General features: G+C 44.6%; 1 protein-coding gene across 1 annotated transcript; it reads right to left on the reverse strand.

Annotated features, from left to right (window-relative positions):
* Positions 1 to 4,288: 4,288 nt before the first annotated feature.
* Positions 4,289 to 115,598, reverse strand: COL20A1 (collagen type XX alpha 1 chain). Its single transcript, XM_030213275.1, has 41 exons — positions 115,443 to 115,598; positions 111,984 to 112,084; positions 110,042 to 110,127; positions 108,095 to 108,205; positions 102,263 to 102,406; positions 97,851 to 98,000; positions 92,314 to 92,460; positions 86,079 to 86,234; positions 85,848 to 85,967; positions 83,992 to 84,156; positions 82,690 to 82,854; positions 81,549 to 81,721; positions 70,584 to 70,713; positions 68,548 to 68,693; positions 67,845 to 67,968; positions 63,739 to 63,878; positions 61,486 to 61,618; positions 61,189 to 61,358; positions 60,886 to 61,015; positions 60,212 to 60,328; positions 59,755 to 59,901; positions 59,447 to 59,503; positions 58,065 to 58,106; positions 56,106 to 56,244; positions 55,661 to 55,803; positions 54,333 to 54,442; positions 52,718 to 52,876; positions 51,838 to 51,915; positions 50,715 to 50,801; positions 50,151 to 50,204; positions 45,720 to 45,815; positions 45,125 to 45,178; positions 35,495 to 35,548; positions 34,613 to 34,657; positions 17,849 to 17,920; positions 16,664 to 16,699; positions 8,296 to 8,362; positions 7,414 to 7,602; positions 7,175 to 7,252; positions 5,341 to 5,496; positions 4,289 to 5,170 (listed from the first exon to the last, which is right to left on the reverse strand). Exons 3-41 carry the CDS (start codon positions 110,115 to 110,117, stop codon positions 5,142 to 5,144), a joined length of 4,389 nt encoding a protein of 1,462 aa, XP_030069135.1. The 5' UTR covers positions 110,118 to 110,127; positions 111,984 to 112,084; positions 115,443 to 115,598; the 3' UTR covers positions 4,289 to 5,141.
* Between the last annotated feature and the right edge of the window lie 4,638 nt (positions 115,599 to 120,236).

A 120,236-nucleotide genomic window follows, 5' to 3' on the forward strand; every position in this document is an offset into this window, starting at 1 on the left:
TCGACCCTTTCCTAGTAGATTCCGTCACCATTTGTCTGAGCAAGGCCCTTTGAAAGGTGTCCACAATCTCCCTACTTCTTTCCGTTGTTGATTAGTTAAGGAATGTCAAACCACCACTCAGAATTGGGAAATCTCCAGGGGGAAAGCCATGGAGTCACCTGTCTCTTTCTATATATTACAGAGGGAGAATAGAACAGGTCCCTTTACTTGCCCGAGTGACTGGGCCAACAATAAATACAACCGCCATCCGTGTATAGTTCATCATTTTCTGATGAACTATATAAGGATGGTGCAGACACCTACACACCTTTGATGACCTACCTAAGTTGCTAAAGGAAAACATGACTGGTCCAGAGGAGCATTACAAAAATATCACCTCAGGAATGAAACAGTATCAGGATAGAAAAGGAGAAAAGATTATCAACAGGGACAGGGAAATATGCAGTGTACCTGAATGTAACTCACCTTGAGCTGCTACTGAAAAAAGTGGGAGCAAAATCCAATATATAAATAAATAAAAAGTCCAAAGTAAAGCATTAACAACCAATTGCATTATTTATAACAAACTGATGCAAGTCTTGCTGCTATAAACTTCTGCTTGGCCTGGTGTATAGTCATGTGACACCTGCACCTTCCTCTTTCATTCTCGACCACTCTAATGGGCTGATTTGCATATTTTTTGTCATGCAGGACACAGAGAAATGCCTGGTTCAGGCATTGATAAGCCATTTTTCTATACATTAATAAAATAGTAATTTGATAAGGGGGAGGTGTATCTGCCTGTGAAGTTGGACGCAGGCAATGAGCTCTAGACAAAGGTTCACACGGACTGCGAAACTACACAATTCAAGGGCAATTACCCCAGTATTGGCCTGTGTGAAAACTGCCTTCTTATTCCTGAGAAAAAGATGAGGGGTTCCTGGCCTCACTACAGTGGCATATGAAGTACTACATAGAGCCGTCCATTCTGGAGGCAGCAGGAGTCTCACAGGAAGTGTCAGATTGTAGTAGGACACTGACGTTTGAATGGCTAGTGCTTCCACAGTCTTGTCTACATATTTTTAGGCCCCACTTTGGAAGGGCTTCTCTGCATGTTTCGGTACTCCAAAATCATTGACTTCTTTTCATAAAAGCCACAAATCTATGACATATAAATGAGGTACAAAGAAAAAAAGACAAGAATTGTTCCATGCCAAATGCTGTGCAGAAAAGTTGTCTTTGGCCTGGAACTTGCTACACAAAAAACTGGGGATACAGCTAGCTTGAGATTCGTCATGCTATCATTGACCTGCGTCCTGAGGAGTCATTTCTTTCCAGGCTTCGTGTGCCCTTATAGGAATGCTTACAGGTGTTGTATTGTCCTTGTGTTTGGCCAGGGTAAAAAGAAGCTCCATTACAGCCATGACTGCAGGAAGAGGAGACCTATATTAGTTAATCTAAAGAAATTATTATGCACAGGCTCAGATCTAGAAATAGAATTCACAACAGTCAGTTTCCCCCATAGTCTAGTACTATCAGGGCACTTTTGCTATTGTACACAAAACAAGAGGATATAAAAATCTCTCCCAGTCATTTTGTGAGCAAGTCATGAATGTTACTCACCTTGAGCTACTACTGAAAAAAGGTGTGAGCAAAATCTAAATAAATAAATAATATCAAGAATCACACCTGTAACAGTCCAGACCTCATTAAAAGGATTTGGAGCCACATCAGCATTCACCTTGGTGCATAGGAGCCGACTCTGTGGGTGCTGTGGGTGCTTGAGCACCCCCAATATTGATAAAATTCCTTGTATGTGTCCAGGGAGGGGTTATTTCCACTGGGGCTAGCACCCCCAATAATGTAAAAAAGGTGGCTCCTATGGTGTATTCATGTGGCATGAATTGGCTTCTGTGCCTTCATATTAATAAGCTTTATCAGAATACAAGGCATATGCATTTGGAGGGGGAGAGAGGGCAGGTAGAAAAGCTAGCAGCTCATGTGTAGTCATCAGGTACAAAACTGACAAGGTGCCTGGATTGATATGAACATGCTGAATTATAACTTCAATATACTGTGAAGAGGACATAAGGGGATAAAATCATGTACTGATCTCTGCACAGCGCAGGGCTACTATCCAACTACCTACATGTTGCAATTGATAATAGATTTATTTTAGGACTAATGCAGTTTTCCTGCCTTACAGAAACTTATGCTGAAAAAACATTTGGTGAGTTTGGCAAATAAAAATAACCACTTCCTACATATGTGTGCACTTGGTTGGAAGCAAACCCATTTCAGATGACAGAATATGCTAGAGCAGGAGATCACAGTCTAAGGCTCAGAGTAACGGCAGGAAACATTTCTTCTTTGCTAGGGTGATGAATGCATCACCTCCCAATACAAGTACTGGAGACAGAATCCAAGTGAGTGAGATAAACACAGGGGATCCTTCATGGCTAAGAAGTGAAAGGAAAGTCAACTGCAATCTCTGACACTGCACCAGCACCAAAATGACACTCAGTAGATACAGTGGGTCTTATGGTGCTAGTAATAATCAGATTGAATGGGTAATACTCCTACATTCTTGGGGATCCATAGTCACACAGATGTAGGGTTACTATATTTGCGGAGACAAAAAAAAAAAGAGGACAGAAAAAATAAAAATGGTTGCTACTTTTGCTAAAGAAATATTTAATCGTAGCCTTTAGTTAATGAACACACATCAACTTGCTTACAGTACATCAGTAGACAATCCACTTTTGAAGAACTTCTGGATTTGAGTTTGACTGAGTCTGAGCCCAAGCGTACTTATCAGAAGAGCACATATCCCTGAACAACTTTGGCTGACCTCTGAGATACATGTGAAAGTCTTTGCATGACATATGCTTAAAGTTGTACTGCACAAACAAAATTCCTTTGACAGTTTCAACCAGCAGGTGAACAGAGAGGGGATCAGCAATGACTTTCTCTCTCTTTAGCACCCTCATTGACTAATAGGCCAGAGATGGTTTCTCTTATCCTGTGGATAGGTGTGTTGGTCATAGGCACATAAAAGAAGAATAGAACATTTCTCTAAAAATTAAAAATCTTGGAGGACATATCTGAAGAAGTACAAAAAGAGGACATATGGTAACCCTACACAGATAAGTCCTATGTGTTTGACTAAAGAATGTTCATCTTTCAACTACTACTACTACTACTACTACTACTTAACATTTCTAAAGCGCTACTAGGGTTACGCAGCGCTGTACAGTTTAACATAGAAGGACAGTCCCTGCTCAAGGAGCTTACAATCTAAAGGACGAAATGTCAAGTTGGGGCACAACTACAGAAACTGCTGTGCAGCTGAAGCTACCAGCAGTTAAGAGGTAATCAGCACTGCAGAGAACAAAGGGTGGCCACTGGGCTCCTAAGCTTTCCAAACAGCAATCCTGAAAAACAGACACCCTAATGCTAGGCCCAGAATAGGGTAAGCTATATCATACAGCAAATGTCCCCCCTCGCCAGTATGTTTTTACTAGCAAAAAAGGTGCCGGTACTCAAATGCTAGGCAATCCTTCAGGAGTGAGTTGATCAGAGGGATCCACCCCACAGTAGCCAGGCCCCCTGCAACCAGTCACAGAATCTATGACAAGGCAGAATTGGTATGTAGAACCTAAGCTCTTTGTTTAATTCTTGGGTATCATGGGTCAATTTTAGCAGACAATGGAAAAGGTGCCAGTACTCAGTACCCCCTCAAAAAAAGCCCTGCCCCTCGCATACACAGCCCTCAGTACTACACTGCACCTGATCAAACATGAATGTGGTACACAGCATGTTCACGCCAGAAACTCTAGCAAAACCTTTCCTTCCTGCTCCTCTGCCCTTCCCATGACCTGTTCCCTTAATCTGAGGAGCACAGAAGAGTTGATCCACCAATTCCTTTAAGCTATGATTCACTCTTGTAAAGCAGTATTATAAATTACCCTGTGGGAAATCACAAACTGTGCTTTCAATGTTGTGGACTTAATTGGCAAACTGAACATGCTCTTCCATGATCCCCTACTTTTTGGTACCTTTGATCATAGCTGTATCTTCTCAAAGAGAATAGCAGCTAGCCCAGACAGTGAAAGAGAAAAGAACTTTAGGAACACATTTTATTTTCCTAAGGAAAACTACACACATTCAGGTTCTTTGGCTTGCATCCCCCCTCTATGCACCTGCACCTCTTTTCCATCCATCTTTCTTTCTTTCTTTCTTTCTTTCTTTCTTTCTTTCTTTCTTTCTTTCTTTCTTTCTTTCTTTCTTTCTTTCTTTCTTTCTTTCTTTCACCCCACCATCTCCTGCCACCCTTGTTTTCCCTGGTCACAGACCTCCCTCTCACATTAATACGCACATTATTCAGCTTCAGAAACATGCTTCATGAGCCAGTAAAATTTCACAATCACGTGTTTTCCCAAAATCCACATAATTATATCATGGGATAAGGTGCATCTTTTAGGGTTCAGCAACGTGAGATTGAGACACTCTGTGTAATGCAGGTACTACCCTAGGTTTACAATTTAATTAAGCTACTGCACAGGTATCAGATAAGCTGCTTAGACTTGCGGTACATGGCTCAGTGGTTAGTTACACCATTGCACAGCTGGTATTTTTAGGGCAGATGTGCTATTCAACAAACTATTAGCCTAAGAAAACCTCACTGATTGCAAGAAGCAAATGAAAGAGCCACACAGCTCATTGTAGACAAGCCAAAGATGGGTATATGCCCACAGTAGCAGGGTGCACCCAATATTAGTCTTGAACCTTGGGCATGGTCTACTGTTGATACTCCCAGTTTCCACAGAGTGTTTCTCAGTGTTTTACATGCCTTGCAGCCATAGCAGGGGACATGACTCACTTAGCTATCACATCCAGCTCTGTCCTAGGAAATCAATGGCCAAATATAGGTGATTATAACGTGACCTGCTTATTCAAGCAACCAGTTCTGGAGTCATACTATATGGAACAAAGCACCAAGAGGAAGCTCTTGTGCTCCAATTTAAGGAAGGCATTTGAAAAGATTTCAGTCACACACGAACACTGAAGACACACCATTGATGCAACTTAATGATCAGGGAGAGTCCCTTGTGTAGAGAGGAGGCAGCAGGATGTCCACATGTTCTCTGTCTCAGCAACAATCATGGAATGAAATCAAAGTCTGAAGCACCTGGAGATAGAACATTAGATATATTATACAGGAACCAAGAGACAATGAAATTCAGGTGACAGGAAAGAGAACATCGGACAGGTTGAAAGGAACACTACATACAAAGAGAACAGGGAGAGGCCTGAGGCAGCAAATCCAGGAAACTCTTCAAAAATGGAAGCTTTACACACCTCCTGCTCTGGCTCTTCGGCACCCTGAGATGTCACAGCCCCCTGGAAGACCAGGCTCCCCAGGCTGACCTGAAGGACTAGGGACACCAGGTAGTCCAGATATTCCTGGAGAACCTTTCGGACCTAAATTGCCTAAAACCTCTTCTCCTGAAGGACCTGAAAATATAAAGAGGCGTGAAGAGGAAACAGCACAATATTTCCTCCATGGGACTAACTATTCAACAATGCTACCCCTTAGGAAGGTAGTTCTATAGCAGGTTACATAGAATCACAGAAAACAATGGCAGATAAATACCATATGACCTACCAGTCCATATGGGAAGACTAGATAGGCCATATGGTCTTTATCTTTCTACATTTTTCTATGTTTCTTATCTACCTTAAATGTGCACATACCTGCCACATAGGTTAGGCAATAAGAAGCATTTGGATACTAAACAACAGGTGTAAATTTCTGTATGTACGGTCATAGGGTAATTACCACAGGAAGACCATGTACATACTTTCTAAGGAGTTACGATGAGAACGTATCTGCACCCTATTCCTTTGGTAATTACCCCTTGTAAAATTATAGGGCCGATATTCAAAACGATTTAAGTGGGTTGGAGAGGCTCTGGCCCACTTAAATAGCCTTTCGCTGCCCAACCACCAATATTCAGCAGTACAAAACCGGGTAGTGCTGCTGAATATTGCCTCTGACTGGCCCAAAAAAAGTGGGCTGGTCAGGGGCGGGTCAGAGGGCAGTGTTGGGGAGGAGCAGGGGCTTATGTGGTTCCCGATGATATTCAGCCAAGGCCCACATATGCTAAGTGGGTGAATTTAGGACAACTCAAAAGCCTACCTGAACTACTGAGAGGTAGGGGGTGTTTCAGGAGGAGGAGGAGGAGGAGGAATGGCTTGTGGCCACAGGCTGGGGAGAGGGGGATGCAGTTTTTTAAAAAAGCTTATGTAGGCCCAGGCTTAATATCAGGCTTAATATCAGCTTAATATCCCAGTCCTCCCAAATTTAGCCCCTAAAATTCAGTACCAGTGCCAAGACATGGCCTGGCACTGAATATTGGGGGCTAATTTATCTGGCGATGATAAGCTTATTAAAAATGCTGACCGTTGCTGGCTGAATATCTGGGGGTATGTGCATAAATTTACACCTGCTATTTACTATGCACAAGTTTCATGGTTTATTTAATAAAGTAGGGTCCCAAAAAACAACAAGGCAAGCAATCTGCAAAATCCAATATGGAAAAAGAAGCCAGCAGATCAATATAACATCAGAAAGATTTTATTGAAGATACCACATGTAAACAAATTGCCCATGCGGTATCTTCAATAAAATCTTTCTGATGTTATATTGATCTGCTGGCTTCTTTTCCATTTTTCCTTATTTAATAAAGTATGCAATACTAACCCTCCCCTACTCAGCTCAAAAAACGTCTCCTTTGTTTCAATAACCTTGTGTGCACAGAAGCTGTATGTGCATAAGTTTACATGCATATAGTAAAGGCAGTTTCTAGAAGGCTATTTCTGCATGTACAACACTGTTTTACCCATAGAGAGGCTTTTAAAATGTATGTACTCAGAAAGAAACAACAGGAAGGGACTTCAATTATCTTGGTATGTGAAATACAACACAATGGGACATATGATTGCCAATGACAAAAGATGTTTTTTTTGTGTGATGAATAACATTTCAAATTTTACTGTGAATTCTTGCTTGAAAGTAGATCTCTTACTTCCATGTTATCCTCGGAACAATGTAATACATTGTAATTAACACTTTCTTCAGCCTTCTAGAAAATTGTGAACTGCTTCTTCCAACAGAAGACTCTTAACTTACCAGTTCGTCCTCTGGGTCTTCGAGGGCCTTGGCTGCTTGGTTCAGGGCTACCTTTTTCCCCCTTTGTCCCTGGTCTTCCTATTTAGCAAGACAACAGGAGAAGCATTCCTCAGCCAGGCCTTAAAAACCTAAGAAGCCCTCTGTGCCCATAGGAGATCCTCCATGGACTTCTTCATGAGTAACATACAGAAGATCAATGTGATACACGTTCAATTGAATAAAAATGGTAGTTGTGGTACCTCTTTCTCCAGAATACCCATTCGTGCCTGCTTCTCCAGGGGCCCCATCTTTTCTTGCATCTCTCTTTGCACTAGAGAGACCAGGCTGGCCTGGGATTCCAGGTTCTCCTGGCATCAGCTTCTCTTCCATCACAGGAACTGCTGGCCTTTCATGTGTGTCCAGAAACATGTTCAGTTTCAAAAGATGAGCTGAAGCAGAAAAAAATGGTAATGTATTGAAAAGTGTGCCAATAGCACATTGACGTTCTACTGGATGAAGCAGAGCAACAGGTAACTGTCTCAAAACATAGCAAGAGATACCATAATGTGGAAAGACCAAGCCTGGTGCCTCCAAGTCACTTCAGACAGGTCTGGTCATGACTAAATACTAGAAAGGGTTAGATTATGATACACGGGTAGATAGCAAAGATGAAGGATTCCGACTCTGGCCCTGAACAGAATTTCCAGAAGCTATCTTTGTTTGTTGCCATGTTTTCTCTTACAAAGCAGGATGTGTGTACCATAGAGCAGAGATTCAAGAGGCCTATGGACTTTCCCACAAGCTGTGATACCTTTCACTGGCCCAGTATAGGGATAATCCAGTCATGAGATTACAGCTCATGAAGAAGAGATCCATGTTGCTACCTTGACTTCTCAGATACATCCCCATCTTTGGATAATTCTTATCCTAGGCCAATAAAATGTATCAGAGCTGCAGATCATTTATTCAATTACTATAAAACATAATGAAAATTCACCAGTAAACAAATATATAAAATAAACTCTAATAAAATGAAAAAGAAGTCCCCACCATTTCTTTTCCTTTACCACGCCATCCAGGTCTGCCACATCCCCCTCCCCCAGGAGTGGACACACAGAGGGAAGCTATGCACCAACACTTACCCTGAATTAACCTCTCACAGGCCTCACTGACCATCTGGTATATTGCGGTAGCAGACTGAGCTTCACCCTACAATGGGTAGAGACTGTGTGAGTATCTACACGGAGACCCTTGGTTCTATTCTAAACCTCTCTGCACATGTGTAACAGTACAGGGATAATGGGGAAGGTGAAGGCTTATTCCAAGCACCAAGAGAGATGGCACAGAGCTCTCATTCATTCATGTCTAGTTATATGGGAGACTGCTGACAACATCTAGTTGTATATTGAATGACCACGTGCCCTTACACAGATGTGATGCGACAGGAGCTGGAATTCCAATCTCAGCTATACCACCAACTCACTGTATCGTTTATCGTTTATTCATTTTACTATACTGTTTCAAATTGTGGTTACAAAACAAAAACGGTGTACATATTAATATAAAAATCATAATAAAAACAAACATAAAGGAACTCCATCAAATTGATAGGAAAGCAAACTAAGACAAGCATTCTTAAAAGATAACAAACACCAGATTCTTACTAAACAATTCTTCATAACAAGTACATGGGTAACTTGTAGTTATTCTACATATTCAAGAGCACCTAACAGGTATGTTCTTTTATCACAGATTATTTTTGAACGTATCCTGGAATAAGTATGTTTTCAGAAATTTTCGAAATTGAATGTAAGACTCTTCCAGTCTAAGGTGTTTTGTGATACAATTCCAAAGAGAAGGGGCCAGAAAAAAGCTGAATTTCTAGTGGATTCCCATCTAGCCTTCTGAGGTGATGGGATAATCAATCTGTTGTCTGTAAGAGAACGAAGTGTTCGTCTGGGCGAATAAGGCAGAATGAGATTTGATAGATACGATGGATTTAATAGATATAGTGCTTTATGAGTCAGAGTAAGAATTTTAAATTTTATTCTGGCTTCTACTGGAAGCCAGCGAAGTTGGACCAGGAGTGGCGTAATTCTATCGTATTTTGAAGCCCTGCATATGATACGAGCTGCAGTATTCTGTATCATCTGTAAACGTTTCAGATTTATCTTAGTTAGCCCTTGATATATGATATTACAATAGTCCAGACGGGTTGTAATATATGCATGTGTTAGTGTACATAGGGAAGCTTTATCAATTGAGTTTCTAATTGAACGTAGTCTTCGAAGATGATAGAAAGAATTCCTACCATAGATATTTGTTCATTAAAAGATAATGCTGAGTCAATAATGACTCCTAAATATTTAAAAGATTGTACTGTTGGTATTGGTATTGGTACTGTGACCCTGTACCTCAGCTCTAATCCCCAGCTCTGTCACTGACTCACTCTATGTGACTCTGCGTGAATCAATGTACTGCCCTATGCCTTTTCCTGCCCCTGTCCAAGTCCCTGTTCCCCTTTAATTTTCTAATATCATCCTCTTGTGCGTAAAGTCCTATCCCAGTGGGATGTGTCTGATTGCTATTTTCATAAAGCACTTTTAGGCCCCTATTACATGAAAGTTAATTTTTTTTTATCTCTGGGTTTTAGAATTTTTAGATTCAATGCAAAATAAATCAGTATTAAAGGGCCATATAAATATTTTAAAAAAGCTGAACTCCTAAATTTAGGGATCTAGGTTAGGTGCCTATCTTTGTCTCCTATTTTCAGCCAAAGAATCCTAATTTTTCAACTAAAAATTCACCTAAATTAATAAGTCTCAAAATTATGCTAATAAATTTATGCTTGCCATTCAGTTTCCTAGATTTAGGGGCCTAAAGTTTAGGTTCTCACTGCAGAAAATCAGTTTGAAGTTCCTAACTTTTTCCCCATCGTAAATCCATCCTTGTGGCCACCCACGTTTAGGCTCCAAAATTTGGAAGCCTACTGAAACTAGCAACATAAATTTATGCAAACAGTCCTAGTAAATTTTCAGAGAGTCTAGTTTAGGAGCCTATAACTCTCAAAGGGGCCCTTTTAATAAAAGCATATCCATGGATTCTATATAGCGCAAATTAAATTGTGCATGCAAATCCAGTCATATTATGGATTTGCGTGTGCAACTTAATTAACAAGCCAATCCGCACTGGTAATTGCCACCTAATAAGCAATTATTGACACTAATTGGCATTAATTAGAATTTATGTGCAGAACTGTCTAAATGTGTTCTATAATGAGATGCGCGTCAATTCTAAGTCGCGTAGTTGAAAAGGGGGTGTGGTAATGGGCATAGAATGGGCGGGTCATGGGCGTTTCTAAAATCTACGTACGTTGTTATAGAATACACCCAGTGAGTGTGTAATTTAGGCGTTGGCATTTATACCAAGTTTTACTTGGTGTAACTGCCTGCGACTAAATTTAGTCACGCAGATGAGCGCTAGGCATATTCTATAAACTGCGTGGAAATTTAGGCTTATTCTATAAAGTACACCTGGATTTAAATGTACTTTATAGAATATGCCTAGTCGTATTTTGTTTTGGCGCTGATTTTTTAGGTGTGATATATAGAATCTAGTCCAGTGGCGTAGCTAGGGGGGTCGCTCCCCCAAATAGATTTGCCAAAAAAATGGTGCCTATGCGCATGCGCCGCCACCTTCCCGCTTGCAAGCGGTGGCAGAACTATTGGATATTCGCTGTTGACTCACCTGCCGTGCTTGCCCTAACAGCACCCGTACACTCCCGTCTCCGACCCCCACAATGCTGCCTGCACTGCTTGAAGCCAGGAGGAGAAAGTCGTTGAGAGAGCTTAGCTGCAGCTACCATTGTGGTAACTTATAGCAATGGCGGCTGCAGCTGAGCTCTCTCAACGACATTCTTCTCCTCCTGGCTTCAAGCAGTGTAGGCAGCATTGGGGGGGGACGGGGCCCAGGATCCTCCTCAGCTCAGGCACGGTGTGTGGTGCAAGCTGTTCAGCACTTGGCCTCGGCTGTGTGAGCTGTTTTTCTTCTCTGACTGCTGGCTATATTGGGGTAAGGGACCGTCTCTTCTGGCTGGCTCGTTGTGTGTGTGGGGGGGGGGTGGAGTTGAATTGGAACGGGTAACGGGTTCCGCCTCCGTGGCACTGGTCCCCCCCCCCCCCCCTGCGTTGCTTGCAGATCTGCAGGCAGGAGAAAGACAGGGAGAAGGGAAGCAGAAAGGAAGCACAGAACCACCACCCACTGCTGAGTGAACAACCCAACAGTTCCACTGGCTTTCTAATTGCTGGCATGGGGGTTTGGTTTATGCTTTTTTTTGTTTTTGTTTCTGTAAATATTTTCAGTTCCTTTTAAATGGCCACCTGGGCGGATTTCAGAGACGTAGGCTCCGCCCTGGTTCTCTCCAGCAAGCAGAGAGCTAATCATGTATGCAGAAATGTTTTCAGGTACTTGACAATCAGACTTACTATTTAAAAGTATAATTAAAAAAGAAAAACATTAATTAGGTTGAAACCTGGGAGCATTTAATCTTTTTTTTTCCTGTGCCTACATTAAAAGAAAAAGAGAGCATGAGGGAATTTGCTCTTTTGTTTTGTGGATTGCAGTAGTATATTATAAAAATGCACTTGCCTTATTTTTATTAGTATCACAGAGAAGTATGGAATAATGAGGGGAGGCTGTCCTTTATGCAGAAGTTCTGTCCAGTCAGTCTAAATGTGCCAACATTGTCCAGTTCATTACAATATTAGTCACCAAGTTTATACAAAGTTAATTCTGTTGAGTGGAAATAAATCTGTTGGCTCAGGCTGCTTACTATTGAAAATCCATCATTGTTTCATTATTGCTACTAAGTATTACATATTAAGGACATTTGCTCTAAACTTTGTGGTAAATTGTTTATTCAATCCTTACATGCACATGGCTTTGCTTCTTAAACCCAAAGGTGACTCCTAAGGGCAGTTGAACAATTAGGTATAAACTGTTGTTTCTGACTTTACTTGCTTTGGAGTGCTTTGGGTTCTGCTGATCTGTACATCTGCTGTCTAAAATTTTGGAAGATGGAAATGAGAAAATAAAAAATAAGTTTTGTATGTACTCTGTAGAAGTTGTTGTTATGCACTGTGTATATGGATGCCTGTTCTGGTGTGTGCATGTGATAATATTTGAATAACTGTGTATACTTACGGCTACGATTTCTGAACATGCGACATCACTAAAGGACAGGCTTTTAAATCCCAGTTGGTATATATGCTAATCTCAACTTTGTCAAATGTTTCAGACATGTCTATGTACTTGTTCCCATGATATAACTGAATTCTATGGTGATGGCACAAGGAAAGCAAGTTTGATCTAGTGAAGACTAGCTCAAAATAACCTGCTCTTTAGATGGGCCCTAGTATTACCCTATTAGAAATGCGACCATACTATGCCTCTGTGGTTACGTTTCACTAATAAGTTAAACGATTAACTGACTTTCTTGAAAGAATTATATAAACTTTGAATGCATAACTAGGGATACAAAAACACACTTATTTATTCAACATTACAATTCCTCATGTACAGCCACAAAACAACCTTTTAGGGTGGATAGCATTCACAATGAGCTCCTTTTTTTATTGACAAGATAGAGAGAATAGTTTTCAGTTTTGACACAGTATATAAGTCATCACAAGAACAAAATATAAGAAAACCAATGGACTACATTAGGGACTTATAGCCCATTTAGTTATGTTCAAATCTGCATGAAACAAAATATTTTGACTTATAAAACCACTTGTCCCTGAAACATGTCTCAAAACAGAATAATCCATTTAACTGCTTGCCCTGGGCTTTGTAGTATGGAATGTTGCCATGATTTGGGTTTCTGCAGGTACTTGTGACCTGGCTTTGGCCACTGTTGGAAACAGGATACTGACCTAGAAGGACCATTGGTCTGACCCAGTATGGCTACCCTTATGTTCTAAGTCAGCTGTTCAGGAAAAAAAAAATACAGAAGTACACATCTATTTGACAGTGGAGAAAAAAAATGTAGAGAAAGGAAGAAGGAAAGAGGAGATAGAAGAAATGGAAAAGACAACCTGGAAAAGAATTTGGAACACTGACTCATGGAACGTGCAAAAAAAAAAAAAGCCTGAGATCAACCCAATTAGAAAATTAAATTCCCAGAGAACAAAGGTAGAAAAGACAAAAAATATATTTGTATGTAATACTTTGTAAGGACTGAGATGTACCTGCTTTGTAAAATATACATTTTTTTCTTTTTTTTTCTATTTTTATTTTGCAAAGTACAGAAGAAAATGCATTTCTGTTTCTCTTTTACCAGTATTGAACTGAGTCTGGCTTTGTTGGGCAGAGTGGAGGGGGTCTCTATTTTAACTTTTGTCTGTATGTTTCTTTTTGTGGCTCCCTATTCTGAATTAGATGAGGGTCTGTCCATGTTCTGCATGTGCGACTGAGATGAAGGATTCTATTAGCATGTAGTGTCTGTGTAGGAATGTGAAACAGTGCAGCTTGTTGCAGTTTTCCAATAGTAGGTATATTGGTGCTGTAGAGCCCAGTGTAATATATATATAGCACTCTCTTTTCATAGGTGGGTTTGGGCTGTTATGGTGTGGTAAGTTTGGTGTTCTAGGGCAGTGTTTCCCAAGTTGGTCCTGGAGTACCCCCTTGCCAGTCAGGCTTTAAGGGTATCCACAATAAATATGCATGAAACTGATTTCCATTTTCTGCCTCCATTACATGCAAATTCATTGTGGATAGCCTGAAAACCTGACTGGCAAGGGGCTACTCCAGGACCACCTAGGGAAACACTGCTCTGGGGCTCAGTGTAATATCTGTAGCACTGTCTTTTCGAAGGTGGGTTAGGGCTGTTATGGTGTTGTAAGTTTTCAGTATAGGTTTTGGGTGTCATTTTGCAGGGTTTTATGTTATTTCACAAAGTGTCTGGCCCTATTTGAAAGTAGGCTCCGGGGCAACCAAAATAAAAATGCTCAGGACTAGTGGTCTCCACATCCTGTAGAGTCACCACATAAACAATAGTCCATCTGATTTAAACAAAGTGTCTAGCAGTGAAAGGAGTGTGTGTGATGTTCCTGAGGCTAAATGGGGCAGGGTTGGGGGTGGAGCTTAAATCCATAATTGTCTGATAACACACAAAAAAAATAAATAAAAATGTCACAATTAATACCTTTTATTAAATTTACATATTATTTTATTTATTTTTGTTACATTTGTACCCAGTGCTTTCCCACTCATGGCAGACTCAATGCGGCTTACATATTATCTACAGGTACTTATTTGTACCTGGGGCAATGGAGGGTTAAGTGACTTGCCCAGAGTCACAAGGAGCTGCCTGTGCCTGAAGTGGGAATTGAACTCAGTTCCTCAGGACCAGAGTCCACCACCCTAACCACTAAGCCACTCCTCCACTTTGACATATGATACATATTAGATATGTATCATATGTCAAAGAATAAAGTGGTTGCTCAAAGCATATACTAACCACAATCGCTCAATTGCAAAACATTATGCACAACTTTGTGCAAAAACACACTCAGAACCTTACTGTACCATAAATATTACACTGGGCAAACTCTAATACACCAATATACCACCCATACGGAAAATGCAGACTGTCAACAATATGAAACAAGGGATCATAATATCTTGATATGTGTAGAGCCACAAAACACCCTAATTCATGTTTAATGTGGAATAAAATGCCATAAATAAGTAACTAAATATAAACTTTTAATGTTGAGCACCTAATTCTCAAAGTGGACATATTCCAAACACTATAATGAAAATAAAATGATCTTTTCTACCTTTGTTGTCTGGTGACTTTGTTTTTCTGATCATGCTGGCCCAGTATCCAATTCTGCTGCTATCTGTCCTCTTAACTCCGTTTCCAGGGCTTCCTTTCCATTTATTTCTTTACTTTCCGCCTTTCTTCTTCATTTCTTGCCCTACATCCGTAAGTAAAAGCGGGGTCCTCCACAGACTTGACTGTCTAGTGGATCCAGCTTCTGCCTATTTTCTTCCTCCTTGTGTAGTTTTTCTCTCTTCCTTTTCCCTCATCTCATCTCCTTCCTCACTCTCCCCTCCCCTCCATCCACCCATGTCCAGAAACCCTCCTCTCCCCTTCATCCACCCATGTCCAGCAACTCTCCTCTACCCTGCCCTCCCCTCCATCCTCCCATGTCCAGCAACCCTCCTCTCTCCTCCATCCACCCATGTCCAGCAACCCTCCTCTCCCCTCCATCCACCCATGTCCAGCAACTCTCCTCTCCCCTGCACTCCCCTCCATCCTCCCATGTCCAGCAACCCTCCTCTCCCCCTGCCCTCCCCTCCATCCACTATGTCCAGCAACCCTCCTCTCCCCTCCATCCACCCATGTCCAGCAACTCTCCTCTCCCCCTGCCCTCCCCTCCATCCACCATGTCCAGCAACCCTCCTCTCCCCTGCCCTCCCCGCCATCCTCCCATGTCCAGCAACCCTCCTCTCCCCCTCCCTTCCCCTCCATCCAGAAGCCCATGTCAACCATCTCCCTTCTGCCAGCCATTTCCTGCCTTCTTCCAGCCCCCCCCCCAATCCCCCGCTCCCCCCATCATCAATCATCTCATGTCTGCCCTCAGCTGATAGCCCTCGTTCCCTTCCTGCCCTCGCCCTACCTTAAAATATTGTAATTTTCCTCGAGCGGGCGGCGCCAGCATTGCAAGCAGCAGCAGGCTCCAGCTTTCCCTTGCATGGTTCTGCCATCGCGGAAACAGGAAATAAGTCAGAAGAGGGTGGAGCCATGTGAGGGAAGGCTGGAGCCTGCTGCTGCTTGCAATGCCAGCGCCACCCGCTCGAGGAAAATTACAATATTTAAAGATAGGGTGAGGGCAGGAAGGGAACGAGGGCTATCGGGCAGCTGAGGGCAGAGACGGGAGATGATTGGTGACTGGGGAGTGGGGAATGGGGAAGTCTGCAGCTCATGGGGTGGGGGCAGCGGTTGGGCTGGGAAGGCTTAGCCTCCCCAAGCCTCTTATACCGGGCGCCTATGCCTGAGGGGATGGTCACAATTTGAATAGTTTTACTTGTAGTTAAGAAGACAGGTTGCCTGCTCTGGCCAGTCTGGGGACCTCTTCTGCATCCTGTTTCCTTGTAGACAGGACATCACATAACAGAGAGAGCCTGTATTAATCATTGCCCGTCATAGCCACAGGCACTGCTGTCTAGCCGACACCAACTGGCGCTTATTTTATAAAAGCCTGCTCCCCCTGATGTCAAAACCTGGCTACGCCTCTGATCTAGTCCAATGCGTGTGCTAATGGATATTAGAAGTGCTAAGTGCCACATGGCCCACAGGACGTGTTGCATTTAGTGTGCGCTAATTCTGTTAGTACATGCTAAGATTTCGTAAAAGGATCCCAAAGTTACTTGTACATGTGGGCCTCAACATGTCTTTGGCTATGCACCACACAGAACTGCAGAGGCAATTCGCTAGCTCACCTTGTCTCCCCTCTCTCCTTTTGTACCAGGCAAACCCTGTGAAAGATATACAAGAAAGCATTAGCACTGTCCATGGTGTGGATGAGAGGCACAGCTGGGAACAGAGAATGGGCTTTGGTAAACCAAGACAGCAAAGTGACTTGTATGTCATGTGTGAGAACTCAGTGTGTAAGTGAAGACAGTTCCATGCTTTGGATAACTGCAGGAAACATCCTCCTTCTCAAAGCACCATTCAGGGCTGCCACTCATTAGCATTCAGCACAGAAATCATATGGGTTTAGGAAAAAAGAAAAACCATTTCAAAGTAAGGTGGGAAGATGTCAGTAGATCACAAAGAGTAGTATGGGATGTCTAAAATTCTGCTTGCTAAGATACACATTGTGGTAAGTAAGCCTAATTGTGTCCAGGGCCGCCGAGACTGGGCAAGGCTGCCCCCGGGGCCTGCCCCTGCCCCCCCCCCCCCCCCGAGGTCATCGCCGTCGCCGCCCCCTCCACCCGCCCCCTTCCATCCACCACCGGGCCGGGCCCCTTGAATTCAAATCATAGCGCCTCGACCTTGCTCTGTGCAAAAGAAGCGCAGCAGCGGCAGTCTGCAGATTGCCTCCCTTCGGGCCTTTCCCCCCTGTGTCCCACCCTCACGCAAGTTACGTCAGACGACCTACATATGGTTTAAACTTAACCAGCCAGTGCTGAATATCGACTTGACAAGTTAAGTTTAAACCTGTAAAAAATAAACCGAATATTCAATGCCAGTCGCTGTAAACAGCCCGGCATTGAATGGCCAGGCTCAGGGCCAACCACAGGAGGCAGCCTGGCTAACTCCTGAGGTCTGAATATCGGACCCATGGAATCTACTATGAAGAGATTTTATTTCCATTTTTATTTTAACCATTATTAGGTGGTGTTCCCTGGTGGGAACTGACAGATAATTATTAGGAAACAGAAAAGGCAATAGCTGCCCCAATACCTTCTGAGCGCCCACATACAGCCAGCTCTTGAACTGCAGCAAGTGACTATTAATAGCACAGTACTGACTCACAGCATCATGGGAGTGAGTATTAATGCTACTCTACTCGCTGCCTCATGATAGAGCTGCTAGACTACCTTATGGGTTCTGACCAGGAGTATAGAGTCACAACCTCATGGGATGTTATCAGAAATCCAACAGGGCACCATTAGACTCACCGTTGGTCCAACATTCCCAACAAGCCCTCTCTGTCCAGGCCTGCCTCTCGTGCCTGGTATCCCTGGGAAGCCCTGCAGAAAAAGGACATGGTAAATGTGCTGTGACTTACAGCAGACCAGTGTAATCATTAACTCCCAGGCAGGTCTAGTGTGAGGAAAATGCTACAATCCAAGTAGGGATTTGTAATCCTGTGGAACAGGCAGAGAAATGTCACATAGACACATACAGAGACTAAGTGGTAGTGTTGGAATTAGTACTCGAGCACAAGGAACTAAAATGAGACACACAGAGAATGGGGAGGAGGGCGAGAGAAGACTTATAGGGCCCCTTTTACCAAGCTGAGGCAAAAGAAGGCCTGCGCTGGTGTTGGCTCATGTTTTTCACGAGCTCACCAAGCAGCCATTTCGGGAGGGAGCCTTTACCGTCACTCATCGAGATGATGCTAAGGGCCCCCACATTAACCCGGCGGTAACCGGGCAGCGAGCGGCACTGCCTGATTACCGCCGAGTACATTCTGGCACTATAAAAATAATATAAATTTATTTTTGTAGCTCCAGATATGATGGCGCACTAGGGATGGGAAATCCTGCTGGGCCTGCTGCAGTAGCCTGGCAGTACTTCCTGTTTAGCGAGCGGTAAGCCCACGTTGGCTTACTGCCGCTTAGTAAAAGGGGCCCAGAGTACCTAAACAATTAACACAACCATTATACCACTGCTCCTCTTGCATGAAAACTGCATGTGTACATGAGCTGAAAAGGATGTGATTTGTGCAGTGTACCAAAGGGGTACAGTACGCTTCATTTCCCAAGTTGCCACATTTGAGGCTTTTTATTTATTTTATTGCATTTGTATCCCACATTTTCCCACCTATTTGCAGGCTCAATGTGGCTTACATAGTATTGTTAACATAGTTATTCCAGTATATCAGGTACAGTTAGTATTGTGAAGAGATTAATTAAGGGAAGAAAAGAGGAGGAAGGGATTTATTAGGGTAATTATAGAAGGTGGTCTTTCATAACTGAATGGGTTAGTGAAGTGGATTAGTGGGGTTGTAGGTTCTCATTGTAGGCCTTGTTGAAGAAATGTCTTCAGAGATTTTGGATGCTCTGGTCCTCTGCAGTTTTGAATGCTATGAACATTCAGAGCTGTGATGTAAGTAAAGCCCCAGAGAACAGGACATACAAAGAAAGAACTAGAATCACCACATAGCGAGGTCAGTTTTCTAAGGAATTTGCCCAAGTATTTATGAGTTACGTGGGAAACTTTTCCGCTCTCTTCTCTAAAACCCAAAGCATGTGATGTTCCACAGTGTACATACCGGATGCAGCAGAAAGGATAGGGAGAAACACAGGGGAGGTAAAATCCACATGGGGGTTTCATCACACGTTGCAGCTACTGTGCCTAAATACCAGATGCTCAAAAGTCACTGTTAAATACCACGTGCATTTATATCCACAGCTGAACTTACCAATTTTGAAACAGTGATCAATGCTCAAAGGAAATTGCATGCAGATGAGATGCATGAAAATTCTGCAAGTGGTTTGATAAGAAAAGCACCTAGCACATGCGCAGAACAGTCTTGCGTTAGGTGTCGATGTTCTGCACATGCCCAGGAAAGAAAGGCAACAACCACATCATAGGCGTGTGTCCAGTGATATCAGATGGAGTTTCCTTTTTATTTTTTTGCTCCACAATAACTTTAACACTACTGCTAAGTGTGGGTCATACACACACGTACAGATACTAACCTAACCCTTACCGTTCAGTGAATCCAGAATGCCCCAATTTGACTGCCCCTATCGGACCGACCGTTCACTTGTCTATTAGATTGTAAGCTCTTTGAGCAGGGACTGTCTCTCTTTGTTAAATTGTACAGCGCTGCGTAACCCTAGTAGCGCTCTAGAAATGTTAAGTAGTAGTAGTAGTAGTAGTAGTAGTATTAAAAAATGCAAGCAGACTGCTCCACTGAGATATCGTGCAAGCAGGCTGCTCCACCAAGAAGTCACCCTCATGCAACGACAGCTCCAGACCTGCCAGAAAATTTTGAATGTTAAAGGTAGGCACTCCTTTCTATGTATTGCACTGAAACGTCTCTGCATTGCACGGAATGCTCATTTTAATACTAATGAGCTTATTGTAAAACATTTGTATAGGATATTCGGAAGCTGCTACCGCAAACAGTAAAAGCAACATAGAACCCCTTTGTGCATTAGACATAGGCATATTTTCAAATTACTCAGACTTACAAAGTTCCATAGTAACCTATGGAACTTTGGAAGTCTAAGTGCTTTGAAAATAAGCCCCACTGTAACATAGTAAGTGACAGTAGATAAAGACAATCCAGTCTGCTCAACTGAGGAATAACATGCACGCTAGATTGGCTATAAGTAGTCTAAACTGAACATTGCAAGCTTGGCAAGCTTTGAGCATCAGGGCCTAAGTACACAGGGTTCTTGCCAGCTCTGAATTTTCACAATGGAGGAGAGTGAATAGTGGAGTGCCGCAGGGATCTGTACTGGGACTGGTGCTATCTATCATATTTAAAAATTATCTGGAAATCAGAACGAAAATGAGGTAATTAAATTTGCAGATGGCACAAAACTATTCAAAGTTGTTAAAACTGATGCAGATGCTTATTTTCCACAATTATTTATAGTGCCAACTCATACATTGTGCTTTTTGAATAAGGCAAAAGTACTTAACTTAAAGAAGTGTAGAGTACTGGGTCCAGACATGGACCACATTTCGCAAAATAGCTGTTTCAAGGAACCCAAGTAAAATCTCATTGCAGTTGTGAATGTCCCCAATTCTTAGTTTAAGAATTGGAGACATTCACAACTGCAATGAGATTTTACTTGGGTTCCATGCAGGGGTGTAGCTAGGTGGGGCCACGGGGGCATGGCCTCCCACAGATTTAGCCCTGGACCCCTCTACTGCTGACCCCCCCATTGCCGACCCTTCCCTGCCGCCACTGACCCTCCCCCACCGCCGCCAGGTACCTTTGCTGGCGGGGGTCCAGACGTCCTGCATGCACGTTCTGTATGTAGCCCTGTGCAGGACATGCATGCAGGATGTCAGGAGTCAGGACTGACAGAAACAGATCAGCGAAGGCACCGGAGACCAGCGCTGAAGAAGACTTCGGCTGGCGGGGGTTGGGGACCCCCGCCAGCAAAGGTATCTGGCGGTGACGGGGGAGGGTCAACGGCGGGAGGGAGGTCGAAAGTGGTGGGGGGATATGTGGCTGGGGGAGGTGGGCTAAACTGTGTCCCCCCACCTCGGGCTCTGGACCCCTCCCGCCAAGGTCTGGCTACCCCCTAGTTCCATGAAACAGCTATTTTGTAAAATGTGGTCCATATCGGGACCCAATACTCTACACTTCAGTCAGGAGCCCTTTTACTAAAGGGTTGGTGCACAGAACATAAGAGCAACATCAATACACAGAAGAAGACCGCTCCTTTAGCCATGCATTGCATCGAATTAAATCACACTTTTGACACTCTTAAATGTGTCATTTTACAACAAATCAAGTGGGACATACGAGGAGGCGATAGAAGATTGGTTCTACTACAACAGGAGCAAAGATGGATATACCGTTTACACTCTCTACAACCGGACGGTTTAAATATTAGAATTGAATGGAGTCAGTTCTTCTGACTAAGTTCCGTCTGAGGTCAACCGTTATAAATGTATGAGGTATAAACACTTGATCTGTAAGGGATGAGTTACACGTAAGCTAGCCCCGCCTAGCAGGAAGTTGGGCGGAGCCTAAATATAGCGTCTGACGTCATCCATTATAAATACCGACGCCATCTTGAAAAGTTCACATTGAGAAAAGCGAAAAGCCGATTGAAGTAAGAAGCATTAAGTTAAGATTGGAGGCGATACTGTTCATACTAAGGAGCGCCAAATATATGATTTATGTGACATTTTTCGTGATAGATACAGTTGATTGACCCACGGACCCTGAGGAAGAAGGCGAAACTTAGGCTGAGTCGGGCCGTGGATTGGGTTCAGATGACTGTGTTCCGGTTTACTGCTTAAGAAAGTTTCAGCAGTGAAGTTAAGTAACCATTAATTTGAGTTTTTTTGAAAAATTGGTAACAAAAGTGGGTTACTTAAACAGGGGTTTTTCAGCCAGTGATGATCGGGCGGTGCTCCCTTACGTTGTTTCACAACACAAGGAGCTCACGCCGGGATTGAGGCTTTTCCCCTATAAATTTAAACATATATTTGACGCAAGATATATTTATGTAGGAGTCTATATTTAGATGATTGTTGATTGATTCGACTGCCTATAGCTCCAATATTGATTAACAGTAAATATGGAGTTTCCCATGCGGGAGTCTGAGCCAGATAAAATTAGAATGTGCGCATAGACTTGGATAACGAGACTCCAGAGACCTGAGGCCCCGTGTGATGATCGTGAAATTGCATAATTACATGCATAAAGTTGAACTTCTTTGCCAATATAAAAACAAACATAATACATTGCAATACGAAGATTTTTCAAGATTATTCTCCTATGCTCACTGAGAAGAGGAAGCAGTCCTATACAACCTGTACAGTGTTGGCAGAAAAGCAGTTCAACTTTCTGTTTTTATACCCAGTGCTTCTGAAGGCGTTTTATGAGGGGCGCTGGAAGGTGCTGAATTCAATCTCGGCAGTGCAAGATTTCATGAACACTTTGACTTCTGCTGAGAGTCTACCTGAATCATCTGCTATATTGTTAGATATTTGTTCTGTATTTTATTTGAAGGTTGCTATGCCTAATTGTTCTGTTTGGCTTTGGGGATTTATTGCTGAATAAGTGCACGCTTTTAGGGACCAGGGCTCAGGGAGCATCCTTAACGTGCCCTGTTGACATTCTCATTGCTGAGGGAGTGTTTGCATGTGTGGAGATGAAGGGAAAGGAGTGGGAGGATTTGGGGGAAAGGGACAAGGGTTATGGGGAAGGGTGGGAAAATTTGCTGCAACTATAGTATGGAGGTTGCTATACGTATGTGATTTTGAGACTCTGTGTTTTTTTTTTTTGGGGGGGGGGGGGGGGGTAACTAATTTTAACCCAGGAGTGGAGTTTGGGTTTTGTGGTACACTTATCTTTAATATGGGTTCTCTTGTACTTGTCCTGAGAGAAGGCTGGGCTCTCAGGGTGAAGATTTTATGGTGGAAACATTTGTCTACTTTGGCATATGTGGGTAAACCTGGGATCACCTAAGCGAGGATTACGTCTTGGATTGTATCAGGTATTACTTCTCCAGTCAAGCACAATAAAATATTATCATCATTAAATCACTAACAAGCGGACACTGTATATATACAGGAAACTAAATTAACAGATATAGAGCATCAAAATCTTAGTAAAGGTTAGGTGGGCAGGGTATATCAAATTGTATCATATTTTACCATGTATTGCACCTTAAGGTAACATCATCTGTAATTATCGACCTGGAAATGGTGATTGCCATTGCGGCATAATGTAAGCCACATTGAGCCTGCAAATAGGTGGGAAAATGTGGGATACAAATGCTACAAATAAATAAATAAATAAAATAAATATATTATGCCTCCTCACCCACTAAAAAAAGCTAGGGTGGCAGCATTGATCAGAAAATCTTTATTGTGTGATGTACAGCAGCTTCTCACTGATCCATATGGGTGTGATCTTCTTTTGAATATCAAACTAGATGGACAACAGATGCACCTCATTAATGTGTATGGTCCAAATGTTTACCAACATGCATTCTTTAAAAAATTAGTTTGGTTGGGCTTGCAAGATGCATCTCTGCCTCTACTCGTGGCAGGTGATTTTAATCAAGTGGTGAATTGTGAAGTAGACAGTTCAGCCCCTAAGTTATCAGGGCACATGGGCTCCGCAAGAGGTCTGCCTTAGATTTGGTTGACCCATGGCAACATTTTTATCTGACAGAGCATGATTACATGCTCCTCTCCAGGGCCCATGGATCACTCTCAAAAATAGATTATATATTAGTATCCCAGTTGATATTTCCTTGTGTTAATATAGTGGAAATTGGCCCGACCACAATATCAGATCATTCCCTCCTGTGGGTAGACCTAATGTCGAGAAATACTAAGAAAAAAAAAGTTAACTGGTGCTTTCCAGCTTACTTAGCAACAGATGGTAAAATTATGTATAATCATACCTGATAATTTTCTTTCCATTAATCATAGCTGATCAATCCATAGACTGGTGGGTTGTGTCCATCTACCAGCAGGTGGAGATAGAGAGCAAACTTTTGCCTCCCTATATGTGGTCATGTGCTGCCGGAAACTCCTCAGTATGTCGATATCAAAGCTCCATCCGCAGGACTCAGCACTTAGAGAATTACACCCACGAAGGGACACTCTGCCCAGCTCACCACCGCCGAAACGGGGGAGGGGAATTAACCCAGCTCATCCCCACACAAGTGGGGGAGGGGAATCCGTCCAGCTCATCCCCGCGGAGCGGGGGAGGGACACCACACCCGCCGATGCGGGGGGATCTGGCTTATCCTGCAACCGCAACCGCGGGAGGAGCTGACTGACCCTAACACCGCCGAAGCGGGAGGGTACAAAGCTGCCCTACAGCTGCACGAAGCGGGAGGGAGTGCCGGCAGAATTTTAAGTCTCAATCCAGCCCCGTAAAACGGAGGGGAGAGGAATGCAGCAGCTCACTGTAACACAAACTCGTCTTAACTCTTGAAGAATCCAAGTGAAAAAACTTGAACACGAAGTCTTTCTGAAGTAACTGAAGACTAAACTTGAACCTGAAATGCAACCAGAATAAAAACAGTACAGATATCTGGGAGGGGCTATGGATTGATCAGCTATGATTAATGGAAAGAAAATTATCAGGTATGATTATACATAATTTTACCTTCCATATCATCAAGCTGATCAATCCATAGACTGGTGGGATGTACCGAAGCAGTACTCACCCAGGGCGGGACATTGAAATCCCTGACCTCAACACTGAAGCTCCAAACCGGCCTCCGCCCGTGCAGCCACAGTCAAACGGTAATGCTTGGAGAATGTATGAGCCGAAGCCCAAGTTGCCGCCTTGCATATCTCTTCCAAGGAGACGGATCCGGCCTCTGCCATCGAGGCCGCCTGAGCTCTCGTGGAGTGAGCCTTCAGCTGGATAGGCGGCACCTTCCCCGCGGCCACATAAGCCGCTGCAATGGCTTCCTTGACCCATCTTGCCACTGTAGGCTTAGCAGCCTGCAGACCCTTACGAGGACCTGCAAACAGGACAAACAGATGATCCGATTTCCGGAAATCATTGGTCACTTCCAAGTATCTGATGATGACTCGTCTCACATCCAGATATTTAAGAGCAGAGTACTCCTCTGGGTAGTCCTCCCTACGAAAGGAAGGGAGACAGAGCTGCTGATTCACATGGAAGCGAGAAACAATCTTGGGCAGGAAGGAAGGCACTGTGCGAATAGTCACTCCTGCCTCAGTGAACTGCAGAAAAGGCTCTCGACATGAGAGCGCCTGGAGCTCGGAAACTCTTCTGGCCGAAGTGATAGCCACCAAAAAGACTGCTTTCAACGTCAGGTCTTTCAGAGATGCCCTCGACAAGGGTTCAAAAGGTGGCTTCTGCAATGCTCTTAGTACCAGATTGAGATTCCACGCAGGCACCACTGAGTGTAGAGGAGGGCGAAGGTGATTAACTCCCTTGAGAAAGCGCACCACATCTGGCTGCGAAGCCAGGGAAGCACCCTTCAGGCGGCCCCTGAAGCAAGCCAGAGCCGCTACCTGGACTTTAAGGGAACTGAGCGACAGGCCTTTCTCCAGACCTTCTTGCAGGAACGCCAACACTGAAGAGATTGGAGCAGTGAAGGGAGAAAGTGAGCCTGCTTCACACCATGCTGCAAAGATACGCCAAACCCTGGCGTAAGCAGTAGAAGTAGAGCGCTTCCTCGCTCTCAGCATAGTGGCGATGACCTTGTCTGAGAAGCCCTTCTTTCTCAGACGCTGCCGCTCAATAGCCAGGCCGTAAGCCCAAAGGGGGAGGGATCCTCCATCACCACGGGACCCTGATGTAACAGGCCCTGCTCCACTGGCAGCCGCAGAGGATCGTCGACTGAGAGCCTGATCAAGTCCGCATACCAGGGACGCCTGGGCCAATCCGGACCCACCAGGATGACCCTGCCGGGATGCTTTGCCACCCGGTCTAGCACCCTGCCCAACATGGGCCAGGGCGGGAACACATAGAGAAGCTCTTGTGTCGGCCACTGTTGGAGAAGAGCATCTACTCCCAGGGATCGAGGGTCCCGTCCTCTGCTGAAAAAGCGCGGCACTTGGCAATTGGCCAATGACGCCATCAGATCTAGGCTCGGCTGGCCCCAGCGCTTCATGATGTCCAAGAACGCCTGAGCAGATAGCTGCCACTCTCCGGGCTCCAAGGTATGGCGACTGAGAAAGTCCGCCTTGACATTCATGACTCCGGCAATGTGGGCCGCTGAAAGCTGCTCCAGGTTCGCTTCCGCCCACTGGCAAAGATTCATAGCCTCCTTGGCTAGAGGGGCGCTCTTGGTACCTCCCTGGCGGTTGACATAGGCCACAGCCGTGGCATTGTCCGACAGGACCCGTACAGGCTTCCACACCAGTACCGGGATGAACTCCAAAAGCGCCAACCGAATGGCTCTGAGTTCCAGGAGGTTGATAGACCACTTTGCCTCTGCAGGAGACCATAGCCCCTGCGCTGTCCTTCCCAAGCAGTGGGCTCCCCAGCCCGACAACGAGGCGTCCGTCGTGACGACAATCCACTCTGGGGTCACCAGAGGCATTCCCGCAGACAACTTGTCTGTCTGCATCCACCAGCTCAGCGCCTTGCGCACTGCTGGGTCCAAGGGAAGGCGCACAGCATATTCCTCCGACATCGGAGTCCAGCGCTGCAGCAAAGAGTGTTGAAGTGGTCTCATATGAGCCCTGGCCCAGGGCACAACTTCCATCGTGGCCGTCATAGAGCCCAACAGCTGCACATAGTCCCAAGCCCGAAGGGGAGAGGCTACTAGGAACTGGTCCACCTGAGCCTGAAGTTTGACAATCCGATTGTCTGGCAGGAACACTCTGCCCACTTGGGTGTCGAATCGAACTCCCAGGTACTCCAGGGACTGAGTCGGGCGCAGCTGGCTCTTCTCCCAGTTGATGATCCATCCCAGGGAGCTCAAAAGAGCAACTACCCGGTCCACAGCTTTGCCGCACTCTGCATAAGAGGGGGCTCGGATCAACCAGTCGTCCAGATAAGGATGGACTTGTACTCCTTCCTTTCGTAGGAAGGCCGCGATGACCACCATTACTTTGGAAAAGGTCCGCGGAGCAGTAGCCAACCCGAAAGGGAGGGCTCTGAACTGGAATTGTCGTCCCAGGACTGCAAAACGCAGAAAGCGTTGATGAGGAGGCCAGATGGGAATATGTAGGTACGCTTCCTTGATGTCCAAGGATGCCAGGAACTCTCCTGCCTTCACTGCCGCTATAACAGAGCGGAGAGTCTCCATGCGAAAGTGCCGCACTTTCAAGGCCCGATTGACCCCTTTGAGGTCGAGGATAGGCCGGACAGAACCTCCTTTCTTTGGTACCACAAAGTAAATGGAGTAACGTCCCTTGCCAAGCTGACTTTCTGGCACCGGAACGACCGCGCCCAGGCGGATCAGATTGTCCAAGGTCTGCTGCACTGCCACAGCTTTGACCGGAGACTTGCAGGGAGAGAGTACAAACCCGTCTTTTAAGGGTCGGCAGAACTCTAGTTTGTAGCCGTCTCTGATGACTTCCAGCACCCACGTGTCTGAAGTTATTGTGGTCCACTCGCCCAGAAACGAGGACAGCCGTCCTCCAATCTGCACTGGGGCGTGGACCAAGACCCCGTCATTGGGTACGAGACCCTGGGGGAGGACCGGAGGGAGCACCTCCGGGACGGCGGTCTCTGCGAAAGGAATGCTGCTTGGGGGAGAAATTCCTCTTAAAGGAAGAGGGGGCAGAAAAACCCGACCTGCCCGGGCGGTACCGACGGGCTTCCAGAAACCGTCCTCTGGAGGTACCGGGACGAGCACTAGCCCAAGCCCTGACCTCTGGTAACTTCTTGCCCTTAGACGTGCCGAGATCGGTCACGATTTTGTCCAGCTCGACCCCAAAGAGCAGCTTGCCTTTAAAAGGCAATCTAGCCAGGCGGGATTTAGAGGCGTGGTCAGCAGACCAATGTTTCAGCCAAAGCCACCGCCGCGCAGAGACTGTCTGAGCCATGCCTTTAGCTGAGGCTCTCAAGACATCATACAGCAAGTCTGCCAAATAGGCTAAGCCCGATTCCAGGGCCGGCCAATCAGCCCTCAAGGAATGATCCGAGGGGGAAGCCCGCTGTACCATAGTCAGGCACGCCCTGGCCACATAGGAGCCGCAAACTGAGGCCTGCAAATTTAAAGCAGCCGCCTCAAAGGACGACCTTAAGGCCGCCTCCAATCTTCTGTCTTGGGCGTCCTTTAGGGCTGTGCCACCTTCCACCGGCAACGCCGTTTTCTTAGTCACCGCAGTGATTAAAGAATCCACGGTAGGCCACAGATAGGCCTCACGTTCACTCACAGCCAAAGGATAGAGGCGGGACATAGCCCTAGCCACTTTAAGGCTCGCTTCTGGGACATCCCATTGAGCCGAAATTAAGGTGTGCATGGCATCATGCACGTGGAAGGTTCTAGGCGGGCGCTTCGTCCCCAGCATAATGGCAGAGCCAACAGGGGCTGAGGGAGAGACGTCCTCCGGAGAGGAAATCTTCAAAGTGTCCATGGCCTGTAACAACAGGTTGGGCAAATCCTCTGGGCTAAAAAGCCGCGCTGCAGAGGGGTCATCCGCTCCATCCGAGCGGGGATCCGTCTCCTCCAAGGAATCCGCAAAGGACCGTTGGGAGACCTCAGACACGCTGCCCTCATCTACATCGGATGAGACAAATTCCTCCAAGGCCTGGAAATCAACCCGAGGGTGTTTACCTCTGGGAACCTCAACCTCTTTACCAGACGAGGGAGCTGGGGCAGCGTTGTGCATGAGGAAGGCCTGATGCAGCAGCAAAACAAACTCGGGGGAGAAACCCCCCAGACTGTGCACTTCCGCAGCCTGGGCAACAGCCCTAGACGCACCCTCAACCGGCGCTCTCAATAGCGGGGGAGAGACATGCTGCGCATCCAAAATGGCGTCCGGCGCGAAACTCCGCGAAGGAGCCGCGCGGGAAGAACGGCTCTTAACTTTAGCCGCTTCTGTGCCGTCGCCCAAATTAAGGGCGTTCATGGCATTAATGTCTCCAACCTCAAGGGCGGCCCAAGAAGAAGCCATCCGAGCCGCGTGGCCGGCCAAGATGGCGGAGGCGAGGAGCGGGGGATGGGCGTTTATGGCGGGAAAAACCGCCACGCCGGAGGAAGGACCGGGACATTCATTGGTCACGAAACTGTCACCCAACAAGGGCGAATCAGGCTTTAAGACCCCCGCATCCCCTCTAGAAGCGCTCAAGCGACCCGGGGAGCGACCCTTTGCGCCCTCGCCCTCCGACGCCATATGCCACGAGGAGAAGAATCGGGGAACCCCCTGCCCGCTATAAAAAGGTAAAAATTACCTGCTGTCCGCTCCGAGTTGTAACGACCTGGTGTCCCAGTGAGTAGCTGCAATAGACGCTTAAATAAACGTCGAGATAAACGCCTTTAAGGACGTTCAAAAAAATTTTTTTTATTTTTTTTATTTATTTTTTTTTTTAACGGAGCCAGCGGGAGGGGGGAGAAAAGGAGGGACCTGGCACCACCAGGTTTGCACTTGCTCAAAAGAGCCCTCAACCCCAGGCACTCAACAAAACCTAAAAATTAGGCTTGGAGGCCTAGCCAGAGCTGCTGCTGTGTGTGACCACCACCTGCTGAGATAGAGAACATACTGAGGAGTTTCCGGCAGCACATGACCACATATAGGGAGGCAAAAGTTTGCTCTCTATCTCCACCTGCTGGTAGATGGACACAACCCACCAGTCTATGGATTGATCAGCTTGATGATATGGAACTACATTTTCAACAATATCTTAAGCAGAAATGGGCAGACTTTGCATAATTTAATGTGCGACATGTTGACACTCCAGCATTATTTTGGGAGATAGCAAAAGTAGTATTAAGAGTGGATATTATCTCCTATGTCTCGGCCCGTACTCACTGTATTGCAGCGGGTACTATACACTTAGCAAAAAAATATGTAATGACAAAGCGTGCTTATATTCACTCGCCGAGTAAGCGTGCCCATGAACATCTTCTCTACCCAGGCAGCCCTCAATGCATTTATTCACAAAAGGACTAAGTGAATGTTATTATTTAGGAAATTCCACTATTACAGATATGGAAATAAGGCAGGAAAATTATTGGCACATGTCACTAAATGTTGGGGAGGCTCCAGATATATTCCCTGTCTATGTGACAATACTGGTCAATGTCACACTACCACAGAGACCATAGACCAAATATTTTATAATTATTACAAGACATTTTATCAAGATGGTCCACTGGTGGAGGGCTCAGATTTAGTTGATTACCTTGAAGATGCGGGTTTACCATGCCTTTTTCCAGAGGCTTGTGAGCGCTTAAATGAACCTACGTTGTCAAAAGAACTTCAATCTGCCATTAAGAGGTTAAAATCTTGTACAGCACCAGGTCCAGATGGATATACCCCGGAGTTTAATAAACTGCTGGTGGCGCAACTTTGTGGTCCCTTACTGGCCTATTATGTGGAGGCAGTTGATGTGGGTGCTTTTCCACCTAGGGCAAATAGGGTGCTTATAACTCTTCTGCTTAAACCTGGTAAATCAGGCCTATGTCCATTCTCTTATCATTCGATATCATTGTTAAATGTTATTAAGCTCTTAGCACACATTTTGGCAGATAGACCGACGGTATATTTACCAGAATTAATTGGGGAAGCCCAAGTGGGTTTTGCCAAGGGCCTCGGTTCTTAATGTACATTTTGTGCTTTTTGGCTATGGCACATGCACAATCGTCTGGACTCCCCAGTATGCTGGTCAGTTTAGATGCTGAAAAAGCCTTTGATAAAATTTTTGCTGGGATTACCTTTATAAGACTTTATAATATGTTGGCCTATCAAACTGATTTTTCCAGCCTATATGTACATGTCACAAAATGCCTAATACCCGCCTAGGATCACCCTGAGGTTCTTCCCCCAGCACTGCCCAGGCCCACCTGCACCTGGGGATGTGCTCTATACGAGCACCCTCCATCCCACCGACTGGGTCCCACTTGCCTCTGGGCAAGTCTCCCACTCTCAAGTTATTCCCCATGATTTCTAGGTTACTGGGGCCTCACTCTCAAGGGTCCCACAGTTCCTGAAAAGCACCCACAGACCTAACACAAAAACCACCAGGATTCTTAGTCAGTCCAGATCAGAGCCGACAAACTAGCAAGGTTTAATGTCACAGAATTAGACCAGTGAACTATATAAAACAGATGAAAAGTAACAAGCAATAACAGGTAACTGAATAAGGATCAATATTAAAACTGTCTAAACACTTTTCCACCACCTGGGTAGCACCTGGGGAGTTTTAGGATAATAACTGTCACAAGCCTTGAACAGGGTCTCAGGACAGAGATGTTTACTTCTGTGCTCCCATACTGAGACTAAAACTTTCCTCACAGTGCAGGTGGGAAAAAACTGTCACTTTTGTAACTGCATTACAGACAGTCACCATCTGCTATCCAAACAAGGGAAATGCTCTGGGAAGCAAATGTCATATATTCACACAAGAAGACACAGACATAAGTCCCCTGTTCGCCATAGTACCCTTTATAACTTGCCGAAGGCAGCTATATTAGCCAATGATACTATGACAGAGGCATTTTCCATTTTAGAAGGTACTAGGCAAGGATGCCCCCTTTCCTCATTGTTATTTTTAATATATCTGAAGCCTTTTTAATATATCTGGTGCCTTTCTTGTGCACAATTCTTAAAGAAATGGAGATCACAGCTGTTCAGATAGGGGGGTTGTGAAATTAGAATCCTAGCTTTCACAGATGATCTACTTTTGACTTTGACCCAACCTTAGAAATTGTTACAATGGCTGCTTAGTATAGTAGAGGAATTTCAATACTTTTTGGGTTCACCCTAAATTTGCAAAAATCTATGGCATTATCTTTACAAACTGTGGTGAAACGTGATTGGGTGGGACAATTTCCCCTTACCTGAGCAGATGGATTTATTAAATATTTGAGGATTCTGATTCTGCAGGATTTATCCCAATTATATGTTTATAACATAGAACCTTGGTTGATTTCCACCAAAGGCAAACTGCAAACATGGCAGACATCAATTGTTGTTGATGGGCAAAGTAGCTTTATTTAACATGATGTTATTGCCTTAATGGCTTTAGGTATTTCAGATCCTCCCTTTAGTTCTGAAGGTCAAACACGAAAGGCACTAACTAAACTCCTTAATACTTATTTATGGAATAGAAAATGTGCAAGGTTGCCGATCGTGCAGGCCTACCTGCCTCGAGATAAAGGTGGATTAGGATTATTGCATATTCAACTTTTTTCTTTGGCTGCAATATGAGACACGTCAACCATTGGTTTTAAGATGTGTCTCCGTTTTCATACACCACACTTGAGACATTTTTATCATGGCCCTTTCATTTTAGTTATGTCCTTCATGCTCTTGCTAAAAGTTTGGGATAGTCTTGGCAGATTTTTCCATCTTACTCATTTCACTTGGCAGTGGATGTGTAAGGCATTGAGAATCTCCCCTTTGATAACTCCACTTTTGTCTCTGCAAGGTAATGGTGACTTTCTCCTAGGCCTCACCTCTAGTTGCTTTAAAATCTGGGAGCAGTGTGGTTTAAAATTTCTTTTTTAGGTGATTGCAGAAGATGGCCCAAGATGTGTTTTCCTATTTACAATTACAACATTATGTCCGCTCTCTGACAGTCCCTGCCCTGACGGCGGAACTTCATGAAAGATTAACGGAGACCTTTACACTGGAGGCCCAAAATCATGTACAATTATGTTTTCATCATGTGGCCTTAAAGGAATTATTACTGGAGTTCTCTTTTGTTGCCTTGGTGCAGAGGTGGACAGAAGACCTACAGGTGGAAATTACAGCATGACACTTGCAGAGTAGTCTCCAATCACATGCTGTCTTTACTAAAAATATCTTATACTGGGAATAGTAATATAAGTTGATTTTGTGGCTATACATTTCACCAGTCTGGGCCCATAAAGCCCATTTTAGTAACACTGATTGCTGCATCAAATGTCTATGCTCAGCATCATCCCTTGGTCATTTATTTTGGCACTGTCGGAGTATTCGATGTTTTTGGCAAGCAATCGGTGACCATGTTTCATTAATATGGAAAACTCATTGGACTCCAAGACCTACAGCATTATTTGGCTCTTTTGATATTATCCATGCTGCGCCCAGAAGATTTCTGCAGTTCATTCAGTGCTCAACCTTGCTGGGGAAAAATGTATATTACAATGCTGGCTTCAACCAAAGTCACCCACATTTTCCCAATGGAGATCTTTGATGACTACATAAGCTTCTCTGGAACGTTGCAAAGTTGTGGATATGGATTCTGTTCCTGGACATCTTTGTGCAATTTGGGAACCCTACTGGAACTCTTTAACACTTTTAACTCGTAGACATATAGTGAATGCTTAATACATATAATTTGGGGGAGATAGAGGGGGAGGGAGTTGGTGGTGGTTTAAAATGTTTATTGAATGCTAATACTTAAGAGAAGTTTTTTGGTTTATCATTTGATTTATTTTACTTGGAGCTGTTACATTTAAATAGTAATTTTGCTTTTGTTGATAGCAATTCAAGGATCTATTAAATATATTGCAAAAAAAAAAAAAACCTTTCAAAACCAAAAAACAATGTTAGAATCCGAAAAAGCATACTTGAATTAGTTGAATTCAAGTTTTTATTTCACCTCCACCCACTTGTATGTATGTTTTAACTTTATATGGATCATTATATTATATCTCATATTGTTTTTAACATATGTGGTTTGTGTTTTAAGTCTGTGGTTTTTTATTTGATCAGACATGAGTTCTTTTTATTTATGCTGACATGTCTTTCCCCCCTGTTTATTAAAGCCGCATTGCAATGCTGACAGTGTTGGCATTAGAGCGCAGCTTAGTAAATGGGGGGGGGGGGGGGGGGTTATGTATGTATTTATTTACAGTTTTCACAGCCCCTGACACAGCCCTTGGAAAGGGTGAAGCATGGCCGTGTCAGGCTTTTAACTATTTATGCTTTTATAAATTTGGACCCATTTAATTTATCAATCTGCTGTTTTGCTGCCCATCTTGTAGATCGTCTGCTTATTTCTTTCTTAGGTCAAAAGAAAACTAGATAGCTTTGAAACCGTTTGTTTAACATCAATTTATTTCAAAAATTTACATCCCACCATTTCAAAAACTTTTTTTTTGGCTAAAGCAGGCAACAGCAAACATACACAAAATAGACCGAAGTCTAGAATTCAAAACTCAGGGTGTCAACAGAAAGATAAAGCCTTTGTCTGCTGTACTTTTCATTCTCAGATTCCAGTCTATCACCCTCATAGCTCTTTCTTATATTATCTGCCTGTTTCTCCAACCCTCCCCCTCCCTTCCCTCATTCTCTGTATCTCATTTTCCCCTCTAGGAACTCTCCAAGAGGAGAACAGACATCTTCCCAAGATATTGAAGAGCCTTCTGACAAAGCCCTATAATTTATGGGGATTGGAAACAAACACTTACCGGAGGACCAGGTGACCCAGACATGCCATCAAGACCCTGCGTGCCCTGTAGAGAAATGTCCAACAGTGTACGAGGAGTTAGTGAAGAGTCAGCCCAGCTCCAAGTGCAGATTGCCACCAGAGGATTCCCATCAAAAGTGTGAACTACAAGAGGTTACCCCTTTGGGAGTTCCTTCTGCAGGGGCTGGAAAGGTTCAATGTTGTTACATTTGGTTTTCTGTTAGGATTTAGTGGAATTTGTTTTACCCATGAGGGATAATTTTATAAAGTCATTTATGTGTATAAATGTACATTCATTCACGTGATGGTGCCAGTAGGTGTGTATAAGGGCCAAACTGGGTGGAGCATGGGTGGAGTTTGCCAGTAAGCACATAAATACAATAATTTATGTGCATACTTCTATGCATGGACATTTCCATGTGCTCTCATGCAGGTGTAAGCATCCACATTTGTGTAGTAGGCACAATTTCTCCCACTTCTTAAATTTAAGAAGTGTGTCTTTCTATAATAGCACCTAAGTAGGCACATCCTTGCCTCTTACATGATGTTACATCACAATCCAACCCCTGCTTTGCCCAATATATGCTCCCAAGAATGCCTGTGTGTGGTGCATATAAGAGCCCATCCTTTTGGGATCTGCCAGGTACTAGTGACTTGGACTGGCTTAGTACACCTACATCCAACTTAGCATGGTTTTTCCAATGTTCTTACACAACCATATGATTTTATAAAAGGCCTTTACCACATGTAAACTGTTTTCACACATGGGAAACCCTTATGAGATTACCCCCAAATGTGTGCCAGTGCAAGCAGTCACACATATACACACAGGTACATTTGTACACGTCGGCAAGTAGCTGAGTTGTGAAGTAGCATTTCTTACCTTGAGGCCTAGACTGCCCTCTCTTCCTGGGGATCCCTGGGGGCCGGGGGGACCCTGTGAAAATAGGACTAGTACTGAACATCCCTTAAACATTATTCAAATTTAAGTCATCTTTATTAAGGGCCCTGTTTACTAAACTGCGCACAGGGCCCTATGTTTTCAAAATACAAAAGCAATAACAAAACAAATAAAAACAAATTAACATGGAGGCAAGCAATGACTAACAGGCTTATTTTCGAAAGAGAAGGGTGCCCATCTTTCGGCACAAATCGGGAGATGGGCATCCTTCTTTCAGGGCCGCCGAAATCAGCATAATCGAAAGCTGATTTTGGGCACCCCCAACTGCTTCCCGTTGCGGGGACGACCAAAGATCACGGGGGCATGTCGGAGGCATAGCAAAGGCGGGACTGGGGCATGCCTAATAGATGGGTGTCCTCAAGCGATAATGGAAAAAAGAAGGGCGTCCCTGAGGAGCACTTGGGTGACTTTACTTGGTCCATTTTTTCTTACGACCAAGCCTCAAAAAGGTGCCTGAACTGACCAGATGATCACCAGAGGGAATCGGGGATGACCTCCCCTGACTCCCTCAGTGGTCACTAACCCCTCCCACCCTGAAAAAAACAACTTTAAAAACTTTTTTGCCAGCATGAAATGTCATACTCGGGTCCATCGCAGCAGTATGCAGGTCCCTGCGGGGGGAGGTATGTGTGCGTCAGCGGAGGCATAGCAAAGGCATGGACATCCTTCTTTCAAACATTTTGGATGTCCTGAACTGCCCCCCCCCCCCCCCCCAGGGATGGCCAAATTTCAAGGAGTGGAGGAGTGGCCTAGTGGTTAGAGCACTGGGTCTTGCAATCCAGAGGTGGCCAGTTCAAATCCCACTACTGCTACTTGTGATCCAAAATCCAAATAAACAAAGGGGATGTCAGAGGAATAGCAAAGGTATGGACATCCTTCTCACAGAAACATCCACACTTTGGACATCCTCAACTGTTGTCACAGGGACAGAGGCATAACAAAGGACATCCTTTACCCATACTCCAAAAAAAAAAAAACATCCCTGACAAGCACTTGGATATTTTCACCTGGACTTGTGTTTTTCTAAGGTTGTAGATGGCAATTTATTTAAGGTTGTAGATGGCTATTATACCCGCAGCTTGTCTGCATGTATGAAGCCGTCTTTGGCTGCTTGGCTGCTCTGCACTGGCTTCCCCTCCTTAGGAAAGAAATTGTGTGCAAATGAGCTAACACTGAGGAGCTCATTTGCATGCAATTTCCTTCATGCATGCCCGTTCCTTTCCGAATCGCTAAGGGATCAGTAAGGGAAAGGCTTTTTCCGTTCAGTTAGTGCATCTGGCTGAAGGTAAGGGAGCTATGTACCTGGGAGCAATTTGTGAAGTCCACTGCAGTGCCTCCTAGGGTGCCCGGTTGGTGTCCTGGCATGTCAGGGGGACCAGTGCACTACGAATGCTGTCTCCTCCCATGACCAAATGGCTTGAATTTGGTCGTTTCTGAGATGGGCGTCCTCGCTTTCCATTATCGCTGAAAATCAGAAACGACCAAGTCCTGGGGACAACCATCTCTAAGGTCGACCTAAATTTGCTGATTTGGGCGTCCCCGACCGTATTATCGAAACGAAAGATGAACGCCCATCTTGTTTCAATAATACGGGTTTCCCCACCCCTTGCTGGAGCCGTCCTGCGAGGACGTCCCCAGGAAAACTTGGGTGTCCATTTCGATTATGCCCCTCCACATGACACACAGCCTCAGCTTAATACAGTAAAAGAAAAATACCATATTAAAGTTTGTTCTACAGTGTTATGGTGTTACCAAATCATCTGGGGTAGAACAGAAGGCTTTAAAAGGTTGCCAAACTTTAAGGAAGGGATTAATATGATTGGCTTTCTCTGCTTCATATTTCTATATAAGACATACCGAATTCCACCAAAATGTATAAATACTTTGGTATCCTTCCATTCACTTAATATGGTTTTCAACACCAGGAAAAGCAATATATCTGTTAACTTACATTGTTCATGGTATAAGTGACCCTGATATTCAAGAGATCCAAAAATTACAATTTTGTAAGTCAAAGAAAATTTAAGGTTAAGCAATACAGAAATTCTATGCCACATCATATTCCAGAATAACTGCAGGTTAGGACAGGAAAATAACATATGTTCTGTTGTACCTACCGCCAAATTACAAGACCAGCACAACTTAGAAAGGTATGGAAGTCTAGATTACTTGTAAAGAAGGTTACAGAGCTTCAGGAAGTTATTGCATCTGCTTTGGGTAAAAAGAAGTTATCAATGCAGGAGATTCAATCTTTAGTAGGACGCTTCAATTTTGCTTCAAGAGTAATTCCAATGGGGCTGGTGTTTTCATGCCGTTTAGCACTGTTGCTAAAGGGTTGAGTGAGAAGCATCATAGAGTTAGGCTTACAAAAGGTGTTTGGGAAGATTTAGAATTGTAGTATTAATTTTTGAGGCATTTTAATGGGATTTGATTGTGGCCTCAGCCTGCCGTGTCCAATACGGATTTATAGCTATTTACAGATGCGGTGAGCAGTCATGGCTTTGAGATTTATTTCCAGGGTGCGTGGTGCGCCGAGCTATGGCCTGAGTGGTAGAGAGACAGAGGACTTTGTGAGAATGTGGTTTATTGGATTGCTTTGATACTTTGGGGTCAGCGTTAGAGTAATCACAGGGTGATTCTTTTCACTGACAATATGGCGGTAGTTCAACCAGTTAACAAACTGTTCACTTGTTGTGTGATATTGGTGGAATTGTTGTGCTTTATTCTGGGGAGATGTCTGCTGTTGAATATACCTTTGGGTGCTAGGCATATTCTAGGCATTCATAATAATTTAGCAGATGCTCTATCTTGATTGCAATGGGCTCGATTACATGCGCTGGCTCCAGAAGCAGATCCAGTGCCGACACAGAAGATTTTTCCTGGATCCATCACCGAGTTATTTCAGCATGCCTTAGCTCCAAGTACTCTGAAGCTTATACTGCAGGTTGGAAGCGTTTTGCAGTTTTGTGGCAGATAGTTCCAAATGAGTGTCTTGACCTCTGGATACTTAGCTTTTGGTGGAATTTACTTTGTTTGCAAAGAAGATGGGTTGGTCCTCGGGACTTTTATCTGTGCCTATGGCTGCAATTGGTTTTGTATCTAAGTTATGGGGGTTTGGTGACCTCACTCATACATTTTTAGTTTGGAAGGTGATGCAGGGGTATGCGAGGAGTGTTGGCTCGCCTCATAAAGCAGTACGGCTCCCGATTGATTTTGACACACTCGTGGCTTTAATGAAAGAGTTGGAAGTTGTACTTTCGCGTTCAAAGTGCATTTCTTTCGATTAGCTTTTTTGTTGACACTTTTTGAAGCTGTGCCAGTTGGGGAATTGGTAGCTGCTTCTAAAACAGCTACAAGTTTGTTACTTTTGGATATACAGTTGACGGGGCTGGAGTTGTGTTTATTTATTAGACGGTCAAAGACTGACCAATTAGGAAAAGGCTCTCAGGTGGTGCTGCACAGGGCAATGGAGATGACATGTTGCCCGCTTAGATTGGCACAATTATATATATGATGGTGAGACCTCAGTGTAATGGTTTTTCATTGGTTCACATCGATAATTCCCCCCTTACCCAATTTCAATTTGCGGAAGTGTTTAAGTCTATCTTGGGTCATTTAGGTTTGAATCCAATGTTATTCAGGACTCATTCCTTCTGGATTGGTGTAGCCTCTGTGGCAACAGTGGAGGATGGGTCATCAGCACTGATTCAGCGTATAGGCATTTGAGTTATGTTTACCCTGTGAATCTTTAATTTATGTTTAATATTCTATTTTCCTCTTATTTTTCTTTCATCTAGTTCCCGCATGCTGTCATCTTCCAGTGAACATGTGCATATGGATTTGCGGGCACTCCTTCATATTCTGGGCTGGAAAACATGCTGAGGAATCCCATTGGGGCACACACCTTGGTCTGGAAACAGCTGGTATTTCTGTTCATTGGTTGGGACTCAGAGGCATGTGCTGGGAGAAGCTGTTGCCCACTTTGTTTGATGCAAGTTTCTCTTATCCAGATTTAATTTTAATTCATTAGGTGAGAATGATCTTTGTTATATAAATGGGATCGATTTAATTAAGGATCTGAAAAGGACTTTTCTGTGTCTGGCGAGTCATTTTCCTTGTACTCGCCTAGTCTGGTCGCAGATAATTCCTTGTTTAATATGGAGGGATGCTTGGTCAGTGAAGGTGATCAAGCACCTTTGGAAGAGGGTGAATGAAGAGGAATCTAAATTTATGGGACCTTTGGCTGGTATGGTGCTCACTCGTAAATTATTAAAAACAGTCCTGGATTGTACTGTCTGGATGGGGTTCATTTGTCTAATATTGGGTTAGATATATTTCTTAGTTCAATTCAGGACTTGTTGGAGGTGGATTTTTTGCCCTAATTTTTTTTTTTTTTGGGGGGGGAAGTGATGAAAAGAGTTAGGCTGTCATCACTTTGGCGGAAAGAAATGGGAGCAAGTAGCAAGCAGCCTTCAGTACTGATTCTCGTAGCATGATGTTGGAGTATTATTGGCTTGTATGCAGGAATGCCACAAGCTGACAGGAGGCCTTGACGACACCGCAAGTCTCACTGGAAAGTGGCAGGAATTGAATAATATAATTTGAAATAATTAAGGTGGTGGAGTTTAACAAATAAATCAAATTATTAAAGTGAAGAGGTAACGGGGATACTAAGGGGAATGAGGGTCAGAGACTTTTGCGATTGGAGCAAGGGTGGGGGAAGCCAGGGATTGATTGGTGTTGGGGAGGGCAGGAAGGGAAGATTGTTGTTTTCATTTCTGAAGAGATTTACTCTCCTGTTTACTAAGTCATGCTAGCGGCTGCTGTGCCCTAATGCCGGCACAGCCCATTCACTTTGAATGGGCTGTGTCAGCTTTGCCACGCAGCTTAGTAAACAGGGGCGCCCAAGTTTTCCTGAGGACGTCCTCGCAGGACGTCCCAGCGAAGAGGCGGGGAAACCCGTATTATCGAAACAAGATGGACGCCCATCTTTCGTTTCAATAATACGGTCGGGGACACCCAAATCTTGACATTTAGGTCGGCCCTAGAGATGGTCATCCTTAGACTTGGTCGTTTCTGATTTTTGGCGATAATGGAAACTAAGGACACCCATCTCAGAAAGGGCCAAATCCAAGCCCTTTGGTCGTGGGAGGAGCCAGCATTCGTAGTGCACTGGTCCTCCTCACATGCCAGGACACCAACCGGGCACCCTAGGGGGCACTGCAGTGGACTTCAGAAAAAGCTCCCAGGTACATAGCTCCCTTACCTTGTGTGCTGAGCCCCCCCAAAACCCACTCCCCACAACTGTACACCACTACCATAGCCCTTATGGGTGAAGGGGGGCACCTAGATGTGGGTACAGTGGGTTTCAGGTGGGTTTTGGAGGGCTCACATTTACCACCACAAGTGTAACAGGTAGGGGGGATGGGCATGGGTCCGCCTGCCTGAAGTGCACTGAACCCACTAAAACTGCTCCAGAGACCTGCATACTGCTGTCATGGAGCTTGGTATGATATCTGAGGCTGGCATAGAGGCTGGCAAAAAATATTTAAAAAATGTTTTTGAGGGTGGGAGGGGGTTAGTGACCACTGGGGGAGTAAGGGGAGGTCATCCCCGATTCTCTTTGATGGTCATCTGGTCAGTTCGAGCACCTTTTTGTGGCTTGGTCGTAAGAAAAAAAGTACCAAGTAAAGTCATCCAAGTGCTCGTCAGGGACGCTCTTCTTTTTCCATTATGGGTCGAGGACGCCCATGTGTTAGGCATGCCCAGGACCTGTCTTCACTATGCTTCCGACATACCCCCAGGAACTTTGGTAGTCCCCGCGACGGAAAGCAGATAGGGACGCCCAAAATCGGCTTTCGATTATGCCGATTTGGATGACCCTGGGAGAAGGATGCCCATCTCCCAATTTGTGTCGAAAGATGAGCATCCTTCTTTTTCGAAAATAAGCCTGTAAGGGGCTCATTTTCAAAAGAGAAAAATGTACAAAAACTGCCATAAAGCACCATTTGGATGTTTTTCTTCTCAAAACGTCCAAATTGGTATTTATGAAACCTATTTTGCAGACATTTATCTATGCAATTCATTTGCAATGCATCCAAATTACAGTGGAGCATGTCGATGACATTTCAAAGGCAAGAATATGGTGTGCCTTACACATGGACTTTTGACAGCCATAATTGAACAAAACAAAAACATCCAGGACTAAAGCCAAGATGTTTTGGTCTAGACCTGTTTTCAGAACAAATAAGGCACAAAAAGGTGCACTAAATGACTAGATGACCACTGGAGGGAATCAGGGATGACACCCCATTACCTCCCCCAGTGGTCACTGACCCCCCACCCCCATAAAAATATGACTTACCAGCCCCTATGAAAGCCTCAGATGTTACAGGCAGGTCAATTAGAGCAGTGTGCAGGGCCCTGGAATAGTGTAGTGTTCAATGCAGTGCACTGTAGTCAGGTGGACCCAGGCCCATTCCTCCCCCTATCTGTTACACTTGTGGTGGAAACTGTGACCCCTCCCAAACTCACCAAAACCCTACTGTACCCATCAGGGGCGTATCTGAACTGCGGCGGTAGGGGGGGCCAGGGCCAGAGAGGGGTGGCACATTATAGCCCCCCCCCCCCGCCGCCGCCGCCGCCGCCGCCGCCGCCATTGCCGATCCCCCTCCCCCCAGCCGCTGCCATTGCTAACCCTCCCCCTCCGTTGCTCGCCTACCTTCGCTGGCGGGGGACCCCAACCCCCGCCAGCCGAGGTCCACGTCCTCCTGCCGCTGCCGGCTGCCTTTGGTCCTTTCATTCTTCCATTGAAGCTGGCGCCGACGAAAAAGTTTCTTTTGAATCTGACGTCGCTGCACGTTGCACGTTGTACGTGCAGGACGTCAGACTCAGAAACAATTTCTGAGTCTGACGTCCTGCACGTACAACGTGCAGCGACGTCAGACTCAAAAGAAACTTTCGTCGGCGCCAGCTTCAATGGAAGAATTAAAGGACCAAAGGCAGCCGGCAGCGGCAGGAGGACGCGGACCTCGGCTGGCGGGGGTTGGGGTCCCCCGCCAGCGAAGGTAGGCGAGCAACGGAGGGGGAGGGTTGGCAGCGGTAGGGGGGTCCAGGGCGAAATCTGCGGGGGCCCAGGCCCCTGAGGCCCCACGCAGATACGCCCCTGGTACCCATATATAGGTGCCCCCGTCACCCATAAGGGCTATTGTAGTGGTGTACAGTGGGGGACAGTGGGTTTTGGGTGGGTTTTGGAGGGCTCAGGGGACAAGATAAGGGAGCAAAGGTGAGATTTGCACCTGGAAGCATTTTCATGACGTGCACTGGGATGTCTGGGGGACCAGTCTACTAAAAATGCTGGCTCCTCCTACATCCCAATGGCATGAATCTCTACATATTGCACTTATTCATTTCTTTTCTTTTTTTTCAAAAATGGACCAAAAAACAAAACATCCAATGCACAAAACCTTGTTCAAAACAGTATTTTTGAAAAAAAAAAAAAGATTGTTCTTTTTTCAAAAATGACCCTATTTCCTGTTCAGATTTTGGACGTTTTGTGCAAAAAGTCCAAAGTCAGATTTAGATGTCATATCGAAAATGCCCCTCCAAGTAATGTATTTATTTAAGGGCTGTACATTTAACATGTTTTAATGTGATTAACGCATTAAAATCTTTAAATCGCATCAATAATTTTAAGCATTAATCATGTAAAGCTGCTTGCTCCTGGTTCTACTACCTATTTTTCTCTCTTTCCTCCTCTCCCAGACTTTTCCTCCCTCCGGCATATTTTTCACTCCTACGGCTGTCCTCCTTCCTCCCCGATGCTCCTGCAGCTTGTCCTCATCTACCCCCCCATCGCCACCGTCATACACTTGCAACCTTTTATCTCCTACAACCTCACTCTCTGGCATCTCATCCCCCCTGCCGCTGGCTCATGGTCCTCCGAACTTGCCTTGTAAACATTAGCACACACTGCTCCACTCCACTGTTCTGTAACCGGAGCCCTCCCTCTCTAGTGTCCCACCTCCTCTGATAAAACTTCCTGTTTCCTGCTGTAGGAGTCGGATGCTAGAGAAAATGGGCTCTGGTTACAGAGGAGCGGAGCAGCGTGTGCTTAATGCTGCCGTGTGTGCAAGGCAAGCGCAGAGGGCTGTGCGTGGCGGGGGAATGAGATGCCAGAGAGAAGGGTGGCAGGGGAGAAAAGGCTGCAGGTGTGTGGCAGCAGCAGCGGGAGAGGGGGTCAGCGGTAGGAGAGAAAAATATATGCAGGAGGGAGGAAGAGTCTGGGAGAGAGTCACCGGGTGGTGGGAAAGAAAAAGCTGTCAGTGCTGGGGGGTAGGAGAGAACACGGGGCAGCTGGAGAGAAAAAGCTGCAGGGGAAGAAGTGAAGAAGAGAGGAGAGAAAAGAAATAATGAGAAGAGAGGAGGCCTTGAAAATAGAGTTCAGAGCACAGACAGAGGACCAGAACCAGAGACAGGGAATAAGGTGATTAGAAAAATAAAATCACTTGACAACAAAGATAAGAGAAATGATTTTATTTTCAGTTTAGTAACTGAAGTACAGTATGTCAGTTTTGAGAATTTACATCTGCAGTCTATATTTTGCACCATACAGGTGAAAATGTGAGGGGGGGGGGGGGGACTTTATGCAATTAATCGCACAACTAAAATTTTTAATATCACTTGATCATACGCATGCAGATTTTATCGATGTACAGCCCTAATTTTTTTATTTGCTTGATGTTTTAATAAGGCTGCAGCCAAAATGTTGTTCCACCTTAAAAGGTTTTTGGAGTGGTTTTTGATTTGTGAGTGAGTACGGAAACAAATGCGATTATCAATGTTATAAAACTCACTCCTCACACAACCATCCAGCAGTAGCGTTCAAGCACAACCCCCCCCCCCCCCCCCCCCCACACACACACACACACATACTAAACATTATTTATTTATTTACAGGCACTTGATATATACCGCACATTGCACAAATTGTGCAGCTGAGCAGTTTACTAATAAAGGAGAGAAAGAAACTACATATCCAGCTCAATATTTAGATGCACCTATTGGATAAGTACAGCTGACTGAGTCTATCCTAACAATGCCACTGAAAATCATGAATATCTGCCCCTGCACTGGATAGCGGCAATGTGATACGTGGGTAGAGCAGGAGCAGTTTCAGAGACATTCAGTCCTGCTGTCTGGGTACCTTAGGACACAAAAAAGGCTGTGCTAAGATATTCAGACAAAGTAGGACAGCAGGACTGAATATTACCACTACCCAGATAAGGCCAGCACTCATCTTTGTATCCAAATGTTCGGTGCCAGCCACTACCCGGAGAGCTGTGGTGAAAATCCAGATTATATTTCAATGATGCAGCTGGTACTTAATTAAAAAAAAAAAAAACAACAACAACCACAGTGTTTTAAATATTGACCCAATCAAGTCAATGTCTCTAAAACTGTATAAAGCAATTGTACAGCCTTGTTAATCTGAATATGAGACTATAAGATATGGCAGATGGGAAGAAAGTTCTTGTGTTAACATTCACTTACCTGCAAGCCTGGGTTTCCCACATCTCCTTTATCACCCTTAAGACCTGCTGCTCCCTGGTAAAACAGCAATACTTCATTATGAGAAACCATGAATGAGACAGTCCCTATAAATGCCATATCACAGGGGTCATTATTCGCACTATAAATTTATACTTGCAGCTGCTCACTTTTTAAGGTCCTATTGAAACCAGAAATCTAAATTTAGGATCTCAGCTGTAGTCGGTTCTCAGATGGGGCCAGTTTCAGCTCCTAACTCCCACGCTAGGCTCCCAAACCCTTTGAAAATTGGCTTACAAGAATCTGCCTTGGGTATAACTTGTGCTATTTCAAAGTTGTGCAGAAGAAAAATGTAGATTTATTTTAATGCACCACTTTGCATTGGTGGAAAGTTACTTGCTTAACTAAATGCTCTGAATTTTCCAGGGGCTTTATGATTTTTTTTTAGTCCAAATTCTTATATCTGATGCTAAACTCATCATTTTGTAGGTTCTAACTAAGAATTATAAAAGAGTTTAGAAAAGCGATTGAAGTAAAAGGAAAGCAGTAATTTGATCTTGTGCAATTTGAGCTTGGAATTATGAGGAACGTTGCATACCTCAGAACTCTTGTCAGTGATTCCACGCAGGCCTGGTGACCCCATCCGACCCCCTGGACCTTCTACTTCTGATTGGCCAGGAGGACCTGGTTCTCCCTAATAAGTACAATAAATGTAAGGTGTGACTTCTTTGATTCCAATATTTTGTTAGATTATTCTGTAGTTTTCCTTACAGCCCCACTACTCAAGCACTGTGCACTCCAGAAACCCTACAGTCTTCCAAAGAGAAGGACTGCAAGCTTGTCTTGCCTTTGTCCTGCCCAGGAATTCCATTTTCCACCCTCCTTCTCTTAGTAATCCCTTCATCAATAGCCTTCTTCAGCACCACCAGTTCCTAGCAATTGTTATCTGAATTAGTCCACTGCAAGTACAATGTAAATTCACCTTCCCCCTCCATACACATAGGCATACACAGTTAGTGGCTCTGAAGGCTGGCAGGCTTGCTATGCACTTCTGAGGTCACAGCAATGCAGTAAACACTTTAGTTTAATTGTTTGATATAGAACATTTCATTTCTCATACAAAAGTGGCATGGAGTGGCCTAGTGGTTAGGGTGGTGGACTTTGGTCCTGGGGAACTGAGTTCGATTCCCACTTCAGGAACAGCTAGCTCCTTGTGATTCTGGGCAAGTCACTTAACTCTCCATTGCCCCATATAAGCCACATTGAGCCTGCCATGAGTGGGAAAGCGCGGGGTACAAATGTAACAAAAAAATAAAAGCAGTTTACTAGACAGTAGCAATATTTGTGTGGGCCCAGGGTTGCAATAGGTGGGCACATGCATTTCCTCTCTGCCCCCATTCCACTCCTTCCCATGCCCCCTACCACTACCACCAAATGTAAATAATTAGTACCCTGGCTGGCAGGGATCCCTAAGCCCCACCAGATGAAAACATTCTCTACTGAATCCCCAGCCTTCTGAATGCTGTGGCAGTTGGTGGCCACACTTTCGGCTGCTGACACTGGCATAGGCATCTGGCACATACTTCTGTTGGCATAGGAGCTAACTCTTTAGGTGCTGTGAGTGCTTGAGCACCCCCAATATTGAGAAACATTCCTTGTTTGTGTCCAGGGAAGGGTTATTTCTACTGGGCTTAGCACCCCCAATAATTTTGAAAAGTTGGCTCCTATGTCTGTTGGCACCAGTGGCTGGGAGCGTGGCCATTAACTTCCAGGAGAGTACACATATTTAGGACCTCTAGTACCATACCATACAAGCTTATATCCCGCTAATACCTTACAGTTCAAAGCGGATAACAAAGCAAGGTAACCAGAGCACACTTCTTACCATTTGGGATTACATTCCTCCGACGAGCTTCATATCCTTACTGAGATATGGCCTCCTAAACTGCACACAGTATTCTAGATGTGGCCTTACTAACACCCTGAGCAGAGGCATATCACCTCCTTTCTGCTGTTAAGCCTCTCTCTGTGCAGTCTAGCATCCTTCTGGCTGTGGCCACGGCCTTGTTACATTATTTCACAACCTCCATATCATTAGGCATTCTCTCTCTCTCTCTCTCTCCTGCTCTGTGCACATCAGTCGCTCTGCTCCCATTACATACAACACCTTTGCATTTCTGTACTACAAAGGCATCACTCTGCACTTTTTGCTTTAAAGGTTAACTGCCAGCTACTCAATCTACGGCGTAGTCCCAGGATACATGACAGACCTCATAGATCTACCAACCAGAAACAGAATCGGATCATCACGATCATACCTAAACTTACATTACCCAAATTGCAAAGGTCTTAAATACAAAACAACTTACGCATCCACTTTCTCCTACGTAAGCACACAATTAAGGAATGGACTCCCGAAAGCTGTAAAAACAATCAATAACCACCTAAACTTCAGAAAATCACTAAAAACCAACCTCTTCAAAAAGGCTTACCTCACCGATCCAACGTAAATCCCCATGTCCAGCAACACAGCTCAACCAATGATCGTACTGGACAATATACAATCTTCATTCCATACGACCTTCACAATGCCTGACACACACCTACCTCATTTGACCACAATACAACCTTGTATTTGTTATCAACCGACTGGCGAATGCCTTTACGGTACTATGTAAGCCACATTGAGCCTGCAAATAGGTGGGAAAATGTGGGGTACAAATGTAACAAATAAATAAATAATTTTTTTTTGACTGCTTCTCATTTTCTCCACTTCCTCCAGGGTGTCCACTGATTGCAGATTTTGTGTCACTTGCAAAAAGGCAAACCTTTCCTTCTAATCTTTCTACAATATTGCTCACTGCCATCAGTTTTTCAGCTACTAGAGTGGGTGGGTGAAAGGCTAGGTATGGAGAAATTAGTCTTACCTGATCATTTTCTTTCCATTAGTCCTTTCCAAAATTCTAGAACCTGTGTGATAGTTGTGTCCATCAACCAGCAAGTGAAGATAGAGAACTGAAAACTGAGCTGAGACATATCTTTCTTGGCATCTAGTCCAGCTCCTCAGTATTTACATAGACAAGCAGTAAGGAGAAACTCAGAATAAACATATCAACCTTAAACAACTCACTAACCTAACACTAACAAGTTGAGCAAACATGTGTGGACTTCTCTCATCTTTTGGACAAAACAAGAGATATGCAGGAAACACCATGCAAGGTGACAGTCATTATTTGGCCCATTACTTTGCACCAACTAAACATCTCAGAAACTTCAGATGGGCCTCTGGAACAATGGAATGGACTAAAGGAAAAAAATTATCAGATAAGATTTAATTTCTCCTTCCGTTACTCCTACTAGAATTCTGTATGGCTGCAGAGCGCAGAATTTGCACAGAAATCCCCAGTCACGCAGAATTGGACCCCCCGCTACTCAGCTGACCCCCTCCCCCACTCGCTCGCTCAACTCTCTGCCCACTGCCACCCGGCCTACCTGTGCACTCCCTGGTGGTCTAGCGGCCTCTTTGGAAAGAAGAACCCCACTCTTTCCTGCCTCGCTGCCGCTGTTCTCTGGCTGGTGCCATGCTTTTTCAAAATGGCCACCGAGACTTCATGTGGTAATTTTATGAGACTACTGTTTGAAGTCTCAGTAGTCATTTTGAAAAAGCATGGCAGCAGTAAGAGAGAGGCAGCAGCGGGGCAGGGAAGAGTGGGGTTCTTCCTGTTTCAGCTCCTACTCCTCCTACCTCAGGTGAGTGTGGGGGTATCTGGAGGGAGGGAGCGGCTGTAAAAAAAAAAAAAAGGGCATGCTGTGGATGGCTGTTAAAAAAAGGGATGCTGTGGATGGGAGGGGGCTATAAAAAATGGATGCAGTGGGTGGGAAGGGCTGCAAAAAATGTGAAAAATGTTTGTGCAGAAGTTTGAAATATTTTGCACAGAAACTTTTGATTTTTTTCCTCTCCCTATCCCTCCTACCATGGCCTAACATCTCTCTGCCCCTTTTTCTCAACACCTCTATCATCTTCATGTCCTATCTCTATATCCTCCTGCACCCCCCCCTCCCCCGTGGTCAATCATCTCTCTTCCTCTCCCTTCCCTCCATGGTCCAACATTACTCCAGCTCTTTTTATTGCTACTGTTTTCTCCTCCCACCCTATCCCACAGAAGCCAGTATCTCTCCCTACCTCCTCCCCTCCCATTGTTCAACACCTGCCTCTCCTTCCCTTCTTTCCCTGGGTCCAACATCTTTCTCTTTCTTCCCAAATGCCCTCCCATCTAGCATCTCTCCCTCCCTCCCCACCACTCCTGAGTCCAATATCTTTCCCTCTCTCTTCCTTCCTTCCTTCCACCCCATTGCCATCTTTCTCTCCTCCTCCCCTGTTCCCAGGCCCATCATTTCTTCCTCCACCATCCCCTCCTCCTGGTCTATTTTAAAATATCCCCAGAGGGCCCCGGCGGTTCCCCCATCTCTTCACCCTTCTTGACATTCCGATCTGAGGTTTCCCTTCCTTTCCTGACTGCCTTACATCGTGTTTTGTTGACAGGAGATCATTGGTGGCTTCGGCGCAGCAGCGGTTTTGATACTCTGCCTGTGACTGCCCCGGCGCTGTTCCTCTGCCACTGCCATGTTCCAAACAGAAAGTTGCGTCAGAAGGGGGTGAAATGTGGCAGAAGAACAGCACAGCTGGGACAGTCACAGGCAGCGTATCAGAATCACTGCAGCGCTAAAGCCGCCAATGATCTCCTATCAACAAAACACGATGTAAGGCAGACAGGAAAGAAAGGGAGACCTCAGATCAAGATGACAAGAAGGGGGAAGAGATGGCAGACCGAGGGGGCCCCCTGGAGCTGTGAAGCCCCCCCCCCAACACCGGCCCTGACTGGCCCACACCTCCCATCCCTCTGTATCACCCATAGACTATCTCCAATCACACAATACTTCAGTGTACCTTACAAAATCAAATTCAGAGATGTCTTACAACAAGATATGTTTCACTAATAGCATCCTGAGCAGGGGAAGACTGTCTCACCTGGGGTCCTGGGTCCCCTTGCTCCCCCTTTAGTCCTTGTGCTCCTGAACTGCCCTAGAAAAGAGAATAAAGAAGCCACAAAGGTTATTCTTGAATGTTCATTTCTGCTGGAAAGGAAACTGTCCCACTCCAGCTGCATGTGACACCTCCAGGCTCTTCCTTTCACTACCACAACTGCTTAGAAAAACGATATGCACCAAAGAACCTGCAAACTCTGAGGACATAATGCAGCAGGTTACAGCACAGGAGTCGCAGTTCTACTGAGAGCACATCACTGCTGAAGACCAGGCTGAAGTCACTCCTATAACCACCAAGCTATCCTGCATATCTCTAAGCATAGAGACATATATACTAAGTTTGATTTCATTCTATCTAGCACCATTTTGGAAAATATACTCCTGCATTCAATAGATCACAGGACAACAGTCTAATAATACATCATGAGCAGAAGGGGAGGGAATTAATCCTCGTTGCTTTCCATTTCACTAAGTCAGCCTGGGGCTTGGTTCCTAGAAGGTTCTCCCTATGGTTTTCATGGCAATAAACTAGACAAGATGAACTCACAGGTGGTCCAGAGGGCCCTGGAGGTCCATGTATTTCTGAAGTACAGGTGCAGGAGGAGACGAGGGCAGGGCAGGTGTCTTCGTTCCTCTAAAGAAAGCAGGTAAAGAGAAAGCAGGCATTCTAAGGGGAAAGTACAGCACAAGCAGAGAAGATACCAAGACTCTATGAGACAAAGAACATAAGGCTCTCAGAAAGTCTCACTGGATTAATGCATTGGGAGGGGCCTCAGCTTCCTCTGGCTCCTTCACACTTCCAGCTCAATTGGACCTGGAACTCGGATCAGGCACCATGAGCCTTCATTTGCAACTGCCCAAGATTTTTCATCTCTCTACCATCAATACATGAAGACCGGTTGTTGTAGTCATGATCCTGAGCCAGCTCCTTCCAAAATCATTCAATGACAGACCTGAACCCACTGGGTCCTAGGAGTTGCTACTGCACACAGACTGTGCTCCCTCTATAGTATCCTGACAATCTCTCCACTGAACTGCCACTGAGGCACCAGTCCTATCTTCACCCCTAGAGCTACATTTAAACCCAGTTTAAATCACATGACAAATCGGGGGGGGGGGGGGGGGTTGGTGTTGGTTAACTGTCCTCTGAATGCTTCCAAACTATTGAACAAACCAGCATGAGAGTACAAGACTGGCAGCCTGTGTTCATGAATGCTGCAGGCCTGGAAAGCTAAAGTGGCCCCATGGAACGTACCAGACCTCTAATGGTGCCCACTGCGGAGATGAGTCCCAGGAAGATTTGGGCCCCCCTTTTTACCTGGAACTTTCCTTCATCTAGGATTCCCTCTGTGCCTAGCCAGACTTTCTTGAATTTCACTCCCCTGGAAAGATGTTGCACTCATTCTATCCATGAAGAAGTATTTCCTAGCACTATTCCTGAATCTCATTGACCACAGTAACATATAATAACATAGTAGATGATGGCAGATAAAGACTTGCATGGTCCATCCAGTCTGCCCAAAACATGCATACTTATCTTAAGCTCTCTCTGCCATTTCCAGGGCATAGAGCACAGAAGTCTGCCTGGCACTGGCTTAATTTTCAACTACTGGAGCTGCCGTCGAAGCCCACTCCAACCTAACCAGATCTAACTAGACACTGAGCATTACCAGTGCAGGCAGGTCACAGCATTGGTCTTCCTCTGGCCAGAGTGAACTGCAGATAATCTGGAAGGACTGTAGCTGGAACTGGAACAGACAGAATTAGTAAAGGCGGAGGTTATTCTGCAAAAATGTGTGTATAATTGATTGTGCTCCATGTTTTATTCTCAGTCCTGCTCCCACATGTAACAAAACAGTTGTACAGTGACAGTGATAAGCAGATATCCATAATACACTTCTACTCACAAAGCATCAAGTCAGAGTGTTTTCATACACTTCAACTTGCAGTCGTAGACATGACAAAACAAAGTCTCAAGTTGAGCAAAATAGCTCCAGCTTTCCTACCTCTCCCACTTCTATACCCTCCCTTGTCTGTGGCAACCCCTAATTTCTGTCCCTGTTCATACCTCAGGCTCCTAGCAGCTCTAAAGCACTTAGGTATGACCAGAAAAGGTAAAAGCAAGGGGGGATCTGAGGGCAGCAGCCTGATTATACCCCAATGGTGGCCCATGGCAGCATTACTGTAATTCAACAGAAGGGAAAAATAAGCAGGATTACAAAATCAGCATTGTTTCATTCTGCAGCAGTTAAGATGGGCAGGGGATTTTATAATGAGCTGTTTCCAGAATCCTGATGTAGCATGAGACCCACAGATCAGAGGGATTTAAAGATCTTCAGTACTGAGATCAGTCAGCCACTGGTAGATAATGAGGTTTTTAGTCTTCCAGAGAAAATCATCCGAGGGAGGAAACGATGAGAAAGACACAGAAAGACAGAGTAATTGCTCTCCAGACTAACATAGACACAGAAGTAAATATAGGCCTGCAGCTAATTACCAAATATAACTGTTAGGGCTTAGAGGATTCATAAAGTGGCAGCAAAGACTTACCGCAGCTGATCTGCTGCTTGGTCCTCTGGTGGCCACCAACTTCCCCAGCATTTCAAAGCCCTGGCTGGAGACCCTGCTTACCCGGTCCATGGGCTTGGTTGATACTTTCTGACAGTCAATATGTAGAGTGATAGTGTGATAACTCACAGCTACATGCACCTGGTGAACACAGGACAGGCAACATAGCTCAAAGCATCTATATAAGAATGATATAGACAATCTCTTTGGCATAATACTGGCTTAGCCATTGGCACATGGTTCCAGGCCAAAACAGCTGGCAAGGAAACTTCACTGGTGCAGAGACTGCCTTGATTTGCACCAAGCTCATTAACATTGACCTCTACTTACCTCCCACCAACCCAACCACAAATCACCTACCCCTTCTCATTCTGAGGCAGGAGTTCCAATCTCTGTGTGCCACTTCTTGGTCATTAATAAATCAGTTTCAAATCTTACCAGTAGTGATTAATAGACACATCAAATGAAGGAAATTTGTTCTTTCTTGCCAGAAGAAATAAATGGATTTGACCCAATTAAAAAAAAAATAAAGATATGAGAATAGGTAAAGTAACATCTATGCAGCTGCCTCTGCAGCCTACAGAGCACAGCTCAGATCACTGAAGATATGTTTGGATTTCTGTCTGATTTTAAAGTAGTTAAAGGGAAAAGCTTATGTAGGATCCCCTTACAGACAACCACCCCCACCTCACTGTCTAGATTTAAAAACCCCATGATCATAGTACCAGTGTATGGAACGCCTGTCCTGACCCATTTGCAGAATGAAATGACTCTAGGAGTGTCTAATGGAGTGGAGTAGAGCGGCCTAGTGGTTAGGGTGGTGGACTCTGGTCCTGAGGAACTGAATTTGATTCCCACTTCAGGCACAGGCAGATCCTTGTGACTCTGGGCAAGTCACTTAACCCTCCATTGCCCCAGGTACAAATAAGTACCTGTATATAATATGTAAGCTGCATTGAGCCTGCTATGAGTGGGAAAGCGCGGGGTACAAATGTAACAAAAATAAATAAATAATGCATATGCTCCTTGCACTCTTATCTACACAAAACCAACTGCCCTGCCCACCACAGCTAAGCACCACCCCTTATTAACCAACAAATTCCCTCCCCCGCAGACCTGTTATTAGTGACTAATGACACTGGAGCAGTAGCATTGGATTGTAAAGCCCAGTGGGACTTTCAGCACACCTTCTTCTCCCGGTTCTTATCTCCTGTACAGGAGTTAGCAAGGAGCAGGCCTGGAAGAGGCTCCCACCTTTGCAACCTGATGCTGCTGCTATTGTGTCATCAACCTCTAGACAGGCCTCTGTTTCAGTGACAGCAGGTCCATGTGACAGGAAACACGGAGGATTCTTTGCCTGTCTGGAGGCCGCAGTCAGCAGAAAGTCAGCACTTACACTGGCTAGTTATTTGGTCCTGTTGGCCACTGCCCTCCTTTCAGGAAAGCAGGCTAGTCTTGCTAAATACCAGTCAGTTAAAAACCATAAGTATATGTAAATGCTGGTATACATTCTCTATGTGCATTTATGTGTGTGTACACTTTTCTCACTGTGGTCTTTTGACTTAGTGATCACATATCCCCTCTTAGATAAAAGAACCTTATGAAAACTCCCATAGAATATCTTCTTCACTTCCTGTTGGTCAAAGGTGATTTCCTGCAAATCAGTCCTGTAGTCACGATAGAAATAGGTGAAGAATTTCTTTTTGGCTAGAAAGAAAGAAACATATCTCATGGTCAAAAGAGAATCCATCATCTCCATTCCACCTCCTCCTCCCAGCACTCCAGAAGTATCAAGGGTCAGATACTAGAACTGATATAAAGTATATCCCAAACATATTCTGGACTTAAATCATACATAAGGAGCCTCATGTTCATTTCTCTAACCCCATATCTTCAGGAAATGACTCCTCAGATTCCTTAGTGCATTAAATTCTGGTCCATCAAACTCAACAATTCATAAATATCATTGTTTTTTTTATATAGCAGAACTGTGCAAGGCATATGTAAGGAGATGTAGGATGATTTTCTCTCAACAGATTTGCAAATGCATCTCACTCACACCTTGAGCACCACCTGCTGTTCCAGTACTAAGACCCACTTACACACAGCTCAACTATAATGCACCTCAGTCCTGCCACACACCACCCCCTTCTCTTCCATGTGATTTGGAAACCCTCAACGGGAACCTCTCCTCCCTCTCAGTGTCTCTCAGTCCATCCATAATGCCTCCACCAGTATCTCTCTCATGCACTGCCCAGTTTCTCTCTCTCTCTCTCTCTCTCTCTCTGTTGTCCCCATATTCTGTCCAGTGTCTATCCACACCCCCATACTCTGTCCCCAAAACCTACCACATGAACATTGAGAGCTCAGTTATCCCAACGTAACACTAACATGGGCAGACTGCACTCACTCTCGCCCCCTCTCCCTCATCCTATCACATCGTTCACACAGACGAAGCATGAGACAGGATTTTCTTTGGAAATAAATGGCACTCCACCCCTTATGCTACTGTGCCCCCTCTCTGCCCAGCACTAGTATCCCCTACCTATTCAGTTTTTCCATTGCCCCAATCCACTTCTGTCCTCCTTGCCTCTATCCCTTTCTCTGTCCAGCACCTATGTCCCAGGATGAGAAGGTAAGAACTGCATTTTGCACATGTGGCTCTTGAACCAAAGGCTGGTACTCCTCACTAGCACCTCCATTCTTCATTCTATTACTTCATATAGCTCCCTGACTTCTAAATTATTATATTTGATGACATGACTATTTACTTTATTACACTCTAACTCATCACCTCTCACTACTAGCACAGAAATATCTGCAATTCACCACTAAAGCAGAAACCAGGTTACTCCTTACAAACTTTTATTGAAGGGCTGAAGTGGTGAGCAGCTGATATCTATCCAAGCAATCAAGGAAGCTTACGGTGAAGGACAAGCCCAAGGAGTGGCTGGAGATCCTCATCCACCATCTGCCAGACAGCAAAGGGCTCCTTGGATGTGCGGGGAAGAAGTCGGAGGAGAAGGCTGATTGTATAATCAGTAGGAATTCCATCTGGATGGATTTCTCTGAAAGACAGCCAACAAAAGATGACCCTAAATTTTCAGTATACAGACACAATGAGGGAGGTGAAGAAGCAAAAAGACCATGTATGAGAGAGACAAGGATAGAAAGATGCAGCTCCAAGAACTTAGACTGATAACTATATTTGGGGCTAATCAGGAAATTCTCCAAATAATTATTAACATAGCTGTCTGGCCAATTATCCCCAGTCAACCTTCATTTCCAAGTTCCAGTCCAGAGATGCTGACACGAATTGTGAAGAATGAAAACCAGGCGGTACTCAATTATGTTCTTCCTACTAACCAACCTCGTTGGTCGTGTTAGCTGAATATCTTCATGAAGGGTATATGTGCGAGTCCCACTGAAGATAAATGGCTCCATTGCAACTCCATCTATAGAGGAATATTCTTTTTCCACCAGCCCAAATGCTGCCATCATGTCAACTCCTGGGGAAACAAAAAGAATAAAGAAGATAACAGAAACAAACATATTTAAATGAAGAAGGAATACATGGCCTACAGTTAATATTATAGGTAGAATTCAGTGCATGACCCTACTAGATCATGGTGTCTCAGTGCCATTTGCTTCTGAGCCCATTCTCATTCAGTTCTGACCTGGCTTATTGAGCAAGGACCATCTGATGTGTACTGTAGGTGTTATAAGACTATATCAAAAATCATAAAGCATGTGACAAAATAGGTGCTCTGTTTATCTGGATGTATCCATTTGTGCATAAGATGTCCATTGTCTCATCCCAGGATTGGATCTAGTATAAATACAAGAAAAATCCTGGCTGTCTCTTTGGCCTTTGAGATATTACCCCACCCCCTTGCATTATCCATGGGTTTAGATAGTCAAAATGGAATAGAAGCATTCCCCAATTGCTTCTACCCTGCCTTTGCTGGATTACAAAATGGTAACAACTTTGGAAGGGTGGCAGTCATTTTGAAAAATAGAAACAGGATAAGGGCAACTCAGTACTGCTCGAACCTCATCTCGACCACTGAAATCCATAGGATGGGGTGAGAGGCGAGGGGGGCTGAGGGGGATAACTGGAATTTTGTTTCAATTTGTTTGTATCTTTTTTTTAAACATTTTCATTCAAAACAAAACAGAAAGAAAAGAATGAACATTTTTTCCAGTGCACATCCCTTCTGAGCTCTGGTCCAAACTACCCATAGTCAACTTCTTCTATTCCCTATTATTTAAGTTGTGAAAGAAGCCAAACTTTTCACAGGGAGAGCACCTTCCTAGATCATGTGCAGAGAAACCAGCCTGAGAAATCTTGAAATCTCCCTGACCAACACAACATTAGAGAGCATTTTTCTTCCAATGTTGATGCCACCTTTAGTCTCTTCTAAAACAAGTTTTCCTGTAACCACAGCTTTGAGACAAACACCTACCCTCCCTGCCCAGATTCACAAGAAAAGTCTCAAGAAAACAGTGTCTTTCTCTGTTTCTACCATTTGTGCTTCTAGGCAGGGGTTTTCTGGTTTGCAATGTAGAGAGTCAGTGTCACCCCTGTGGCATTAACCCAGCTCTTCCTTTAAACTCAGACAGTCAGACTCCCTTTGCTGAGATTAATAGCTGTCATGCTGCAGGGTTTAAAATTTTAATTCCTGAAACAGTTATCTGCTGCAGTAGCAAGCACTGAGATAACCAGATAATGTTTAGTCTAAAAGGGACAGGTATTCATTCTCATTTACCCTACAAAAGTGATTCCTTTGCTGTAGCATTTATAGCACAGGCTAGGACGCATGCCACATATTATGTAAACTTTTGACTCATGGCCCCTCAGCACAAATGTTTAGCCCTTGTGTAAAAAAAAAAAAAAAAAAAAGATGTTGCACTTCAGTTAAAATGTTTATATTTAAGTTTATTAAAAATTTAATATACCGCTTAACTTGTATAGACCAAAGCAGTTTACAATTTTATACAATAAAACATAAAAGAAACCATTAAAATAAATAAAACTTGAGAACTCCATAATTTTGATAGGATAAGACTTATACACAAATGCTACACACAGAAAACAATGTGAGTTGGAACCTCTATAGCAGTGAAGAGAGGTTATGCTCCCAAACCTACCGGCAACACTGCAGAGCAGAACCAGGAGAAGTAAGGCCTTGTATAAGCATCATTCTAGCTTCTAGATAGAATGTATATGCTTTGTCCTCAACTCAGAACTGAGAAAACCTATTCCCAGTAGAGGAACAGTTCATAAAACAAAATACATGAAAAAGGACAGAAAGAACTCTGGCAGTACCTCGTCTGGGATCTTCCTCACTGGTGCCAAGAGGAGGACAGACTGTCAAGCAAAAAGAAATTAAATTTACACAAAGACTCCAACATAGTCCCTTAGATTTTGCCATGAAAACGTTACCGTTGCACCCTTAGGAAGCAGCATCAGATCTGCAGGGACTTGTAGCAGAGCCCTTTAGAAAAGGCTCTCAAAGAGTTCAGATTTATAAGCCAATGACTTCCTTACCAGAAGGCATTAAGAAGGAAATTTTCTAAACTGATGCCTTAGATGTACATGCCAGTCACATGCAAATGTGCAATAGGCGCTATTCTATAAAATAACACCTAAGTGCTATAACGTATAACTGAAGGGATAGCACACACATGGGTGGAGCATGGGCATGTCTCCAAATGATGTGCATACCTTACAGAATACTATCAGTTATACACATCACTTGGTGCATGAATGCATGCCTAAACTGAGGAGGTCACCCATGTCAACTAAGATGCCAGTATAGAATTGGCACACAGCCCAGGGCAATGGTGTACCTAAATGGAGGTACCAATTTATAGAATTACCTCCTAACGCTATACTCAGGCTTACGGCCCTTCATGGATTCAGAATGATCTCCCTCTCTTGCGCTGCCCATTTCCCGGTAACAGTACAGATTTTGGAGAACTTCTGATGGGTTGAGGTGGGATGCATTGCTCGGTAGTGGAGTTTGTTACTAGCTCAGCCCCTGTTCAATTTAGGAGACTGCCACAGTTCTTGCTTTACAGGGTTGTATTTTGTGTAGATGCGGGTGGGCTTATGGCTTTGTGAGTTTTTTTGATGTTGTTGTTAATTTATATAAGCAAATTGGGTACTTTGGAATGTATTTTATTTACTGTATCGTTCTTTATACTGTATCGTTGTTTATTTAGTATGATTGCTTTTTACTTTTTTTTTTTTACTAGTGTCTCGCCTAAGGCACCTTTGTGGGAAGACAATTCTAAATAAAGCAAACAAACATTGGCATGCTATGGGGATGTAATAACTTATAGGGTGGCATCGTTTGGCAGTTAATCCCATATTGGGAGGAGCTCAAGGCTGGAGGCAAAACCAAGGAAAACCTCTTCTACAATGTTAAGAGAAAGAGGTGCCTGAGGACTATTACTGCTCCACATATCTGAGGGAAAACTCTCAGTTAAAAAAGCCTTTACAAACGGTATTTGCAATAGGTAGTAGTGTAAGCTACTTCAGACTAAAGCTAACAAACTATACATTTCTCATGAACTCCTTTCTCAGTATCTCAGACAGGCAGGAGTGTACAAAGAGGAATTTCAGGTTTTTAATCACAGGTGACTGTAGAAAAACAGTGGCAGATAAAATCCATAAGAGCCTTCTAATCTGCCCAATTTTCTTACCATTTGTCCTGGGTGGAACAAATCCTTGTGCTGGGGGGACTTCAGCTGAACCAGCAGCTGTAAGGTGAAAACAGAGTATCAGTATTAGTCTCGTCCCATGTCTCATGATAAACTGAATGCCATGACTGCAGAACAGTGTACTGTGACTTGTAGTATTCTGACAGGACTCTTATAGAGACCTCACCACAGCTCACCTCTGACACTGATTCTGCTGCCAGGTAGGAAGAGCTATGCGGGGGAACAAGAGAAGCCTCAGATGAGAGCTGGTGAAGGAAACATGGCAGAGAGCTGGGCAGGGCAAACAGTACCTGTGAAGTGAATGACAGTGCTGGCTTTCCCCTCCACACCCTGATGTTGAGGGTACACGCTGATTTTATAGGTGGATTCAGGCTCCAGGTCACTAAAGCAGTGATGGTGAGACTTAGGGCTCAGTATCTCCTCCTTCTGCCTTCCATCTATGTAGAGAAAGGACATTCAGCATTGGATCAAACCTGGTTCACTGCACAAGGGTTTTTCCAAAGAGAAAAGCCCCAATTTAAGAGTTAACAAATACTGTATACTTCATCAATCACCTATGCAGAAAATGGAAAGTTTGGGGTTAAATGTCCACCTTTGGAAGCCCTGGGTATCAGTCCATTACTATTCTGAGAAGCACTCTCAATCCTACTCCAACAGGCCCTTCACAGCAGCTCACCACACACATTTCCAGTTGTCTGAGGGTACTCTGTGACTTGCAGATGAATCATTGGTAATGTTGTACCGTACCTTTAAATGCCTGAATAACCACCCTATGGGCTGTGGCTCCTGCTCTGGGTTTCCATCTCACACATAGGTTGGACTGCTCAGCTTCATACACAGTCACGTCAGTAACATGCAGCACCACTGAAAAACAGCACCAAAAAGTCAGTGTCCTGTCTGAAAGCACTCCTCAAATGCTAACAGAGGTCCTACTGCCTCAACTTGTGGGGCACTAGGGGCAAAGTCTTCTTTTAGCTCACTTGATTATGTCTTATTCAGCAGAAGAATCCCCTCCTATCTACTAGTTTCCACTGACTAAGTCACTTCTGCTAAGGACTAATGGCCCTCTTTTTGTTTTGTTACATTTGTACCCTGCGCTTTCCCACTCATGGCAGGCTCAATGCAGCTTACATATACAGGTACTTATTTGTACCTGGGGCAATGGAGGGTTAAGTGACTTGCCCAGAGTCACAAGGAGCTGCCTGTGCCTGCAGTGGGAATCAAACTCAGTTCCCCAGGACCAGAGTCCACCACCCTAACCACTAGGCCACTCCTCCACTTGCTCTTCCAGGTTCAGAGATTCACAAACTATCTGTGGATAGGAGTCTCCTCCATTTTTTAATCAGTCTATCTTGTGACTAGTGTCTGTAGCTCAAAGGGATTATGCAAGTGAGAATGAATACAACATGTGATTGACTCACGGGTCCGGGCAGTGGCAGATATAACAGCACTCTCTCCAGTATCATATATCGCAGAAAGGGTCAATTGATATAGCGTGTCTGGTATCAATGGCTTAACAACAACACTGGTGCTTCTTCCAGAGACAATTAACTGCAGTAGAGGGCAGAAAACATTCAATTCACAATAGCAGAGGAGTCACAACGACACGTGGAAATACAGCCACTCACTACAGAAAAATTATGTCTTAGTATAGGTGATGAAAGCAGCTAGGCCTCAGATAAGAAATTATTGACAAATCACATGTGGAAATGCCCTGGACTTACTGTCTGTGTTTGCTGCCTGCCGGTTGATGAAGAGTAAGTCAATCTGTAGTGCTGGACATGATTATCTGGGGGGTCCCAATGGATGTGAAGGCTGATGGGAGTCTCTGGGACAATTTGCAGGTTTGTGGGAGGATGATGGCCGATGGAGGTTTCAGAAAGCATGGGAGATCCTGGTGGAGTAATACAAGAGTCTGGGGTAGAGAAAGCACTGTATCTTGCCCACTCTCTGTGCCCTCACACTCCTATCATCAGGGTAGCAATCTCAGAGGCAGAGAAAGACTGAAATCCATTACTCACCAGTACGATGCCGGATGGACACCGCATCACTCTGGGCCCCATCCTGGTAATGTGCCAAAATCGAGATCTGATAATCTGTGTTTGTTTTTAGACCCACCAGAATGGCTCTCTCCTGCATCCCGGCCACAGAAAGCTATGATGGGAACACAGAAACATAGAAACATGATGGCAGATAAAGGCCAAATGGCCCATCCAGTCTGCCCATCCTCTGTAACCCCTAACTCAACTCGTCAACTCAACCAATATGAAGGCACGTCCCTACCTTACATAAATCACAAAAGCGCCATATATGAGGGCAGCCCAAGCCATCCATATTTTATGCAAATTAAAAGTTCAGGGACTCAAGATTTTGGGCACAGTCTCTGTGTCTTTCTTCTAGTCTTTAAAAAGGTCCCAATGTTCCCCTCCCACAACACAGTAATGTGTACATGCTTTATATTTGGTCTTACTATTATGGCTTTAAAATGTTTTTGTTTTTAATATTTATAGTCCACCTTTATCTAAGGCAGGTAACAAAATAACATACACAATTTAAAATCAAATCAACACACAGCCAATAAAAAAAAAATACATGTGTTTAATGCCACTCACTTCTTAGGATCTTCAATGTCACTGTTACTTCCCGCAGTAGTATGTGACCAGTGCATTGTGCGTAATGTAGTCCAGCATTTTACTGCAGCCACCCCTGCTTAGAGTGTAATCTTTACTCCTAGTGATCATTCCTTTGCATGTGACCTTTCCCTCTCAGCTGAGCCTGAATCTTTCATCTCTTCACTGTTATTTTCTGATTGTCCTTACAATCTGTGCTCTGATGGATCAGCCCCTGACAGATTGATGTAGTCCTTCCCCTCAAATCAAGGGCTGCACTCAGGATCTCAGCTTAATTTCCCCCTCTCCTAGGGCCACCAAGAGACAAAGCTGGGCCTGGGGCAAAAAATCTTCAGGGCCCCACCAGCATCACCCCCCTTGCCACTGCCACTTTTCTCTCTTCCCTTCCTCCTCCACGCTGGTCTCACCTATAAGTTCCTGCAGCCGGCAGCAGCAATTCATAGTCAGAGGCCATCTCTGAGGCCTTTCTTCTGCTGTGTCCCACCCTCTCTATTCAACTTCCTGTTTTGACACTAAACAGGAAGTTGCAGTAGAGAGGGCAGGACACAACAGAAAGAAGGCCTCGGACTCGGAGATGGCCTCTGGCTGTGATCACTGACAGCTACAGGATCCTGTATGTGAGACCTGCGGGGAGGAAGAGATTTTTTACTGCACGAATAAAACTTTTTACCATTCCTGCGGGGTGGTAAAACATTTTGTTCCCATGTCCACAGTGATTGTCAGCACCCTCTGAAGGCCTGGCGATGGGCTCTCCTTGGAGGCCAGGCCTGGGGAATTTTGCCCCCCTCCCCCAGCAGCCCTGCCCTCTCCTTGCCCTCTAGCCTTGTGGGTGCTTCTTCTGGCCCTCCAACATTCTTCAAGGCAGACTCTCTCCTCCTAAAGGTGAATTTTCATTCCCACAAACTCAGCTTCCTGCTTCTCAGTCTCTTAATTCTACCAAATATCTCCATCTTTACAATATTCAACATCTTCTTCAGGACTTTACTTTCACTTTCCAGGAACCTTGATCATTGCTTTAAAGGCTCTTGCCCTGGGGCAGCAGGCTTCTGATTTCAGCTATGTGCTGTAAGTAAATGATCTATATTTTTCAGGCAAGTAAACAGTTGAAATTCAGAAAAACAGAATCTTCTTGTAGATGTTGAAGTGTGAGATTTGAACTGTCTGTATATTAGAGCATGTGTGTGCATTAAAAGGATAAAAACAGTCAGAGACCAGGAAGACTCCCATGAGCTACAAGAAGTGTAGGCCCACAAAATGAAGTTACTTGAAAAAATACTTTGTATTCCTCCGAGTGTATTTAAAGGAAACTTTTTGAACTGCACTACTGCCGCAAAGTACACATATATATTTCCTTTGAAAAATGCTGAAGGAAAAAGAACCTGCTCACTTCTGTGCCTCTTTCTAGCAAAATACAACATGCATAGCTTTGAAAATCCAAAACTGCCTATAGAGTATTCCCTCCTGCCCTATGCCCAGGAATACTTCAGGCCACTGAGGATGGAAGTGCGTATCTACTTTTCCCTGCACACAGAGCAAGCGGGTAGGTTCCTGACAGTCCATTTTCACAGATAGCATTCAGTTTCATACGTGCCTAGGTCAAATCCCATTCTATCAGATTATAGGCAGTGTTATACCACATTGTACCTCACTGGGCTTCCCGCCACTGAGAGGAATCCATTTAATCTGATACACAGACACATCAGTAGCTGCAGCTTTCCATGTCACTGCCACACTGTCTCCAGAGATTGGTGTCACCTTCAAATCAACAGGGGAAGGAACCTTCACTGAAACAAGCAGGAAAAAGAGAGCATTACAAGGGTAGCAGGCATGACCAAAGTGCCACTGCCTCTGGTCCCAGCCGCCTCCATGCAAATTCAATTTACTCAGATCCAGATTTGAGAAGACTTCTCATTCAAACACACATCATCTGCTTTTGAATCCATAATTAAATGTGTATACTCAGCTCAGGAGCCACCATACTCAGGGAACAATTTTCAACTAGCACAAGCTGTAGCCAAATCATTTACCATGTATACTTTGTAGCTAACAATTTTCCTCTTGAAAATCAGCCAGCCTTGAACTTTTGTACTGAATGAAGCCAATAACATTGTGTCGTCTACTTGCAGGAGTGATTTTTTTTTGGGTGGGGGGAGGAAAACTTTTGGGGGGGTAGGAAAACACATGCACTTTTGAAAATCCCATAAAAGTGTGCTGTCTTCCTTTCCTAAGCTAAAGATCCCCACACCCTCCTCCCTACAGTGAAGCTCATTTATACTTCCAGCCTGATGGTATGGGTGGGGGGGGGGGAGTCAATTATCAGTCAGGTCAATTTACCCAGCTAAGCAGCTTTGAAAATCTCTCTCCCCAGGTGCAACAGAAACAGTGAAGACAAGCCTGTAAGAGCAATTGTGAGCAAATTGAATGGGCACATTTTTAGCACCAGCATTATCACTGAAGCTCTACGTACAAATACTGTGTCACCATGCGATAGCACTGGAGACAGATATGAATACATATGGGAGGGGCATGTTATCTTGTCTTCAGTTCTGTAGAACAGGAGATCTCCTCTGTTACAGAGAGTCTGGTTTTCTGAAGACTCAGTGTGCCAAGCTGTTTTACTGGGGGTGGGAGGCAGAATTTGGTAGGACAGGAGTCCTCCTTCATTACAGAGTGGTTTGGTTATTTGATGAGTGCCATGCTGTTTTAGTAAGGGTTTCAGGCAGAAATTTGTAGGACAAGAGATGTCCTGCATTGCAAAATGTCTGGTTTTCTGAAGACTCGGTGTTCAGGGCTTTTCAGTGGGGGTGGGAGGCACCTCTGGCAGGTTCTGAAGGTTCAGGGATGAAGCATGAGAAAGATTTCATGAGCAGAGAGCTTTAAAACAATTAGTCAGTCCACCAAGCTGATGGATGATCATTTTGCTATTCAGTTGTGTATTCTACATCAATTTGATGGTTTACAAAATCCTACCATCTTTAAATGCATTAATAAGAGTTACTGACAATTGCTTTCTGAGGTTTCTGTGGCAGCACAAATGTGCTGGTGAGGATCCAGAAACCTCAAATATCAAAGGGCAAGAATACCCATTAATACCACATCCAGCTGTAAAAACCACTTTAATTCTGAAATGTAGAATGCAAACTCTGATTCACTCCTCTCTCCTACCACCCAAATAAAAAGCAAAGGGCTGAAGGCACTGTGGTGCTGTAAGACAGGTTGAAAATTAAACACATTATAAGGACATGTCCATGTTGTCTTTACTTCAAAGCAGAAAATTAGAACAGGAGCCTCCAGGGCAAAAGCTGCAGAGGGTGAGAGTGAAAATTTGAGGACTCCGCAGTGCCATTAGCATTTGCCAGGTGTCACTGTTCCTAAACTGGCTTTATAACTGTGTTGACAAAAGGGAACAAAGTCCAGGAAGAGACACCGAAACAAATATAAAAATAATGACACAAAGGGAAAAGGCATGTAGAAAAAAATGGAACTTAGAGTGAGAGAGCTAGAGGTCCACCCTAATAGTTCCAAAAGTCTTAGAAATATTCGATGTTCTTGCTCCTGTTGTTGTAAGGAGGAAATCAAGGGAGAAAACTGCTCCTTGGTATTCTGAACAACTTAATGATATGATACATGAGTACCGAAAACTGGAAAGGAAATGGCGAAGGACTCAGTATAAGGAAGATAAGATACTTTGGAAACGGACATTTACTTTGTATAAAAGAGAACTCATTGAAGCTAGAAAGAGTTATTATTCATCTTTGATAGGCCCTTCACATATGAACCAACAGGCTTTCTTCCAGATAGTAAGAAACCTAACTAGTCCTAGATATTGTAAAGTAGACAAAATTTTGTTATCATTTCATGAAGTTACACTGAAGAAAGTAAGAGTTTTGGTGTCTAGAACTGCTAACTCTTTTTGTTGTTTAGATTGTTGTCCAAATACTTTGGTGAACCGATCATCCATAGTACCTGAAGATTGGTGGGTGGCCAATGTAACACCGATTTTTAAAAAGAGTTTCAGGGGTGATCCGGGAAATTGCAGACCGATAAGCTGACTTCAGTGCCAGGCAAAATAGTGGAACCTATAATTAAGAATAAAATTACGGGACACATAGACAAACATGGTTTAATGGGACACAGTCAGCATGGGTTCAGCCATGAGAAGTTTTGACTCACCAATTTGCTTCATTTCTTTGAAGGTCGAATAAACATGTGGAAAAAGGTGAGCCGGTTGATATGTATCTAGATTTTCAGAAACTTTTGACAAAGTTCCTCATGAAAGAATCTTGAGAAAATTAAAATCATGAGATAGGAGGCGATGTCCTGTCGAGTAGGAATTAGTTATTGGACAGAAAGTAGAGGGTAGGTTTAAATGGCCATTTTTCTTAGTGGAGGAGGGATCTGTATTGGAATCGGTGCTATTTAACATATTTATAAATGATCTGGAAATTGGAATGGATTTGCAGATGACAAAACTATTTAAAGTTGTCAAAACACATGCAGATTGTGAAAAATTATGGGAAGACCTTAGGAAACTGGAGGACTTGGCATCCAAATGGCAGATGAAATTTAATATGGACAAATGCAAAGTGATACACATTGGGAAGAATAATCCAAATCATAGTTACCTGATGCTGGGGTCCACCTTAGAAAGTCAGCACTTAAGAAAAAGATCTGTCTCATTATAGACCATACGCTGAAGTCTTCTGCCTAGTGTGCAGCGGCAGCCAAAAAAGCAAACAGGATGCTAGCAATTATTAGGAAAGGGATGCAAAATAAAACCAAGAATATTATAATGCCTCTGTATTGCTTCCTGGTATGACCTCACCTTGAGTATTGTGTTCAGTTCTGGTCACTGTATCTCAAAAGAGATATAGCAGAATTAGAAAAGGTTCAAAGAAGAGCGATCAAAATGATAAAGGGGATGAAACTCTTCCCACATGAAGAAAGACTAGAGGTTAGGTCTCTTCAGCTTGGAAAAAAGATGGCTGAAGGGGGTTACGATTGAGGTCTACAAAATCCTGAGTGGAGTAGAACAGGGAAAAGAGACGGCTGAAGGAGGATATGATTGAGGTCTACAAAATCCTGTCTCCAAAATCCCTTCTCCAAACAGAACAAGTTCGCCTCCCGGGCCTACCATGCATCCCCTAGCAGTCTAGTGGCTAGTCGGGGCAGGAGCAATCCCCATTCACTCCTGCCTGTGTCCTCCCCACTGCCAAAATGGCTGCCAAAATCTCTAGTGGCAGTTTTGAGAGTGGAGCCAACATGAGCAAGAGTGACTGGGAATCGCTCCTGACCTTAAAAACCACTAGACTACTATTGGTAGGCCAGGGGAGGAGGGGCGTTTTTTCTGTTTGGGGGAGGGGGCTCATTCTATGTAGGGGAGGGAAGGAGGTAATTGCAAGCTCATTTTGTGTGTGGGCTGGGCCCTAGCATCCAGATTCAATTTCAGCTTCAGTTTGGGCCAAAACCAAGCGGTGATTTCTGTCGCAGATTTGGTTTTGGCCAAAACTGAAGCAATTGGTTTTAGTTGCCCTCTAAGTAATGAGTTTACGCTGAAATACATAACAAGATTTGCTAAATGTACTAACAGTAAAAACTAGCTAGCATTTGCAGGAAAACATTCCAACCAGTGGTGAAACCTGAATGAGCACTGACCACAGGGTCACCTAGCAAGTAGCTAAGACTATCTTAATGAAGCTTCTGTCTTCCTCCAGCCATCACCACCCCTGATAAAAAAAAAAGGCACGTACAGGTCATCCCTTGGATGGAGATGGGTTCACTGGCTTCCTCTCCATAGAGTGCATATACTGTCACCAAGTACTCCGTACTGGCAGATAAGCCAGCCAGCAAGAGTTCTGTGTCCACTACTTTCACCTAAAATACACAACGGATGAAAAATGAGAGCAGTGCTAGAAAGGGGCTCTATAAACAATTCTGTCAACAGGGCTGCCCTAGAGAGGAAAGAGGGCTTGGGACGGGACATCAAACAAAATCCTTAGGCTTCTAGGAAAAGCTGCAGTCACTTCCTCAGGTATGAATTTAGATAGTGGTGGCTATTTGTAAGTACCTCAGAAATTATGAGACGTTTAGGTACAGTCCTGTTAGTGATAGCAGTCATGGACCCTTATGCCTCAGGTTGGTATCCAAACTTGTTCTTTACCTCCTGCTGTGAGAAAGAAATCAACCCCCTCCCCCCCCCCCCCCCCCCCCCCCCCCACACACACACACACACAGACATACACTCTTCCTCACACCAGACTCTACAGGCAGCATTCTTTCTATACACAGCAGAATACCTGCAGTACAGTTCTGGAGACTAAAGTTACTGTCACTGGTGATGGAGCATGTTGGAGGGTATGCTTAACATGAACACCAGTTCCCTTTCTCTGGGGGGGTCAAGGTGGGTCTGTCACCTGCCTAAATGTACAGTCTAGTTTTTGCCCTAAACCTCACCTCCCTTGCATCCTGCTCCAATCCATCTGAAGCTGGAGAACAAAGCACCAAGTATTGAGTGGCTCCATCAGCTGGCTGCCAGCCAACACGTAGTGTGTCGTGTCTTACATCATATACTCTCAAGGAACTGGGAGGAGGCAATGGCGCTGCAGGGACAAAAATGAGGGAAACAAGAGACTCAAAAGGGTAGAAAATCTGAGAGACCTTAGAGAAGTCCAAAGTTGTCAGCCCTGGAAGAATCGATCATATACATAACTGAATAATATTGAAAAACGTTTGTCTTATCTAAGTAGGATCAATTATGGCTGGAGTAACAGAAATAGCGGCCCCTCATACACACAATCTCCATCAATTTTGAAATGCTGCTGCACCCTCCACCATCACCCTATCTACCACATCCACTTTTCATCCCCCTCCTATCATGATTAAACTCTGATGCAACTTCATTTGGGTGAGACATAGCAGAGGAAAGGCCCTGCTGGCCAGAGAGGCAGCTTTCAGCGCTGCCTCTGCCATGACTCATTGCAGCCTTTGGACGACCCAGCGGGCAGGTGAGAAGTTTGAAGGAGAGATATCGGACCTGGATCCAGACACGGGCACGTGGGGAGGTGGGGAAGGGAGGGAAATGTGAAAGTCAGTTTATCAGAACCTTTAGGGTCAAGGCCTGATTTAAACTGTATATGGGATAGCAGCAGTGGAGCAGAGAGTTTATTAAGATGGGAATGGTTATTTACCCATTACTCATACATTACTAGCCAGTTTGCCATTATTACACAGTCTCTGCTCCAACTCTGCTTTTTCCTGGCCCCCAAAACAGAAAACAAAGTGTAGGGTTAAATGGCCATTTTTCTCAATGGAGGAGGGTGAATAGTGGAGTGCTGCAGGAATCCGTATTGGGACTGGTGCTATTTAACATATTTATAAATGACCTGGAAATCAGAACGACGACTGAGCTGATTAAATTTGCAGAAGAGACAAAACTATTCAAAGTTGTCAAAACACTTGAAGATTGTGAAAAATTGCAGGAAGACCTTAGGAAACTGGAAGACTGGGCATTCAAATGTCAGATGAAATTTAATGTGGACAAATGCAAAGCGATGCGCTTTGGGAAGAATAAGCCAAATCATAGTTACTTGATGCTAGGGTCCACTTTAGGAGTCAGCACTCAAGAAAAAGACCCCAATCCGGTATCACCCCATCTATTTCTCTACTTACCCAGCATCACCCTGTCTCTCGTCCTCCCCATCCAGCATCACTCTATATCCCCTCCCCCATCCAGCATTACCCCATCTCCCTCTCTCTCTCTCTTTCTCTCTATGCTAACATCATGTTGCCCCAGTCTCTTTCCCCCCTCATTCATCATCACTGTCTCTTTCTTTCTCCACCCAATCAAGCATGACCTCATCTCTTTCTCGCTATCTCTCTCCCCCCATCAGGAATTACCCCATCTCTCAATTTCTCTTATCCTCCCCCCCCCCCCCCCCCCCCCATTCAGCATCATCCCCTTTCTCTCTTCCTCCCTCTTACAGCATTTCTTAAGTTTGTCAGCAGGCAACAGCGCTATCAGCTTTAAAAACAAAGTGAAAGCACACGGGACCATTTTCCTGTGTGTGCCACTTCTGCTCCTCCAATTGCACTCCCTCCAACGCAGGAAGTTTACATCAGAGGGGGCGTGACCAGCAGAGCAGTAGTGGCGCATGCAGAAAATGATCCCACATACTTTCAGTTTGTTTTTAGAGCTGATAGTGCTGGCACCTGCCAATGAACATGAAATGCTGTAAGAGCTTGATCAGGAGAGAACGGGAAAGAGACCTGTGGTGGTGGGAGTAGCAATAAGAGAGAGCAGCAAGATTTTTAATTGAAATCTGTTTGGGGGAGCAGTTGCTCCCCTTGCACCCCCCCTCCCCCCCATCTACGCCTCTGCATGCATGTTCAATGTTTCTCTGAGAGACCAGAGGGGAACCATTTCATTCCTATTCCAGTTTGTGTCAAGGTTCATCATTGTGTTGTAAGCAGTCACAGGGCGGAATGCTTACCCGTGGAGGCAATGCCGCGCAGACCCTCTCCCACACCATTCGAAAAGATGGGAAATACAGAGATCAGGTACTCTGTCTGCGAGCTCAAACTGAGGAGCAGAACAGTGGAGGATGTCCCACCTAGGATCACCTGCAGAAAAACAAAATGGGTGACAATGTGCTAAGACCTGCTTAATGAAGGAGTGGCCTAATAATTAGAGGAGCAGGCTAATGCTTAGGGAAGCCAGGCTTAAAATCCTGCCAAAGCTCCTTGTGAAATTAAGCAAGTCACTTAACCCTCCATAGCTACAGCCACTTAGATTGTGAACCATCCATGGACAGAAAAATACCTACCAGTGGCGTTCCTAGGGGGGGCGGTGGGTGCGGTCCGCCCCGGGTGCAAGCCGCTAGGGGGGTGCCGCGCACACCTGTCCTTCATTCGTTCCATGCTCCCTCTGCCCCGGAACAGGAAGTAACTGTTCCAGGGCAGAGGGAGCATGGAACAAACGGACAGGCGCGCGCGGCACCCCCCTCCCTCCCCAGCAGCGTGCACCCAGGGGGGTTCTTTCACGGGGGGTGTCCTTTCGCCGGGGGGGCGTCGTGCTGCATCCGGGGGGCACTGCACCCAGGGGGCGGGGCGCATTGGCGATCCGCCCCGGGTGTCAGCCCCGCTAGGAACGCCACTGATACCTACTGTACCTGAATGTAACTCATCTTGAACTACTACTGAAAAGGCCTGAGCTAAATCCAAATTGGTTGATATTCAGCTGGCAGAGGTGAGTTTATTTGTTTTCTTTTTAAACAAGCTTTACCCCTGCTGGTTAAATTAGAGGTGGATATTCCATACTGGACATGGTCAAGCACTGGCACTGAATATTCAAGTCACTGGTGGTACCTGGAAGTTATGGGGATACAGCCAATATTCAGTGCCTTACTTGCATAGTTAAACCAGGTAAAGCAAAACTGCTATTTAAGCCATTCCTCTTGCCTGGTTAGCTATGCAGGCACTGGCATCAAATACTGCCATTACCCGCATAACTTCTAGGACTACTCCGACTCCTCCTGGACAGTACGGCAGCAGTCTGAGGTGACATTCATTACCACTGCCCAGTTAATGCTCTTGAATATCCCTTCCCAGCCCGCTCAGCATGGATAAACCATTTTGAAAATAATCGGTCCCAATGGGATTTTTCATCTGACTGAATACACCATACCTCCATTCTAAAGATGTGGGGGTATCACATGCCAATCAGCTGCAGTTTTGCAGGTCCCCAGTGTTTGCTACCAAGAAGGAAAGTAAGCAGGTCTGTATCAGCAACAACAAACTGACAAGAAAACAAACCTTCTTTAAAGGGAATTCTTTAATCTAACATTTCTCCTGGCTGTTCCAAGGGGGCCATGGGTTCTAATCCCTGGGTCAGGAATCTCAGCCCTGCTGCTAGGAGCAGATCATTTATCAGCTCTGTGCCTCACTTTTCTCAAATGTAATCAGTTTCACTAACCATAAGATAGCCTGACTGAGACAATTAAGGGGAAGGGCTCTTAACCTGTCTGAGCACATCTATTAAAAAATGTTGAGAACCATGGGTTTTAGCTGTGATAAGGAGGGGGGAAGGGTGAGTAGGGCTAGAGTGGGAAAACAGAATTGGTCGCTGCTGGAAGGCAGGAGGTAAGGTGGGAAGGCAGTGTGAAGGAGTTTTCACATTTTTGGGGAGCCAAAGAGCGAAAGTTTTATTGTGTGGGGCTTTGTTTAAGTTGCCATAGTCCTTACCTTTCTCCATGGCACTCAGATTGGTCTGAGAGGAATGTTTGGTGGTAGGTGATTTAGCCCTCTTGGTTGACCCATAGTGTTGCTGTGTGAGAGAGAAGTGCTGTATGTTGATTTAAAGTTAGCAGGGAGTAAATGTCCTGGGTTTTAGCGCAAGATCAATAAGCTGGCTGTTAATTCCTGAGTTGTAGATTAAGGGCTTCCTTTAGGCATATAGAAGCTAAGCAAATTAAGTAAATCAGAGCGGAATTTAATATGGCTCCTAAAAAAAAAATCAAAGAATGAAGACTCCCAATCAACATTCTCGGCTCCAGGTATGTGTTTAATTTTAAAAACAAGAGAAATTTGTTGATAATGAGAAAATGCAATTAGCAGGATTTAGTCATTCGCAAAAAACAGGTAAAGCTGGAGCCAAACACAGATTAATTATGGGTAAAGTTCCAGAAAGGAATGTTGCAAGGCAAGAAGTTTTTGGTGAGTTTGAAGGCAATAAAGAGGATGTTTCTTTAATTAGAGAATCTATAGAGAGTTATTGCATGCAACATTCTCTGAGTCAGCCATGTCTACAAATAAATTGCCTGCAGAGGAGGAGCAGGATGAGGAAGCACATCTGTTCAAGGTCAGTGCAATGACACAATTTTGGGTACTGAGGGTACAGGAGAGTCTCAGAATTTACAGCATAAAGGTAGATGGGGAGGTGCAAGGTTAAAAAAAAAAAACAAGAGCTAAAAAAAAATGTAAAACGTCTCAGGAATGTTGTGAATGCTTTGACAGAAAGAAGAGTATGCATTGCTTGGGCAAGAAATCTACTGGATATAATTATGAGGTTTGGAACTCCTCGGATACATGGGACTCTTCTGATTTATCCTCATCCTCTGATTCTGATGAGATTATGGATAGATTAGATCAGAATATTTATCTAAGGAACACGAGGGTAGAACTATTATTAATTGGCTACTTGCTTTTAATGTGCTTTCCAGTATCGTGAATGCAGCAAAAGCCAGAACTACATCTTGGATTGTTGAAGTACTCTGATTTAATTTTAAGGGCTTATCGTACTTATAGTGGATGGGCTTGGTTAAATTATGATGAGCAGTTCAGGAACAGTCTGGCTAAGAAAAAATTAGATGCTTGGGGTTATATGAATATTTGGTTGGCTGAAATGACTCGTGTCAGTGTGATAGACCTTCCTGTAGATTCAAACAATCACCCTGTTTTCAAATGTTCAATGGTAGGTAGCAGTGTGCAAAGGGAATTACCTTTTTGTCTGGCAAAAAAATTACCTCATGGAAATTTATGCACGGCCCCATCTCCAATTAATATTAATGCAATAATTTTATGGTATAAAGGTTATTCTGATCGGGTGGCTGCTAAAATGTTACAGGGATTTCTATTTGGTTTTCTTATTCCTTATGATGGGCTTTGCTTGATCCATTAGTCGAGGAATGATTCATTTGTGCAGAGAATGAGAGAGGTTGTAGCAGCCAAATAAAGAATTAGATTTGAGCAGAATAGCAGGACCTTTTGATACACCTCCAATTGATAATTTGGTTATTTCTGCAACTCCAGCAACTCTTCTGTGCCAACTCTATCAACTCTTCGGTGCAGTCCAGGATCTGACCCTGTGTATGGACCACCTTCCTGGGCCTGCGGTGCCACAGGATGCGGCTCCCCCACTTTCGGTAGACAGTTCTGTTCCGGTAGTTGCTCCTGCAATGTCTGGAATCTGGCTTGCGCCTCTGCCCCAGTATGATGGGAGCCCTAAGACCTGTAGGGGGTCTTAGGATTCCCATCAATGCCAGGTAATCTTCAAGCTTCAGGCAAGGGATTTCATTTCTGATAGAGCTCAAGTGGCCTATATCATCTCACTACTGTCCATTCAAGCCCTCACAGGGGTGTCTCCACTCTGGGAATGGAACAATCCAGTTTTTAATAACCTACACAAGTTCCTTGAGCAGTTCTGAGAGTCTTTGAGGAACCGGAGAACATCTCCTCAGCTTCTGAGCTCCTCAAACTGCGGCAAGGGTTGCAAACACTGGACAGCTATGCCATTTAGTTTCACACCCTGGCCTCAGAGCTGGAATGAAATAATGAAATCTTGCAGCTGTGTCTGGCAGGGTCTGGCACCCCAGATTAAAGATGAATAGGCAGGATGGGATCTCCTGATGACATTGGATGACCTCATTCACCTTTGCAACTGGATAGACATCCAGTTCCAAGAGCTGGCTCAGAAGCGGCAATCCTTTCGCAAAACGTCCATCTGTCACCCAGTTTCCGGCATGCCCCTGGCACACCTACTAAAGTTACCACAACCACTGACTCCAGGGAGCCAATGCAAATGGACCAACCCAGAAAAGCCCTTCTTCATTGAGGTTGATGCATCCACCGTGGAGGTTGGAGCCGTCTCTCTCATTCAAATGCTACAGGCAAATTGTTACCCTGTGCTTTCTTCTCTCAGAAATTGTCACCTGCAGAAAAGAACTATACTATCGGAAATCAAGAATTGTTAGCCATCAAGTTGGCCCTGGAGGAGTGGCATCATCAGCTGGAAGGAGATAGGTATCTATTCACTGTAACCATGGATCACAAGAACCTCATGTATTTACAGGAGGCTGAAAGACTCAAACCTCCCAGGACCGATGGTCTCTTTTTTTACACGATTTGACTTTCGGGTAGTCTTTCATCCAGCCTAGAAGAACATCAGAGCCGATGCTCTTTCTCAGTCATTTGAGGCTATGGACAAGAGTTCTGATCTCCAGATCATCCTGGACCTGGCCAAGATTCTGGTGGCCATCTCTGTACCAATAACCCCAGGCAAGACCGTGGTACTAAAATGACTCTGGGACATAATATTGAGGTGGGGCCACAATTTCAAATTCGCTGGCCATCCAGGAGTTGGAGGGACACTGCAGCTGATATCCCGAACTTATTGGTGGCCACAGTTCAAGATGGATGTGCATGACTTTGTAACCTCATGTTCTGTCTGTGCCCATTTGTGCCCTTCACAAGTCATCTCATTCTTATCCCTGGCCTTCTTCATCCTCTGCCTATAGCATAGACACAGTGGGCCCATATTGCATGACTTTGTAATCTCATGTCCTGTCTGTGCCCTTCACAAACCATCTCATTCTCATCCCTGGCCTTCATCATCCTCTGCCTATAGCAGAGACACAGTGGGCCCATATTGCTATGGACTTCATTACGGACCTCCCAGAGTCTGATGCCCATTTTGGTAGTCATCAACAGATTTTCCAAGATGGCCCACTTTATCCCTTTACCCAGGTTGCAATCAGTGCCCACATTGGCTCAGCAATTCTTTAAATATATTTTTTGGCAGAATGGCCTACCAGAAACCATAGTCTCTGATCGTGGAGTTCAGTTCATTTCTAGATTCTGGTGGAATCTTTGTTGGACTTTACAGATTGAAGTGAACTTATCTTCAGGCTACTATCCCCAGACTAACGAACAGATGGAGAGAGTTAAACAAGTCCTAAAGTCTTTCCTGCGCAGTTATGTTTTGGCCCGGCAAGATGACTGGGCACCACTACTGCCATAGGCCGAGTTTAGTTATAATAACCATGTAATCAAGTCCACGGGAACTTCTCCATTTCGAATCATATTTGGGCGACACCCGGGGTTACACCTGCCCATACCTCAGATGTCCACAGTACCAGCCACTGAAGCTACAGTTAAGTCACTCACTGATGTGTGGAAGAGTGCACAGGATCTCCTGTGTCAGGCCACAGAAAGGTACAAGATGCAGGCGGACAAGAAGAGGCACCCAGCCCCTCAGCTCTCTTCTAGAGATTTAGTTTGGCTATCTACCCAGAACCTTCATCTCAAAACTCCATCCACCAAGTTTGCCCCCCAATTCATTGGACCATACCCTATCATCTGTCAGGTGAGACCAGTGTCTTTCAAGTTGAAGTTAACCGCTATCCTGCATGTCCATGACATTTCATGTATCCCTCCTGAAACCCCTTGTGCTGAGGAGGGGAGATGGGGTACCTGCTATACCTGTCCCTGTTAATGTTGACCCTGATGCGGAGTATGAAGTCCAGAGCATCTTAGACTCTCAGAGAATACAGGAAAAACTCCAATACCTTATTGCCTGGAAAGGGTATGGACCTGCTGAGAAATCCTGGGAACCTGCAATCCAAGTTCACACTCCACTACTCTGTGTCATGCTCCTCACCGAGGTAGAAGCGCTCCTGCAACACGGAGCACTGGCCATCTTGGCAGGTCTGGCGCTCCGAGAACTCCCCTACCTGCTGCTGCTCCAGACGCCCCATAGCGATGCGTCTCCTATCTGCTGCTACGCCCCAGGGCTTCTCTGCCCTCCTGCCTGCTCACGATGCCTCCGGGGGTGGTTCTCCTACGAGGCAAAGCACCGGCCATCTTGGCTAGTCTGGCGCTCCAGGGATTCCTCGGTCAGTTCACCATGTGGGACGCTGAGATCTTTGGCCCGCCTTCAGCTCCGCGGGATTGGCTCCAGCTCTCTCCTCTCCTTCGTTGGCAGCCTATGGGGAGCTCTCCCTGCCAGCTGGTGCCGGTTTTCCCAGATGGTGGGGGCGAGGGTCTTCCTCCCAGCTGATTCTGCTTCCCCTGATAGGGAGGGCTATTTAATGGGCAACTTCTCACCACTGCTTTGCTTTGGCTTCTACTTTGGTAGAGTGCAGTGCTCCTTTGTGACTTCTACTACGGTTTGCTTGTTGCCTGATCTGACCTTTGCTGTGGAACTTGACTACTCTTTCCTTGCCACCTGACCTGACCTCAGCTTGGAATTTGAGTACTCTTTGCCTACCGCCTGACCTGACCTCAGCTTGGAATCTGATTACTCTCTGCCTGCCGCCCAACCTGACCTCCATTTGGAACCAGAATACTCCCTGCTTGCGGCCAGCTTCGATCTAAGTCCATCTACTTTCCAGTTCCACTGCTCGCTGCCTGTCCTAGATCCCAGCCGCGTCCGGAAGTCCTGCCGGCCGCCCGTTCCTGGGGGCTCAACCCCCGGGGAACGGCGGTTGTCTCAGGTGAAATTCTGGGAATTATTCAGCCGCCAGCTAAGCACGGGTTTTTCACCAGTGCTTCGCACAGCTCAAGGACTCACTAGCGCAACAGTAAGCCGAAGCCATGAGTTCGCCGGACAAGATCGAGATGGCGGACCTGGCTCAAGTGTTGCAGCAGCAGCAGGCCCAGTTGAATCGACTATCAAGTGTCCTCCAAGACGTTTGCTTTCAAATGTCCACCCTCCAGAACCAGCGCCCGGCCAGTGCCCCAGGCCCCAGACCTGCTCTTCCGATTCCTGGCCTGCGGCTTCCAGAACCGCCTCATTTCGACGGAACCCCCTCGGCGTGCCAGGGTTTTTTGAATCAGTGCCAGATGCTCCTCGAAATGCAGCTAGGGTTCTTCCCGTCAGAGAGTATGAAGATTACTTACATCATTTCCCTGCTTTCAGGTCCGGCTCTGGCCTGGCTTCTCCACTCTGGGAGCAGCGGGACCCTATTCTGTCAGATCTGGATGAGTTTTTGCGGCGATTCTGGATGGTATTAGACATACCAGGACGTCCCTCCTCAGCCACGGGAGAATTGTTGCATATCCAACAAGGCACAGGTTCGGTAGGGGCCTATGCTCTCCAGTTTTGGACCCTTGCCGCTGAACTATGCTGGAACCAGGAGGCCTTGACGGCCTTTTTTTTGGCAGGGTTTGGGGAGTCGTATAAAAGATGAATTAGCCGGGCGGGAGCGTCCCACGACCCTAGACACACTCATTACCCTCTGCACCCGGATCGATGTCCGGTTCCAGGAAAGGGCCCAAGAGCGGGCTACTCAACGACTGGTTCCAAGACCCACTCCCCGGCCGCTTCGTCCTGGCTCACCTGATGCCTCTGGAGAGGCGGTTGCTAAAACCGAGGAAGAACCCATGATTGTTGGGCGACACCGCCTCTCTGAGGCTGAGAGATCCCATCACCGCAAGAACCATCTCTGTATGTATTGCGGGCAGCCAGGACACTTTGTGAATGCCTGTCCGAACAAGTTGGGAAACGCCGCGGCCCAGGCCCCGCGAAGGGAGGAGCACTGGGTCGGTCGTCCTCCCTTCCTGATAACTTGTTGTCTGCTCCGGTACTTCTGCAAGGGCTGGGTTTTTGTGTCCCTACCGTGGCCCTGTTGGATTCAGGGGCAGGGGGAAACTTCATCGATGCAGGTCTCCTGGGCCAGTTGGGAAGGCCTACGGTCCCTTGCCGACCGGCACTACAGGTCGCCTCCATTCAAGGGTCAACTCTCCCTCGAGCCATCACCCAGGTCACCTCACCCCTGCTTATGCAAGTAGAGGCCCTGCACCAAGAGATGATTCACTTCCTGGTACTCCCTCGAGCTATTCACCCGGTAATTCTGGGTCTGCCTTGGTTGCGCCTCCATGCACCCACTATTGAGTAGTCCACTGGGGAGATCGGCCGGTGGGGTTCCCGTTGTTTCCAGACATGTCTCCCGCCTATGAAGCCTCCTAAGAGAGTCCTCGCGGCTCTCCCCCCGAGTTCTGCAGGCTTCTCAGGCCAGCCTACTCGAAGAATACCAGGATTTCCAAGATGTGTTTAGTATCCAGGAAGCTGACACTCTTCTGCCTCACTGATCTTTCAACTGCCCCATTGACTTGCTCCCGGGGACAACCCCGCCCAGAGGCAGATTATATACCCTCTCCCTGGAGGAATCCCAGGCCATGCGCCTTTACATTCAAGAAAACCTACAGAACGGGTTTATTAGACCATCCGCGTCACCAATGGGAGCGGGGTTCTTTTTTGTCTCCAAAAAGGATGGGTCTTTACGACCCTGTATCGACTACCGGGGCTTGAACAACATCATGATTAAGAACCGGTACCCACTTCCTTTAATTCCAGAATTGTTTGATCGTTTACAGGGGGCTAAGACAAAGCTGGATTTGCGGGGAGCCTACAACCTGGTACGGATTCGTGAGGGGGATGAATGGAAAACAGCTTTCAACACTCACGAGGGTCACTTCAAGTACCTAGTCATGCCCTTCGGCCTCTGTAACGCCCCGGCGGTCTTTCAAAATTTTGTCAATTTCATCTTTCAAGACCTGCTATATACTTCGGTCATTGTCTATCTTGATGACATCCTAGTCTTCTCCACCTCTTGGCAAGAGCATCCATCCCACGTTCGAAAGGTCCTCCAACGACTCCAAGAACACCGCCTTTTGCGAAATTGGAGAAATGTGCCTTCCACCAACAGGTGATTCCCTTCTTGGGGTACATGGTGACCGCTCAGGGTCTCCAGATGGATCCAGCTAAGCTTCAAGCCATCCGCAATTGGCCGGTTCCCCAGGGACTCCGGGCCCTGCAGAGGTTCTTGGGATTTGCCAACTACTATCGACAATTTATTCAGAATTACTCCCTGATTACTGCACCTCTGACGGCCCTCACTAGGAAGGGGGTGAACATCAGAAACTGATCCCCTGAAGCGCTTTCTGCCTTTTCCACCCTGAAGGAAGCCTTTCTGTCTGCCCCGGTGCTCCGCAGCCCAGATCCATCTATCTAAACCCTTCCTGGTGGATGTGGATGCCTCTTCCCTGGGGGCTGGGGCAGTGTTATCCCAGACCCTGTCCTCTGGCAAACGACACCCATGCTTCTTTTCCTGAAAATTCTCTCCTGCACAACGGAACTACATAATCAGGGATCGTGAGTTGCTGGCACTCAAGATGGCATTCGAGGAATGGCGGTACTTGTTAGAGGGGGCAGCGCTCTGTTGAGCAGGGACTGTCTTTTCATGTTAATTTGTACAGCGCTGTGTAAGTCTAGTAGCGCTATAGAAATGTTTAATAGTAGTAGTAGTAGTAGTGACGGTGATCACAGACCACAAGAACCTCCTCTACTTCCAGAATGCTACTAGATTGAATCCTCATCAGGCCCGCTGGTCCCTGTTCTTCGCCTGGTTCAACTTCCGCCTGACCTTCTGCCCAGCAGAGAAGAATGTCCAAGCGGATGCACTTTCCTGAATTTTTGAAGCGCTCGAAGACCAGGTGGAGCCATATCTCATGCTCAACCCTGCATGTGTTCCCCCCATCCTTGGAGCCTCCACCTCCTGTAAGACTACAGCTCCTCCACGACTTTGGAGGAGGGTTCTACACTGTGGGGACACTCGTCTGCTTTTGCTGGGCATTTTGGATTCCAGAAAACATTTCATCTCATCTCTCGCTCTTACTGGTGGTCACGTATGGCCTAAGACATTCTCCAATATGTCTCTTCATGCCTTGTCTGCGCGCGGAGCATGTCTTCTCATAAGAGACCGTGGGGACTGCTGCAACCTTTACCGGTACCCCAACAACCCTGGCAAGACATTTCTATGGACTTCATCGCCAATTTACCTCCTTCCCAGGGAAACTTGGTCATATGGGTGGTCATTGACCGGTTTTCCCGCATGGCTCATTTTGTACCGATGAGATCGTTGTCCACGGCTGCTTCTCTGGCATTTCATTTTATTCTGCATATTTTCCGCCTACATGGCCTACCCCAACAAATGGTCAGCGACCGAGGCTCTCAGTTTACATCGAGATTTTGGAAGGCTTTATGCTCCACCTTTGGCATCACTACTCTCTTCTCATCGGCCTACCATCCCCAAACCAACAGGATGGCGGAGAGAGTAAACCAGACCCTCAAAACCTTCTTACGGGCGTACACCACCCACTGCCAGGATGACTGGACCGCCTTGCTGCCTTGGGCCGAATTTGCCTACAACAACAGCCTGCATTCCGCCTCTCAGACTTCCCCATTCTATACAGTTTACGGATGTCACCCTCGCCTGCCACCACCCATTACTCCTACGCAAGTTCGTCCCCAGTTGCAGCATACTATCACCACATTCCATGACATTTGCAAGAGAGTTCAGGACCACCTCCAGTGGGCCGCAGCCCGGTCCAAACACTTCTTTGACCAGAAGAGACAGATTTTTGGATGTTGTGATTGCCTAAGTTATTGTGATAATAAACTTGTTCTAGTTGACTCCGTGGTAATGTGTGGAAGACTGATAAAAGCATCATTTCCTTCCACCTCAGAGGTGGCTGCATGAACTTTCCTTGCAGTTCTATGATTGAAGTATTATAGAGTCTGCCTTGGATGAAAGTCACAGTATAAAGAATACCACTGATATCTCCCCCCCCCCCCCCCCCCCCCCATTTCCCCACACTAATAAAACAAAGTTTTCACTCACCTCTCTGGATGTACCACCCTGTGAGGGGTAATATACTATCCTGTACTTCTCAACCTCCTGAACCAGCAAAGTCCAGCTGAGACGCAAACTCCAAGGGGTCACCTCTGACACAACCAGGTTTGTTGGGCTGGGATGGGAGGCTCTGCTTACAGGTGAGGCTTTTGCAGGACGATCTACAAGTATTAGAGTATTGCCTATGAGTACAACCCATTTACTGTAACAGAGTGTAGCACCCCATTGATGACAATTTGGGAAAGGTGAAGGTTAGACCATGAGAGGCAGTCTGTATCTGGTAATGCAACTGCACAAACCTCAAATGTGGGGAAAATTGAGCAAAAGAATTTTCTCTTCATTTTGAGGGCAATAATTAAAACACTATGCTGGCAATTTTGATGTTTACCCCAAGAGAGTTAATGCTCTACATCTCTAGGGGTGAGTCTCTATCACCCTCCGGAGTTGACCATCTACAATCACTGCTGAAGGCCCCAGAGAACCTTAAGAAATCCCAGAACAGCCTTAAGAAATAGGTTCTCTGCTTCTCCAGCCTGTAAAGATTTCCCAGGAATTAAACCCGCCTACAGATTTGTGGCTGAACCGTGGAGGCTGCTTAGCTGCAACCTGAGCTCCTAGAATGTGATCTCAAAGGGCAGAAGGAGAAGCCTGCCTCTGAAGCCCACTAGATCAGTAACAGGTGTATCTTATCATTGGTAGTATATAAGAAGTTCAGCCAGACACATCCTTGCTGCTTCACAATTTTCAGTGGCTAGACCTGAATCTACTGCTAGCCCAGCTTCAGTGCAAGTTCTTTTCCACTTGTTTTACGCTCGATTCCTGCTTCATGCATGATTTCTGCACTACACTTGGTTTCCATTCTACCTGTGATTCCTGTTTCATGCCTAATTCCTGCTCCTGCCCATTTTCTGTCTTACTCAACTGCCCAAGGCCTAATCTCTCCATCCAGAGGAGGTCCTGACACTGGGGTACTGCAGGCATAGGTAGTGGAGGGAATTAAAGAGACGGTTACTTTTACCAGGTGTATATACAGGAAACCTCCTTAACAAGGCTCAGGTTTGGCCATGTATCCCATCTTTGCTGGCCTTGGAATAGCTCTGGCCTCTTGTAGAGGACTGGCAAGTTTTACCTGGGCCTTCCACCTTCCTTCTGTCTTTGATTCTGCTGCAGAGGGCTCGGGTGAGCTGGGGGAGAAGGGAGGTTAGAAGGGGAAAATCCAGGACATTATACACAGTCAGCTCTGGGGGGTCTGAAGCAATCAGTCGGAGCTCTGTTTCATCTGCATTCTTCACCCCTAAACAGAACACAAAGGCACAAGGGAGAGGAACAAGTCAGATGACTGGTTCAAAAGGGATCAAGAAATACAGCAACTTCCTCTTGGTTTCTCCAGATAAATTTCACACACAGCACAGCACCTCTGCCATGGAAGAAGGAGTAGAGGAGATCCATCTGCACCTTCCTACCCCACCTCCATCCTCCTTATATTCAGAGACAGAAGAGCAGCTCCTGTCCTGAACATCTCCGTGAAATTCTAAATGTATTTTACACAATAATAGAGGGTCAATAGCAGATGGCATGGTCAGTGGCTTAAGTTAAACCCTGGCACCAGCCTTTAGATTAATCTATATGTACGGTGCTGCTATAGATAATGGAGCTGAATGTAAGGATAGAGTGAGGATCTGCCAGCACTGTCCATATATAAATAACTTACCTCTTTAGCGGCTGAATATTGCTCCTATAAACAGATACGTTTTCGGCCCAAAAATACACAGAACATATCCGATTGTTTAGCAATTTAAACAGCCCAATATTATTCAATATTTTTGGAAAATCCACAGATGGGACAATTGAGTGTTTGTTGTCATGAGCAAATGCATAACTGCTTTTCAATACTGGCCCAAATGTTAATTGGAACATGTCTTGGTTACCCTTCAGTCTGATAGTTGATTACTCCTGGATTCAGGCTGCAACAAGTTCAGAGCTATGGCTCTAACCTCCAACTGTATAAACATCTTTATGACTTTTGTGCTAAAAAGGATTGATAACAGGGGGCCTGCAAGATCGAGATACACAGGTACTAGGGATATTCACAAAAAACATTCAGCTTGTTTTGAGGCAATTTTCAGACATTTTCCCAAATTTATGGGTAATTTTCAGTTCATTTTACACATATGGTATAATTTTAAAAATGTGCATTAGAACTTTTATCGTGAGCAAATAATTTCTGCATGCATTAATTCATAGCTTAATGCATATGAAAATTGATCTTGCAAGCACTGATGATTTTTAAGGCATACTATTGCACCAAATGCATGCTAATAAATGCACATCCAGAGAGGGTGAGGGTGTGTTCTTTTCCAAACTGTCTTCAGATAATCATGGAAGCCAGGTAGGAACAACCTTCAGGCTGGTGGAGATGTTGTGTTCTTACCAATCGCAAAGATCTCTATTCCAGCATTTTTCAGGCTCTGAGCAGCTGGGTTGGCATCATCTTGAGATTTGCCATCTGTCAAGAGAATCAACATCTTGTTTGCCCCAGGCCGGGCCCCAGCTTCTGACCACAGGATCTTTTCTTTCACATGAGTTAGGGCAAGGCCTGCAAAAGAAGAAAAGGAATGGGGCACCCTAGGGGGCACTTCTGTGCACTTCATGAAAATGCTCCCAGGTACATATCTCACCTTTGCTCCCTTATCTTGTCCCCTAAGCACGCCAAAACCCATTAACCCCCACTGTACACCCCTACAATAGCCCTTATGTGTGAAGAGGGCACCTATAAGTGGGTACAGTAGGGTTTTGGTGCCCTTGGGAGGGGTCACAGTTTCCACCACAAGTGTGACAGGTAGAGGAAGATAGGGACCTGGGATCCCCACTGTGTACTGCACCAATCACTACACTACTCCAGGGACCTGCATGCTACTCTAATAGACCTGACTTTAACATCTGCAGCTGTCATAAAGGCTGTAAGTCATATTTTTTCAACATTTTTGGGGGGTGGGAGGAGGGGGTTATTGGGGGGATCACCTCTGATTCCCTCCAGTGGTCATTTAGGTCAGCTTTTTCTGCCTTTTCATTCTGAAATCAGGCCTAGACTAAAACGTCTTGGTTTTAGTATTTGTTTTGTTCCACTGTGGCTGTAAAATGTCCAAGTGTTAGGCACACCCTAATCCCGCCTTCGAAACGCCCCCGACATGTTCCCTTCTGATTTGAACTCACTTCTGATGGACTTCATAGAAAAACGTCTAGAAATGGGTTTCAAAAATACTGATTTGGACATTTTTGTGCGAAAAACATCCAAATGCTGCTTTATGCCACTTTTTAGATGTTTTTTTTCTCTTTCCAAAATGAGCCCACTATTGTTTATATTATATTTATATTATACACACACAGTTATTCACTCATAGTCAATGCTGCTCACTGTACATATAGCACCGTTGACCATCTGTGCACAGCTGTAACATTTACTATATATTGTTTATTATTATTATTATACATACACACACACAACATTTAAGTATAAAATTTACAATTAAAATGTCCAGTCATGCATTTTACAGAATTGTTGTGGAAGGGCTGCTGTCAGAGTGATCATGTTTGTTGACTTTAGTTATCAAATGTTTTGGGGGGAACCCAAGGCTGGAGGTTTGCCTAGGGCACCCAATATTCCTGCACCAGCCCTGCTGCCTGACACCACACTGGCCGAGTTGCCTCAAGGCTACACTTCAGCATCTGACAACTGAGCATCTCCATCCATCTTTGGGGTGGCTGTAGGCAGTGGTGTACCAAGGGGGGGCGGTGGGGGTGGTCCGCCCCGGGTACACGCCGCTGGGGGGGTGCCAAGCGCCTGTCGGCACTTCATTTTCATGCTCCCTTTACCCCGGAACAGGTTACTTCCTGTTCCGGGGCAGAGGGAGCATGAAAACGAAGAGCCGGCAGGCTCGCGGCACCCCCCCCCCCCCCCCAGAGGCGTGCACCTGGGGGGGGTTCTTTCACCGGGGTGGGGGTGTCGTGCTGTTCCGGGGGGGCGCTGCACCCGGGGGGGGCGGGGCGCATCGGCGATCCACCCCGGGTGTCAGCCCCCCTAGGAACGCCACTGGCTGTAGGTACAGTTTTGAAGTGCTATGAGTGATTAGAATGCAGACCTATTAGCAAGCTATAAAGAAGGAGACGAGAGAGAGAGAGAGAGAGAGAGAGAGAGAGAGAGAGAGAGAGAGGGGGGGGGGGGAGAGACAGACAGACAGACAGACTGAGAGCAAGCTGTGCTGTATTAGCACTTGTAGTTTAAGGTACCTGTGAATGTGTTCCCCCGTTTATAACGCAGATTCTTCACTGCTTCTAAGACCTCCTCCTTTGCATGATAAGTGCTGAGATTCCACTCTGTGCGTGGTTCCCCACTGTACTGAGACAAACCTGGGGGGTGGGGAAAGGAGAAATAAAAGGACATTAAATGTCATTTTCTCTTTCTAATATTAAGTAAGGGGGATGACTAGTAGACAGTGTCCCTGGATCTCACTCGCATACCAATTCTGATGTGATCGGGAGCAATGTGAAATGGTGCAAGCAACCCCACAAGGAAATCTCGAATAAGTCTGAAATTATTACGCCCAATGCTCCAGGAGCCGTCAACAAGAATAATCACATCTGTCTCTGTCATAGCATTACACTGAAAGCGAGACCCTGCAAGGTAAAAATACAGTTAGGTATTATTGATCTCAGCTACATGTGCCACACTTTACAGAACATGGTTGGCTCTGCCTGTACAGTACATGCACTGCCTCTTACAGAATACAAGCCCTGCACAGTGCTAAGCTGGAAGCATTTTCCCAGGATTAGGCTTGTCAATGTCAAATTTTAATGAAAAACTAAAGTTCTTTCCCTCTTTCAAATATATATGCACACACAAACCCTCCTAAGGTTTGGGTACATGTCTCTCACACGTGTTCTCAAGAAAGTCCATCAAAATCTTGGTGTCCTGGCTACAAGACACCCAGCCTCACAAGTATGAGTCAACCTCCTCTGCACAGCCTCATACCTTCTTCTTTGGAAGAAAGACTGGAGAGGGGAGATACGGTAGAGATGTTTAAATACCTACATGGCATAAATGCACAGGACGTGAATCATTTTCAGTTGAAAGGAAGCTCTGGAAAGAGGGGCATAGAACGAAGGTGAAAGGGGATAGGCTGGTGTAACAATGAGGGAAAATATACAGTGTATGGCTGTTTGTATTGTTCCCCTTGCTGTTCCTAATAGCGCATCAGTGTCTGTATAGCTGGTGGTTAGCAGCCCATAAGAGTGAATGGTGACTTTGTGTTTTGTTTGGGGGGGGGGGGGGGTGGGGGGGGGGTAACCATTTGCAGACCTAAGGTCTCACGGCTGCATTTCTGACTTGCTGTGTTTTCCTATGTGATTCCTGCACTTGTTCTAGTGCACGAGATAGCACCAGATCCTGCCAGGGGATTAAAGCAGTTTCTGGTAGTTTCTGGAAGGGAGTATAGAAGCAGGGGAGGAGTTGGACCTTCTGAAGGGGTGTTGATAGTTTCAGTAGTGTATTCCCCCGACAAAGATTTAAACTAAGTTTGCCGCCAAAAATTTGTCTTTGGAGTCTCTCCTGCCACTGACCATACCTGACAAGGGAGAGCCCCATTTCTGCTAGTGCATGCAGCTGGCCCCTGATGAGAGAGAGAGAGAATCAACTAGTCTATACCCAACTGGTTAGACACTTGTGGCACATGAAAGAGCAAGGATTTAGAGACTAAGGCAAGTGACAGATTTAGAGACTGAGGCAAGTGAGGTGTGGGGACCCTTCTTACCCCATACAGTCTCATTGGAAAGGAGTAAGAAGAGTCTCGGGACGCTGAGCCTTATCACCCAGGTATATCAATTCTATGGGACACTACATCTGTGGCAGAGTGGAAGAAATTAAAGAAAACATCTTTAACTGTACCAGGCTACAGCAACAAAGGTATTTTGTTTAAATTTTGTGACCATCAACTTGTATAAATGTAACATCTCACTGAACTTTGCTACCAGCTATTTGAAAAGCAGCAGCCTACTCTGAGTGCTTTGACTTTAAGAAGCGTGAGCAGTAGGAATGGATATCTGCTGTAAATAAGTTGGTGTTTGACTTCACTTTTATTTTCACTGTTCCTGTGCTTCATCAATTGAAAGAGCAATAAAGTTCCTGTTTTTAAGTTACCTCATGGTGTGGTCTTGATTCTTGGGTGAATGGACTGTCTGATGCTTATCTTGCCCGTCCCTCCAGACTTACGGTTGACTCCAGTCCCACCAAATAAATTCTTTGTGTGCCCCTCTTCCCACCATCCCAGGCAGTACATAAGAACATAAGTATTGCCACACTGGGACAGACCAAAGGTCCATCAAGCCCAGCATCCTGTTTCCAATAGTGGCCAATCCAGGTCACAAATACCTGCCTAGCTCATATATTCAACCAGGGGGCTGCACTCACAAATAACCTCAGGAAATACTTCTTCATGGAAAGGGTGGTGAATTTGTGGAATGGCCTCCCAGTGGAGATAGTAGAGAAGAAAACTGTATCTGAATTCAAGAAAGCTTGGGATAAGTACATAGAATCTCTAAGGGAGTGAAAGAGAGAGCAAATGGGCAGAGTAAATAGGCCACATCACATGGTCTTTATCTGCCTTCATTTTCTCTGTTTCTCTGCACATTCTCACACTGTTGCAAGGACCGCATCCATTAGACACAATAGCACCACAGTGATCCCCACTCACTTCACACTCAAACTACACATTAGCCCCGGAGCTACAACACTCCCAACTCTCTGAAGATCAGATTTAAGAAGGGGGATAAAAATGAAATAAACCACAATGCTCCCCCTCCCCCATACCTCCCAGGAACCTTTTCTGAGAGCTGGACCCCACCCTGCTGGGTTCTACAGGGCTCGCCACTTTCTCCCGTTTTATTTAATATCTATATGGCATGTTTTGACTCAGGGTTCTCATCTTTAAAAGATAAATGTTATTCATATGAAGATGATATGTTGTTAATTCCTATGGTTGATAATTACCTTACTATGTTGTATAGCCACGATTGAACGTTTTAGTTCCATTCATGGATTTAAATTGAATAAGGATAAGACTAAACTTTTATGGATTGATACTGATACTACTTCTATGCCTGATACTTTAGTGATTTCAAAGGATCCTTCATTGAAAGTTGAATGAACATTTAAAGCAGTGGTTCCCAAACCTGGTCCTGGAGGCACCCCAGCCAGTTAGATTTTCAGGATACCCACAATGAATATTCAAGACAGAGATTTGCATGCACTGCCTCCACTGCCTGCAAATCTCTCTCGTGAATATTCATTATGGATATCCTGGAAACCTAACTGGCTGCCTGGGGTGCCTTCAGGACCAGGTTTGGGAACCACTGATCTAAAGTGCTAGGTTTTATCTTGGACTCTATTTTATCTTTTGAGCCCCAAGTCAATCACATTGTTAGGACAGTGTTTTTTAAGCTTCGACAGTTGTGTAACATACATCATTACTTCAATATTAAACACTTCTCTATTCTGGTCCATGCATTTGCAATGTCTCATATAGATTATTGTAATAACCTGTATTCTTCCAGACTTCAGATTCTTCAAAATATGGCTGCCATACTTACTACTACTACTTATCATTTCTATAGAGCTATTAGATGTATGCAGCGCTGTACTTATTTTTCATAAGAAAACATTTGATAGGGTGACTCCTATTTTGATCTCTTTACACTGCAGTTGGAGACGTCCAAAATTGGGTTTCGATTATACCGATTTGGACGTCTCTGGGAGAAGGAGGTCCATCTTCCAATTTATGTCGAAAGATGGACGTCCTTCTCTTTCGAAAATGAGCCTGATAGTCATCTTTACCTCATTCCACAGTTAAGGCTGGGTATTCATTTACCAACCAAAAGAGGATGAGTGGCTGAGTTGGCCAGAGGCTGGGTATGTAATTGAAGTCCCAGGGCAGGAATTGTACTCAGGGCACAAGAGGCAAGTGACCTACTGATTATACCACAAGGCCTTTTGGCAAATTGCCTACTGATTGTACCACAGGGCCTTTGGGCATGACTTGTGATAGCTGATGACTTGTTACTGGAGGAAAAGAGAGCTGAAGGGTGTGAGCTCTGCTAAGAGTATTTCGATGAGTCTATTGCCTATCTGCAATTACTTTCGGCAAGCAGATAAGAGTGGAAAAGTAGAAATTTGACTTGCTGAAGCATTGTAGTATAGCTTTTGCTGTGAGAACACTGTCACAATCAGATCTGCCATCTGACTGTGGTCACAGGGAGATTCATTGGGGATAAAATGGCCTAACAGCAGAGGTTTTAGTTCTGTCCCCCCCCCCCCCTTTTTTTTGTTTTGTTTTGTTTTGAGGCAATTAAAAGCGTAGGCAGAAGTGATCAGAGAATTTCGGCCCACTGGTGGTAGAAGGGGTTTTCTTGCATTTATTTACAACGCTTGGGCTTGACGGCAATGAAGTTTCCTCTCCCTGGAAGATGAGATCTAGAGAATGTGAGACATCTAGTAAGCTTCTTTACTGGTGTTGTTGACCAGTTTGAGGCTGTTTCCCAAGGACACGATTAGTGTGAGGAATGTCTTTACTGTATCTATAACACACCAGAGTAGAAGTGAGGATAGTCACATCTGTATGGTGAGAGTTTGTCACACCCAGGAACCAAATCTCTCTCTACATATAGATAGATATCAATATATATTTAGCCATAGGTGCTATCCTCCTGATGAAAGGTGGGAATCTTTTTCCCTTTTTTTTTTTTTGTTGGAGAACAATGCAAGTGTCCCATAGGAGAACACCTGTTGACATGAGGGAGGGAACCACATGCCTGCCCCTGAAGGTGGAGGCTGAAGAGGCCTGGAGTAGAGAGAAATTAGAGATTAAAGGAGATGGAGTTCAGAATCAAGGGATAATAAGTATATACCTGACTGATGACAGTGGACATGACTGAAAAAGTTTCCAGAATGTGAGAATTATTTAACTGGGTCAAGCCCAAGCTCCAATAAGCACAGTAACTTGTTTCCTATGATGCCTTTTTGGCGGGTTCCCCAGTAGTAGCAGGAGTATATCATGCTACTAATCCCCGGGAAAGGAGTGTGGCTGAAGATCAGACTAATGAGCCTTGAAACATACCTCTTGAGTCAGACTGAAGGCTTATAAGGTGCAGTAGCCCCTGAACCTAGGCTTTGATAATTACAAAGTGTATCCAAACCGAAGGGCAACCTTAGGGTTAGTGCATAAATCCCATCAGAGACTGACAAAACAACCTCAGTCTTGATGGTTATTGGGTGACAGGTTCTTCTCACTGCAAGTGAGAAGGCTAGTGCTTCAGGTCTTGGCCACCGAGTGCTCTGTGGTTGCTCTATCAGGGGCTTGCTCTTATGCTTGATTAGCATAGTTGTCAGAATGCTGGGAGGAATGTCCTTCCATGATTGTAAAGGATGAGGTCAGTTTTGGTAATTTTGCTGTGCCAGACATGTCCCAGAAGACTTACTGGCATTGTATTTGAAATTTGTGTCCTAGTGAAACTTCTGGCTGGGACAGAAATTATCCTTGCATCCATAGGGGAGGATATAGCTATAGTGCCCTGGGTGTCCATGGCTTCAGTGACCAGACAACGCCTACTGTGGTGATAATCCTGTCTTTTGTGCTAGAAGAACAGGAGCCAAGGGTCGGGTTCTCACTGGCTATGGCAGGTCTGAGCCCCTCTGTGAGTAGGAGATGTGTTGCTGCCTTTATGCTGCCCCATCCAAGGGGATAGATGAAGTCTGTAATGTATTTTTCTGCCCATGACTCGACTGGAGTTCTTACAGGGGTGCAACCTCTGTCAAGGAAAATCTGGTCTCGCCCAGTGCTCTGACCATTAGGTTATGGAGTCCTTGGGGAAGCAATCTTTACAGGGATAGTCGAATCCCAAATTAGATCGGCAGTTCTGTGCAGGGAAAGGAGTGATCTTTCCAGAAAGAGTCAGGTCCCAAGTTTGATCGGCAGTTCTGTGCAGGGGAGGAAGTGATCTCTCTAGAAAGAGTCAGGTCCCAAGCCCAGTTGGTAGCTCTGCACAGGGTAGTGTGGAGAAAAGAAGAGAAAAGCATTTCGAGACAGAGAAAGATTAAGAAGAGTAGGAAAGCAGAAGAATCTGTCTGCATGGTCAGGTGGATAGAACAGACTGGAGAGGAATGGGTGGGGATGGGGGCTGGTGATAGCCTGCACATACTCAGAAGGGCCTGAAAAAAGGCTCTTCTGAGCTTTAGGAGAGCTAATCCATTCATGGAGCTGTCCGATGACATCATCCTTGTGTGGCTGACTCATCCTGCTTGTCCATGAAGAACATCTAAGTTCCCCAGGTGCCAAATGGCTTCATTTACATCTTTCTTACACCCTCAGGACTGGCGTAGCTCTCTCAGTATTGACCTTATAAAATGCTTTGTTTTTGTAACAGTATTTTTGCTCATGCTGTAAGCAGCAAAAACCTACATAGGTTTTTCTCTCACCCCTAAGGATCATACACGAATATCGTCCATTTGTAAACAGAAACCTCTCACCCATTCAGTGATCTAACTTTACACTTAGATATACTATATCCCTTCAACAGCACATGTTCTAAGAAGAGTAATTTTACCAGAATACATCTCCAAATTCTACCACATGAAATTACAATGTCCAGACAAATGAAGTAGAAGGAAAGCAGTGACTGAGTCCTGCCCCAAATCACATGTTCTTACTCTTCCTGGGTGCCACTGGACCAGCTCTCTCTTTGTTGGGAGAATGTGCTGTGGGTTTCACTGTCTCTGAGTCGATCTTCCCGCCTTCTGCTTCCTTGGCTGATTTTGCCTTCTGAGATATCCCCTCCTGCTTCTCCTTGGCTGCCTCTGACAAAAGAGAGTATAGCTGTGTTCAGTCTAGAAGTGTATTGGGCTAAATATGTTATTTATTTTATTTATTAATTTTTCTTTTTTAAATGAAGAGATTCATCCAAGGTAGTGTTCAGCAGGTTCAACTTGACATAAAAAAACTTACAATTTTTTTAACAGTACAACCATAGTGAAATGGCCAAATATAAGCATAACTAGAATCAAAGAGATAAACTTGAATTCAGGACAAATCAAACATGATACAATATTAGAAATATACAAATTAAATCAGCACAGTACAACAATCATATAACAGAAATATGACAAATGTCAGCAGGGTACAAATGACACATAATATGTATTTATTTTATTTATTTGAAAACTTGTATTCCACGCAATCCAATCGTTCTAGGTGGACAACAATATACACATTCATAATATATATAAAACAAACCACATTTAATTAAACATACTAATACCTCCTTATATTCTTCACAGCACCAACACATTAACTTATCTGAACAATTTTGTAAACATTAAGAGTTATAATACAATTCCTGCCATCTTGCAATAATTCTTACACTTCCCCATATGCTTGTATAAACAGATAGGTCAGCATGGAGGATTGTTCATATAACAGATATGATAAACACTATAGCAGCACAATACAAATGACACACATTAGAACATTTACTATAGATACAATGCTCATAATGTCATTCCAATTCAGTGAGAGATTTTAGCAATACTAAAGAAATGCTAGTTATCACTTGTGGAACATTTGATACTTGCATTCTTATTTTGCTTAGACACATTGGCTCTTCCTACCTCTTTATTCTTTTTTGTGTGTGTGTGTTTATATCTATTCTTTCTTTTCTTTTTAATTAGTTGGAGTTCCTTTCGTTTTCTGTTATTTATTGATTTTATTTGTTAACTGCTCTGATTTTATGAAGGGTAGTATATTAAATCTACAATAAACTAAACTTACACATGGATTATCTAAATACTTGATTACTATAACTCCCTGTAATTAGGACTTCCTAAGTACCAACTGAAGAAACTACGGTTCATCCAGAACATGGCTGCAAGAGTGTTTATTGGTACAAAATTGAATGAGCATATTCACCTAATACTGAAGAACTTATCATTTGCCTATAGAGAAGAAAATTGAGTTCAAATTTTCAATCTTAGTCTTTAAGATTTTACATGGGTTGGATCCAGCAGAGTTGGTGGATTGTGTTAGACGCTATAATCCAAGAAGAGTATTGCGTTCACTCAATAAGCCTGTTAGGATGGGCCAGGAGATGTTTAGTAAGCTGAAATAAGGAATCACACTTTCACGTGTAGCAACTAATTGTATGGAAGTGTCTGCCAAATGATTTACGAGATCTTTTATGTTTTCATAAGTGCTGTAAGGCACGGTTGTTTGACAGCATATGAGGCTTAAGGGATAGGGCCTAGGAAAGATAGGCATTGCGTATCCATTATGGGGGGAATTCTATATATGGCATCAAAAAATCCACAGCGATATTCTATAAACTTCACCTAGAGTTAGGCGCAGTTTATAGAGCATGCGTATGAACATCCCCATGAGTAAAATTTAGGCTGGACCATTTACACCAACTAATTGCCCATGCCTAACTTAAGTGTAGATCAGACATATTCTATAACACCATATGTAAATTTTGGGAATGCCCACGGCCACGTCCCCTTTTGAGATCCGCACTTTAGGATATGTGTGGAACACTTTACAGAATACGCTTAAAAAACTGTGTGTGTAAATTCTAATTATTGCTTGTTACCGGCCAATTATTGGCACCAATTGGCTTGTTACTCAATTAAGTTGCGTGTGCAATTGTACTCCCAAATTTGTATGTGCAACTTTAATCGCCATATATAGAATTCCTCACTATCCTGCTTATAATCGAACGAGAATAACGCCCAAGTTCCGACCTAAATCGGGAGATGGGCGTTTATCTCACAAAAACGAATAACGCGGTATAATCAAAAGCCGAATTTGGGTCGCTTTCAACTGCACTCCGTCGCGGATGCGGACAAAGTGGACGGGGGCGTGTCGAAGGCGTGTCGAAGGAGGAACTGGGGCGTGGTTATCGGGCGAACAGAGATGGGCGCCCTTCGCCGATAATGGAACAGTTTTGAGCTAGAATTTAGAACACTTTTCCTGGACCCTGTTTTTTTACGAATAAGGCCCCCAAAAGTGCCCTAAATTACCAGATGACCCCCAGAGGGAGTCGGGGATGACCTCCCCTGACTCCCCCAGTGGTCACTAACCCCCTCCCACCACAACAAATGATGTTTCACAACTTTTTACTTTCACCCTCAAATGTCATACCCTCCTCCCAAGCAGCAGTATGCAGGTCCCTGGAGCAGTTGTTAGGGGGTGCAGTGGACGTCAGGCAGGTGGACCCAGGCCCATCCCCCCCCCTACCTGTTACAATTGTGCTGCTTAATGCTATTAGTCGTCCAACCCCCCCCAAACCCACTGTACCCACATGTAGGTGCCCCCCTTCACCTCTTAGGGCTATAGTAATGATGTAGACTTGTGGGCAGTGGGTTTTGAGGGGGATTTGGGGGGCTCAACACCCAAGGGAAGGGTGCTATGCACCTGGGAGCTCTTTTACCTTTTATTTGTTTTTTGTAAAAGTGCCCCCTAGGGTGCCCGGTTGGTGTCCTGCCATGTGAGGGGGACCAGTGCACTATGAATCCTGGCCCCTCCCACGAACAAATGCCTTGGATTTATTCGTTTTTGAGCTGGGCGATTTCATTTTCCATTATCGCTGAAAAGCAAAATCGCCCAGCTCACACCTTGACGAATAAAACATGGGCGTCTTTTTCTTTTAAAAAATACGATCCGCCCCGCCCCTTCACGGACCCGTTCTCGGAGATTAACGCCCATGGAGATAGGCGTTTCTGTTCCATTATGCCCCTCTATATGTGTTTAATTTATATGCTAATTTTATATACCGCTTCAGCAAAAAAAATCTTCAAAATGATTTACAATTGTTGTAAACAAAAAAAACAGCACCACGGGCCTTTAAAAATGGAACACAGTTCTTTAATGAATGAGCCTTGACAAAAAGACCCGACACGGGCCGTGTTTCGGTGACTAGCACCTGCGTCAGGGGTCACAGTGATGACGTGGAAAACTTGGGGAATAACTCGAATATATTCCTCTACAATATATTATTCCTTACCCCACGTCTCATGTAGTAAAAGCTACAAAGCACCAAGGCACTTTCACTTTCTGTATCAAAATGGATGAAAGAGGTTTCAGCCTTAGTAAGTACAGTTGACTCTCTTTCTAAGTCTTTAGATGTGACAAAGGTGGAATTTAATACTCAAATGAATGCACTTAAAGAGGATATTAAACAATTACAAGAACTTTCAACTGCAACGATAAAAGATAAAGCGCTCATACATCGGAAAATTGAGCAGATTGAAAATTATAACCGCAGATTAAATCTTCGTTTCTTGAACTTTCCTAAGACTCTTGGGATAAGTCCATTAGATGCCTTTAAGAAATATTTGTTGGAAATTCTTCATTATACTTCGGACGCTATTCCCCCAATTAATAGGATATAATACATATTAAATAAGAAGGAAGGGGATGAACAATTAGAAACGAATTCTCAGGATCAGAAAAAAAGACATTATGAATTTAACTGATTTTTTTGAAGCAACTATCTCTGAAGAATCCGAAAGAATGACATTAATAGTCTCATTTATTTTTGAGCAAGATTTACAAGCAGTTAAACGTTTGTACTTTAGAAACTCACAAACTTTATTTTATGGTAAAAAGGTCTGGATGTTTCCTGACATCACAAAATCAACTCAAGAAAGAAGAAAAGCTTTTCTAGCTTTCAGGACTGAAGCTTTAGCTTTAGGTGCATCTTTCTACCTTAATTACCCTTGTACATGCGTTGTCAAATACACAGGGTTAAAATATGTGTTTTATCACCCAGAACATTTAAGAAAGTTTGTTAAATTGAAAATGTTGACCACAGGTTAATTCCATAGTAGTTGAGTTTAAATATTTAATTTATTTATTTGTTGCATTTGTACCCCACATTTTGCCACCTATTTGCAGGCTCAATGTGGCTTACATAGTACCGTCAAAGGCGTTTTCCCAGTCGGTGGATAACAAATACAAAGTTGTATAGTGATCGTATGGGGTATAAGTGGAGGGTCGGAATGGATGACGATTACGTGATGTCCTGTTCAATCATAGTCATGCTGTGTTGGTAGGTGAAGAGGGTTACGTGCGGTTGTTGGGGTAGGCCTTTTTGAAGAGGTAGGTTTTTAGTGGTTTCCTGAAGTTCAAGTGGTCGTGGATTGTTTTCACAGCTTTTGGGAGCCCATTCCATAGTTGTGCGCTTATGTAGGAGAAGCCAGCTGTGTAAGTTGTTTTGTATTTCAGTCCTTTGCAATTTGGGTAGTGTAGGTTTAAGTAGGATCTTGATGATCTGACTGTGTTTCTTATTGGTAAGTCTATAAGGTCTGTCATGTATCCTAGGACTACGCCGTACATGATTTTGTGGACTAAGGTGCAGATTTTGAAGATGATCCGTCTTTGATTGGGAGCCAATGCAACTTTTCTCTGAGGGGTTTGGCACTATATGGTTATAGGATAAGGTATGCGTGCTAAGCTATATGCAAGTGGTTTCTTTTCTTTCCTCTTAGGATATCTCCTGATTAATCTTTGGAATCATGCCCCCCATCTAAGTAGTGGTCTAAAGAGGATTTACAATTTACTAATTTGCTTACATTTTGTGATTAATGATTTGATGATAATGTTTTTCCTTCTGATTTTCTTAATCAAGCTTTGACATTATTATTATTATTATTATTATTATTATTTACATTTGCATCCCACATTTTCCCACCTTTTGTAAAATTATGCTGTATAATAATAATAAAAAAAAAAAGAATAGCCGTACTGGGTCAGACCAATGGTCCATCTAGCCCAGTATCCTGCTTTTCACAAGTACCTGGCAGAATTAGTAGCAACATTCCATGCCACACACTAGGGTCACTGTATCCCACCTTAACTTGGGATTTTTCTTCAGTGTACTAACCCATGCCTCAGTGCCTCACTTCTAGGGATTTCATCGGACCTTTCACCAGACCTTTATATTCCCATATATTGTGAGTTCTGTAGTCCTGCTATTTCCATTTTCAAACAGCAATACAATTCTCATAATGTATCAGAAGAGATGTGTCAAGGAACTAGGGCCAGCAAAAAGTGGACCACATCACAACCCTGTGCTCCATGTTTGTGCAGGATAGAAGCACTACAGGATAAAGACATAACCCTATTGCTTACAGCAAGGCAGGACACCCTGTAAGTCATAGTTCAAATCCTAGCCCTGCCAAGGTAGAAAACACACCTGTCTGTAGTGAGTTGGTGGGGAGTGAAGACTCAGTCTCTGTGGCCTGTGGAACAGTGACACTTCCGGTAGAAGAGTGCCCCATTTCTTTTCTGTTGTTCACTGTGGTTCTGATACTTGTAGTATTAGAGCTGGTCTTCAAATTTTCAACTAGAAAGAGAAAAAGGCCATTTTCAGCAAAGGACAAAATCTCTTCCACCCTCTCCCTCACACTGGGACTGCACAATATCAGTTAGGGTCTATTAACTAAACTGCATTACCAGAATAATGCAGATTAATTAGCAGTAACGTGCATTCTCTGGGGTAAGGCGGCATTAGAGCACCAGGTAATCAGGTGCAACAAGCACTGAAAATAAGGAAAAGCACGGCACTCAATCAGCTTATTATTTTGGAAATCAAATAATGTAGCTTTCACCAAGGAGAAATTAGATCTTACCTGCTAATTTTCTTTCTTTTAGTCCCTCCAGACTGGCACAGATGAATGGGTTATGTACGTCTACCAGCAGGTGGAGACTGAGAACTACTGACTTCTGAGTACCTATAAGTGGGCTGTGCAGACCCTCTAGAGTCAGTCTGTCAAATAGCCAAGCAGAAAACTCCCACATTCTTCACACATACCTATCAGTGCTGACAGTCCTCCAGCTAACCCAGAGAACCAACTGCCACTGCCCTAAATATGCACCTAAACCTCCCCTGTAGAATTGTTGATAATTTTTTTTCTTTCGTTTTAGAACATGAAAACCAAACTGAAGAATATTGGCAAACATGCATGACCCTCCACCTCCACCATGGACCACAGAGAAACCACAAAAAAACAGGGACAGCTACACAGACCTAAGCTATCACAGGGAGGGTCCTGTGCCAGTCTGGAGGGAATAAAAAAAGAAAGTTAGCATGTAGGATCTAATTTCTCCTTCTATAGCATCCCTCCAGACCGGCACAGATGAATGGGAAGCAGTAACCATTAAGGGTGGGACCCTGCCAGCTCTGCCTGTAACACTCACACCCCAAAATTCGCATCCTGATGCGCCTGTACATCTACCCGATAGTGACGAACAAAAGTGTGCAGAGAAGACCACACTGCCATCTTACAAATCTCCAACGTTGGAACCAGCGTATGAACCCACCTGACCCCTTGTGGAATACACCTTGAGTCACTAGGTACCAGCCTACATTTCAATAGATAAGGGGACGATACCACCTCCTTATTCCACCATGCAATCATGGCCTCAGAATTTGCCTTCTCCTTCTGAGGACCTACAACAAAGAGGCGATCCATGCGCAGCACACTCTGGACTCCAACTTGTGCATCTGCAGCTGATCCTTGAAACTGACCCACATCCCAAGGACCGGCAAAGAGATGGACTGATTGACATGAAAGGCCGCCACCACCTTGGGGAGAAACAAGGGCACCGGAAGCAGAACTATCCAGCTCCCTTCCTATTTCCACCTCAAGACTACATTACTCCACTAAAGCCTGCAAACAATCTGCCCTGGATAGAAGAGTATCCCCCATTGCAGCCGAGGGTGCCCAAAGCAGAAAGAGGATTAGGATTGGCTCAGATGATTTTTTTACTTCTCCCTCTTCCAGCCCTTCAAGGGTTTTTTGTTTTTAGAGAAATTGTGGACACACAACCAATCAAAACCGGACATCATGAAAGTAATGAGGGACAGTTCCTATCAAGCAAGATCACCAAAAACAAAGGTCAGCACTGACAGGAAACATGAAAGAGCGCTTGAGAACTTAGGATTCTGCTGATAATCTCTACTTCTTTTTATTATTATTATTATTATTATTATTATTATTATTATTATTATTATTATAAAACCCAAGACCTAACCAAAGCCACAAGGACTACACAGATTTACCACTTCCACCACCTGCTGGAGTCTGAGAACAGGCTGACTAGAGGGACTGCACTGCCCACTTATAGGTACTCAGAACTCAGTAATTCTCAGTCTCCACCTGCAAGTATGCCTAAATTTAGGTGTACTTTATAGAATAAGCCTACATTTCCATGTGTTTTATAGAATGCGCCGAGCACCCATCTGTGCGACTAAATTTAGTCGCTGGCAGTTACGCTAAGTAAAACTTAATGCCAATGCCTAAATTAAGCATGGACTGGGTGTTTTCTATAACCTTGTGCATAGATTTTTGAAATGCCCATGGCCATGCCCCCTTTCCAACTACATGACTTAGAATTTATGCACGTCACATTATAGAATATGCTTAGACAGTAAATGCCAATTAGTGTCAATAATTGCTTAAGTGGCAATTTTTGGCACTGTTTGGGCTGGTAACTAAGTTGTGTGCACAAATAAAGAATAAGACTGGATTTGCATGCAGTACTTAAGTCATGCTATATAGAAACATGAGGGTAATGTTTAGAAAATCGTACGATTTGTAAACATTAACCTGGCATGCTCCTGAGAGAAGGTTAAGGTGACTGACAATGCTCCCAGGAAGGAAATGTAAAGGTGCTGGCAGGCAGGGCAGCCGAGAGACTGAGCCAGGCCCAGGGCAGGGCCACCACCCCTCCAGGATCGTCGCTGCCACCGCCACCCCCTGAGGATTATTGCCTCCCCCCAGGATCGCTAACACCCATACAACTATACATACCTTGGCTGGTGGGGATCCTAAGGCCCTGCCAGCAGAAGAGTCTTCCTCCAGTGCTGCCCTTCTTCACTCTGCTGCATGGCCTATCCCTGCGGCTGCTTGAAACCGAGCATGTGTGGCCTGAGGGGAAAAGCAGCCCAGGCAATGTGGCAGAGTGAAGAAGAGCAGCGCTGGAGGAAGATCTGTCCTGCTGATGGTGGGGTCTGGGGGGGACCCCCGCCAGCCTGCTGTGTCTGCTCCTCCGGGTCCTCCCCAGCCTCCAAGGGGGTCAGAGTTTTCTCTTTCCTGCTCCTGTTGGGATGCGATCATCCGGGTCCCATCAGGAGCAGGAGAGAGAGACCCCGGCACCAGGCCCCCCTTGGTGGCCCGGGGAATTTTGTCCCCCCTCTTTGCGGCCCTGCTGGCAGGTAAAAAGAAGCCCCCCTCCAATCTCTGTGTGTGAAAATCATTCACTCCTTTCTGCACCACCATACAGATTGTGAATATTATTCATCAGATTCTGTGTTCTTCTGTGCCATGGTATTTTAGACAGGTGCTATCTGTTTACCAGCCAGCAAGGTCTTTACGATCGGAAACCGCAATGCAGATTTCAAATGAGAGAATGATGTCTGTAAAGTATGCAGAGACATGTGCAACAGCTTTTTCTATTTCAGGGCCTGTGTTGTGGAATGGTCTGCCTGGATATTTGCGATTATGTGAGAGTATGGAACAGTTTAAGAAGAGCTTGAAATAAGGGCAGACTGACAGTGACCTGGGCCCCCAGGCAGTAAAGGTTATTGGGTTCTCCCTGGCCGCTGCCCACTGTCCCACTGCTGCACCGCCGCCCCCCCCCCCCCCCCCCCCCCCACCCCAACCGTTGCCCCTCTCCCACACACTACAGATCCTTGAGCCTCAGCTGGCCCTTCCTGGTCCTACCTTGAAGAGCCCTGGTGGTCTAGTGGCTTCTTTGGGGGCAGGAAATGCCTGCTGCCGCTATCCTGCCTGCTGCCACTGTGTTTTTAAAATGGCTGCCGAGACTTACTACAGTAGTCTTGCGGGTCTCTCATTTTTAAAACACGGCAGCACCAGGCAGAGTAGTGGCAGTGGGCAGGAAAGAGTGGAATTCTTTCCTGCCCCTGAAGATGCCACTAGACCACCAGGGCCTTTCAAGGTAGAACCAGGGAGGGCCTACTGAGACTCAGGGGGGCTGTAGTTTGTGGGAGGGGGGAGAGCCTCTGGTTCCCTTAGAGCCTCTCGGCTCTCAGGCACTGCCCAGTTGCCTGAAGGGTCAGTCTGCCCCTGACTTGAAAATGCATTATTTTGTTAAAATGTGAGGTTGAGCCTGCTGTTTTTCATTGCTGTTGGACTGACGATGAACAGTTTGTCTTTTGTTGTTTGTTTTTTTATTATGTATGTTTTTATTGTACTTCACTTAGTTGTAAGCAGATCAAAAATTTTAAATAAATAAATACATACAGAACTGTTGTGAAAGCCATCTCCCCTCTCCCCTGCATGCTTTTACAAAGGAGGCAAAATAAATTGCTGCCCCTCTCTGGAACACAATCCCCCTTCTATCCCCTGCCCGGGATCTAATGGAGGCAAGAACAATCCCCCACTTGCTCCCTTCCCACCACCACCATTTTCCAAATGGAACTAGTTGATCTCAGCTGCATCTTTGCCTCAAGCATGTGAGTTCCTGGCCACAACTCTACAAAACGTAACCCAGAACTTACTAATCCTAAGTAACTGCAGTATTATTTTATGACAGCTCAGTAATTGGGTTCTTCCTCTGTGAGAAGCAGCAGGTCCAACTTACTCACAAACTTCCTGTTTGCAAAGAGGTCTTCCTGCAACCCACTGATAGCGTAGATCTGAAGCGTATACTCCTTTGTGGGGTTCAGGCCTCCAACTGTGGCTTTGGCTGTTTTGGTTCTCAGCATAACCTCCTGCTCAGTGTCACCTTAGAGAAGAACACAACATGTTCTAGGTACAGTTCTTCCATGCAGATCATCTCAGCTTCCCTCTCAATCAGATCACATTTGATGCAACTCAAGAGCCCACAGTCAAAAGTTGTACAAGCTGCACAAGGGTAGCAGAAATCTCTCTGAGCCTCACCTGCAGATGAAAACTGACTGCCCAGTGAATTTTTATTGTCACCACTGGTTACTAAGTTAGTGACCAAAGTATCTCAGAAACCTGCTTTCCAAATATCCACTTACTCAGTAGTCAAATACATTTTCTCCACCATGAGCCCAGTCACTTGGTCACTGCATTTCATGAACAGCCATAGCTGAGAGTGATAGAGTTCATCAATGTTTCCCTTTAACCCTGCTGTCACAGTGCATCTTCTCTCTTCCCCATTCACCCCATGCATGCGTGCGCACTTGCACACGCACGCACACACACACAAAATGGCTTGCTGAAGGAGTTGTGCTCTGAAGTGCTGATTTCTAGGGCCACTTCCCCATCCAGGTTCATTGTATTATGAAACATGTCCATTGATATGACATGAAAAAGGAATTTCCCTGCCCTTGTCTGGGTGGGATGCCTTCACTCAAGGCCCTAGAATCTGTCCAGAACAGCCTCAATGCACATCCATACTTCTGAAACATGCCTCCCACCTCATCAATTAAAATCCTGCAGCACAGCATCATAGACATGTTCTTACAGCCCAAAATCATATCTCCACAGTGAAAATTTAAATTCAAATCAATTCTTGTATACCGCTAATATCCCCTTTCCAGGGTTCAGTGTGGTTTACAATCTAGGTGAGACAAAAGCAGATAGGGTTAGTGTGAGGTATGAGAAAATTAGATATCATTGATATAATGTATGAGATCAAAAATATTATAAGAAAGGATAGTGGGTGATACTAGGAGGTAGAAGTCATAATGGACTATTATAAAGCAGTCTTTGGGAAGAGAAAGGTTTTTAGCCTCTTCCTGAAGCTAAGATACCTATTTCTGTTCTGATGGCAATAGGTAGAATGTTCTATATTTTATTATCTTCTGATTTTGAGTTGTATTTTGAAATTGTGATGCTAGCATCGGTTGTTCTCTCAGTCTGTTATACTGGACCAGATGTAGCGAAGCGGTCAGTCACCTGTAGGATTTGAAAAACTAAACAAGCAGCTTTGAACCTGAGTCTTTCTGCTATGGGGAGCTAGTGTAGTTTGTTGAGATGAGTTGAAACATTGGTATATCTATTTAATCTGTATATTAGTCTAGCAGCTGTATTCTGTATGATTTGCAGTTTTTTCTGATATTGACACTGAATGCCAAGAAATAGACCGTTACAGTAATCCAAATGAGGAAGGACTAACATTTGGAAGGCTTTTTGATTGAAGAATGATCTGACTAGATGTAGCTATCTCATAGCTGATTAATATGGGATGAGAAGGTGAGTGAAGAATCGAACAAGACCCCTAGTACTCTGGTTTCAGACTCAACTGTAAAGCTTTAACCATTGGACAAAGATATTGATGATGGGAACTCAATCCCTGATTTCGGAACCATAGGACCTTGGGTTTTTTGCACATTCAATTTCAGCTTATTGGTCAGGGCCCAGGTGCTGACAGCAGTCATGCCATTCTCTACTGACTGAGTTGGGTCTTTGTTTGATGCTGTTACTGGTAAGAGAAGCAGGATGTCATCCGCGTATGATAATAGTAGTTCATTAAGTCCCAGGTGTATTGAGGGAAGGGATGACATAAAGAGATTGAACAGAGTAGGTGAGAGGGGAGATCCCTGCGGGACCCCGCAGTTAGTAAATCAGTAGTTGGAAAGTTGGTTGTTTTGCTTGACAGAATAGCTTCAATTTGAAAGGAATTCATAGAACCATTTGAGCACAGTCCCTGTTATTCCTATCTGATCCAGGCATTCGAGTAGCAATGTGTGATCTGCTGCATCAAACGCTGCCGATATATCGAATTGGAGAAGAATTGCTTGGTCACCTTTCAATAGGTGTTGTTTGACATAAGTAGTTAGAACTAGCAGCAATGTTTCCGTACTGTATGGCGATCTGAAGTCAAATTGTCACCGGAGTAAAATAGAAAACTTTTCCAGATATAAAGAGAGTTGTGCACTGATGTAGGATTCTAGTACTTTAGTAAAAATGGGTATGCCACTGGACGGTGGTTTGCAGGCAAAGTTGTGTCTAGCCTAAATCCCTTCAGCAGTGGAGTGAGAACAATTTTGCCCATATCAGGAGGAAGACAGCCAGTATTTAACAGTTCATTGAGACCATCGAGTATCCAGTTTACTGCTTCCACAGGGATGGATTTGAGTAGATATTTTTGGCATTGATCCAGGGAGCAGTTAGCTCGGTAGCATTTCAACAGCAGTGATGTTACATCCTCAACTGTTAGTAGTTGAAAAGATTTCCAGTTTTGGTCAGTTTTGAGTCCTTGGATTATAGGATTTCTGGCAATTAAGGCTGAACTACTGGTTGGACTATTTTTCTCTATTGGAGTAGTTTTAGATAGTTTGGACCTAATTTGGAGCATCTTGGAGAAATAATCAGCTAGGTCTTGGGCGGTGGGACATGTTTTCTGTGAATGTTCAGCATTATTAGTGGAAATTTGTTTTTTAACTAAGGAGAAAAGTTTTTTTATTGTCAAGATCATCTTGACCTATTAGGCTGCTATAGTACTGACATTAGGATAGGAAGTCAAAGTCTACCATATTGCCTTTTTCATGTGTTGCACCCTCGGAGAATGTAGTTAGTTCACAGTCCTTCAGGAATGATTTGAAATTGTGGACATTGGTGTCTATATCATTTTCCAAGTGTAAGTTTAAGTCTCCCAGGAAGATAATTCTTGAAAACTATGATATGAAAGAGGAAATAATCTCTACAAGTAGGGGTTCTGCCTTGGACCAAGCTCCTGGAGGACAGTAAATGAGGAGTAGGATGATTTGATTTGGCTCCTTTGAAACATTGCAGAATTTGCATAGCATGTATTCCAGTTCAGGGAAAACCCCAGAACTAACTAAAGATACATGGAAAAAGCTCTTAAAGATCAGAGTAAGTCCACCTCCTTTTTTACCCTATCTTGGAGAGTGAAGAATACCATAACCGTGTGGGGCAGTGTCGGATTATCAACTTCTGTGAGCCATATCCCTGAGATAAACAGAAAACCCAGATCTGAAGATTCTAGCAGGTCTCCGAGTATGAGAGCCTTATTCCTCACAGATCTGGCATTGATATAGATGGCGAGGACAGAAGTGAGTTGAGTCTTGTGTTCCAAAGGGAAGAATTGATTGGATATTTGCAAAAGGTAGCGAGTTTTTTTAGGTCGTCGAATGTTAGCCGTTTGGTTCTGGTCTGTAGCCGTAGTAGTGTTCTGACGGTATATATTGGCATTGTCTAGCAGGTATCTGACATTACAATTTGGATGTTTCTTAGTACAGGATTAAAGATTACAGGGATAGGGTTAGGCACTAAGTTATCTGGTAGGTTGCCATCCGACGTGCTCAAAAGGCACCTGGCTGTAGAATTAAGGCAACGCACCGAATAATGTTGTATAGATATAATCAGAAACAAACAATCAAATAATTAACCCATGAAAGTACCTAACTCTTATCAGGCCTCATAGATTCCTACAGTCCTGATATTACTATGGTCACTCAATCAGGCCTGAGACACAGGAAGGTAGAAGAAAAATTGGCCTAGCATCATACATGAGTCAGGGGCAGAACTCAGAACAGAACCCAATAATTCTCCCACTTTGCAGGGTGGGTTCCTGCTAGTCTAAACCACACCCTGTGAGAAGGATAGAAATGGGTCAGCTTGCAATTCATAATGCTGGGTATTACAGACAAAAAAGAAGTTGCATCCAATTCCTCATGAACATAAATTCAATAATATACAAAAAAGCAACAGCTAAAATCCAGATACAATTGCATTTTATATGTTATTGTATTACAGAGTATTGTAACTGACTGCATACATTTTCAAGATAATAAATGCTACTGCACTATGGCATCTGAGAGAAGCATACAGACTATATACCACATACCCAACATTAGTGCTGTCATGTACCAAATGTATTTCCAAGAAATAACTGTATTTTTAAAAAGGGGTTTTACATTCTTTATATGCTTATATGTACATCTGTAATGAGCCGAGTCCTTCACTGCAATAAATGCCTGACACTGGTGGTGTTCTGGCACCTAGTAGAAGCTAAAGTGGAGTGAGCTGGCACACACTATGCCTGCTTCCAGGCCAGGTTTAGGATAAGCAAGTCCCTAGGGTATCAACTTTCAAAAGCACCAAATACTTGGGATAAACAGGAGCCCAATTCCACTTGCTTTAGGACCATGCTGTATTTTTCTGAGGTAGAAACCTTCTACCCCCCCCCCCCCCCCCACCACCACCACCACCACCACCACCACCACTACTACCACGACCATTCTGGTCCTGCCTATGGGTGCCAACTTCTTAAATCGGCCCTGTCTGCAACATGGGTAGCTATATGGAATACACTCGCATGGTGAATATACAATCAGGTCCATAGATAAGTGCATAAAAGTATATAAAAATGTAACAGTTTGCTCTTGTTAACATAGTGGTATCATAACAGCACTGATTTTGGGAATCACATCTATCCAGGGATGTTAAGAGCCTTAATCTTTGGTAGGGGGGGGGGGGGGGGGGGGGAGAATCATTATGTTGATGCCACCTGAAGAACCCAAATATATAACAAGGATGGAGCAGCTACTTATAGAGGCCTCAACAAAGATATCAATATAAGATGAACTTCCCCTACTGGATGGAGTCTAATTGAGCTGAAGAGCCCCAACCTCTATCTTTTCCTCATATGAGAGTCATTTCATCCCCTCAATCATTTTTCTAATTCCACTATATCTTTTTAAGATATGGCAATCAGAATTATACATGCTACTCAAGGTGTGGTTGCATCCAGCGCTGCCGAGAGACTAGGCTGGGCACGGGGCAAGGCCGCCCCACCTCTGCTGCTGCTCCCCGCCGCTGTAGTCCGTGGTCTCACCTGCCTGCCTCCACGGCTCTGGGCGCCCTGCATTCAAGGCAGCAGTCACAGATTGCCTGTCTTCTGGCCTTCCCTCCCTGTGCCCCGCCCTAGTCTGATGTAACGTCCGGTTTCTGCGACGGCGGGACACATGGAGGGAAGGCCCGAAGGGAGGCCATCTGTGACTGCTGCTTTGAATGCAGGGGGCCTGGAGCCGAGGAGGCAGGCAGGTGAGACAGGGAACTGCAGCGCCGGCGGCCTGACCCCGGCGCCGGGCCCCCCTTGGAGGCCCAGGCCCTGCGAATTTTGTCCCCCCTACACCTCCTCTCGGTGGCCCTGGTTGCATCATGGAGTGATACAAAGGTGTTAGAGCTTCTTCTCTTGCAGTTCCATACCCTCCCAATCCCCAAATATCAAGCACAATAAATTCAATCCCATTGAACTCTTTACCTGATTCAATTGGCTGATGGGTTTGGAATAACTAGACTGCATTCAACGAGTATCATGGACTTCCGTCACTGCTACACACATTCAGCAATTACTGTGGGAGTCCCTCATTTACATACCTACTGGGACTGTTTCCCTCTTCCTGGCATACTCAGCACCTACTGTGGCCATTTTTATTCTCTCACATATCCAGTGCGCACCATGCACACTTGGTACCTGCCAAGGGTTTTACTCGCACTTTGTAGCCATCTGTGTTTCCATCTGTTGCTTTCCACTTCATCTGAAGTCTGTCCTCTGATAACACCATCAGCTTCAGACGCCCTGTTCCTGGAGGAGGAGAGGGCCAATTAGCTCCTTTCTCAAATCTAGAAACTGACAAAGCCATCAGCATGCAGAATGTGACCCAGTACCCTGAGACTGGAAGTTATATTTTCATGGGACCAGTAGCAGTACAAACTTTAAAAGGTTTTTAGCGTTAATAAGAAAAGCAAGTGATACAGCAGCAGCCCCTGGATCTCAGCAAGCCAAGGAGCCAGCAATCACCCAGCCAGCATATTCCTCACTTCAGATCCACTGAACACAAAGATTGCAGGTCTATCTCCAGCATGAAGGAGTAGCCCAGTGGTTAGTGTAGTGGGCTTTGACCCTGATGAACTGGGTTCAATTCCCACTGTAGCTCCTTGTGTCTTTGGGTAAGTCATTGAGGGGTCCATCCTAGCACCTGCTAAATGCTAGAGAGGTCCATAGGAATATACAGGTGCGTTTGGCATGTGCTAAAAACACTAGTGTACCTTTGTAAAAGGACCCCTTAACCCTCCAGTGCATTCTTCCCTGTACTTTTACTTTTTCTTAAGTATTAAGATACACATTTATTTTTTACTTTTCCTTAAGTACTTTGACCTACACTGCTTCACCCTTTGATCCATAGGTACATTTTTCCAAGCATGTCTGGGTGCTACAGTACTGGAAACTTGCTCAATAAAGGAACATTTTTGTGCACGTGGTGATTTTGGGTTTCCCCGAGTCTGTCGAGTGAGCTGGAATTTAATGTCCTTTGTGTTTAAAGGATGTACTTCCACAACACACGGATATGTAACACTGGAGCCTTTGTAGCATTAGGGCTTGTTAGCATAGAGAACAGAGCTGGTCTTTGGGTGCTAGAAAAGTTCCATGTTTGATCATTCTGTTTTGATGCCTGTTATTAAGGGATGATTTAATGCCAGTAATATAATAAAATTCTAATTTTGCACATTCTTGTCTAGTAACCTAGAAACTTGGGAGAGATGCAGAGGGGACACATGACACATGCTTGCAGATGACAGTCTTGTGTTTCATGTCACTCTGAATCCTGCTATTATGTATAGGGTCATGATATCCTTCCTCCCCCACCCCCTCCAATCTCAAAGTCCGCACACTGCTTTAGCCCTGAATTTTGTATAGTCAGTAACAGCTGGAATTGTTCAGAATGAAGGTTGTACAGGAAATGCTGAGACCCCACTGATTCATCCTTCAGGTGTGATGTGCATTAGCAGAGCACAGAGTGGCTCAGTTCTCCTAGGACAAGCAGGATGCATCAGCCACATATAGGTGATATCATCTGACAGCCCATTGGATGGAAAACTTACCGTCAGATGATATCACCTATATGTGGCTGACTTATCCTGCTGTCCACAGAAAACTCCTGTTACAGGTAAGTAACTTTGCTTTCTGGATCAGCAGGGGACATGGCTACAGGGCAGGAGAGTGGTGAGCTAGCAGAGGTGTCAGTACTGGAATAGTAGGGGTGAGGTACACTGGCAGAGTTATGTGTGTATGTGTGTTGGGGAGGGGGGTCTCAGTACTGAAATAGCAGGGATTCTGCATGATAGAACTGAAATACACTAGAAGAGCTGTGTGGGATGTTGGGGGAGAGGGGAACTCAATACTTGAACAGCAGGAAGTGCTGCAAGATAGGGATGAAGTACATTGGCAGAGCTATAGGGGAGGGAGGTGTCTCAGTGCCGGTGCAGACCAAAATGCTGTAGGATATGAGAGAGAAAGGGAATGGCGGGGGGGGGGGGGTCTCAGCACTGGAATAGCAGGGGAAGTTGCAGGACATGAGTGGGATACAATAGAAGAGCTGTGGGGGTATGCTGCCCCCTGAAGTGCTACAGTATTTCTTACCTTGAGCACATACTGGCCCCAGAATACAGATCAATATGGTTAAACTGGTAAAAAGGACAAAGCCACAAGAAGCCATGATACTGGAGCTGTTGGATGAGAAAATTAGTTTGGTAATATAACTCTGCTTCACATCTCTCTCTCTCTCTCTCTCTCTCTCTCTCTCTATGTATACAGCAGCATATACAGTGGGGGAAATAAGTATTTGATCCCTTGCTGATTTTGTAAGTTTGCCCACTGACAAAGACATGAGCAGCCCATAATTGAAGGGTAGGTTATTGGTAACAGTGAGAGATAGCACATCACAAATTAAATCCGGAAAATCACATTGTGGAAAGTATATGAATTTATTTGCATTCTGCAGAGGGAAATAAGTATTTAATCCCTCTGGCAAACAAGACCTAATACTTGGTGGCAAAACCCTTGTTGGCAAGCACAGCGGTCAGACGTCTTCTGTAGTTGATGAAGAGGTTTGCACACATGTCAGGAGGAATTTTGGTCCACTCCTCTTTGCAGATCATCTCTAAATAATTAAGAGTTCTGGGCTGTCGCTTGGCAACTCGCAGCTTCAGCTCCCTCCATAAGTTTTCAATGGGATTAAGGTCTGGTGACTGGCTAGGCCACTCCATGACCCTAATGTGCTTCTTCCTGAGCCACTCCTTTGTTGCCTTGGCTGTATGTTTTGGGTCATTGTCGTGCTGGAAGACCCAGCCACGACCCATTTTTAAGGCCCTGGCGGAGGGAAGGAGGTTGTCACTCAGAATTGTACGGTACATGGCCCCATCCATTCTCCCATTGATGCGGTGAAGTAGTCCTGTGCCCTTAGCAGAGAAATACCCCCAAAACATAACATTTCCACCTCCATGCTTGACAGTGGGGACGGTGTTCTTTGGGTCATAGGCAGCATTTCTCTTCCTCCAAACACGGCGAGTTGAGTTCATGCCAAAGAGCTCAATTTTTGTCTCATCTGACCACAGCACCTTCTCCCAATCACTCTCGGCATCATCCAGGTGTTCACTGGCAAACTTCAGACGGGCCGTCACATGTGCCATCCGGAGCAGGGGGACCTTGCGGGCACTGCAGGATTGCAATCCGTTATGTCGTAATGTGTTACCAATGGTTTTCGTGGTGACAGTGGTCCCAGCTGCCTTGAGATCATTGACAAGTTCCCCCCTTGTAGTTGTAGGCTGATTTCTAACCTTCCTCATGATCAAGGATACCCCACGAGGTGAGATTTTGCGTGGAGCCCCAGATCTTTGTCGATTGACAGTCATTTTGTACTTCTTCCATTTTCTTACTATGGCACCAACAGTTGTCTCCTTCTCGCCCAGCGTCTTACTGATGGTTTTGTAGCCCATTCCAGCCTTGTGCAGGTGTATGATCTTGTCCCTGACATCCTTAGACAGCTCCTTGCTCTTGGCCATTTTGTAGAGGTTAGAGTCTGACTGATTCACTGAGTCTGTGGACAGGTGTCTTTCATACAGGTGACCATTGCCGACAGCTGTCTGTCATGCAGGTAACGAGTTGATTTGGAGCATCTACCTGGTCTGTAGGGGCCAGATCTCTTACTGGTTGGTGGGGGATCAAATACTTATTTCCCTCTGCAGAATGCAAATAAATTCATATACTTTCCACAATGTGATTTTCCGGATTTAATTTGTGATGTGCTATCTCTCACTGTTACCAATAACCTACCCTTCAATTATGGGCTGCTCATGTCTTTGTCAGTGGGCAAACTTACAAAATCAGCAAGGGATCAAATACTTATTTCCCCCACTGTACTTGGGATAACATAATCTTATGCAAATTCAAGTTGCCATTAAAAATTAACAAACACAAATTCCACCTCAACACCAAGCTCCCCCTTTTTCTATCAAAATAATAATCACCCTCAAGGTAGCATACAAATATTAGAATTGTGCATGTTACTTGTAGACTCACATACCAGGAACAGGTGTGATGGCCCTTTTCCCAGTCTCACACAGACATTGGAATTATGTCAATTCCTCAGGCAAGATGATCTATTTTCATGGACATTAGCATTTACTGGCAGGATGTCAGAAAAAAAATACTGTTACAAATGACATGATGTTTAAGAATTGCGGAAATTGTCAATAGCCTCCTTTTCACAAAAAATAATTATCCTCATATAGCTCTGGTGTTCTGAAGACACAGCCAGGAAAACGGCATCAAGTTTAAGGAGACAAGAAGAAAAGCAGCATGAGAAATAAAGAAGAGAGGGGAGGTGGTTTTCCCAGGTCCCTTAGGAAAGAGGAAAGCAAGTCAGCTGGAGTGCCACTCCTGCTTCCTTGTCCCTGTGGAATTCTGCACAGGAGGGGAATTCTGCAATGCACAGTAATGCAAGTGCCCAGGAGTAAAATAGAAACAGAAAAGCATTTCCCCTTGCACTATGCAAAATACAAAAGACATCAAATATGCACATTTGCCAATATTGATGAGAAAATCAAAGATATCCCACAAAAGGATGAGCAGGAAACACTCTGCATGCTCCTGGGGAAAAGTGGAGAAACAGCAGCTAGACCAGAAAAATAGGTTGTATCATGTTACAAGGCAAGAAATGTGACCTCATGAGGGACAATATGGACCAGAACAGGACCCAGGAATCATCTTTGCTATTCCCCTCTCTGTATCCTGCAATTTTATTTCTGTTAGAATCTGCTACTTTGTCAGCACATAAATTTGTCATATCTGGTATTTTTAATGCTATACTGTTATATATTTCTAATAATAAAATCTAAACGGTTCACAAGTCAATAAAGTTACCTGAATCTGACTGAGAGAGCATTAAAAGTTGCACTGGCTTTTTTTTTTCATAAGGCAATAAACAGAAAACAATATATTTCATATTGGTTAAAAACTGAGTCCGCTGGCCCCGTGGGAGAAAAATGTTGATTTATGAACCTGGACTAAATGACTTTATTCACACTCCAGTTTAAGCATGGGAAGTGGCTCATGGCAATGTGCACCACTTGTATCCCGTAAACAGGAGGGGAAAGGCTGTTCTCATTCCTACTGAAACTGAGCACAGCTGAGAAAGAGCAGCTGCTCCTCTTTAACAAATGCAATAGAATGGAGCCCCTCTAACTATTCCTAACCCCTCCCCACCCCCCCAAGCTCTGCAAGGACTCTTCCTCCCTCATCCTCCTGACTCCAAAGCTGTATGATTCACCCAGTGCTGGGTTTATCCCACTGCATACAGGGACTTGTAATTCTGATTTGCAAAAGTGCATTCCCTAGCAAATGCAAGGCTAGGGAGTCCTGAGGTAGACACATCTGGAACCAGTTAGCACATGTTATCTGTCATGGACCCATTTTGTTCCTATGGGCCCTGCTGCAGATAACTTGCGCCAATCCCTCTTAGAGACTAGACTAGGTTAAACCAACTATGAAATAACACCTTGCAACCACCATCAGATACTGGGTCTCTCAAGGTAACCATAACCATAATTGGATTTTGAATGAATTGGTAAAACTCCACTTTAGCTGTTTTCCTCTGAAAAAAGGTAAACACACAGAGGCTCCAGGACCAGTCCATGACAGCACTGGCAGGTGGGGGGCGGGGGGGGGGGGGAGGGGAGGGGTCTCTAGGCTTTTTAAAAACAACCCTTTACACCATAGGTGACAATTTTTCAAAATAATTGAGGTTGTTAAACACAACACAAATGATCCCTTCTTGGGAGGTTACTCAATATCTGGATGCTCAGTACCCACAGAACTGGTGCCTATGCTTTTTTACACCAAAAAATACATTTGTATAATAATAATTGCTCCCTACTCACAAGGCAGAAGGGAGCACTGGAAACCAGTGAGCACAAGCTTCCATCAAGGCTTTATCTGTAAGTCCTGCTCACTCGTCTCCAGCCCCTAATCTAATTTCAGGTTTGAGTATGCCTTTTACTGAGACACCCTGTTTTTAACATGTCACTAATAATAATAATAATAATAATGTTAGCAAAGCAATACAACATAACACCAACCTCATTTTGTGCGTTAGAGACTAGATTCTATATAAATGGCGCCTGAAAAATCAGCACCAAAAATATTTCCACCTAGGCGTATTCTGTAAACTGAGGCACAGTTTATAGAATACTCCTAGTGGCTATACCTGCGCCTAATTCTAGGCGCGTCCATTTAAACCAAGTAAAAGGGAAAGGGAAATGGGACTTGATATACCACCTTTCTGAGGCAGTAGCGTAGCCAGAGTTTAATTTTTAGATGGGCCTGGAGGTGAACTGGGTGGGCACAGGCCTCACATTTCCTCTCCATCCGCTACCACCACCCCCCCCCCCCCCGCCACCGCCCACCACCGCCACCGCATTTCCTCTCCACCCGTTACCCCGTGACAGCCCCCTGCACATGGTCAGTTCTGGTCATTTTTACTGACCTGAAGCACCGTTCTCCCTCCAGCACTGGCGATTCCCATAGCCAGCCTTCTGCCAGTGCGCGTCGTCGGAGCCTCTTCTCAGGCACGTCCCGCCTACTCTGAAACTTCCTGTTTTCCGCAAAGGTGGGACGCAGGAAGTTGCAGAGTAGGCGGGACATGCCTGAGAAGAGGCCCCGACAACACAGAAGGCTGGGTATGGGAATCGCCGGTGCTGGAGGGAGAACGGCGCTTCAGGGCAGTAAAAGTGAGCAGACCACGTGGACGGGGAGAGCGGGCAGAAGAGGCTGGGTGGGCCTGGAGCAAAAGTGGCTGGGCCTGGGCCCATCCAGGCCCACCCGTGGCTATGCCCTGAGGTTTTTGCAACTACATTCAAAGCGGTTTACATACATTCAGGTACTTGGTGTAAATACCAATGCCTAAGTTAGGTGCGGAGCAGGTGTATTCTATAACCTTGCGTATAGATTTTTGCCCATTCCACACCCATGGCTATGCACCTTTTTTGGCAGCACACATTACAATTTATGGTCACCACTTTACAGAATATGCTTAGCAAGTTGTGTGCGTAAATTCTAATTAATGCCAATTAGTGTCAATAATTGCTTGTTAAGTGACAATTATCTGCACTGATTGGCTTAAGTAATTAAATTGCATGTGCAATATGGACTATGACCAGATTTGTGCATGCAATTTTGCTCATGCTATATAGAATCTGACATAATATCTTGAACAAGTCTCTGAATGGATTTGTATCCATCACTTACCATTATTACTCTGCATGCAAACAACAAGAACATATTTCTTATCAGATGTAAAGCCTTATTAAAGTAATTATGCACCAATTCTAGCTGGGGTACAATTAGTGAGAGCACTATGGTAGCACTATGTGAAAGAGCCATCTCCCCAAATGGTCCACTATCAACAACTAGGATATAAAGTCTCCAATAGCAAAAGCTCATGAAAAGCCCAGAACTTGTTGCAGTACCCATCGCCAGCACTGACCTGTCAATTTCTCCTCTCTAGGGTGGCTTCTCCCTGAACTTCAGCTGAAAAGTGTAGCAGACACATTGGTATCTCCCTTCCGTAAGCAAGAAGTGCACAATGTGGGCTGTGGGAAGTTAAGGCTGGGTATTTCATCTGAACACACTCAGCCTTAAAATCCTGTTTGTTGCCAGCATGAGATTTGAGAACCTCTTCTCTGTCTATCACTGCTCTTCCTGTTCATTATCCAGCCTCCCTCCCTGTTACTCCCCTTTTCCCTTGCCCATCCCTCCCAGCCAGAGATAAGCAGCACAGGAAAGGAAAGAAAAGGGGCCTTTTAAAGATAGGGAGAAAGAAGCAGGGCAGGTTCAGCACAGCTGTAGTTATACCTGGAGTTGGGCTTAACATACAGACTGCCCACCTCATTGCTTCTAAACACCACAGGATAAGAACCTAAGAACATAAGCATCACCAAACTGGGACAGACGAAAGGTTCATCAAGTCCAGTATCCTGTTTCCAACAGTGGCCAATCCAGGTCAGAAGTACCGGGCAAGATCCCAAAAGAATAAAACAGGTTTAATGCTGCTTATCCCAGGAATAAGCAGTGGGTTTTTCCACTTCTTAATGACTTTTTAGGAACTTGTCCAAATTTTTTTAAACCCTGCTAAACCATATTCTCTGACAACACTCTAGATTTTAATTACACCTTGAGTGAAGAAATATTTTCTCTGATTTGTTTTAAAATAACTACTTAGTAGTTTCATTGTGTGACCCCTTCATCCTTAAGAATTGCTTGTTTACACTTTCCAAAATGTGTCTACCTGTTCCACTCCACTCACTATTTTATAGATCTCTATCATATCTTCTCTCAGCTGTCTCTTCTCCAAGCTGAAGAGCCCTAGCTTCTTTAGCCTTTCCTCATAGGAAGTCATCCTATAGGATAAACCAGTGCAGTTTGTGTTAGTCCACTTAAATACATGAAAATAAAGTAGAAACAAAAGGATGTAGGCTATACCTCTTTATTGGAGACTCCTCTATAAATAAAAACATACTATACTCTTATTGCCTGTGAACTGTCCTACAGTCATCCCCGCTGATGTACACAGCCAGGTCAAAGACCCCGTCCCCTGACCCCTAGTGGGTTCAAGTCATTTCTAAGGAGGGGCTTCACTCCTCTGTATTTTCTGTATTTATATTCGCATAAATACTGTACCTGACCTGCAAACAGAGCCATGGACAAGGATTCTCAATGAAACTACAGATCAAGCTTGGGGGGGAAGTGTGCCCAGACCCGGCTGCAATACTTCACTCAGGTTCAAGGAATGGAGGTTTGAGAGCTGTGGAGGTATCAAGGAGGGTGAAGAGGGCTGGGTAGGGGTGGCAAATCCTGTACTGTGCAGGGAATCTTCAAACAGGTGACAGCTGATGTATGAATTGTTCAATACAGAGAGTGTGCAAAGGACACTGCCAAAACAAGCCAGAAGATGAAGACAAGAACCTACTCAAGCAAAAAATTGCAGAAAGATCAGCACACTAACAGTATTTTTGTATCAGAACAACCACAAAGAGCATCAGGAGAGAAAGGAAACTCCAAGGCGACTTCTCCTGTGTCAAAGAACAAACAACTGAATAAAGTTCTCTTGACCAATAATCCTCTTATGATAGTAGTGTTCTCATTATTTTTTTTACCATAGTCACCCTATATGCCTCCTGTTTCAAACGATAGGATTCGTATCAGCATCTTGCTTCCTCCTCCACTCCCTCTCTGTACAATGAAGTTGACATCACAACTGCCTCCGACAGTTCTTTGGGTGGGCTTTGGGTGGTTTGGATGCTATCTTGGAGGTATTTTAGTTTACTTATATTTTTATGTGGAAATGTATGGAATTTCGGCAGTTGTAGATAATGGGCAGGTTACCACCATAAAGGTCATTGTACTCAGGAGTGCTGGAAAGACCTCTGGTTCCTGTAGAAGTGGAGAGAAAGACTGGGTTTATTGAATGTGCGTTCTGTACATAACAAAAAGAAGGGGAGTTGAGGGGGTTATTCGTTTTTCAGGAGGGTTTGGGATTTACTAGAATTTTTGAAGGTAATGTTGATATGGCAGATGTTTTAGTTTTGAGGAATTCAATGTTGACTACCTGTTTAGTTTACTGTCCCCCAACTACGTTACAGTGTGATTGTTCATTATTTTTTAAATGCTTTAACCACTCTTCCTGTTGATTTGTCATCTTTGTTGATTTGGGGTGATTTTAATATACCACTTTCCCCTGGAGTGCCTATGCAACATGTTCTTTTTGATGTTTTTGCAACTTTGAATCTGTGCCAAACATTGGATCAGGTGTTTCTACCTATTCAATGTTGTCATTCAGTCTCTGTGTCGCTCTTGCTGTTGTTGTGGACAGACTCCATTGTCAGAATTAGCTTGTTGCTCTTCAAGGGCAGCAGTCACTATAACAGGCCTAAAGTTGATCCCATGACCTTGATAGGTACATGGGCCCCTTTATTGGGTGATATTACAGGAAGGGAGGATATGGTAGAGCATTGGAACTCTTCTTTAGGCATCACTTTAGATGAGGTTGCAACCACAAAGAGAAGCTGTTATTTACAAATTTGGATAAAATGTTACCTTGGTTCACTCCCTGTCTGAGGCAGTTGCAATGTGAATTTCATCATACAGAGAGGGAGCGAGACGTTGATACTCAGGAAACCTACCATTTGAAACAGGAGGCATACAGGGTGACTATGGTAAGGGAGTAAGAGCAGTACTATTATAAGAGGATTCATGAGACTTTGAATCGCCCAAAAAACCATTATTCAGTTGTTCATTCATTGACATAGGAGAAGTCATCTAAGGAACTGAATTCTCCTTTCTCGCCTGCTGCTCGTTGTAATCATTTTGATTTTTAAAAAATACGGAATGTAATTTATCCCTTCCCAGCACTTAAAATGCCTGGGGAACTAGTAGTGCAGTGTGAGGATAGATGAGAAGATTTCACTGACATGAATAAAATTGAAGTACAGGCAAATTTGCAAAAATGTCAACCAACTAGGGCACCTGAAGATGGTTGTAGCCCATATTTATTGCATCATATGGAGGGGGTTGGTCCTGCCTGCTTGGCTATTATTGTGAAGTAAATTTTAATGGCTCAGGTTTTAGGGAAAGAAAACCACCAGTGGAGGGACAAGAGTCACCTTCACAGTCCGTAGACACAGGCACATAATAAGGTTGATGGACGAGACTTCCAACACAATCACACTAATGAGAAAAGATACTAGATGATGGGGTTTTAGTGGCAATGAAAAAGACCCCGACACGGGACCATATTTTGGATAAAAAGCCTGCCTTAGGAATCTGTAAACAATACATAAATATATGATACATCAAAAATATATTGAAAATATTTTAAAACCTGGCTGGCTGGGGTGTTTCCCAAACCTGATCCTGAAGACACCCCAGCCAGTCAGGTTTTCAGGATATTCACAATGAATATTCATGAGAGATTTGCATGCAGTGCCTCCAATATTCATTGTGGATATCCTGAAAACCTAACTGGCTGCAGTGCCTCCAGGACCAGATTTGGTAACCACTAGATTATGGCAATGCCAATAAGATATGAAAACAGAAATAAAGAAGATAGACTAGAACCGATTGGTTAGTACTTTGTAATTGAGAAAAGCAAGGTTTATGTGTGTAATAACACCGTATAAGTATGTATTTTTAACTCTTTTATAATGGTTGTTAACATTTCATTTGTCTTTAATGCAGGAAATGAAACAAAGAATAGGTACAGATATATGTATATAGATATATTATTTATACAAATAGAAGTAGAACACCGTAGATAAATATTAAATATGTTTGTAATAAGTTCTCATTCAAGCGCATTTTGATAGACATTTTTTGTTTTTCAATTTGGAGCATATATGTATAAAGACTTATTTGAGCCAACTCATGAACAAGCGACATACAATTAGCCACGTGAAAAACATGGGTTTTGTAAGTCAACACCTGTCACTTAACGTTTGAACTAAACATTGAGCCTTATTTATTGACATTGCAAAGGCTGGTTGAACTGGAAACTGCAGTTTTTTGAACTGTATCTGATAGATGGATTTTAGGTATAAAGACTTGCTGTCCTGGGTGGGGAGGAAGGGGGATATGGACAGGAGTCTGCTGAGTGTGTGGTTGATAGGGCAGTTGTTTCCTCATTCCCATTTGGATGATTGGGTTGCAAGCAGTGGTGTGCTGGAGCAGGCTCTCACAGGCTCGCAAGAGCCGGTTAAGTTTTTAAGAATTTTCGGAGCCGGTTGTTAAAGTAGGGCCCTCCATGGCTACTTTAACAACTGGCTTCCCAAATGTGGGCTTGGGCCCCCTGCTGAATTATCTTTTACTTTGCTGGTGGAGATGCTGAGCCCTGCCAGCCAAGTAAATAGACTACTGCTGCTCCCCGCTCCTTGTTCCAAGCTCTGGGCAGCAGGCTGGGACTTCTCGAGCATGTGAGAGAATTTCCAGCATGCTGCTCAGAGCAAGACATTGGGAGTGGTGGCAGTCCATTTATTGGCTGCCAGCAAAGGTATGCCTAGCGTACCCACACGCAGGGAGGGAGGAGAGAGAGAGTCGAGTGTTGCTACCCCACCCCACCCCCCGGCCACCCCTGGACCTTCCAACTGCAGAGCTGGCTACGTCCAGAGAAAGAGCCTGTTAAAAATTTACCAGCACACCCCTGGTTGCAAGTGAATGAAAAGGAATAGAGAGGTTCCACATACGCAAAAAAAAGTCAATATGGGAGCCCTAAATTTGTTGTTTAAGT

Source organism: Microcaecilia unicolor, chromosome 8 (assembly GCF_901765095.1).
Source record: "Microcaecilia unicolor chromosome 8, aMicUni1.1, whole genome shotgun sequence".
Classification (NCBI taxonomy): Eukaryota; Metazoa; Chordata; class Amphibia; order Gymnophiona; family Siphonopidae; genus Microcaecilia; species Microcaecilia unicolor.

Excerpts from the sequence above, each read along its gene's own strand:
- COL20A1 (XM_030213275.1), bottom strand. The coding sequence starts at position 110,117 with ATGGCTTCTTGTGGCTTTGTCCTTTTTACCAGTTTAACCATATTGATC. Across the intron at positions 82,855-83,991 it reads AATAGAGATCTTTGCGATTG|GGGTGAAGAATGCAGATGAA; the intron begins GTAAGAACACAA and ends TGTTCTGTTTAG. Across the intron at positions 59,504-59,754 it reads CACTGTCATTCACTTCACAG|CTGCTGGTTCAGCTGAAGTC; the intron begins GTACTGTTTGCC and ends TTCACCTTACAG.